The following is a 121,896-nucleotide window of genomic DNA, read 5'->3' as shown; positions in this document are numbered from 1 at the left end:
CGTAGCCCGGCTCGAGGAGTTACCGGCACAAAGGAAAATGAGATCTTTCTTTTGCATGCTGTGATAAAATGAAATAATAATAATAATAATAATAATAATAATAATAATAATAATAATAATAATAATAATAATAATAATAATAATAATAATAATAATAATAATAATAATAATAATAATAATAATAATAATAATAATAATAATAATAATAATAATAATAATAATAATAATAATAATTCAAACTCTGGTGTTTCTGTTTAGCAGAGTGTGGGTTCGAGTACCAGTCGTGACACCTGTGTCTTTAAGTAAGACACTCAACCGTGTTGCTTTGCCCGTTGGTCCCGTGTGTTGTTTAACGCGCGTAAAAGAACCAATTGCACTTATCAAAAAGAGAAGAGGTACGCCCCGGTGTTCCTGGTTTGATTGACAGCATATTGCGCCACAACACATTGCAAACCATTGCATGATAGATAGGCCTAAAGGAGTTGGTATCATAAATCAAACGTATAGTCCTGCATACCTTTGGCATATAATTTTAACTGTGCCCCGATTATTAAGCAGTCAATAATTATTTCATATAATACCGAACAAAGATTCTTTTATTCATCTGTCTACCGTGACACAAAACGCTAGTCGTACATACAGTACTTCTGGGGTATGACTAATTCTGAAGAAATGGGGAGGTGTATGTTACGGTGCCATTTGCCACAGAGGGTGTACAAAACCCATGGACCCAGTCACAGTGTGCAACAATTGTTTTGTTACACCTTTGAATAATTGTTATTCCTCTTCTCGAAGTTCTGTTGATTGGGAAATGCCATTCCCCATGGGCGCGAGAATAGGTGTTTAGTGAATTTCACATGAAGTAATTTCCACCAATCAAATGACAAGAATCTGTATGTCAGTTATATAATTTACACTAACGCACTCGAAGCAGTCAATATTTTGTATAATACCGACCAGCAACGCGCAGTGACTCTTCACTCACTCGAACGACTCGTTTGGAAGCCTATAGTCAACCACCGGTACCACGATATTCACGCTCCATTGCCTTCCACATTTTGTTTGCTATAGTGTCACTGGTTCCTCTCTGCGCTTTACGCATATTAACATGGAACAGGCTATTAGGACCAGTGAAGAAACTATGGTCCTGAGGCTGGTTCCAAAAGGTCGACCACAGTTAGTAGTCAACCAATGGTTGACCAGCCTGGGTTCGTTCTAGTCAACCTTTGGTTAACCCATGGTGCACACTCAAACATGCTCTAAGCGTCGTGTGATGACGTCATAATTGACCCTTTATACCTGTTAGTACTCCTTTCAGTACAATAGGTAGTGTAGTGATGCTACTCAGCCAATCAATGTGGCTCCACGTGACTTTAGGATTATCCAATGAAGTCAAACCAGATGACAGTTTCTCCCCGCCAAAATGAGCCAATCTAAATTCAGGACCAGGAGGACATTATTAACGAAAACAATAATAAATTTATAAATGGGTGCGTTCGGGTAGCTTCCCCGTGTCGACCCCGTGTGTTTTTCGGGTGGGCCCCTGTCAGGAGCTAATCGAACGAGCACATTCGCCGTCCACTAGTGGCTTCATGCACCTCGGGCCAGCCCAGCCCCAAGTGACCCGTTCCACAGCAGGGTACTTGGGGCTGACCCGGGTGAGCCCCTGGAATGACGTAAAAGCTATTCGAACGTACCGGGGCAGATCGGGTCGACCCGGGGAAGCTAATCGAACGCATAGCGAAGAGCTTTATGGTTTATACATATGTCTCGCTATGAACGTTCAAAGTTCCAAGTTTCTTTGAGCATATAAAACCTTTCCCTTTCGCCAGAAAAATACATATAAAATGCGAGCACATTTGGATTGCATAAGTTAGAAGGGCTTAAAAATTAAAGTATTATAAACGCATTGGTTCAAACTATTTGGCAGTGTTTTGTGTTGATGTCACTGAACAGCCTTGCCTTATATGCAGCGGTAGCTCCTTTAAACTCTCTCCTGCTGACCGGCGCCCAATAGGGCTATCCACCGTCACAATAAGAGCTTTGTACCCATTAGTCTCGGCCTTCCTTACTATGCTCCTGACCAGTGTCTCGTCTTTGAAGATGTGCAGCTGTGCCCATCGCAAACCACGTGGGGACGAGGCTTCTGCCACCTCTTCCATGGTCGAAGTTGTAACACAGCTCAGGACCATTCCGGTTCCGAGTGATGTAACAGCTGTACAACCAAGAAATAATCTCGAGTTTTGTTTGAGTGTTTGTTTTTTATTTCCAAATATCACAATAAATAATCATAAAACATACAAGAAAAAGGAACAAAGGGTGATAAGTGGAGGGCATCAGGAAAAAGCCTAGGCTTAGACAGAGCATTGACCCTTTAAAATAGATAATTTTAGTTGATTACATTAACAATGTTGATTGATGAAATGAAAGGTATTATGCATACAGCAAAAATTACACAAAACAATGTTTGGTTGTAATTAAACTGTTTTTAAAAATTTGTTTCTGTGTATTTAATCATGTCTCTATTGAGACGGGAAGCAGTAGTTTTGGCAAATAATTTTGAGTCCTAATTTTACTTATTGGTAAATGTTATGAGTCTCTTGAAGCTTGGCGCGGCCCAACTTCTATCTAATGCTGGACAAAGCGGAGGGGTGCGACCAAGTCCCGAGTTGGATAGACTACGCCCTTTTATCATATCAATTTTTTGAAACCCCTTTTGTAAATATCTACACCGGAATGTGAAATAAAACTACTAAAAGCTGGTTTATACGCGGCGCGCGCGTGGGTTTGGCAAACTCATCAGAAGGGGGTGTCGGTATCATAAGTCGTTGAATTGCACTTCCCAAAAATCAAATTTTGAAAGCAAACCCAACCACAATGTATGTTACAACGTATTAAGTACTTAAATTCATATGAACATTTAGTGCTTTCTTTTTTAAAGTTAATTGGATATTCAATAATGTATTCAATCATTAACTAAGTATGACAAATGAACTCAAGTCTTCTTTTTGGTGCGTTTGGTTGGTCAAAACGTATCACGCAGCAATGTTACATATTCATAAAGTGAATACATTTACATACCAGGCGACTGCGACATCGTCAAGTCCCTGTCCTGCGTGCGGAACAGGTTTTGGAATGCAGAGCATCACAAAACTATGGTGGCCCTGAAGGGACACAGCCAGTCGTGAATATTTTTGCGACGTCGTGAATTTATTCACGACAAGTCGCGAATATTTTTGCAACGTCGTGAATATTTTTGCGACGTCGTGAATTTATTCACGACAAGTCGCGAATATTTTGGCGACGTCGCGAATTTTTTCACGACTAGTCGCGATTTTTTTCACGACTAGTCGCGAACATTTCCATGACGTCGTGAATATTTCTGCGACTAGTCGCGAATAAATTCGCGAATATTTTGTCAGTAGCTTGAGTGTGTAATTACTGTATTCACGTTGACGGCTTAGTAAGAATAAGTAAAAGCTGTCCCGTACGATGATGGATCCGGAGGAGAATTCCGACTGATGCAAATCGATGGTGGGTTGTTTAAGCAAAACTAACGTTAAAGGAACACGTTGCCTTGGACCGGACGAGTTGGTCTATAAAAAGCGTTTGTAACCGTTTGTTATAAAATGCATATGATTGGAAAAATGTGTTAAAAGTAGAATACAATGATCCACACAAATTTGCCTCGAAATTGCGTGGTTTTCCTTTTACTTTGCGAACTAACACGGTCGGCCATTTATTGGAGTCAAAAATTTGACTCCCATAAATGGCCGACCGTGTTAGTCGACGAGGTAAAAGGAAAACCGTGACATTTCGAGGCATTTTTGTGTGGATCATTGTATTCTACTTTTATAACATCTTTCTAACCATATGCATTTTATAACAAACGGTTACAAACGCTTTTCAAAGACCAACTAAACCGATCCAAGGCAATGTGTTCCTTTAACGTATGGCCCTAACGGTAGGCCTAGGCCTAACGTTATAGTTTTACTGAGTACTTTAGTAGGAGTAGGCTATCCTATGCTAGGCAATAAACGTTGGCCTTTTCACTCTTCAGAAAAAACATAACGTTATATGTCACCCGCTCCTTCGTAATGATGAATATCGAGTAAATTTCATTTTTGAGTTTATATCATAATAATCCCAACAAGCAAATCTCAACATTTTAAATAAAATAAAAATTATGATCATACGACCTTCCTGTCCAAAATTATATGTAATGTTCGATGACCTTGACACTATAAATTTAACGACCCGTTTTGAAAAACATAAACGCTAGAAAATTTTACTTTTAAAAGTGCGACGTCTCACACACTCATTAAAAAAACTATTTTTTACGAAATGAAAACGTCAATTTTTAAGCCCGGCGTAGTCGGACCAATAATAGGTAAATTGTAACTACTAAAAGATAAGGTTAACTATAATGTGTAGACAATTTCAGCAATAAATTTGACAATTTTTACCTGAACTGTTAGAGCAATTTGCGTTGTTATTTCCAACTTGAAATGCGAGTTCGTTCCGTCACGGCGGGGTGCAACGCATCACGTTATCCCCTACCAAGTTTTACTGAAAGATTAATCCTTTAGCATTCAGAATTATTTGGGTTTGGAGTAATTCAATCTTGAAAACCCCCGAAATATGGATGAAAATCAGACACTGTTTTTTCGAACTTGGATTACAAAAATAACTACGGAAACGGAAACTTATGGAAACGGGATGAGTTGTGCACCGATTTTCGGGGTATATTCGATGCCTAGTATTGGAATAAATGTCTAAACAAGTGAAAATTACCATAATGGTGTTGGGCAATACTAAAAAACAATGTGTTCAAATGTTTTTTGCTTTCAACCAGAGTAGTTTTCTGTATGGCTCTCAACAATTAACATTAATTTACTAATATATTTGAATCTTCTTTGATTTCTTGAAGTGTAACAGATGTTTATTTTATCAACAAAATTTCTCAAAAACACATACAACAAATAATATAAAAACAGTACGATTTCTGAGAATAAAACATGAGGAAAATAATGTTTGGTTTTTAATAATGAACAAAACTTTCCAGCTAACTTACACGTATAAAAACATAAAAAACAGTACCAATAAAATAGTAAAACAAAACATTAAGGTTAGTTGAAAATAAAAAGTAAGTAAAAATTAACTTACACGTGATAATAAATAATATCAAAATCTATTCATGTAAACCCATTCACACCACATTCAATTAAGTACATAATTAAAAAATAAAGGAAATAAAGGACGAGAGTTGACTTGGGACCGAGTTGACTTGGGACCGAGTTGACTTGGGACCGAGTTGACTGGGACCGAGTTGGCTTGGGACCGAGTTGACCGGTACCCATACACATAGCCGAGTGGCAACAATCGTCATAGCTTGGCTCTCTACGCGTGCCGTGTAAGAATTACACACTCAAGCAACTGAAAAAAATATTCACGACTAGTCGCGAATGTATTCACGACTAGTCGCAGAATTATTCACGACTAGTCGCAGAATTATTCACGACGTCGTGAAAATATTCGCGACTAGTCGTGAAAATATTCGCGACGTCGCCAAAATATTCGCAACTTGTCGTGAATAAATATACGACTTCGCAAAAATATTCACGACTGGCTGTGTCCCTTCAGGGCCATCATACAAAACAGTAGTTTCCTATGGCATGGCATTGGGACATGAGTCAAGTCTAGCATTGAAGAGGCTCACGTGTTTTTGCACACACGTGCGTTATGGGCAGAACCTATATGGATCGGTCTACACCAAAGGTGTCCCGTGCCTTTAAGCTCCTCTTAACAACTAGACACTAACTAAGTTGCGCTGAAATGTATCTTGACATAATATTACTCAAAAGGTCTTCAATAATGTTTTGTTATTCAAGGTTTTTTGCACTTTCACACCATACCTTTTGCTGTTGCCACTTCTCCATCACTGTGTGCCATGCGCTGCATCGCTGTGGGAGCTACAGCTATAGGAAAAGCAATCTCTTGACCCAAGATGGTGGTACGAAGGTCTCGTCTGGAAACATCCCTTAATAGTTTGGGCCTCAGTCGGTATCTGCATGAAATAAAAATGTTATCCGTGTTGTGCTGGTTGAGGCTTTTCAAAGTATCCATGATCACTATTGATCTATGGATAATGAAGGATGAACACGCTGATGTGCAAAATGGGTGTGTGCTTTCAGATGCCTTTAAACAAATATCAAACGACTTCAGGGGTCGATTACACAAAGCAATAAAATCCCTCTTAAGTTGTCAGTATCACCATAGTGATTTACATTTTGATATCATACTTCTCTCTTAATGTAAAAGATTGAAAAACCACTCGTTTTGTCCGTCATGCCATACCACTTTGCAAAGAGCCATACAAACATTATCACGAGTGAATTATTTAGAGTGACACACGGGTACATTCAGTGCAATTTAGAGTGAAGTTCATACCACTTTCACTCAAACGGAGTGACACAGATTGACTTCACTCTCTAAAGAGCGAAATTGACACCACCCAGACAAGAGAATGAATTTTCACTTTTTTACATTTAGAGCGTACGATTGATTTGCAGTTACGACCAATCTTAGCTCTTTGTGAAATATGGGGCCCAGGCCTGAAACCTTTCAAAATTTGAGTCAGAATAGTGACCTATTTCTTACATTACTTCAGAGGGAGCCGTTCTCAGAATGTTTTTGTGTTACTATCAATAGTTCTACATTACTCGTTACCAAGAAGTTACAAGTACGTTTTGATGCTGATGAGTATGGAAATAGTGCCCCGTGCATTTCATGTAGTACCTAATAGTCAACACAATGAACAGGTTAATGACGAACATGTCAGTGTCAGATGTAATTGTGTCCGCCATGCAATACTGTCCACTCCGGACACTTTTGCATTATGCAATCGTGTCCGGGGCTATGCAAAAACCGTCCGGTGGACATGTACATGACTGTACATGTATAATGTGCGCGCATAAGCGACCCAGATAGCATGTACACGTTGGCTCAACGTTGGCCAACGTTGGCAACTAATAATCGCCGGGTCGGGGCAACGTTGGTAGGCGACTCACTTGCCAACGTGTGTTTTTCCATCGGGCCAACGTTGATAAAACGTGTTGGCTAGACGTTAGAACAACCACTAAACATAACGTTGTACCAACGTTGGCACAACTTTACGGACGGACGTTCCAAGCGGGCAAAAGTTGGATCTACAAATCGTTTTAACGTTGGAATGCCGACGTAGTGGCAATCACAATGTAGTAATTAACTAGTCAATTAATTATTTCAAGTAATTATCATTATAGTATTAGTATATACTGCTACTTAATTTACATTTACTCTAAGATCATCTAACTCAATAAGTTTTTTGATACAGCTAATTCTATTTTCTCATCATACTAACTCAATACATTACTACAACCTATCCAGGTCTATACATCTGTATACACTGTATGTCTTGTATATACAGACCAGGATCCCTAGATTTTCTAGTCATGGTTTTTACTCCGTTTTCAACTAAAAACTACTTAATTGTTAATTAAAATGTTAGTATTACAAATTTTTGCTTGAACCTTTGTTGTTCGTATTTTTGTACATTCAAATTAAGTACAAAAGTACTGAAACTTCCCTCGGATAACTTAATTAAGCCAAATTGTTTTATTATCAAAGAAACTGACTTCTAGGCCCAACCCCCAAATTTGCATATTATGTCAACGTTAAACCAACGTTGGATCAACTGAAGCGTGATATATTAATGGTATAACTAAGGTTTCGCATCTAGATTATGCAAACAAAACGTCAACCAATCATCAAACCTGTTTTACAATAAACAAACGAACTATTCTGGGGTCGATTTCACAAAGAGTTAGGACTAGTCCTATCTTAGGACTAGTCCTAGGAGATATACAAATCGCATGGATAGTCCTAAGTTAGGACGAGTAACTAGTCCTAACTCTTTGTGAAATCCATCCCTGTAACTATTCTGTTAGGACAGTTATATTTTATGAATTGCCACTTATTGTCGTAGTAAGACCATAGTTCAATATACGTTGCCCTCGGCAGATCGCCATTTAATGTAACCCAATCAAAAATACTAAGTCACAATTCCGACTTCTTCGTTAAAAACCACGAATAGCTACAGCTTAAATGCTGCCATTATTGTGTCGGCACTTATTGGCTATAGCCTATGCACCGAGTGCGACAAAGTCCAGTGTTGTAAATGCCTCGAGATAGAGCCATCATAGTGGTCCCACCTGGTGCACTCTTGTCAGGGGCTCACCCGAGTGAGCAGCACGGGGTTGACCCAGGGAAGCTTTATATCGAACGCACCCATAGTAATAGCATAGCACTCAAAAAATTAAAACACCTCAGAGAAATGCTCAACATAGGATTATTTCAGTAGATATACATTAACCATTTATTTTTCTGAAAAAAAAAAAATACAATCGGTGAAAGCGTTCTTGAGATATAGTCTTTTTCATCTGTCCGAAAACCTGCCAATTTAGCGAGAAAATAGCAAAAATTGTCATTTCCTTGATTTTGGGCTTGTTTATCAGGAAAACTGGTCCGTTTGAAAAGAAATTATGTGGAAAATAGTGCAAAAACAACAACTTTAAGTTATAACCAAAACTCATAGATGTTTGATTTTGGCGTACAAAAATACCGAAAACCACCTTTAAGCGATTTTTCCAAACTGCAGATCTAAAAACAAAGCAAAAATTACTAAGTATGGCTAATTAATATGCGTAAACTTAATAACTCCAATTGTGATTGCTCTTTTGATACAAATCTTTGGGTATAGTGTACAGTGGAAAGCTACATACTGCAGAAAATTTAAGCCTGAGATGTAACTAATTATGCAGTTATGCTTTCGACGAGAAGCTTGATTTCACGTTCATTCCAGCCAGAAAGTTTAAGAATTTTGGCAGTGTGTTCTTCATCCATGGCTTCCACGCAGGACCCGAGTGTGTCACTCAGGTCCTCTGTTGTGCTCATTCACAGTTATTTCTTCGTATGTTTCACTTCTTGGAAAATAAGTTGACTCAAATAACTAAAGCGTTTGGAGGAAAAGTTTCCGTATGGCGCCACCAATTTTTCATTCGAAATGAAATAATATAGTATCTAATTTATACCTCAATGAGATATCCCTTTTTGTAAAAAATAGTAAAAAAGTGGTGGCGCCATACGGAAAGTTATCCTGTTTGGACTTTGAACTATCCCAAGCACTGTTCAAATCCACAAATAGACAAAAAATTTCGGATTTTATGAAGAGTCCATTTGTTAATGGCGGTGTTTTCATTTGTACTGGAGCTGTGCAGCAACAGGATTTTACGTGTGGAAGCTTTGTGCGTAGTGAAAAACAACCGTTTTTCATAAACCATAATAGACATTTTCCCACACACCAAAGACAAAGTAAATTCATACATAAATGGCCTAAGGTTAGTTGCCAAGATGTGCGAAAGAACAAACTCATTATCTATTTTTTTCGACTTGTTACAACTGTTTGAAAACAGCACTAAAATCGAAAAAGCATGCATTCTCGCCTGCGGCAGGGCAGACTGTGTGCATGCAGAGTGCTATTTATTACCAATATAATGCTGACATAATTTGGGATTTTTGCTTACCTTTTAAATGCCTGCACATTATCCCCCAGTGTTTGCTCAGGATAACATCCAGCTCTGTAATACTCGTAAACCAGACCCGACAACGACTTGCGGGCAAATGCTTCGAAATCTTCCAGGCAAAGTGGCTGTGCCATCTCTTGCCTGAAGCTCTGACGCCACACTGCAAGGCTCGTGAATCAATTGCGGAGTGAAGACTTGGGAAGCCCTTCTGTTTGGAGTCGGTACGCCTATATGGGCCATATTTTTGACCGCGTGAGGGCGCTCTCAATCACTTCCGGGGGTATATTCATTCATACCCAAAACAGTTTTTAAAGATTGGAACACATTATAACCACAGACATCTAATCCATCACAGACAATAAGACTTTTAAAGGAGCCGTTATAATCCACCTCTAAAGCAAATTGAAACTACGGCGCAATAAAAGTGACAGAACGCCTATTAATTTGTGCAGGGCGAATCGCGTGTACCCCCGGAAGTGATCAAAATACTATTTATAGCGCCCTCGCGCGGTCAAAAATAAGGGGCATTGAGGCTAAGCTCGGGGGGGGGGGGGGTGGTCAGAGTTTGGGGTTGAGCAAACGTTAAACTTGCGCCATCATTGCCATCCGTATACGTGAAGGTGTCCCAGAGACTGTCTGCTAGAGATTCGATTCCCAATAATGGGAAATTAGGAGGATGTTTCAAAAGAGGGCTCTATCGGAAGAAGTTTGTACACATATTTTCGCCATAATGGGGGACCACCATACTGCCCTCTATCTAAGCTATGAAATGTAACTGGTCTCATGTGACTGGTCTCCCCATATCAATATCTTTGTTCAGGGATTTTGAGAATCAAGCATCTGATCAAAGCACACAACTTCGGCGACAAGGGTGTTTTTTTTTCGCTCGCAACTTCGACGACCAATATTAAGCTCAAATTTTCACAGGTTTGTTATTTTATGCATATTATGTTGAGATACACCAAGTGATCATTGTCCGTGTTGCAACATTGTATCGCCTATACTTGCCCTTTGGGGGCACTGGACACGCTTAGCAATATCATTGCCAAATACAAGTTTTATCACTTGGTGTATCCCCCATCCCAACACGTGCATCAAACAATAAATCTTTGAACATTTTTACTCAATCGGTCACCAAAGTTGCAAGAAAAAAATGAAAGAAAAATATCCTTGTTACACAAATTGTGGGTGCTTTCAGATGCTTAACAATTAAAAGGCTTTTAATAATTATTTGAGTGAGAAATTACCTATGATAAATTACCTAAAAAAATCGTACAGTTTGAGGAGACATAAATAAAACGAATTTCCTGTTTTGAGTTAATCGACAATGAGTATTTTATTCATTTTTTTATTTTTTTTTTAAAATATAATATGTATGTCATGCAAATTTTCCATGTTTTTTTAAATTATTATCTCGTGACCCGGGTCGCACTACACTGACAACTCACGACCCCCAAGACAACAATTTTAAATGCACTTTAACATAACATTTGGTGTCAGGACACTTCGTACCTTTGCCACTTCGTAATACCCTGGACACTTCGTACCTTTTCAAGGTACGAAGTTACTTTGGGCACTTCGTACCTTCTTACAAGACACTTTGTACCTTCTCATGAGTCACTTCGTATACCCTTCTCACAAAACACTTCCTACCCTGGTACTAATTCGGGATGTCTGCATAGTTTATGATTATTTTGTGCTTTGTGATCGGATGATTATGGAATAATAAGCAAATCAAACCAACTGTTACTATTTTGTTGGGACCAAGGAGCCATTTTGACGATTGCATGATTGTTTGACTTTAAAGACCTGCTTGAACGAAAATGTCAAGCCGTGAACTTTGCTGAATTCCACTTAAAATGTTTTCGATGAATAAGGAAATCGAGTCATATGATTATAAATAGGTTTCAATTGTGTAAAAAAACAATCATTTTGTATGCCCTTGTCCAGAGCTTTTCTGCGAGATTTGCGAAAAGCCCCGTTACGTAATCACTCTCAAAACGTCATAAGTAGATAAAGCCGCTTTGTTGCAGCGTGGATGTATAACAAAGCAAACTCCCACAAATGACGTCAGCGGCATTGTCCTTTGACGCCCGCTCTCAACGGCAGAAGTGTTTTTAGTTTTTCAAAAAACCTTTAGGTAGGGGCCTGATTTTTTACTCGATAATTACGAAAAGTTCAGAAGTGTACACATATCAAAATTACGTTAAAATGGTGAACAAGTGCATTATAAACAAGTAAAAAATACCATTTCTGTTGAAAACATTCCGCTCAGGTAGCTGTTTAAAATATTTGTAAAGGGTATTGGCGGAAGATGTTGTCCTTGGCGGTAATTAGTTTCACATTAAAAATGACATTCACATATTCAAACAAAAATTATAATTCATTATGTTTTATTATATTTTATCTCAACAAACATTAAATTTTTGTGGAATACACATTTTAATGAAGGTACGAAGTGACTCAGCGGATGGTCACTTCGTACCCCGCCCACGGTACGAAGTGACCAATTTGGTTACGGTACGAAGTGTCCCGAAGGTACGAAGTGTCCAGGGTACGAAGTGGCAAATGTACGAAGTGTCTGACATCAGAACATTGGAATCATTTCAAACTGTTGAAAAATGCTATTTGTTTTTAGTTGTACAAAAAGTGTTGCTTTTTCATCCCAAATTTAGTAACGAAGGGAAATATCAGCCATGTTGTCTTTCGACGTACCTGGTCGATTCCATTACACCGCAGGGGTGATACAGTATGCAAGATGATTATTTACCATTTTATCGGATGATTATGAAGCAAAAGCAAATCAAACCAACTGTTACTGTTGTTTGGACAAAGGAGCCATTTTGACGATTGCGTGATCGTTTTGTTTTCAAAATATTGGCGGAAGGTGTTGTCCTTGACGCGGTAATTAACTTTGACATTCACAAAAGTCATATGCAAACAAAAATTATAATTCATAATGTATTATGATTATGATTTTCTTATCTCAACGAACATAAAATTATTGAGGAATACACTTTTTAATGAAGGTACGAAGTGGCGCGGCTGAGGGTACGAAGTGATCCCGCCCACGGTACGAAGTGATCAATTTGGTTACGGTACGAAGTGTCCCGAAGGTACGAAGTGTCCAGGGTACGAAGTGGCAAAGGTACGAAGTGTCCGACATCCGTGAACCCAGAAGGTATATCGATCTCAAAATTCTACAGGTTTAGTCGGGGTCCTCTAAAAGCCGACAACGCCGACAACAAGTCCAGAGCACTGACAACAAGTTTAAAATACCTTACGCCATAAACATTGCGCAAGTGACTTACGCGGATGTGTTAAGTTTCGTGAAATCGGCTGCAGCTCTGAAAAACTGATTTACTCTATGTTAATCTTAAAATCTTAGTAACTCCACCAACATCCCTCGTTGCCAAACCGAAAGGTACAGAAAACAGCCCAGCCAGTGTTTTAACTAGTACTGAATTCTAGTTGTGTCTTGTGTATATCTAATAGGGCCCTTGAACCGTGAGTTTTAGAATGCTTTTAAAACCAGAATAATATTATTATGGTCTTATTATACGCTTGTAAATGACCTCTTACCGGTTTTCTTGATGGTGTTCGAAGAAGCTACATCGGTTACAACCAACGATATCGTAAGATGCTCAATTGTTGATATTGACATAATAAAGTTGTTATAATTGGCCAGCAAGTAAATCCATCCGGAAAAACAAAAGACAACGACAAGCAGAAAGGCACGTTTCAAAGAGAGTGAATCCGCCATAATAGTCAGCTGTAGATTCGAGTTGGATGCGAAGATGTAATGCACTCACTGGGCTGCGTCACTTTAGTGTTTTATGGTCGTCTGGTCCCCTGACCAAAGATTCCTTGACGTCTCTTGTTAAAAATCTTAGGTCAGCAGGTATCACCCAAGGTTAAAAATAGAGCATGACCATACAAATATTGACTGCTTCGATTACCATGGTTAAAACTATGACTCCCGAGGTGATCCCCAGAGCGTTCTATTTTCCCGAGGCGAACATTGCACGAGTAAAGGCAGTCAATATTTTTTTTATAACAACCCAAACATTTATAAATATTGTACTACTATTATAGACCTGAATGCTACAATCCACGGACGACGCGAATACAGATTGCAAAAACTTTTACTATGTGCTGCATGTAGTGTCGTGCAATCCAAAATGGTTACAGACTATTAATTTATCATCATCGTACACTCAACGGACGTCTGGGTACTGCACGCCGTGTGCTAGTCTTCGGACTAGCGCACGGCAAACCGACGCACCAGCACACGGCCGTCGTCTAGCAAAACTAAGACATGTCATGTGTCGCGCTCTAAACCAATGAGCAGGCAGAATACTTGTAAGGGGTGTTATAAATATATATATACATGTAGTCCTATATAGGGCTACGTATCCACCATGCATGTGCTGTATACATACTACTACCACACACGTGGACACACGTGTGGACGACCGAAGCGAAAGTAAGCTTTCCATATCTGTGTTTTGATTGGCCAATCGAGGAGAGTCAGACCAATCAAAACAAACCCAGCTGCGGTAGCTTTCAGTCACTGCATTTATCCAATGTTATCATTATACCCAATGGAATCACTGGATCTGAATAGGTGGTACCTGTCTTTATCCTTGCGGATAAAGACAGGGGCCCAGTCTACCATAGTCTTGGCAATCTTGCAGCGCTGTGTTAACTTTTTCATTGTTTTCTGCTTCAGCTTTCCAACAGACCAAGCGTGCGATCGTTGTAATCAATTAACCTAATGTATTAGTTGAGCCCCGGGGTCATTTATGTTATGTTTACACGGCATTGGCGGCTCCGTGTTTGTCATGGAGGAAAAATCGTAAGAAAATAGGAAAAAAGTGTTCACGAAAATCTAAAGCCCAGTTTATAGTCGGTCGCGCGATAGTCGCGCGACGGAAATCTTGCGCGCAATCCTAAGACTGAGGCCTAAAAACCGTGTCTTTTTATGATCGCGCGTCAATATTTCCGACGCCAGTTAACTAAATCATACCGTAGCGGGCGCGCTTTGGGGATTTACAACTGCGCGTAGTACACTATCCAGAATCAAGCCCACCATAGTCTTGGCTAGTCTTGGGCCAAGACTAGTAAAGCAAAGGAATCTGACCTTGGTGCTTTGACCCAAAGCGGCAACTACAAAAGGTTTAATATTCATTTCACTGAGCACTCAAAAATAACACACCCTTATTATTTCTTCCAGCGTTTGTATTTACCTCGAGGGCACGTATCATTCACGTCAAGTCACCGATTTCTTTCAAAGGTGAGTAGTTCAAAAAGTTCCAAATGTTTCGTGGGCGGCCTAATAATAGTCACCTCCATGATGTGTGTATTTGTAATTCATGTTGTGTGTTGAGGGTTGTGAGAAACAACCGTAACACTTTGGCTGTTGGTTGTATGCATTTTCCGAGAGTTCGGTTGTTTGCTGCGGTGGCGTACTACGTGTAGTTTTGTTAACATCCAAACTGCAACCAAAGTTGGTGGCTCACACAGTTGGCTTAGTATCAATAATAACGAATTTAACAAGAAAAATAAATACAGCTGAAGTATTGAACAACTACTATTTTCTATAGCAAATACCGCGAATTAGTGAAATCGTCAAGACTAACTCCCAGTATAATAGGCCTATGTAATTTAGATAAAATAAAAAAAATGTTTTTAGGAAAGTTGTACTCTTGTCACGTACTGAATCTGGTAAACCACTCGTTGTCCTCGACTTTGGTTTGCTTCGGTCCGGGGTGAGTTTTTGAGATCAGACGTTTTTTTTTGTGTCTGGTCATGGTTACACAAACACGCTCACAATATCTTGTATAAACCGTGAAATAGTTTCTTTTCAAAAGCAACCTTGGTTCATAGCTCATGCAAATGCAAATGCGAAGCCAAATTTGATGTCACAAGGCTATTTTTCGTAGCGAATTATTCACAGAAGTTAGACATGGTTCAAATTTTACGAATTTTAACGTTGCGAATTTGTGATAGTGTCGAAATTTGGATTGCTATTTCAATCGCTATGAACCGAGCTAACTTTAGATTCTGAGATAAATAATTATCAAACGTTCTTTTACTAGTTGAATTATTGAGTAAAACACGTCGATTTCCAAGAGGGGTTAAACGAGGGATGGGAAGGGGGTCCTGCACCTTCCGCTTCCTAACGCCCCCCCCCCCCCCCTGATGAGATCGAAATGATCTCGGAACAAAGCATTTCATTTATATTACAGATGGCAGACTCCAATGTCAATTCGTCGGAACAGGTTCGGCTCATGACGTGGGCGGTGCCTCGTTCCGTCTCCACGGCCTTCACTAAGCTAATGAGTTATGTCAGTGAGGATTCAACTGTACTCTTCGAGCCTTATATCAACGCTCACTGGTTCGGGCCCGAGAGACTACAAGATGCTACTCATCGAGCAACAGTAGCAGCTCTAAAAGAAGAAGCTGACAGGAGGATAACATACACGGGAGGAAGTGACGTCTCAGACTTTACATTTGGTTTTGTCAAGGAGCAACTTGAAGCTCCTCACACTGGCAAAAAGTTGGTCTTCTGCAAAGACATGGCATTTACTGTCGTAGACAAACTGGAGTTTCTCCCGAAAGATTACCGTCACTTGTTTCTTATCCGTCATCCTCTCAAAGTCTTCGCATCTTGGAAGAAATTGTACCAGAGTTTGACTCCGCACGAGTTTGAACTTGATAAAGTTGTCCCCGTGCTGTTTCCTCCAGGTTTCTTCTTCCGTGAAGTGGTCGAATTGCTGGAGCATGTGAGAGAGGTTCACGATCCTAAGGCAATCATCATAGATGCAGATGACCTCCTCTCTGACCCCAAAGGCATCCTATCAGCCCTCTTTAAGGAGGTTGGTCTTCCCTTTGATGAGAAGTGTCTTCAGTGGGAGGCCGGGGATGCGACTGCCGAGCAGTGGATGGCTTCTAATTTTCTACTGAAAGGGAATCGAGTATGGGGGTATTACAGCAGAGCGTTCAACAGCTCCTCATTCGGAAAACCTGCAGATCTGCCCGACCGGTCTTCGTTGCCTGACGATGTCCTCCGTTGCACTGATGCATCAATGCCTTTTTATGAAAAGGTTTTCGCTCAGCGTTTACTGCCAAACTGAACAACTCACATCTTAGCACACATGTTTTTTAAAGGCAAACTTTGTTTAGGGAACCGTTTGATTGTTTTAATACATAAACGTATAGAAGCATATAAAGCTAGCATCCTTTTCTATCAAAAACTTATGCATATAGGCTTCTAACCGCAGGTTTTTATTGCCATTATTTTAGAGCGATTACCAATTAATGTATACCTTCCCTTTAAAATGGTTTTTAATGCTTTTCATAGATCACGTTTTTGGCCATAACATAAATCCCTTTACTCACTATGGATGACGATTAATTTTATGTAATATTATAGAAGTTTCAGCTTCATTTGTGATTGTCATTTTCTTTTTTTAAATCAAAGAGCAATGTTTTCAGGAGAGTCACGTCAATACGTTGAGTACATGCTAAAGTGGTGTCATCTCCTGAGGAGAAAATTATTTGTGTGACATTGTTTTACTAATTTCAAAAGAAAAAGAAAAAAGTACAGCACCTCAGCTATAGTAATACTTTAAGGGAAGCTTTATCTTATCATTATCTTTAAACCGTGTTTATCTTTGTGGAGAGATCATTTCGTAAACCATAACAGTGAATGAATGACACTAAACAAAGGGTAACCACAATTAATCTCCGTAAAATCTTAAGAACCTCATAATCTTTCTTTGTCACCGTCTTTAATAAACTTGGTAGTTATCAAGCTATAATATTTATAGCAATGTCTGTCAATTCACAATGCTCAGCCAACATGCAGCTTTAGCCGAACATCATTAGTATATACGTCAGTTTCCTGAACACACCAAGAAAATATATAAAAAAAGAAAAGAAAAAAGAACAGACAGACAGACAGACAGACAGACAGACAGACAGACAGACAGACAGACAGACAGACAGACAAACATTGCTCCTTGGATCCCCAATCAAAATCGTTCTAATCGTTTATAACAACACACCTTGCAAATAGCTGTTTGACCAAACATGTACAAACAAATGTAGGCCTACACAATGAAGACGAGTAGAGTATACAGTTCGAAACGTCGAGACCAAAACCGGCTCTTTTCGGAGCCAACATTCCTCCCTTATATTTTATACACGGTTGTACCCGCAAGTTTACTATTTATAACTACTGCTTAATATAAGTGTACAAACTGATTTATCAATATTACATTTTTGTGAGTTTCTGTCTAAACCATCATAAAACAATTTTTGTAGAGAAGCGTGGGTTTAATATACAATGCATGCCTCGGTTAATGTGACTGGTACATTTCTAAGCGTTAGGGCCCTATAATGTGTTTCCTTTCAAAATATTTTTTTTTCCTTTCAAAATCATTTTTTTTTCTGCAGGCGGGACCAGTATTGCCCTATGACTTTTTGATTATGATGCATAGATGCATGAGTGAACCCAACATAATATGCGGGCTGTACTCATTATTCACACTGTCCAAGATAGATTTAGCTCACAACATTTTTATTGAAACAGCCTCGCAGATTTTTACAAGATCGAGTCTTTCCATGATTCATCTAGAAAAGAAGGTAACGAATAGTTATGAGTCTTAAAAAGCAAAGCACGCATGTTTTATAATATGGTTTTCCTGATTCAATGGCGCACCCTCTATAGAAACTACATGTAGGTTTATTGTGGTGGTGGTATGTCTTTTTAGGGACCAGCCACAGTTGTCAAAATGTCTAAGGTCACGCACAGAGTATATAAACCAGACCGGACACTTCGGCATCTCGCAAATTCGAAACCCACAATCTCAGCATCCTGCAAACTTGGCAACTTGAAAATTCGGCACTCACTCGGCACCAATACAGTCGGCACTATACCAACTCGGCACCAGCCTAGTTTTGACGTACAAACTATAAGCACCAAGCAATCACCTGTTCGCTGGATTGAAGGATCAAGTGAAGTTAAATAAAGTGACGAATGTACTCACACAAGGCAAACTAGTTCAAACTTATAATAACTATTAGTTAATATACATGTTAATGCTGTTAATGGCACTACCCACTGGTTATGTTAGCTGACAAGTCTTCGCAAGTCTTCCGAGCTTTTGAGAAAATTCGTCGGAAACTTTTCCCCGGAAACTTGCTGTTCTCGCGTCAGTTTTTGAAACGTTGATACGGGTATGTGAATTTAGGTCCTTGTCGGTGAAATGTAGTGCCATTTTTTGATGTATTGGGTGAGCATCTAGATTTTTGCGGCCGCGGGGACGCGTGGCGACGGTGCACACTGGTGATTGAGCACACAATATGTCTCTATTAAACTTACAAGTTTGCAAGATGCCGAGTTAGCAAGGTGCCGAGTTTGTAAGGTGCCGAGTTTTTAAGGTGCCGAGTTTGTGGTGCTGAGTTTTCGAGGTGTCCAGATTTGGTGACGAGTTTGTTGGTGCTGATTTTGCAAGGTGCCAGGTGACTGGTATTATTATAAGGATCCCAACTTTCCCAAAGTAGCACTATCACCAAAGTGTTGCTCAATATTTAAACAGCAACATTTTAAACACCTTATATAGTTCGCAGACTTACGTTGTCTGCTCACCCACTGCATAACGGGGCATTCAAATTAACATCATCAAATTCAAAAGGTACAACTACAGATGTTTATATAACACCCAAGCAGATCCTTGCCATTTGATTGGAGGATTGTCCGTCACGTGATAGCAAATAAAAGTACCAATACACGCTGAGTCACTCACCGTGCTTTTTCGTTCCATCCGAAAAGTACCATTGCACGCTGCCAGCGTGCAATGGTACTTTTCGGATGGAACGAAAAAGCTGAGTAAAAACATCACTGCGTGCGCGTGTCTTTGGTAACGCAGCAGTTACTGCAAGGCATATTAGTAACATTACTAGCATTCGGCTTCTACAATTAAAAATTGTAGGCCTACGCTTTGTTTGTTTTGAAAGTTGTATCTTTCAATCAAAATGACAAAGATCTACTTGGATGTTATATAAAACAAATAATGAATGTTTTTCATTCGTGCAATGGTGCGAAAATGTTCATTCGTTGAAAGCTGGAATGTTCCAATTAACTCGGCTCCGCCTCGTTGAATAGAACATTCCATCTTTCAACTCATGAACATATTCGCACCATTGCACTCATAAACATTCATTATGTGTATAATAATTTGGTTTGCGGTAAAACACCATGTGTGTATCTACTTGCCAGGTAGAGTTGTTCTTAGGGAACCGTCTTGCTTTATTCTACTGCCGTGGAGTAGATAATCGGAGGTTCGGGAGACTTCTCAGTTCTGAAAAGAACTGTCCTGCTTTTAAACCGTTACCAGGGCGGATAGTATAGAAAATAGACTGGACTACTACTTTAAATTTAGCTATAGGATCGTAATTAACTGTACTGCCGCTGAGTCAGTTCTGAATTGGTCTCAACGTTTCGACTAGCTTGCTCTAGTCATCGTCTCTAAGAACAACTCTACCTGGCAAGTAGATACACACATGGTGTAATACCGCAAACCAAATATTATACACATAATGAATGTTTATGAGTGCAATGGTGCGAATATGTTCATGAGTTGAAAGAGGGAATGTTCTATTCAACGAGGCGGAGCCGAGTTGAATGGAACATTCCAGCTTTCAACGAATGAACATATTTGCACCATTGCACGAATGAAAAACATTCATTATTTGTTTTATATAACATCCAAGTAGATCTTTGTCATTTTGATTGAAAGATACAACTTTCAAAACAAACAATTTCAACTGTAGAAGCCGAATGCTAGTAATTTTACTATGCCTTCTTGCAGTAACACCTGCTGCGTTACCAAAGACACGCGCACGCAGTGATGTTTTTACTCAGCTTTTTCGTTCCATCCGAAAAGTACCATTGCACGCTGGCAGCGTGCCAGCGTGCAATGGTACTTTTCGGATGGAACGAAAAAGCACGGCGAGTGACTCAGCGTGCAATGGTACTTTTATTTGCTATCACGTGACGGACAATCCTCCAATCAAATGGCAAGGATCTGCTTGGGTGTTATATAAACATTGATACCTCACCATGCAATGCCTCAAATCCTATATACAACTAGAGAGTTATTAGTCCATGGGCCAAAGGCCAAACATTGACTTTTTGGTACCACCTGAGGTGGCAAAATCTAAATACACTTTTTTGAAAGGTATATGTCTAGGGATAATAAATTGATGTGATAGCAATCCCAGGGTGGTAGCTTAGTGGTAGTAAATGGCCACTCTTTAAGCCTAGTCACAATGAGCTAATTGCACAAATCCTTAGCACTAGGGTAGGGATATGGTTGCACAGTTCGCAATTACACCACTATGCTTTGGTGTATAATGATAAAACTTTGTCAAATTATTGGTTAGATATAGGTTTTTAAAATTACGTCATATTTAATTACATATAACCTCCAGGGGTCGCTGTTTGGATATGTATAAAATGTGCTAATATACCACACAAGTTTGTTAAATGGCTACATATTCTTTCAAACATTAAACTTTTGTGTGTGTTCCCTGTGAACAAACCAATCTGTTGGCTAAGATCTGTTTTAGCTATTTACAGTTGAGTCTTCCATATTCTCTCTGGGTATTACCTTTGATCGTAAACCACAAACAGCTTATAAACTGACTATACAGTAATTAGGTATCAGGAAAACACACTTTGAGCACCTCCTCATGGTTACCGACGTGAACATCACTGGTGAAAACAGTAATTTTAAGCAATAACTACATTGTAAAAAGCAATATGGGAGTCATGCTTTCAAATGGGCTTCATATTATTTGGTACGCAAGATTAAATTCAGTGTATTCGGGGAGAATACAATGGGAGTTTGCGAGCGGTAGTTGTGGAATCGGTGTGGCATTATCTACCTGTGTATTTACGACCTGTGTCTTCCCCGTCCTGCTCTATGGCTCAGGAGCATGGACACTCCGAGCTGATGACACACGAAAGCTCCAAGCCTTCAGCCTCAGGTGTCAACGACGCATTCTTGGCGTCCGGTGGTCTGATTCCATCACCAACGCAACAATCTCGGAGGCCATGTCAGACGGCCCCCAGAAGATACACATGCCCATGTGGCCCTCAGGCTGAGCGTTGAAGTTCGTGAAGGATCCCGCCCCTGCCCAGCCTGGAAGAGGCCAAGAGGCCGACCTCGCAGCACCTTGGTGGGCCAACTGGAAGCAGACTTCGAGTCCCGGGCTGGGCAGCTGTGGCATTCGGCAGCAGATCGCATTGGTTGGGCGGCTCTACGTCCCCCTTCATGGATCAACAGAATGATGATGATGAATGATGATGGTGGGGCTATTTGTATCCACAGTTTGAATATTGAAGCAAATGTTCACAGCCAGACGCCCTTCTCCTGCTGACGTCAACCACATGACAACATGTCGTGGGGTGTCGTGGCCGAGCGGATAAGAGCACCGAATTCAAGCTCTGATGCTTCTGTTCAGCAGAGTGTGGGTTCGAATCCCGGTCATGACACTTGTGTCCCTGAGCAAGACACTTAACTATAATTGCTTCTCTCCACCCAGGGGTAAATGGGTACCTGTGAGGGCAGAGATGGTTCTTGTGATTGATTTAGCCGAGTAGCGCATATTAATGTTGCACAGGCTGCATACTCCCTACCAGGGAGTTGAGATGGTTTAAGGAGTGAATTAAGGCCCAGTGACCAGGGGTAATAATGTGAAGCGCTTTGGGACGCCCTCCGGGTGTGAAAAGCGCTGTATAAAAACGGGTTATTATTATAGTATTATTAACACTTACTGCACGCTGTGGGGAGAAATGGTCATAATATTTTGATCCGTGACCGTACAGACATCAGCAGGCCAGTACTGCCCGGGTTCGAAGTAAGAGTTTTGCTTCACCAAGGTGGGTTGCATTCCATGGTAAACAAGCCCCACCAATCAAGGTTTGAAATCAGAGTTCTCCTTCTCCTACGCTTCCATCCAAGGCTGAGAGCTTCACCAACCCGAGTTTGAAATCAGTGGCTGTCTCCTAGGTTGACTACCATCCAAGGTTAATGAGTGCCAACTGCACAGAGCAATCTGGTTTTTAGGCGCCAGAAAGCCGCCTTCACACTTTGGCACACCGTTTGCAACAGGGCTCGGCAGTCAATAGGAGCTCAGTCCACCTCTCATTATTTTGATCCCTATAATAACACTTATTCATAGTTTAAGAATGTACATTTTAATTAAAGAGTCACCTTGAATCAACCAAATTGAGCATCAGTTTAAATGAAATACATCAAGAGCAATAGCAATAGTTTGCAAGACATATCACTGTTTAACACCCCCCCCCCCCACCACCACCACATCCCAGGAAACTAAATTTTATAGAAACAATCACTTACTGGCATTGGCTTGATTGTATACCAGCTGCCTGTCGGTATTTTATTGCCATAAATGAGTTTATGCCAACCCATGTGCTAAGGAAAGTACAATATTTTAGGGGACCTACTGCAATTAACATGTAACCCTATGGGAAAACACAAAACTAAGAAAAACAGAGACTAAGCTACTCATTTGGAGTTGCTATCACATGTTTTTGTACTTAGGGTGGTCCTACGAAGCATTTGGCACCATTTATTTTTTGCCACCTCAGGTGGTACCAATATCTGGTCTGGCCCATGGACTATATAACAACATTTTTTTTCTATGACAAAACCATGTGGTGTAAATGTCATCGGCCCGGTTGATGCAGTGCCCTTGGTCATACTATTTGTATGGCAGTGAACAATCTAAACCGCCCCTATGACTTGAAAGTCATAAACAACTTCCGAGTTAGACACCACGACATGCTCTGATGGGATTCTAACGTGCAATCAAATCCAACTAGACATTCAAACAGGAAAAATATAAGTAATAAGCAAACTTGCGGGTACGACATGCTCTGATGGGATTCTAATGTGCAATTAAATCCAACTAGACATTCAAACAGGAAAAATATAAATAATAAGCAATATTGCGGGTACAACCTTGTTTAAATATCGTTTGTGGGAAGGATTGGTCTCAAATAGAGCCGGGGTGTGATTTCAACAGTTGGAACAGTATACTCTGCTCGGCTAGTGGTGGTTGTGGTGAAAAGAGATTTATACATGGTTAGTGCCCGTATAAGTTTGCTGTTGTTTTTTAGTTAATTTGTTGTTTATCCACATGCAAAGCTTCTAATAATATTTATCAAACTGTTAATTTGTGGTTATTCGTTTGGAAAAAAACTTGATAAGCCTAGACGTGTATAAAGTAAACTGCTCACAAAAAGTAAGGAAACTTTTTTCAATCCAGTATATTTGTTATTATTTACTACTCTCTTTGTATATGGTATATATCAATGCAAAGCTGAACTGTTCCTCTTTAAAATGATACCACAATTGCAATGATTACATGTTGCTGGACTTGACCACGTTAATGAGAATGAGACAATTACCTATTGGCCATTTAACACAGAAAACGGTAATTTTGGCACATTTTGATTTGTGAGTTTGCTTCATTGTTATTCGTGTAGCCAAGTATAGCAACAGTTCAGCTTTGCATTGATATATACCATATACAAACAGAGTATTAAATAATAACAAATATACCGGATTGAAAAAAGTTTCATTACTTTTTGTGAGCAGTTTACACTGGACACTAGTGGTAATTGTCAAAGACCAGTCTTCTGGTGTATCTCAACATACGCATAAAAAGACAAACCTGTGAGTTTTGTTAAACTCAATTGGTCGTTGCGAGATATTAATGGACGAAAAACACCATTGTCATACGAAATTGTGTGCTTTCAGGATGCTTGATTTCGGGACCTCAAAGTCTAAATCTTGGTCTCGATATTAGGTTCGTGGAAAATTACTTCTTTCTCGAAAACTACGTGACTTCAGAGAGAGCCGTTTCTCACTATGTTTTACACTATCAACAGCTCTCCATTGCTTGTTACCAAGAAAGTTTCTATGTAAACATTACTTTGAGTAATTACCAATTGTGTCCAGTGCCTTTGAAAATATACACAAGCTTAGATTGTCACTGTACACGGATTACCAGTCTTTGTGTTGATGAAGTTTGTGTGTTTGAGATTTGAAAAAGAATTTGAAGGAGTAGGGATAGGGCCTTACCAGTAGATAATAACATAAAATTTACTTTAACCTACCTTTTATATATAATTAGTTTAGTTAAGCTAAAATTTCAATAATAGGAACGTGTCAGTAATGTTTAACAAAAACCAAGCTCTTTCTTACCTGTTAAAGGTTAGCCATTTTTCGGCATCCTCCAACGTTTCGGCATTAAAACAGTTTTCAGAGGCTAGGGCAATCAATCAAAACATGTATTTGTTTCATTCATTCGAATCTTTCATTTGTGACAGGTATCAAGTAACAACCCCACAAAAACTGTTTCCTTATGCATCCGATTGCCATTTTAATGAATATTCACATCTTCGGGCGCCACTAACGACGGGGTTGTTCTAAAAAAAACCTCGACCCACGACCTACACCACATGACGTCCCCGCCCCGTGTTCAAAGAATGTCCCAATTCCGAATTCATAAAATGTCGCTTTACGGCCGAATAACATAATTAAAGACAGTGGACACTAATAGTTATTGCAAGCCTGGGTAATTGTCAAAGACTAGCCTTCAAAGTTGGTGGATCTCAACACATGCATAAAATAACAAACCTGTGAAAAACTGAGCTCGATTGGTCGTCGGAGTTGCGAGATAACTATGAAAGAAAAAACACCCTTGTCACACGAAGTTGTGTGCTTTCAGATGCTTGATTTCGAGACCTCAAACTAAACTTGAGGTCTCGAAATCAAAGTCGTGGAAAATTACTTCTTTCTCGAGAACTACGTCACTTCAGAGGGAGCCGTTTCTCACAATGTTTTATATTATCAACCTCTCCCCATTTCTCGTCACCAAGTGAGGTTTTATGCGAATAATTATTAGCCTGAACGTCTGACGTCGTTCCTCGAGGCTCGTACATACCCAGCTACGGTAGCTTTCAGTCACTGCATTAATCCAATGCTATCATTGTATCCAATGGAATCACTGGATCTGAATACCTGGTACCTGTCTTTAGCCTTTATCCTTGCGGATAAAGACAGGGGCCCAGTCTAGGGTTGAGTTTTTTTTAGAGCAACCCCCAACGGCGACCCTCCGTCATTATTCTCTGCATCTAAGACGAACCAACACCATTGTAAATTCTCTTCGTCTCTACTTTACAGGTAAAACAACAATCCATTATTTTATCACATTTAAGAATAATATTTCCTAGTACTCAATTAGTTTGTCTCTTTTCATACCATAATTTAACTTGGCAGAGTTTGGTCAAAATGTGTTATTTCTGATGTTTTAGTAGAAGTACCGTAATACATCGGTGTGCTACTTGATTTTTGTAGAAGTGGAACGAAGGTTTATGCTTTGTAAATACTTATTGCCTTTGAGTTACTTCATATTGTCAATCAGATGTGTTTATTACTGAGCCTTTCCTTGATTCAGCTCCTCTTGCTTGCATACACACTTTCCATTCAGGGATCTTCACCAATGTGAAAACCTATACCCACTTCCTACGAACAACCGACTATGCATACTTAGCCTACCGTTTTGTATCATTGTTGTATTACACTGTCTGCGTGTTATGTGCTGTCAAAACCGGAATCTTTTTATGTGAACCAGACAGCTTAACATACCTACTGGGCTGAGGCTAGTCTTGGTTCCAAACCGCTCGTCACACATCAATCGTGACTTGAAGTTTGTCTTGAAGTTTGAGATAACTTATGGTTTTTGTCTACCATTGCGTATACGTTTGCGTACTTCGCCATTTGTGTTGGTTTGCGTACTTCGTCATTTGTGTTGGTTTCCTTATTTTATTCATGGGTTTTCGTTGTACTTGTATATTGTGATCGCCATTATATAATGAAAACAAAATGGCGATAGAACGCAATAAAATACGGGGATAGGACGCAATAAATACAGCGGTATGACGCAATAAATACTCGAGATAACGCAATAGCGCACTGTTATCCCACTGTTATAATGCACAAGTATATGGCGACAACACAAGGCGATATTTCGCTTTAGAGAGAGTAGGCCTCATACTCTCTCTAAAGCGAAATATCGCCTATAGTTCTCTAGAAATTGGCAAAAATAGTATGAGAAACCGTACTAGTTGTTGTGTGTCGTCACGAAAACAAGATTTTACCCGAAACTCGCGGGGTACCGAGTGTGGAGAGGTCAGTCCAGTCTCACAGACAGGACGGACATTCAAAGACGACTACTTAACTGACAAAGTAGGCTTGGTGCGAGACGTTGTTTACCTTTCACGCACAGCGCGGCCGACCCGCTCATTTCATCTCACACCAGTGGACTCGTATTTGCTGCATATTTTGGATCGATGACATATACAAAGAACAAATGCACTATCATGCAAATAGCTGTACAATTGCCTTACAAAATTTCCAGCTTTTGTATTGGTTTGTACATGTACATAAACATGGATGCGCCCACACGGCTTCAAAACGTTAGTGCGTGTGTTAGCGCTCTGGTAAATACAGGGTGCATTCGTTTAGCTTCCCTGGGTCGACCCCGATGTGGCGTATTTCATTTTTTCCAGGACGAACGTGGGCACACAATTACCCCACGTTCGTCCTCGAACCAGGAAAAAAACCCAGACACGTCACCACGTGAGCCTCCCTTTCCTGAAACAAAATATTGTCAGCATGAAAACTTACTTGATAACGAGCAATGGAGAGCTGTTTATACTGTAAAACATCGTGATAAACGGCTCATTCGAAGTACGTGATTTTGAGAAAGAAGTAGCCTTCTTTTTCACTTAGATATAATTATTGATTGAAATCGATACCTCAGCTAAGATCTCGAATTTTTGTGACAAGGGATTTGTTTTTTTATTGACCATACTCATGCAACTTTGTCGATCAATTTAGTTCAAATTTTCACAGGGTTGGCATTTATGCATAATGTTGAGATACACCAAGTGAGAAGACTCTGGTCTTCGGCAATTGTCAAAGGTGTCCATTGCCTTAAAGAATGTCCGATCGTAGATTGAAAAAATATTTGAGTTAAATTATCATTTTTAATAAAATTAGGTATCGGATAGGCTTCAAGGCCAATAGAGAAGGCTCTTCGACAATTTGCAAAGGGGTATGGTTTCTTTACCCAATTTCCACTGGATAAAATTAAATGACATTGACGCCTCATCTGCAATATTTCAGAAAGAAAAAAAAACTCGTTCTGATCGTGTTGTTTTCCCTTGTTTAATTTTATTTCATATCGACTATTTTTATACTTTGGTAATACCAACAAGGCACATGCCACATAAACAAGCGCACATAATCTGTGACCCTACCATCAAGGTTTGGTTGAACTTGATTAAAGATGCAGATTTTTTGGCCCAAAACATTAAAATATAGATTTTTTTGAGTGAATGATATTTCAAAGAGTATCACCGCTCTAACGAAAAAAAGTTTACAAACGACAAAAGTTTAAAACATTTTTTATAAAACACATAAGAATTGGTCACGTGATATATTGTCGGGATCCCGACAAAAACTAATTTTGAGCACTTTATTTCACTGCTACTAATAACTGGCGGACTTTTCGAGCATTTGCTTAAATGAAAGCTTGTAACTTTCTCGACCCCCATCAAAATGTTTGGGTCAAATCGGCCAAAATTCTGACATAGCATCTTTAACATTATTATTCAAAACTGTCTTTAAATTTGTGTTTACAGATGGCAGACTTCAATGGCAATTCGTCGGAACAGGTTCGGCTCCTGATGTGGGCGGTGCCTCGTTCCGTCTCCACTGCCTTCACAAAGCTCATGAGTTTTGTCAGTGGGGATTCCATAGTACTCTTCGAGCCTTATATCAACGCTCACTGGTTCGGGCCCGAGGGTGTACAGGATGCTACTCATCAAGCCATAGTAACAGCTCTAACCGAAGAAACTGCAAACAGAACAACAATCACTGGTGGGCGCGACCCATCCGAATATACATTTGGTTTTGTCAAGGAGCAACTTGACGATCCTTACACTGGCAAAAAGTTGGTCTTCTGCAAAGACATGGCATTTACTGTCGTAGACAAACTGGAGTTTCTCCCGAAAAATTACCGGCATGTGTTTCTAATTCGTCATCCTCTGAAGGTCTTCGCATCTTGGAAGAAATTGTACCAAAGTTTGACTCCGCAAGAGTTTGAACTTGACGAGGTTGCCCCTGTAATGTTTCCTCCAGGTTTCTTCTTCCGTGAAATGGTCGAATTGCTGGAGCATGTGAGAGAGGTACACGATCCTAAGGCAATCATCATAGATGCAGATGACCTCCTCTCTGACCCCAAAGGCATCCTATCAGCCCTCTTTAAGGAGGTTGGTCTTCCCTTTGATGAGAAGTGTCTTCAGTGGGAGGCCGGGGAAAGTGCTGCCGGGCAGTGGTTAGCTTCTAATTTATTACCTAAAGGAAACGAAGTGTGGGGCTTTTATCGCAGGGCAATGGGTAGTTCCTCCTTTGGAAAGCCTAGAGCTTTGCCCGACCGATCTTCGTTGCCTGGCGATGTCCTACGTTGCACTGATGCCTCGATGTCTTATTATAACAAAATGTACGCTCAGCGCTTAACTGGCAAACTGTACGCGCATCTCTAAATAAAAGATATTGTGCATTTCTGTGTAAAATGGGAATTTGGTTTGTGTACAAAAGCATTTTACTTGGATGTGCATGTACCAATCAATGTAATTAAAAGGAAAAAGCAAGAAGAAAAAAAATAGGATTCGAAGATAAGCTGTTACAAAGCTGTTTAAATAGGTTTAGTTTAAAATGAAACAGAATTGGATCAAATAGCTTCTTCAAACTTTATAAGAAGGCCGATTCACACTGCAGCGATAACGATCACGGCGCAAAGAGAACGCATTCTATTGGTTGAATTGCTCCACGCAGAATACGCACATGCTCATTCAACCAATGCGTTCTTGTTGCGTCGTGATCGTTTTCGTTTTCGTTATTGCTGCCAGTGTGACTCGGCCTTAATTTACTGTGTAAGCAAAACACGCGTTTTATGTATTAGTTGTACCTACACGCCTCTCTTGCTGAAAACTCATTGATTTAAAATACACTTAGCTCGTTACATGTCTTGACAGTAGATTATTCATTGTATCATTTTTTTTTATTATGTTCTACATTTCTTTTTGTTGTATATGTATTGTTTTTTGTTCTGCGCCTCGGAATAGGGTCTTGTACATTAGATAGATGGCGCATTACAAAAATGCATTATTATTATTATTATTTTTATTATTATTATTATTATTATTATTATTATTATTATTATTATTATTATTATTATTATTATTATTATTATTATTATTATTATTATTATTATTATTATATTATTATTATTATTATTATTATTATTATTATATTATTATTATTATTATTATTATTATTATTATTATTATTATTATTATATTATTATTATTATTATTATTATTATTATTATTATTATTATTATTATTATTATTATTATTATTATTATTATTATTATTATTATTATTATTATTTATTATTAGTTATTATTATTATTATTATTATTATTATTATATTATTATTATATTATTATTATTATTATTATTATTATTATTATTATTTATTATATTATTATTATTATTATTATTATTATTATTATTATTATTATTATTATTATTATTATTATTATTGTTATTATTATTATTATTATTATTATTATTATTATTATTATTATTATTATTATTATTTGTATTATTATTATGATTACTATTATTATTATTATTATTAAAACTTATGCATGACGTCATAATTCCTACCCAAAATGAGGCTATGGGCGCACGTTTCCCATCACTTGCAGTGGCTGCGTCCATCGCCTCGTTTTGAGTTAGCATTGTGACGTACCTCATGCAAAAATATTAAGAGAGGCGTATTGTATTAGTTTTATGCATTGACGTCATAAAATCATCTGCCTTCTTTGATCTTTGACGTCATACAATCATCATACAATCATCTACCTTCTTTAGGTTAACCGGTGATGGAAAAACGGAAAACGCGTTGATCTCTATAAATGGAATGCACATGACGTCATTGACCCACACGTATCATCAACGATGGCGGCCAATGGCGTCTATTTCAATCCATCTATTATACAATAGAGATCAAAGAGAAACCCACGGGTTTTTACTGGCCAACAGTCAACGTCATTTTGACCTCTAGGCGAGGGCGCCCATAAGATCTGTAAACAAAGATAAACAATTCCGAACTTAAACGGAATTTTAACAACGGAAGTAAACATTCTCAAAAACCTTCAACCAGTTAGTAAACAAACTCGATGAATAGAATTTCTGAAATACAGGGTGTTTCAAATTATTGTGAGAAACAAAGCACATACCTCACCTTCCCCACTACGGACTTTGATTCGGTTTTAACCCTTTCACTTTTGTGCGCAAGCCAATTAAAATTTGGAATTCGGTTGACCAGACTATCCAAACCTCATCCTCTGTGGCTAGGTTCAAAATTTCTTATAAAAAGTTCCTTATTTCCCAGTATGTGACATAGTTTCTATACCTATATTCTCATTGTAGTTTTTGCTTACTTTGTCATTGTCATTTACTCCAGTAGTTCGTTCGTATGCATGTATGTCTGTCCGTCTGTCTGTCTGTTTGTCTGTCTGTCTGTCTGTCTGTCTGTTTCGTCTGTGTTTTGTCCTAAGCATTTACATTTAGTTTATCTATTTTGTTATGTAAAGGCAAGCCGCTACAAGCTACCTGGCTTATTTTGGGCCTTGCCTCCACGCGTTTTCCGCCAGTTTATTTTCTTTCTATCATTTATATATACCTGTATGTATTACTATAATATTGTGGAAATGTTTTGTGTAAATAAATGTATATTGAATTGATTTGAATTGACTTGATATTAGTAATTAGCTAGTGCTCACTCATGCGGAACAGCTGAGGATTGATTTCGCACAAATTAAAAAGCTAGGACCTTGGTCCACAAATACTTAGTGCCAGATTTTTGTAAACGTATAAAACATCCAATTAGGATACGTTTTTCTAAATGTATACTATACACCCCGTGTAGCACTATCAGCGCGAGAACGATGATTTATTAGGAGTGATATCTAAGTGCCTTTTGGGTTTGACTTGAACTGTGTCATGTAGGCTATGTTGACTTGAACTGTGGCATGTAGGCGATGTTGACTTGAACTGTGGCATGTAGGCGATGTTGTTTTGCCCTTATTCAATTAGTATTGTAAACAATAAAACTGTTCTCTGACGTTTTTGTATTTTCCTGAGGTCCTTCTTACACGACAAGCAATGCTTTTTGAGGGCCTCCGTCCACATGCATGTAAATAATGTTTGCCATTATTTTTACTATCTACTTTGTTTCCACCTTGGTATTGCTATAACCTTTATATTGCTACTGTTTGCGTGCTATTATTGTACAATTTTATTGTAAAATTGTGGAAACAATATTAAAGAAATGAACTGAAATCGCTAGGAAATAAACATTAATTCAATAAACGCAACACCATTCTCTCACATTGTGTGGCAATGATTTTGTACATAAAACGAATATCAATTAACAAGAAAATTTGTAATTTCCAAATAATTTCAGTGCATGTCTTTAGTGCAAGCACTTTACCTAATTCTAGCCCATAGTTCCTCAATAACAGGTGAAAGTAATAAAAGTACATCTTTGTGAAGCCTCCTTATTTTTGTCATTTCCGTTTTCCCGACGTCTGGAGGAAACAATGGTTAAGACAGACAGCTTAGTTCTCCAACACATACATTGAGGTGTGCAAGCGGGTAGGCTCCGTACTCCGACATTTATATGCTTGTGTCCCTTAGGAAAATCGAATCCCCTGAGATTCTGTCCCCGTATGGGAAATAAAAATGGCCTGAAGGAGGATGATTCAATAGAGGGCGCTATCAGAAAAAGTGTGTACACAGTTAATTCACCAGAATCTCCTACCAAACTGGCTAAAAAAACGTTGTCGTGGGGTTGTGTGCGTTATGATCATCACATACGCCGTCACATTGCGTCGATCCTCCCGCAATCATTTCGACTCCGCACACCGTTTCACAGTACGTGTCTGGGAACAGGTTCAAACTCTTGCACCTTTAAAGAGGGGAAGAAAACACAATGAGAAACTATACGCCACTTCAGAGGGAGCCGTGTATCACACTGTTATCAACCTCTCCCTATTACACGTAATCAAGAAAGGTTTTACGATAGTAATTAATTTGAGTAATTACCAATATTGTCCACTGCCTTTAATAAGCATAGTTCTGAGAATGTGGAAATGTCAGGGAACACTATAAGTCTGCTGCCACCTAGCGTCCCAAAGTCCCCTATATAGATTCGAACAAGATTCGTGAATTGGCGGCTACAGCTACGGCTACGAATGTTTCTATGTGTGTCGCTATAAGGACGTTCTATACTTCAACGCATGAAGACGCGGAAATCTAGCACTAGCATGCAACTGGCATGTTGAATTGGTTTCGAACAGTTATTTTGTATATAATAGATGCTAATAAATTTGCATAAAGAATACTTTTTATTTTATTTACCCAAACACCGATGTGTGTTAGCATATTTTGTAGAAAAAATGTACAGCTTAAAAAAACGCATACTGTTGATCCTGATTCTAAATTAATTGCTTATTGTATGCAATCAAATTGAGAAAAAGAAAACGATTTGTTACCTCGTAAATCATCTTGTATGGCTTCTTGGTGGATACCAACCGCATTACGTAACACTACAAAACGGAAGAAAGGTAGTTTTTAATTCAACTAACATAAAAGATCAACACGCCATGTTGTTTTTTCCATTGTGGGAAATCAGGGTTAGTGTCTACGTATTATTCAAAATGGTTTCTAAAGTAATGTAATGGGCGTATGTGCGGCACCATAATGTAGCCCAAACCCTAAATGTAGCCCGGACCTAAATGTAGCCCAAACATGCCCTAAATGTAGCCCGGACCTAAATGTAGCCCCAAACATGTACCTAAATGTAGCCCGTACCTAAATGTAGCCCCAAACATGTACCTTGATGTAGCTCGGACCTACATGTAGCCCCAAACATCTAGGTACATGTTTGGGGCTACATTTAGGTCCGGGCTACATTTAGGGCTCGGGCTACATTATGGTGCCGCACAGGCGTAAAAGATGACAAAAAATAACTGCTGCAATCTATAGTTGCTCCTCAACATCTCACGTTCCATCTACACTCCTGGGATGATCATTGATTTCTACATGATTGGCCATTTATATTGATCAGCCTCCCAAGCAGATACTTTGTTCTCAAGTTAAAAGAAATCTCAAAACCTATCAGTTTCGGAAATCAATGCTCTTTTGCCTATGGTTGTCTTTGTGTGTTTGAAATAAGTTTTCTTGTTTTTGCACAGTGGGAAGAAATCTTTCACAGACATGGCACACTTAATGTTAAATGTTATTATAAAATCGCTGCCAAGTCGTCCTATCTGAAACCAGTCTTTACAAAATGTCCTACGTTTTGCACAAATTGTTCTTACCTTTACGAGCACAGCCACGAGTAAGAGGCTAATTATGATTCCAGCTACACCACACACTACCGGTGCCTTCATTGACACTGAAAATGTCCCTGAAAGTAAAAACAAACAGGTTTTGGAAACAGTAAGGTAACAAATCTATCGCTAATGATTATTTTGATGACTGCTCTGGATCCCCCTATGTGTTATAAGTACAGTATACACACAAGCTTAAACTTCCGATTCAGAATTAACCCCGACCAGGATCCCGTGCGGCTTGACTCATTTGTGGGTCAATCTGACTCGAATTCCTTTGTCGAGATGACCCAGAAATGGGGCAAAGAAGCAGAGTCTGTGTTAAAATACCATGTTTAACCATTTTAGGGGACAGCCTGACCCAGATAATCATCAGGCCCCCGGGACCAAGAATTCGGGTCAACTATGATCCGGGTGTTGTTAGAGTACAGTGTATTCCTGAGACCTGGGGGACACGAAACACTTGTAGTTTGACTCGGGTGGGATTTGAACCCACGACCTACGTTATTACATTCGAGAACCATGCTCGTAAATCTGTAACTCAATATGCAAAGTGAGACAACGTTGCCCAATGCTGGTGTCCCAGGGAAGTCGGTCCGCTAGAGATTCTGCCCCCACAAGGAACTAGAAAGGGGGCTGAAGGAGGATGTTTCGAAAATTGGCGCTGTCATAAGTTTGCATTATTTGAGACAGAGTCTCCTGGCACACTTGGGGTCGATTTCGCAAAGTCCCAACTTAGGACTAGTCCTATAGGAGATATAAAAAACGCATGGCTAGTCCTAAGTTAGGACAAAGAATTAGTCCTTATTCTTTGTGGAAAACCACCCGGAACCTTTATTATGCCCGAACGCCCCACTCCGGTTCCCGGATGGAGTACTTATATATTCTAACAAATACACAATGAATAGTTTACATTTAATAATGGATGATTGTTTGAGCATCTAGGTTGGATAGTGACGACTTGTAACATACCTATTCCTTTGCAGTTTCCACTTATCCTGCAGACAACCTCTCCCGAAGAACAAATGCTGAAAATACATTAAACAGTTCAAGGAGTTTTTTTATCAAATTTAAAACTCTGAACTGAGGGAGTTCCCCCAGGAGTACATAATTTTGTGTAAAACGTTTTGTACAAAGATATATAGGGAGAGGGAACACCGAGTATTGGAACAAGGAGTGTAGTTCGTGTTTGAGTGTAGTTCGTGTTTTCATTATAAGATTTGATAATTATTATTCAGTATACAGACAATGGCGCATTAAGAAACAACCATTAAGCGCCTAGTAAAATAATGTTTAGACAGTTATTATTATTATGATTGGAAACCTCAGAACCCTGCAAGAAATAAAATAAAAGTCTGCTACAAACAAAAGATGCCTCCTCATTAACGGAGGGTCGGACCTGGGATGGTCTGCTGTATTTCGTATAATGTGTGCACTAAGCATATAAGTGAAACTATTTTTCAGCTTCTCTAAAATAAAGAGGGGAAAAACCAACAGAAACAAAACCTAAAATTAGCTCAAACTTAAACAAGCAAAATTTAATTTATTCAGGAGGTATTTCAAACTAAAATACTAATTTTTCATTGATTAGTTCGGATCAAGAGAATCTAAATAAGACAATCAACTGAATTCACAAAACGTAGCCGTACCACGTGTTGCAGTCGTCTGATGTGGAAACAGCCTCTCCATCGATGTAGAAGTTCTCACCAAGTCTGCATCCTAAATTAAAATGACAGGAAAAGTAACAACATGGAACTAAACAAAATAATGTACAGAATGTGGAAGGACAAGTTCTGAGAAAAGTGCTACCCATCGGTGTAAGGGTAAAAACAAATGATATTCTTTACCCGATGCAAAAACAAACATCTGTTAAAATCGTTGTGGTAACTGCTGTCAGAGATTCGAACTGCCTCTAGTAATCTGCCCTAGCGATGCAAAGGTCGTGGGTTCAAATACCAACAAGCAAATTGCCCGTGGATTTGTTTTTTTCACAGAACTCGGGAAAGTACTATAGGTATAGACGGTGTGATCTCTTACGTCACTCGAGAATCATAACATGATTCGCGCGCATACCGCCGGGCAAAACCTTTGTGTTTTGGCAGACAGCTAGAAAGTGTATGCAATCTTACCATGACATACGCGTCTTTTTTCCCGGCGAAACATGACGTATACAGTGTTTTGTCAACAGAGGGCGGTTTGAATGTAAACATAGGTCCCACCGTCTATACACAGTGCTTAAAACACATCAGTGCAAGGTTAGTGTTAAAATCCGAGTTATATGAACATTTCTTTGATTGATATTGAAAGTCGAGTTCGATTTACACCAAAAGTCAGGAAAGCCTTCTATTTCACAACAGTACTCACCGGAGTTGTGTGTTGTCTCAATCACGGTATCCATACAAACATGACCGCATCCCGTACTGCAGCACCTCTGTGACACATCAGAGCAGTCCCTGTCAGAGTGACACTGATCTACGCAGATACCAACAGTGTCTTCACCTACTATTGGACACTGGCCACTTCGATCTGGTTTGGTTTTCAGCACAGGGGTTATGCAGTCATGGCCACAGCCATTACTGCAACACATCTGGTTCCCAACACATTCGATGTCTGAATCACACTTGTCGATACATATACCCATTAAGTCCGTCGGGATATCTGGGCAACCGTACCATAAGGGTTCCTTACAGGCGTGGCCACAACCGTTACTGCAGCATTTCAGCTCCCTGGTGCAATTTGCATCAGAGCTGCACTCCTCGGTGCAAACACCCATCATCGTGTCATCTGGTATCTCGGGGCAGTTTCCTGGTTTCGGCTGCTCACCAGGACGCATGCAAACATGGCCACAACCGTTACTACAGCATTTCAGCTCCCCGGAGCAATTCGCATCGGAGCTACACTCCTCGGAGCAAATACCCATCGTGTCATGTAATATCTCGGGGCAGTTTCCTGGTTTCGGCTGCTCTTCAGGACGCATGCAAACGTGCCCACAACCGTTGCTGCAGCATTTCAGCTCATGGGTGCAATTTGCATCAGAGCTGCACTCCTCGGTGCAAATACCCATCGTGTCATCTGGTATCTCGGGGCAGTTTCCTGGTTTCGGCTGCTCTTCAGGACGCATGCAAACATGGCCACAACCATTACTACAGCACTTAAGATCCCGGGTGCAATTCGCATCGGAGCTACACTCCTCAGAACAAATACCCATCGTATCATGTAATATCTCAGGGCAGTTTCCTGGTTTCGGCTGCTCGTCGGGACGAGTGCAAACGTTGCCACAATTGTTACTGCAGCATTTCAGCTCCCCTGTGCAATCAACATCCGAGCTACAGTCTTCAGTACATATCCCAAACGATGTATTCTTCAATATCTGTGGACATTGCCCAGGTTTAGGTCGAGCAGGATCCACGCAGACATGGCCGCATCCAGTATCACAGCATATCTCCACACCCGTACAGTCCCCATCGGTTGAGCAGTTCTCATCACAAGGGTTACCCTCTACTGTTTCAGGGCACTCTCTTGGGTTCGGCTTGATGGGAGCCATGCAGATAGCACTGCATCCAATACTACAACACCGTTGCTCACCTGGACATTCCTCATCAGAAGTACAGTTTGCCAAGCAATCTCCAGTCTTACTATCTCCCAACACGTCTAAATTTGGGCATGAACCCGTCTTAGATTTGACAGGATTCACACAAACACTACCGCATCCGATACTGCAACATTTCTGTGTACTCTTACAGTCACTGTCAGCTGTACACTCTACAGAGCAGGTATCAATACCCTCTCGGACGACGTCCAATACGGGGCACTTGCCCTGTTTCTCGGGTGTTGGTTCATCAGCTACGGGCGTGGTACAGACATGACCACACCCATTCCCGCAACACATCTTTCCATCTTCGCACTGATCGTCGGAGGGAGAGCATTCGTCCAGACAGACTCCGATGGTGTCGTGCTTTAAAAGCGGGCAAGCTCCTTGAGCCTCTCTGCCTGTTCTCAGCCTTACATCAAGGCACTCCTTGCCGCAACCATTATAGCAGCACTTCTGATATCCCTCATCACAGCTTGAATCGGACTCACATGCATTAAGGCAACTTCCTTTATTAGTTTGAAAGACGTCATCATCAATGGCCGGACATTGACCTGTGTGTACTGAAGATGCTCCTAGAATATGAAACAAAATATATGAAAAAGGACAACAGTTTGTGCCGTCGCAGTGCAAAAGTTTGGCATGTTAAGCAAACAAACAAACAAACAAACAAACAAACAAACAAACAAACAAACACACAAACCAACAAACAAACAAACAAACAAACAAACAAACAAACAAACAAACAAACAAACAAACAAACAAACAAACAAACAAACAAACAAACAAACAAACAAACAAACAAACAAACAAACAAACTAACTTTCTCTGATGTTCCGTGTACATATTCTTATATAATTTACTGGTTGAGTAAAAAGGAACGTAATATTTTCATTTGGTTTATGAAAGTCTGAGAAATTAAATTCTTAAAATGAATTGGGCATTAACCGATTTTACTCTTCCCGAACCCTTTGATTAATTCGATTTTTTTTAAATGTAGAACTCGCCTAATGTTGCTGCAAGTCACAAAAACATTGGCGTTTTGTCCCAGATTTACTTTAAAGCATAAGTTTCCCCAAGCCAAATCTTATAATACATGCCAACTATAAACCTGTTAGCCCCCACTATTTTTCCCCACCGATACCTGGTGAAAGATCCGTTTCACAAGTATATCACCCAGGTAGTTGGAAAGTAAAATCGTTACCATTTAAAATAACCTTGATTTGGGACGACAGATACCGTCAGGGTAGAAGATCCCCGATCGGGGTATAAATTAGGATCCACTTAGTGCGTTAGAATATTTATCCACATCATGATCCAGAAATCAACGCACACTACTAGCAAAATGACATTATCAACATTTTTATATTTTTGTATCCATTAATTATGATACCCTTCTGAACGAAACGTTGATATGTCAACCACCATGGTTCTTTTCAGAACACTACTAGATTTTGTGCTACCGCAAATCTCACCTATATATAAAAGCAGTGTCTATAAAGAGTTCAAACACACATGTCGTACCCACTTTTAAAACATGTTTAACTGATAAACATGCTTGTCATTTTTACACCTGCTCAAGTGGTTTTCAGGATTCAGACACACACACACACACACACGAATCTAAACATGTTTTAGATATGTGAAACAAATTCTGAGAAATGTGTTGACAAATCTAGACACTGTTTTGAGAGTGTACTTACCACTGCACACTGCAAGAATAAGCAATGCTTGCACTACTGCCATGCGGTCCATATTGTAGCATCAAAAGTACGCTAATTACGTCAACAGAGAATATGGTGTATCAAAACAACTGGAAGTATTAAGCTAATTGTGATTGTGGCGCATCAGTTTCTTTACATGTTCTGCAGTGCTTCCCAATGTTTTCAGGTGATATCTATTTAAAAGTGAAATTATTTTACCAAGATCTTTTACGCTCTAAAAAACCTTACTTGATTGCATTCGTTAAAAAGTATGCAACACTGACACTCTCACATCGTTGCCGTCAAAATTGTATCACACAATAAACGGTATAGGTAGCTCTTTGATGGCGACATAAATTATATTTATGGAGGCTGCTTCTGTGACATATGCTGGTACATATTTTGTTACTGTTGAAATGAAAATGGACAGAGAGTTCTGGCTCTAGTTAAACATTACAGGGCGAGGTAGACTTTGAACTGGTGGGCTCGTGTTAAATTTACAATGATTAGTAAATATCAACAGATGGAGCATTGTGGAACTATTCCCTCCATCTGAAAACTGTCAGTCAAGAGATCATCAAAACAACAATGTAAATGCCAAGTGTGAATAAATAAGGGAATCAATGTGTGGTGAAGAGGTTTTCAACTAGTGGTTTAATCCCAACGAGGCCTGGTTCTTGATAATTTTACCGAGACGAAGTCCAGGTAAATTATCAAGAACCAGACCACGGCGGGTTTAAACCACGTATACCATAACACCAACCCTTGGCAGTTTCATTTAAAGCCATTATATGGGGTGCGTTCGTTAAGCTTCCCCGGGTCGGTGTGTGGCGTGTTTTTTTTCCCAGGACGAACGTGTGCAGAGAATTACCCACGTTCGCCCTGGGAAACAAAAAAGACTGGAGAAAAAGTTTACGGATTTACAAATAATTTACAGGGTTTAAAGAAGGTAATGGTGAAAGACTTCTCTTGAAATATTGTTCCATGAAATGCTTTACTTTTTGAGAAAACATTAAAACAATATCAATTCTCGATAGCGAGAATTACGGATTTATTATAAACACATGTAATGACACGGCGAAACGCGCGAAAACAGGAGTGGGTTTTCCCGTTATTTTCTCCCGACTCCGATGACCGATTGAGCCTAAATTTTCACAGGTTTGTTATTTTATATATAAGTTGTGATACACGAAGTGTGGGACTTGCACAATACTGTTTACCGAAAGTGTATAATGGCTTTAAAGGCAGTGGCAGTATTGGTAATTACTCAAAATATTTATTTGCATAAAACCTTTCTTGGTAACGAGTAATGGGGAGAGGTTGATGGTATAAAACATTGTGAGAAACAGTTCCCTCTGAAGTGACGTAGTTTTCGAGAAAGAAGTAATTTTCCTCGAATTTGATTTCGAAACCTCAGATTTGAATTCGAGGTCTCGAAATAAAAGCATCTGAAAGCACACAACTTCGTGTGACACTATAAGGTGTTTTTTCTTTCATTGTTATCTTGCAACTTCGACGACCAATTGAGCCCAAATTGTCACATGTTTGTTATTTTATGCGTTTGTGAGATACACCAAGTGAAAGACTTGTCTTTGACAATTACCAATAGTGTCCAGTGTCTTTAAAAAGATGGTAGCGTTTTTGAGAAACAGTCGAACATCTAGAGCGGATGTTCCTTCAGTGAAAGTGAAGGTTTCTCAAAATGCATTACCTACTTACACCAAGGCTGCTGTACCAAGTATTAACTTTTTATTGCAATTAAAATTTAAAGTCTTCACCAAACGTTCAGAAAATTTTGAGGTTGCATTAACATATTTGTTCAGATCCAACTGGGCCCGAACCTGATCCATACCATCAAGTGTTGACCTTGATGCTACAGTTTTGCTGGACTTGTTTGCCTGATCCATTTTACACAAACAAGCATTTATATGCCGCATTGAAGTGTGCACTCTGGTATAGGAGTGGCTGGTCTATCGTGCACTTGACTTGAGTGTTGTTTCGGTCCCGGTCGAAGCACTTCTGTTTTTGAGAAAGACACTCCTTCATCATTCGGATGGGAAGTAAAGCCGCAAGTCCACGGTGCTGTGTTTTGCACAGACCAGTTTGAACGAAAAACGGCAAAGAAAGTGGTCTTTGCTGAATCTCATTTGAACTGAAGGAACTTTGGTTCACATGAGAGTGTGAACTACACGAATGGTAAACAATAATTAGTTTTGAATACATTTCCCTGGTGCTTTTCAGAAATACTCTCGAAAAGCCCCTAGACGTCACCATTTGTGTTACGTCACTTGTTGGAGCTCAATTTTGTTCAGGCACTTTGTTGCAATGACAAAGAAACATTCCAAAGATGACGTCAAAGTATAGTCAATTTGACGCACGCCGTCAACGGCAGAAATGCAGCTAGTTTTTGTTCTTTGGCACTAACCGTCTCACCATGTAGGCCTGATACCGGCGTTTCTGGCATTGTCAACTTTTTATTTTTTATGATAAGATCTTAAGAACTAGACATTCTTAAAATACCAGTTGCCTCATAGGGTTTTCCCCCTTTATGCTTGTGGGGCGGCAAAGTGGGATGAACCTTGACAGTACATTGCTGACCACAGTACAGTGTGGCATTGACCGTACTTGATTATATTATACTATTATTAACATGATAACAATATATTGACCTTTCGCTTGGATGTAGAGACATCAACCTTCAAATCTGAAAAGTTCAAACCTTTAAGAAACTGTCAGGGATATTTCCAAGGTGACATAACCCCATATTCACCCTGAACCCATTGCCCGCTGTCTGCTGCAGTGAGTGTTACTAGGTGTCACTCGATGTGAGCACTGCGTTAGTCACTACCACAAATAGAATAGAAAGTATCTGACAATAGAAAGTTGCCCATGCATGCACAACGTAGGGCGTATTGATCCAAACGTCATACAAAGCAAATTGCGAGCCGCAGGAGTTGTACGTATACACAAAATACGTTCCAGACTGTACATGGATCCAGATGTACTGACGGAAATAAAACAGCGCAATATGTACATGACATGTACACACACTGTGTGTAGAAGCCGTATGCACTTCTAACTCCCGTCTAAAAAAGAAATCAACGTGAACTATTAAACCAAACAAAATCATCTCGATCATCTTAAAATACCGTGATGCTCTTCTTGGAAATTATGCAACGCTGGTTCCTGAGATAAGATGGGAAGGTGGCTGAACCTAGGTGTACACTTTGGGACGTTAATAACTTTATTATTTGCCACTACTATACTGCAAACAACAGGTGAGTTTAATAGTGTCCGTGTCATTAACTCTGGGTACTTATTAAATGGTACTTAAAATCGCTTGCTGTGTAGTTAATAATTTGATTGAGATATCATTCCTGACATATGAATATTATGTCATACTAGCCCAAACTGTGGTCAACTGCAAACAAACAAACAGCTGCACTGAAAAAATATTGTTGTTAACTTTTTGTCGATGTCCTTACCAAAAAACCAAGCAGAACTATTTTTTATATTTAAATCTAAATAAGGTTTAAGAGGCATTTCGGATTTTCATGAACCTCAACAGTGTCAACCTCTGCAAAAAACAACACTTGTGTTATTTTAATACCATATAGATGTTATTTTGTTTTACTCTCTCTCCGGTAGATAGTAACAACACCCATGTGTCAATTTTAAAACCCGGTTCTTGGGAAAAGTTTCCGTATCACGCCACCAATTTTTCATTCGATATGAAATAATATAGTATCGAATTTACCTCAATGAGATATCCCTTTTTGTAAAAATGAGTAAACAATTGGTGGCAGGATACGGAAGTTTATCAAAAAAGCAAAGTTTGTCAGATTTTTGATTTCGATGATTACCAACCTTACTGACCTTTTTTTGGCAAGTTTATCATTTTACTGTCCATATCAAACGACCACTCGGTTGTGGCGATAAATGTTGCTGAATCACTTTGCGAAATATTGTGTACATTTGTTGCTGTAGTTGCTGTTTGTTTGTTTATTGGGGTGTTTGTTTGTTGTTTTTTTTTGCTTGCTTGGTTATTATCCTATTCTTGAAAGGAATTAAGAACTCAGACTGAATAGAAAGTGTCGAATATGGATGATGAGTAATTGACGTTAAAGTATTGCCACTGTAACACCCTCGATACAGTTAATACAATGTGTTAAGATGGGCGTGGTACTGTTATCTAAGAGGGAACCTCCACCCCTCCATAGAAAACAAAGGTTGTGTGTTTCCAGGTCACCATTAGGCGTGGGCGTAAGTTGCTTGTGCTAAAAGGGCGTAGGCCAAAAGGTCAGTATATAGGGCGTAGGCTTAGGCTTGATAGGTCAAGAAAATGTTCATTCAAACCTATAACCAAAGCTAGCTGTTGTTTTCACACTGACCGAACAAGTCGTCTAGTTACTGAATCACAATATGTATTGATTTGTGCTATTCATAATCATAGACGTTTAAGCCATGTTTGTATGAGAGAATGGCTGTTGTTGAAATACCTTGGAAGGAAGATTGTCTAAACAAACGAACAAACAACAAACAACTACATGTATTAGCATATAAAACAACCGACATGAATGACTGTTTGAAGTGACCTCTCATGATATCTCCTTCAAACTGTTGGAACACATTATAAAGTTTTAAAATAAAAGTTTTTTATCAATCAAAACATTCAGTGTCCTTGGAGGGAGACGAAGGGATTTCAGAACAAAATCTACTTACTTTGAATTAAAATGTCCCTTCTCTGTGGTAAATGTCGGTCCACATTGTAACAGAGGTTCATGTTTGTGCTCTCTTTACTATTCTTACTCATGTCCAGCCTTGATTTGCTTACGTACATTATTCATGACAGACACACAAAATGGCCGACCCGTGAACAGAGTTAAAGGCAGTGGACACTATTAGTATTTTGGTAATAACTCAAAATATTTATTAGCATAAAACTCTAGTAATGGGGAGAGTTATAGTATAAAACATGGTGAGAAACGGCTCCCTCTGAGGCGACTTATTTTCGAGAAAGTAGTAATTGTCCACGTATTTGATTTCGAGACCTCAGATTTAGATCTTGAGGTCTCGAAATCTAGCATCTGAAAGCACACAACTTCGTGTGACAAGGGTGTTTTTTCTTTCACAGTTATCTCGCAACTTCTACGACCGATTGATCTCAAATTTTCACATTATTTTATGCATATGTTGAGATACACCAAGTGAGACGACTGGTCTTTGACAATTACCAATAGTGTCCAGTGTCTTTAAGAAGTAGATCTATACTTTGGACATCACATGTTCACAAAAGAGCCGCTGAGCCAGAGAGCCCGGGACTTCATGCAGGCATGATTTGAACACAAACGTAGAAATAGTTTTACATCTTGTGGATTGTAAATTTGTTATCGTTTTTGATTTTGAAGAGTGTGGGTGTATCTAAAGCTTGCTCTTCATTTCTTATGTGCTTTTTGACTAATGAAAGTGTAATAATGATTCACACAGACCAAGGTAAATAGATGTAGGTCTAATACGTTACCTGAAATGAAACACAGCAGAATGCACTTTTACAATAATTGTGAAACCAAGTGATATGGTCTGTTAATAGTACGATACCCCTACGCACTATGCCAACATGGACCCCAATGCTCACTACCCTCGTTCTACGCCACTCCATATCAAATTGATTGGATAGATAATAAAATTGAAATGCCCGCATTCCGACCCAGTTAGCTGTCTTAATTATTTAGCCCTACAACACTCACTCCTTCTGAATTCGTCATGTTGGCAAATTTGGGTAAGGTGGATTTGGGATGGTAAGGGATTTATTCAGTACATTCGTTCTTTTGTATTCAATTGCGATTACATATACGTACATTTAGGAAATGTGTTGTCTTCACGGTTGTGTTTAACCATTTAATTGACCCAATTTATTGTAATAGCATATTAGAACAGCGAAAATCGATTTATCCACAATTAAATCAAAGTGACCTTGCATGAACCTAATGATGATGCTTAATGGTGTAGCAGGTGACCAGGAGGCAGTATACCTTAGTTTTCGCTTGGCAAACTTTCAATTCATGTATGTACAACCAGCCACCATTATAGGTTTAAAGGAACTGGACACTAATGGTAATTACTCAAAATATTTATTAGCATAAAAACTTACTTGGTAAAAGTACCATTGCACGCTGGGCCAGCGTGCAATGGTACTTTTTGGATGGAACGAAAAAGCACGATGAGTGACTCAGCGTGCAATGGTACTTTTATTTGCAATCACGTGACGGACAATCCTCCAATCAAATGGCAAGGATCTGCTTGGGTGTTATATAAATTTTACCAAAAAAAGAATTGCCCCATGTGTCCACGACCACCAAATGGCTTATTTTATGGGTCAACGTCAGTTGAAACATGGAGGTAGAATTCTGATTATATCCATCCGTGCACAATTCTTTTTTTATCCCTGACATAATATAAAATATAGTTTCATGTTATATTTCACTAAAATTGGTCCCATTTAAGTTGACGTGTGCACGGGTTGGTTCCAATGTGTATCTGATGCGTATACTCAAAACCAAAACATGTTTTGTTCTTCAAAAAACAATTTATCCAATATAAAGGGCCTTTATAACAACTACTTGTGTTATTATTATGATTTATTCTGACATTTTTTTTTCTCAAACAACGAACATACATTTCTTTATCCTATGATATTCCATCTTTTAAAGTCATTATACACTTTCGGTACAGAATTTTGTTTTCACAGATTTACAAATAATTTACAGGGTTTACAGAAGGTACCGGTGAAAGACTTCTCTTGAAATATTATTCCACGTAATGCTTTACTTTTTGACATTAAAACAATATCAATTCTCGATAGCGAGAATTACGGATTTCTTTTAAACACATGTCATGACACGGCGAAACGTGTGGAAACAAGAGTGGGTTTTCCCGTTATTTTCTCCAGACTCCGATGACCGATTGATCCTAAATTTTCACAGGTTTGTGTTTTATATATAAGTTGTGATACACGAAGTGTGGGACTTGGACAATACTGTTTACCGATAGTGTATAATGGCTTTAAGAGGAATATCAATTCCTACCTTCACTCAGTCAGTTGACTCGAAAGTCTGGTATAATCTAAACCAAAGATTGATTGAATTTTTGAATCGTCCTGCTCTATGTCTAAACTATCTTGAAAGTTGAAATATTATTAGATTCCTTTGAGAGGTGCCTGGTATGTAAAGCAGTAAAGCAAGTGGGTTTATGGTCGGCACATGAAATCAAATCGTGTATTGCAGCTAGACTTTTATTTCTTTTTTTCCCCTATTTATTTTTCCAAACAATTAAATCCTGAATGTTTTTCTTTCTCCCTCTCTCGCATTCCGCTTCATGTGACATCGCTTTGCAGAAGCGCAGTAAGTATTAACACTTATATCATTCTAGATTGCGTTTATCGTCAGAGTGTTTGTAAAAGCAATGACACTACACTGTCCACAACGGCAGTTTAATTAACAGATGTAATTAATCCATCGAGATAAAGACAATAACCTAAACCTGGGTGGAAATAAATTAATTAAATTCAGAAAGTACTGAGGTTATTATCAAACAATATTCTGGGTGAAAAAACCCGATAGGAAATAATGATGATACAATAATAATTATTAAAATACTGTTGTGAACTCTCACTCGGTCTATCCAATGAAACACATGAATCTACGACAACCAAATGTACCTATACCTGTGGCAAGGTTGGAGATATAAGGTTAATTTACATTTAAATTAGCTGTAACAATGTTAATTTTTTGTTTATCTTTTGTTCGCAGAACACAAGTTAGTTTCGAGTTTCGACAAAATTATTCTCTAATTGCGCAAAATGTCGATAATTTCGAAAGGTAAGATTCAAATTGTTTATTTTCTTTCACTAAAAAAGACGATATTTTACTGTTTTTGTGTCGTGTTTTTTGATCGGGAAAACAAAGTATTGTTAAAACGCTCTCAAAATAACCGTTGGGTGCATTCAGCATTTTATATGCAACATCCATCCTAACCACAAGGATAAAGCACCGAAACATTGGATTTGTATAGTATAGACCATATTTACATAGCATCATCAATCGAAATAAATATTGTTTGCGCAATTTTTGAAGTCTACTTCCCATGTGTCACTGTTGTGGGTATTTTTGGCGCACACCATTATCTATAGTTCAAATTGCCGCCCAAAATGGCAGACCATAAATACCATCGATTGTGGAGTTGTCAGAGATCATGCCTGATTTATAGGTATACAAATCATCAATGTTTAGTTTAGTGTAGTCTGAAAGCTATACTTATTGTTAAATTCATACTAAAAAAAAGAAAACATTCTGTGAAATATTTCCCTTTGAAATGAAGTCGTTAGGCCTATCTCGAGAAGACAGCATCTGAAAACTTACAAAAACGCAAGAGCTGACTTCGGTTGTTACAACCAAAATTGAGGATTGTGTTTACATGCTGAAAATTGTGCAACGGTTTTCACAATTCTGCAATGGTTTTCACAATTTTCTCACACAACGGATTAAGCCCAGATTTCACAGTTTGGTCATTTTACGTATGTGGTTCATCACACAAAACATGAACTTCTGCTACCGTTTTTTTTTTGTCAGCTCTTTATAGCAATCCTTTATAAATAAATCCAAGCTGCCAAAATTCCAAACTTTGATTTAGTTTTAGGGACTATAGAATGTGGCAGTGGGTGCGAAGCTTACAATGATACGTTTATACAGTAATGGACACTGTGAAAACTAATTAGATAGTTAAGTTTATTACCGTCATTGCACAAAAATCAAAATAATGCGCAAAAGGGAGAACAGGCACGCAGCCCCATACATGATACATGGGGACCCTTAATCACACATCAGAGAGAAAACAAAACAAACAAGACCACAGCAACAATGACAAACAACTATAGAAAACATAAAAAAAAGCATCTAAACAACTATGCATCTACTCCGGGTAGTAGAATACAGCAAGACAGTTCTCCTCGAACAACTGTCAAGTAGATACACACATGGTGTTACCGCGAACCAAATAATATATATTGATAGCCCACCTTGCAGTGCCTCACCTCCTTTATGCATCTACAATAAGCAAGATTATAAAAAATCACACACAAAAAGTATGATCACAACCAGTGTTTCTACTGGTAGGTTTGTGTTCACGTTTAAAAGTACAATCCCTATCCTATATGAAGCAACTCACTATGGGTCTAACCACCATTTTGTAAAAATGTTCGACTTTTGCACAACGTGGGCGGTTATAGGTGTTTTCCATAACTCTCAAACGGTGTGTTTTATGACAATGAATCCTTTATGTCGGAATTTGTGAGCGTTCCCTTGAACTCTGTAAACGTGAAGGTACACTGTTCATAACACACAAAACAAACTCGGTCATGTGTAGAACTAGTTTGATGTGCAAATGGTGAACTCCTGGTGCGTAAACCAATGTGAACTATGTGGGTTTTTATTTTATCATTTAAAGCTTATTTCTTAGAGCACAACGGTGGGGGGGGGGGTTGCTGTTAGAAAACACCCACAATTTTAAGCCGCAGAAATGATGACGTACGATTAACAAATTCGACCAAAAAAGAACAACAACAATAATTCAAGGGAGGATTAAAAGAATACTATTTTGTCTTGAAGTATAGGCCAACAGTTGCCCACAGTTGCATGAGGTTTTTAAATATTTTCTTCCTTTAGCACTTCAAACACTAGCTTTGTTTGCGGCGAACTTGCATGTGTTTTATGTTAAGTTGTGAACAAAAGTTATTAGTTCCTTCAACAATCTGTTTAAAACCGGTGACGGATGAAACATAAAAAACATCAATTGTGTATTACTTACAATCTGTATTTGTAATTTTTTACTGGCGGTAACGAAAACTTATAGTTTGAATATTTTTTCCCATTTTATGAACAAAATACTTCAAAAAATTGTTGATTATGCTTAAAGATGGTGGAGACTATTGGTAATTACTCAAAATAGTTATTACTATAAAACCTTTCTTTATTACGAGTAATGGGGAGAGGTTGATAGTATAAAACATTGTGAGAAACAGCTCCCTCTGAAGTTAGAGTTTATTTTTCGAGACAGAAGTAATTTCCACGAGTTTGATTCCGAGACCTCAGATTAAGAACTTGAGGTCTCGGAATCGAGCATCTAAAAGCACACAACGTTATGTGACCATAGTGCGACAAGGGTGTTTTTTTTCTGTCATTAATATCTCGCAATGCGACGACCGCAAATTTTCACAGGTTTGTATTTTAAGCATATATTGAGATTACCAACTGTAAATACTATAGTCTTTGACGATTACCAATAGTGTCCAGTGTCTTTAATAACAATTTTGTCACTTCTTATTTCAGTTTCTTGTTGGCCGACATCATCGACCTGTTTAATTTCTCACAGACAGAAGTATTCTTACTTCAGGCAAGTATAGCTTTGATAAATTACGTTTTATCTTGTTTCCAAGCAATGATATTAGATTCAGGATTTATACCATAATTTAGAGAGTATGTATTCGTATAACCTGAAGCTCGCTGGTAGCAAAATACATGTACACCAGTCTTCAAGATAAACATTCCTTCCGAATTATTGCCAAAGTTAGAGGAACACGTTGCCTTGGATCGGTCGAGTTGGTCTTTGAAAAGCGTAATGTAACGGTTTGTTAGAAAATGCATATAGGTAAAGAGATGTTGTAAAAGTAGACCGCAATGATCCACACACGTGGGGTACAAGTCCTTTCGTATGAAGCTGAGGGGGGAATTTTGAGTATGTTAATAGGGCTCGTGGTTTTAATTGTTGTTTTCTTTAATATTTGTCTAAGGGGTCTTTGTGCTTTTTTGGGTGGTGTTTGGGGAGGCTTTTTTTTATTTTATTTTTTTAAGGGTTTTTAGTCCATTGTATGGTTTTTTTTATTTTTAATTGTTGTCCCTTCCTCTTATCGCTGCGGTGTTTTGTTGTGGGTGTAGTTTTTTTGTCTTCAATAGTCTGGTTTTGCTTGTGTTTTAATGACTTCTTTTGTGTGATTTTAAAATGTTTCGGTGCAATCACCTTTTTATATTGTATAATTATATTTTTATCGTTGGCAGGGGTCTGGTTTTACACATCTTCTGATGACAGCTTTATACTTTTGTTTTAACCTTGACAGCCCCTATACAACTTGTAACTATTGTGTATGTCTAAAGATTTAAAATAAACAAATAAAAATAAACCCGCTGGATTTCTCCGTTGCATACCACGTAGTGAAAGGCAGTGGAGACTGACGTCATACCAGGGCTGGCTCATCCCAGTGGTTTCTTTCCCTGCCTTTTACCTCTTGGACCCTGGTTCAAATCCCACCTCAGACTGAAGTTTTGCATGTGTATTCCATCCGTGTGTGTGTGTGGGGGGGGGGGGGCACGGTGCACGGCACCGTCTGCTCATCAGGGACCAATTTCATAAAACTACTAAGCACACAAATTTGCTTAGCATGACATTTCTTCCTTGAAAAAAACAGGATTGCCAACCAATTTCCATTTGTTGCATTTTGCTTGTTACTTGGTATTCAGCTGTTGGTTGCTTATCCAGAAAATCACATGGAAATTTGTTGGGTAATTCTATTTTTATCAAGACAAAAATGTCATGCTATTAAGCAAATGTGTGTGCTTAGCAGCTCTATGAAATTTGGCCCTGGTCAAAGAGCTAAATCACTGGCTCCGTAAGTGTTAACAGTAAAGGCTGTTATTCGTGACTGTTTACAACTTTTCGTGACTTTATTTTCTTTCCAATAGGTGACCGAGACCACTTCGGGACGTATTAAAGTGAATTTTACACTCAGAATCAATACTGCAAGTAATGCTAAGATTAAGTCCAGGAATGAAATGGAGCAAAGTGTGAGTTTAAAGGTTCTTTTCGTTTTTAGATCATGTGTGTATACGCTGACTTTCGGTCTTTTTGCCAGCAGGGCCCAATTTCTTAAGAAATGATTATAGGGCACCAGTTGCAACAATGCAAACATTTTGAATTTTTGGCTGGTACCCGGTATCTACTTACTCAAATATTTCTGTACATGGCTTTTTGTGCTTAATAGACTTTATAGAGTAGAGCCTTGTGGCAAACTTCCGTAAAGCTGCTAAGCATAACATATTGGTTAAGCAATTTCGGACAAGCATGACACCAGCCAAAAGGGTAAATAAAACAAGGTACTTTCGCTGGTAACCTTATTGGGGTAAATACGATATTTTGTTGTTCTCAATATAACAAACATGTACAAATTTGAACTCAATTGGTCGTCGAAGTTGCAAGATAATAATGGAAGAAAAAACACCCTTGTCACACGTAGTTGTGTGCTTTCAGCTCAGATGCTTAATGTCGGGACCTCAAAGTCTAATTGCGAGGTCTCCAAACCAAAAACTACGTTACTTTATAGGGAGACGTTTCTCACAATGTTTTATACTATCAACAGCTCTCCATTGCTTGTTACCATGAAATGAAGTAAGTTGTTATGCTAACAGTTATTTTGAGTTATTACCAATAGTGTCCAGTGGTTTTAAAGCAACTTAAAAAAATTGTTAACGATTTAAAAATCGTCACATTTTAATTTTTATTTGCCTAATTAATTGCCTGTTTTACAAGCTCCCCTGTTTTTAAGTTTATGTTTATGTTTGTGTTTGAAACAGCTCCGGACAGATAACTACGCCTTTGTATTCATGGAGAACGTGTACAAAGTGCAGTCCACTACAGTGTCTATTGTGCGAAGCATATCCGACATATGGCATGAGTATATGCCTGAAATCATCATAGCAGTACTATGCGGAATGATGGCTCTTGCAATATTCACAGTCTCAATACAACTACTGGTAAGATGCTACATGGTTATTACAATAAAGATAAGACAGAAGAAAGTATCAGTCACAATAAGAAGTATGTTTCATGTCTCTGTCCGTACGTTCTTGTCCCTGTTTCTGTTATATTTGTCTGTCCCCAGGCATCTCAACATAAGCCTCGGCTTCCAGATGATATATTTTTTTTCTCTGCGTTGTTAAATAGCTTTTTTAATGATAATTTACTCCTTTAAGAAAATGTATTTTACTGTATATTGGTTTGCGGTAACACCATGTGTGTATCTACTTGCCAGGTAGAGTTGTTCGTAGGGAACTGTCTTGCTTTAATCTACTGCCGTGGAGTAGATAAACGGAGGTTTGGGAGACTTCTCAGTTCTGAAAAGAACTGTCCTGCTTTTAACTATTACCAGGGCGGATGGTATAGAAATTAGACTGGACTACTACTACTTTAGCTTATAGGATCGTAATGCCGTACTGCCGCGGAGTCAGTTCTGAATTGGTCTCAACGTTTCGACTAGCTTGCTCTAGTCATCGTCAGTATTTTTTACTGTTTTCATGAAGTATAAGAAATAAATGAAGGTTTGAATGAATGAATGAAGGGATGTGTATAGGAGTCTAAGAAGCTGTTTCTTGAGGGCTAGTATTGTTTGTAATGTTTTTTTTTTACTCCTTAAAAGGCAGTGGACACTATTGGTTAGAACTCAAAATTATTATTAGCATGAAACCTTATACTTGGTAACGAGTATTGGGGAGCCGTTGATAAAAAAATTGCGAGAAAAGGCGGCTCCCTCTAACGAAATAAATTTAGAGAAAGAGGAACTCTTCCACAAATTTTATTTCGAGAGCTCATAATTAGATTTTGAGGTCTCGAAATCAAGCATCTGAAAGCACACAACTTCGTGTGACAAGGGTATTTTTCCCCCAGCATTTTAGTCACAATATATTGCTTCTTATTTTGTTTAGTGCATGAACAGAGGGGAGAAGAAAGTACGAGACGTGGAAGTACCTCTGACCAATCTACCGCGGGGTAGCGCTACGTCACTCTGCAGGGACAATGCAGGTTTCTTTAGTGAAGAAACAAACAACGGACTAAGGGTAAGAACGAAGAGAAAAAAACATCCCTCCCATAAACATCCCTCCCTCACAGTCCTTCCTGTGTTATGAGAATTTGAGGAGTTCACCAGAGAATTTTAGAGGGGATAGTTAAGTATACAAGAAAAGAAAGAAAGTGTCTTTATGATAATGTTATTTTTTGCATTCGGGGTACAAGTGATTCGAACCTACGACCTGTACAATGTTTGAGCAGGGCCCAATTTCATAGCGGTGCTTAGCGGCTGATTTTGTGCTTATATACTGCGCGATTTCCATTTCATAGCGCCGCTTACCGCACGAACAATTTTCTGCTAACCTGTGAAATACGCTTGCACCTTAGCAATGTTTGTTCTGCAATAGTAAGCACGAATGCTTACCGTTAAGCAGCGCTTACTATGAAATTGGGCCGTGGTGTCTAACCACCAGACCACCGAGCTAGCCAAGGTGACTAGAGGCATTGGAATCCTCAATGTATGCGTTAGCAGTGGGTACCAACACGATGTTTTAAGAGTAGAATAATAATGATTCACACAAGTATCAATAGAAATTGCACGGTTTCCTTGTACGTCGCGAACTAACAAAGTCGGCCATTTAACGGAGTCTAGACTGCACAAAATGGCCGACCGTGTTTCATCGCGACCTCAAATGAAAACCGTGCAATTTCGAGGCATATTTGTGTGGATTATTATATCCTACTTTTAAATTATCTGTCTAACTAACCATTTGCATTTCATAACAAACGGCTTCAAACGCTTTTCAAAGACCAACGTGTTCCTATAAAGGCAACGTGTTCCTATAAAATTATAAAAAGTTAATACATGCTATAATTGTTGTGTTTTTTTCCTTTAGCCGCACACACCAAAGTCCAGCATAGCCTCATCACGATACGCCCATACACAAGATCGGGATACACTCTACAACAAGCTCATTCATGACAACTACGCAGTACCCGCTAAACACATGTTTAATTTCTTGTAAAAAGTTGAACAACTCTCTCCTCGTAAATATCATTTTTGTACTGCTTTTACTACACGCTATTTAGATGAGAATTGTTTTTTTTAAAGAATATTTATATATATTTTTAAAAATAGTCTGGTTTAATTTCTGCATATACCTGGCTGTTACTCGGCATTTGACGATTATGGGTCAATTATCAAGAAGTAGTCTTAGTTAAAACATTTATTTTTGTAATCGGTTTATTTCGTCATTATTTCAATTGGGGCGGGGAGGGGTTGGTTTGCAGAACGTAGTTTAAAGATGCTATGTCAGATTTTTGGCCGATTTTGATTAAAAGTTCAATGGGTATTTTGATGGGGGTCGAGAAAGTTACAAACTTTTATTTCAGCCATTGCTTGAAAAGGTCCGCCAGTTATTAGTAGCAGTGAAATAAAGTGCTCAAAATAAGTTTTTGTCGGGATCCCGACAATATATCAAGTGACCAATTCTTATGTGTTTTATAAGAAACGTTTTAAATTGTTGTCATGGTTCCTGACCATTAAAGTAAAAGTTGAACTTTATCGTTTGAGCGGGTGATACTCTTTGAAATACCATTCACTCAAAAAAAATCTATTTTTTAATAATTGGGGACAAACATCTGACAAAGCATCTTTAATTTCACTTTGAGGCATGCGATTTCTTGTAGCACTAGTCAAGTCAAATTTCCATGCGCTCTTTCGGCGATGTGAAATCGCCATGCAGTTATTCTATATCATAAATATTGTATGTACAGTATTTTTATAAGGGTTATTTTCAGAATAACTAATGTGCCAAACACTATCGTAGTCTCTTTAAATAATTATCTCGGTTTAATATTGATAGTACTTAACCTATACTTCAAACCTCATAAACGTGATTTGTTTTTGATAATTTGCCATACATAATGAGTTGGGTATGACTAAGTAATGTATAATATTTGGACTTAAAATGTCATAAATTTTCATAACGGACTTTTACACAGGGTATGCATTGATTATATTCACCATAAGCCTAACGTTAAGATTCTGTGTAAACTTTAGTGCTATCATGACCAACATAGTTCCTAACAGATTTAATACCTCTTCAATTAAGCTGTAAATTATGAGTTGTGATTTGATAACAATTTCTATGTTATCCCTTTTTTTCGCAGTGAGTCTTATAATTAATCCAAATCGGTACTTTTTAAAGACACTGGGGTTGATTTCACAAAGAGTTAGAACTCGTCTTATCTCGAGCTAGGACGAGTAACTCATCCTACCTTAGGATTAATCTTAAGGTCTGCGTGCTACAGTGCAGGGTTTGGACTCGTCCTAAGTCCTAGGATACGTCTTAAGTTAAGAAGAGTTTTGTGAAATCGACGGCAGGACACTATTGGTATTAAAATTGTCAATCTTCACAGTTGGTGCATCTCAACATGCATAGAATAACAAACCTGTGAAAATTTGAGCTCAATCGGTCGACGAAGTTGCGAGATATTATTGAAAGAAAAAACACCCTTGTCGCACCATGTTCACGCGAAGTTGTGTGCTTTCAAAATATGCTTGATTTCGAGACCTTAAATTAATTCTAAATCTGCGGTCTCGAATCAAATTCGTGGAAAATGACTTCTTTCTCGAAAACTACGTCACTTCAGAGGGAGCTGTTTCTCACAACGTTTTATACCATACCTCTCTCCATTACTCGTAACCAAGAAAGGGTTTATGGTAATAATTATTTTGAGTAATTACCAATAGTGCCCACTGCCTTTACATACGACACCAAAAGCGAACCCAAAATTGCGACAAATGAGTCAACTGAATGCATTCTTTTGGGAAATATTTGTTTCAAAACACTTAAATGATGACAGAACTCAATGCTGTATTGTAAATAGACCCACTGACACAAACATGTAACTAGTTAAATAGTAAAAGTGGTCGATTTTGGAAGACGGTCTGCAGGAGGCAGTTCAGTTTGTCTTCGTCGCTTTAAGCTTCCACATATTATTACCATATATTATGATTTCAAAAGACTGTAAATGTGAAACTTTTGAGCAGCTACATTTTATATCCAGATCATGAGTATGACTAACTTAACTAGTCAAACACCTTTGACAAACACAGTATGAAACATCAGTAATTGTAAGTTGGTAAAACCAAATGGATAAACAACTGGACACGAATGGTACGTTGTAAAAACGAGAGGATCTTTATTAAAATTATATCAATAATTTGATAGTAACCTTTTGACGAATGAACTTGACTTTCTGTCTTTATTTATCGTTGATAATGTGAAAAAGGTAAGACGCTATTAAACACGAAGGCAGTGGACACTATTGATAATTAGTCAAAATAATTATTAGCATAAAACCTTACTTGGTTACGAGTAATAGGGAGAAGTTGATAACATGGTGTGAGAATCGGCTCCCTCTGAAATGACGTAGTTTTCGAGAAAGAAGTAATTTTCCACGAATTTGATTTCGAGACTTCTAATTTAGAATTTGAGGTCACAAAATCAAACATCTGAACTGTCGTTATTATCTTGCAACTTCGACGACCAATTGAGCTCAAATTTTCACAGGTTTGTTATTTTATGCATGTTGAGATACACCAAGTGAGGAATTGTTTTTTTGACAATTATCACCAACAGTGTCCATTGTCTTTAAGATGAGGAAAATAAGTTGTATCACCTGTTTTATAATGAACTGAGACTTGTGGAGGTCGAGTCGTTAAATGTCTGTCGCGGTGATCTCGCAACTATCTCGCGAGACTTCTGCTCTCTGTGCGCGACTGCTGCTTCATGAGAGAACATACAGGGTGCGTTCCCTTGGTCATCCCCGGTCTGCCCCGGTGCGTTCGAATAGCTTTTGACGTCATTCTAGGGGCTCACCCAGGTCAGCCCCCAGTGCCCTGCTTGTGGAGTGGGTCACTTGGTGGCTGGCCCCAGGTAAACGACGTCACTATGAGAGCGGTGAGTGGTCGTTCGTTTAGCTCTTGTCACGGGCTCACCCGAGTGAGCACCGCGGGGTAGACCCAGGGAAGCTAAACGAACGCACACAAAGTAGTCGTTAGGTGAGAGCAGCAGTCTCGCACAGAACAGTAGTCTCGCGAGATTTGCGAGAGAGCTGTCTCGCTATCACCACGACAGACACTATTTTTAACGACTTGAATTGTCCACAGGTTTATAATGATCTCAAAAAGGAGACTTTTCCTTGAAACCATCATGATGAAAGAGTCGAGCGTTATTTTAACATAAAAGATCATCAGTTTTACCGGCTGGATTATTGTTCACAGCCGTATAAAGTTAAACGCAGTAACAGTTTCGTAGGTAGGTACGATCGAGGCGCCAAGTTACGATGCCATGCATGAAAACGATGTAATGGTGCTGATAACCCAATTTGCCAGTTCACTCAAATAAAATGTTTGTTTGAAACCGAACAGAACGTATCACAGACCGATCAATTTTTCGATTGTATGGTATAAAAATGTACAGCATTATTTCGTACAAAGACATTAATTCTTGATCCGATTCTACGTTGGTGGAGCCCTGTAATTAACCAATAGCAAATTCTGCCTCACTAGAGAAGCTAATGGAGTCACGTCAAACTGAATCCACGAAAAACCCCAAAGCGGAGAGATTAACACACTATCGGAGTCGCATTCTGTGACAAAGCCTAGGGCCAAGAAGAACGCAAGAGCCTGGACAACCAAGACTAATATAAGAACGATTACACCCAGTCTGAACAGGAAAGAGAGACAGTTGTGACATTTATGTCTCCTGTAGACTGGGCTGATCGGGGCTTGTCCCCTTCTTGGTCTACGGGAAGTAACCGGCTCGGATCTACTTATCTGTAAAACACGATTTGGAACAGCAGGAACTGCGGCTCTCACACCTGAAGTGGTCACACGTCTCGTCTTGAATGGGGTATTAACTTTTTCAAAAGAAGATGTCACCGTAATTCCTGCCTTTCCGTTTTTCCTTTTTGCCGAAGAGACGCTATCAGTCTTGGGAAACCTGGCGTTCTCTGCTGACTGTGAAATTATAGGGACTGCGGGTTTGCTGAGAGACGAATGTTTTGTTGCAACTGCGGGACTCACATATGTCGTTGATCTGTTGCTGATGGACAGCGACCCCAAAGCATTTGCTGAGGAGCGAGGAGTGGGTAACCTCGGTATTGTATTTTCTTGCTGATCAGGTGCTTTCACTTCGACTCCGTCCATCCCGAAAGCATTATTTCCCAACTCAGGGTCTGGTGTAGAATCCACACGCACAGCATCGTTGCCTACATCTTGAGGGTTTCCGGGGTGAATGATTGCATTTTCCTGAGCATTGTTGTGAACCGTCTCAACCCTCGCCTCTTGTCGATAACGTATATTGCTCTGTTGATCAGATTGCTGTCTTCTTTTAGTTTTACTAAGTGTACCTACATATTGTGGTATTATGTCTTTCCTGTGTGCGTGGGGATGATCAACTCCAGAAGGCATTGCTCTGTTGGGCAGAGACCCCAAAGCATTTGCCGCGGAGCACGGATCAAGAGTGGGTATCATCGGCATTTTATTTTGTTGTTGTGTTTTCCCTTTTATCCCGAATGCTTTAGTTCCCAACTCAGGGTCTGTTTTAGAATCCACGCGCACAGCACCATTGCCTACATCTTGAGCAGCTGTACTTTCCTGAGCTATACTTAGGTGAGCCGACTCAATCCTAGACTCTTTTCGATAGCCCTTTTGGTCAAGTTGTTCCCGTCCTTTGGATTTTACGTCTGTGTGAGGTGTACCCACACGCAGTGGTGTAATATCTATCCTGTATTGATGTTCAACCCCGGAAGGCAATGCTGTTTCTCGGCACGACGCGGTCGCGCATAGCTTCAAATTGTCGACTTCGTCGGCGAATCGAACGTGCTTTTCCCGGGAGATCTTCCTTTTGCCTAGAATCTGTCTTAAATTGCGACCTTCTTTCATTAATGTACTAGTTGACCGCGGGGCGATTCTTGTCTCTGTAGATACAGAGGAATAAACAAACCTATTCTCAGTCACCTTCTCACTGAATGCCGTGATAGAAGCTTCGGTGATGGTTCGGTTACGCACTGCAACTTCGACTTGCTGCGTCATGGAAATGATGGAAACATTCCTTGATTTGTCCACGGAGCTAGCATCTCGCATGAGCTCAATGCTTGTCCTGATAGCTTCGCCAGTGTGAAAGAGTTGACCCTGCTCTGCCAAGAGCAAGTCCACCGTCAATGGGTCATCTATCACGACTGAAATATTGCTGCCGTCATTTTTTAATCCTGGTCCCTGTGTTGTCCGAAGATTCAGGGGTAATCCTGTGGCGATAGCTCCCGAATTGCTTCCGCCATCTTGCCCTTCGCGTATCGTCGGTAAAGAATGGTGAGAAGATTTGGAAGCATCGCTGAATGGTTCGCATCTACCCCCACCGATATCACCAGTGGATTGCGATGTCTTCTCTGTGATGTTCCGCCTTGTCCCCTGGTCTGCATCATCAAGAAGCAACGCATCACGGATGTATCTTTCCTGTTTCTCTTCGATTGAATTCTCCTCGAGGGAATCTGTCTGAGTCAACTGTGCTTGGCAGTTGACCATTGATTTGTCATCTCTGTTGCTATCTTGAGTTGCGGTCTCCCTAGTCGCCTCAGCCTGACAACTCGTCCCTTTACACCTCACATCTATTGAGGGACGAGTTGGTACAGAGTCTACCTCTTGCCATTGCTGATGGCACGAGACCTTGAGAACTGTTTCATGAAGAGGCACACTGTCGTCTGAACTCTCGACGGACGTCTTGCTTTGAGGTGATGAAGATCCAGTTGGTTGCTGAGACTTATCCCTGAGACGGCAAACCTGACCTAGGATCAGGTTCTTGTACCCATGAAGAGGCTGCTCGAATAAAGAAGTGGGGAGAAACACAAGAACTCGTATCAATACATTACAAGGAAAAGGCATCCTCAACTTTGTCGTCTTCAGTTAGCCTGATACAATGTTTCTTAGCATTTTGTAACGTCATTGTTCATCTTGTCTGTCTTATCCTTGTTTCGTGATTCGCTGTGTGTTTGTTTGCTTGTTTGCTTGCTTGCTTGCTTGCTTGCTTGCTTGCTTGCTTGCTTGCTATCTTGCTTGCTTGCTTGCTATCTTGCTTGCTTGCTTGCTTGCTTGCTTGCTCGCTCGCTCCTTCGTTCGTTCGTTCGTTCGTTCGTTCGTTCGTTCGTTTGTTTGTTTGTATGTATGTATGTATGTATGTATGTATGTATGTATGTATGTATGTATGTATAAAGGCCGTTTTCTAGCTCGACTTACTATAAACAGCCTCATGCTCTCGCTCCTTTCTCGTACATAGTTCATTCCTAGTTATGCATATTTTGCTTTAATAATATGTTAATTTTGTATACTTTTATTCGCTTTTGATTATGTTATCTTTTTGTGTGCTGCAACTTATTCTCATATTGAACTATTTTCCAAAAAGAAAGTGAACTAAACGTCATATTGATTTGAACCACTGGCTTGTTCAATATCATACGGTGGACCTATACCGACTACTCGACCGGCCGTTTTAACACTTCACTTCATAAAAAGTTACTTCCTTAATTCATTAAAATTGAAATAATATGAAGCAAGGCAGGACATTTATTAGGGAGAAAGACATACAATTAAAGTCGTAATTATAACATCTTAAAATTATGTCTCAGTTAGGGCCTCGATATATAATAGCGTTCACGCTTCCGCAATATAAATTTAGACGCACATGATAACAAATGGTGTCGTTTTCTTCTACCCAGAAAACATTGATCTCTATTATAATGGAGATCAGTGCAAGACACCCATAGTTAGATGTAACTTTAGACATCCACATGCATTTGTCTACTTACTAACCATTTAATTTTCTTCTACCTTGGTATTACTATATCTAACCTTTATAAGGTACTTTATAATGGTTGGTATATTTTGCATGGTGTCTGTGGAAAAAGTATTAAACTTAAAAACTACCTGGGCCCAATTTCATAGAGCTGCAAAAGTTTGCTTAGCATGAAATTTCTTCCTTGATAAAAAGTAGGATTACCAACCAAATTGCCACGTACTTGATTTCAGAATAAGCAAACAACAGCTGAATACCAGTAACAAGCAATATGCAACAAATGGAAAATTGGTTGGTAATCCTGTTTATATCAAGGAATAAATTTCACGCTAAGCAAATGTTTGCGCCTAGCAGCTCTATGAAATTTGACCCTGAGCTGAACAGAAGCCCTAGTTACCGGTCATCTTTGCCTACCTTTGGGCTTATACTTGGTGGCTGGTTATCCATGAGTTCAACAAAGCATAGTCATTCTCCACCTTCCGTTCCTCATACTTTTTTGCATGAAGTAAGGCCCATGTTGTTCCATCTGCGAAAACACATGAGCATCATACGCGCAAGTTTTTCCTGCATGGCTGTAACATCGCGCGTGCGCGTACCAAATCTATGACGTCAGTAAAAGTGATCATTATGAACGAAGTTGCATTGCGGAACATTCTGTGAAAATGAGTCGGATGTTGACAAATTAAAAAATTGAGTAATATGCATGGCTTGTAAGAACACACCAGCAGCAGGTATTTGGTATGTCTAAGCTTTGGGGTGTATCACTTTGCCGAGTTACTCCCATTTGAAATTAGCCAGTATATAATTGTTGGTTAAAAACGAATTACAAGTAAAGTGATGTTTTAAAATACCATTACGCAAAAGGTTACAATTTTGACGTATTGAAGTATGATCACAAAATTTTTGAATTCATCATAAATTGTATTGCCTAAAGGTGTTCTAAAGGTTCACCATGCAAATATAAATCTTAAAAAGTAAAATAATTTGTGTTTTTTCCTTTTTTTCTTCACATTAAACCCCCAATTACGCATTGGGCGACATATGACCCATTTTCACAGAGTGGGTCACCATTGAACATGATTGTGCGATGGATGCTCTTACAAGTTTTTTGTAGTTGTATTTCTGCCCCGTGAAAACAAAGCTGCTTCTTAGCAAAGAAAATACCATTATCGTTAATCTTTACGGGGTGAGTCTAGAATGTGGGGAGGCCGGTGTCGCATGCAATTATGTCCTCTGTGCAATACTATCACCGGACGGTTCTGCATATGCAGTCGTGTCCGCCCGGACGCTGCTGCATAATGCAATTGTGTCCGCCCGGACACATTTGCATATGCATTTGTGTCCGCCCCCGTGCAAAACCTTACTTGCAGTCGACGGAACGCATTTTTGTTTGTTCGTACCACACGCTGGCCATCGCATACTAGCATGGGCACTTTCCCGGATCCCTTCACTGTTGACCCCGTTGGATTGGTCCACTGGACCCACTACTCCTATACCTACGTATAGACGGCAGATTTTCGGGCCAGATTTTCACTTAAATTTCCATCTCACCAGAGTTTACTAAAAAATAACTCAGTGGCCAATAGGGGATTTTAACAGAACACTTAAATTTGAACTTTCGAATATGTTATGTTCTTTAATTAGTGAAGAATAAAGGAAAGTCGTATAAATGCCAGTGTAAAATGCTTTTACTTTTATTATCCACTACAGCTGCATCTAAGCAAGTTGAAAATGTGCAAACAAAAACACAATTAAAATTAGCAAGGCATATATAAAATATCTGTTTCTATTTTTTACGTCACCATTACCAAAGCGGCCATATATTAATCTAATCTTATCTGATATTTATTTTATTTTTTCTTCAAATATGTCTAATCAGATAAAATATTTTTTTTGCTTCATTATCTGATAACACCCTATATTGATTTGCTTTGTATCTTTCAGGCAAATGAAAACCTCTTGATTTCAATTTATGTTCTGTGTGTGTTCATCACATTGATTTATTGTTTGATAGTCGAGATAGGATCACTGTTGCTCAAATGCGTACGATGTTATATAGAACGACGAAAAGTGACTCGGTACTGGTCAAATGCGACTACACAGTAAGTCGCTCTGAAACCTGACCGTAGAAAGAGAACGAACTTTCAAACTGTTTCTTTGAGATGACCAATATAGCTCCATGTTAACTTTCAACTTTTCAAAATTAACTTTAACAATCTTTTTTTACAGTAATTTTACACCCAATTTGCCCATTCTCTTGAGACGCCATTTTGTAAAGTGTTGTTCTTGAAACCCCAAAGGATGAGAGTCATTGCCGACAACAAAGTCTGAAACTGTGATTCAACTCTTAAGGGGATACATTAAAATGATGGCATTTCAACCTTTTGATTACCCTTTGGAGTTCTAGATTCCAAGGAGCTTCTGAGAGAACAGTATTCTCGGTGCTAGAGAAGTAGATCAAAGAGCACGTCTTATTTATTTAATTTGGAAAAAAAAGTACAGCTTTTTTTTATTACCACGTAGACTTTCAACACATCTGAAATCAGACAAAAGACTGACCAATCTCATCCCTGAGAACCCATGATGAAAGGTGGTGTGTGGTCTTGTTCAGTGAACTTGAGTGAACTTGATGTCATTTTGACATAGACTCCTGGTAAGGGCCGACTGAAACAGGACCAGGGTCAACTCTGGTGTGTGCTGACCAAACCCAGACCAGGGTTAACCTGACGTGGAAGTACTCAGAGTGTAGCATTGGGAAGGCCATTCGTAATGTTTGCGTCTTCTTTTTGAATGGGAGACTAAGGAACGCTAGATAAGGTAGCAGCAGAGTTACCAGGTGATAAGACCTTATCGCAAATACTCGGTCGTGTCCGTACGTGCCCGTTAGGCAGGGAATGGGGTGCATGCTAGTCTAGCTAGCAATCAATTATCTTAATCCCTAACCCTTACCTGGTATTAAGTCTGCTGTGGAGGTGTTCTTTCTTTTTTTTTTTTGGGGGGGGGGTTGATGACAGACACAGATTCATTAGGCATTGATCATCCTTTAGTTGAAATTTTTTAAAGACACAAAAATCCATTAATGCCCCTCACTACATTTAAGTATATCACTAGAATTCATAATTTTTTTCAATTCTCAATTTAAGTATTTCTTCATACAAAAAGCATGGAGTACAAACCTTAAAATGCCACTGTAGTTGTAAGTAAATGTGCAAATTTAGTTCTTAACAAATATATATATATACTGTCAAATTATGGGTAAAGTTGCTGCTATAAAAATTAAAATTTTCATTGAAAAGAGATTGATGTCTGCTAGAAAAATATATAGTTCTAAAAAATATATAAATTTGTTTTATACCAAATATTTCAGTTAAAAAATTATTCTAAGTTTGAGTTGAGGACATTCCAACAAGAATGGGATCAATTTAAACATAATTATCTTCCATTTTGAACTCATTTGTGGAATGTCACAAATTTGTATATATTCTACGAGGAAGACTCTTTTGGGAGGAAAAAAGCTGCTTTAAATCTGAAAGACATTTTTACAATACTTACCAATATGAAGTAACCTAACTTCATCTAAAAAAAGTTAAAATGTAAAAGATGTAATATTCAGAGAGACCCACAATGAAGGTAGTTGTGACTTCCAGATTCTCACTGTTGCCAGTCCTTAGCAACCACACTTCCAGAATAATCGTTGAATTCCAGATTCTCAGATTTCTGCTTCTGTTAGAAAGAGAGAGAAAAATGAAGGACAAATACAGGTTAATTCCAACAGAGTAACTACATTGACATGCTAAAAAACACCATAGAGCTATACTATAGACTAGAACCCTAAAATTGAACCTGTGTAGGCGCATCTATTTATATTTACCCCTTGCACGCACGTTACACGCGGCGACTATGCTACGCTCACCATATTGGTGGGCAATTAGGTTTACGTGTAAATGCCAAGTCGCCTAAAATGCGCACTTCACTGAATAACGCGCAGAGACATTGCCCACCAATATGGTGCATCTAAGATTATTCTGATGATGACGTCAGGTGAATTGGGTCAATTTTCATCTATTTATTTCCTCAAAACCTCCCAAAATTGAGAAGATAAAAAGATTTATAAAATGTTGAAAAAGCATGAAACAAAAGGATTGTCAGAACAGTCTGAGTAGCGGACCGATAGTACCAATATCATCACATTCAAGAAAATATCACAAATGCCATGGTTGATGCAGTTTACGTACTTAAAGTCAGAGTTAAATTTCCGCAGCGAAAAATCTTTGTGCAAGCTAAAACTGTTTTTAACTCTATCAATTAAAGTATTTTTATAAAAAGCAAAATCATCGCTGACCTCGCAATTTAGAACGTGAGCATAAAAAGACCTAGCCCTAAAAAGTGCTGTTAAAAATCTGACATCCAAGATTAAGTTGGAATATGGACAAAATATCATTGATCTTACATAATTTCAAACCATGTAAAAGAGATATAGTTTAAAGTACTTTATGAATACCCGTGGCGGATTTAACAAGCCTACCATATGTTTGTGTACAAACCTAAAGAAACCTACGTCTCAAAACTTTTGTTCAATGGTCTTACCTCTTTGGTTTCCTTCTTTCCTTTCATAACACACTGAAAATAGAGAAGGCAACAAAAATGTTAAAATTTGTCGCCAGATTGTGTAGGGCTTGACACTTCCTTGGAATCTCAAACAATAGATTGAAAACAGGAAAGAAAAATAGTGACACCAATAATATAAAAGGGCTTTCTGGATGAGCTACACGCATAGAAGACCACAAGAAACACAATAATAGGGTTCCACTTTGCTACCATCCAGTTTACAGTTTTTTCTAATGGCTGTCATGTTTTATAAGTACCTGAAATCACCCACAAGTGATTCAATTAAGTTTGTTTGTTTGGTTTATTTCCATTTGCACAACTTGAAACACACATTAAATAACAGCAGTTATATAATAGTAAAGGAAAATGTTATAACAAAGGTACAAATGGAGGTAACATCCAGCGGGAGGTTTAACCCTTCGTAGTGGAGTACCCAGACTGCTATAGGTTCAAAAATATATGTGACTGTGAAGTGCTTCCCGTTATTCTGTGCTAGTATAAGAGGTACATATAGCAGACCAATACACACAGTCACTGCTGAAAAATATATCCGCAACTAGGAGGGATGTTGACGGCTTTTACAAACTCTTGGAAACCAATTGGGGGCCTAGATTTCATGAGCTTTTAACTGGAGAACAAGGTCCAAAGAGCAAGGTTTTTTTATAAGTGGATAAAATAACGGCAATTTTTTAACAAGTCTGAATTCATAACGGTATGAGATTTCTTATCCATGTAAACTGGGTATACCAATGTTTTGGGGCCCCAGTGGATTTACCCGTTGAGTGTACTGGGTACTATTGCCTGCTTTGGCTAGTTTCCCTGAAAGTTTTCGATTGGTTTGGACTTGTACGGGTCCTCTTCCAAGAGTCCATCAACTGGCAACCGTTTCATTGCAGTTTAGCGACCACATGTTCCACGAATGCTGGGAGGTCCTGACAATCTCAAAGATAAAATGATTACATAAAGCCTTTCTCAGGAACGAATCCTTTCTCGGGCATCTGAAAGCATACAATCCTATACAGTAAGGTGGCTTTTTTTGCATTTTCGATGACCCAGTACGCCCAAATTTTAACATGCTTGTTATTGTATGCAAATGTTTGGTTTCACCAAGTGGGGATACTGGTCTGTTTTTTTTTTTTTTTTTTTTTTTTTTTTTTTCCTATAGAATACCCATCCCTGCCTTTCTTGTGTTATTTGAAACATGATCTTGGACCGATTTCATCGAGCTGCTGATCAAGCACAAAATATTGCTCGACAAGGTTCTGCTTTAATAGCAAATATAGGTAGGACACTAGTCACAAATTTTACGCTAATAACCTTATTCTTGTAAGCATAATTTTGTTGAGCCGAGTTTCTTTGTGCTTATAAGAAGCTCTATGAAATTGGGTCCTGATGACTAACCGAAATGATGGCGATGACCACAACCAAAGCGACCACACCCAGGAAGATTCCAATGGCTATCAGCATGACCTTATCGTTCATCTCCTTGGGAGGTACAGGAGTTGCTTCCACAACCTGAGCTTTCATAAAGGAGTCCGTCTTTGCATGAAGTGTCTCCCCTTCAAATTCAAACTGTAACTCTCCCGATTGTACCTGGTTTGAATCATAATAATAATAATAATAATAGTGGCTTCTTATATAGCGCTCAGGTCTGTCACGCAGTGGCACTTCAACATGATTACCTCTGGTCACTGGGCCTTAAAATTATTCCTTGAACCATCTCAGCTCCCTGGTGAATACACAGCCTGTGCCGCCAAATATGTAGTGCAATAAGCTAATCAATGACAAGAACCATCTCTGCCCTCACAGGTACTCATTTACCCCTGGGTGGGGAGAAGCAATTATAGTGAAGTGTCCTTGCTCAGGGACACAAGTGTCACGACCGGGATTCAAACCCACACTCCGCTGAACAGAATCAACAGAGCTTGAATTAGGTGCTCTTATCCGCTCGGCCACGGCACCCCACAATCAAATAAACACAACATTCTGATAAAGAAAAACATCATGTAGCTTGGTTTCAACCCAAGCGACGCTCTAAAATAAATTTGAAGAAAATCGACTGCAATCAAGGTCTGCAGAAGATCCAAATTTACTCCGAGTAAATGATGTGAAAATCTCAACTTGACTCACCTGCTTTTTCATTTCATCGACAGTCTGATCTACCTGCTCAGAGTTCATAGAATCTACGTCTGACACCTTGAATTCAACGACAATGCTGCCTCTGCTGATCTGTACAAAGTTTATAAGATATAACGCAAAACAATCAACATCTGGCAAAGAAAGTTCCGATCAAACTCAGCAAACTCTAGTCGTGTCTGTAAACCTTGGCTTTACTTCGGACTGAAAATTTCTATGTAGAAACCTCTCTAAAACTTTAACCATGTTTGCAACACAATGTGTCAATACCATGGTTGTTGTTTTTTTTGCGAAAGGAGGGTCACTAAATTGAAAGGTTTATTTCTAAGCTCAAAATTTAAGTAATTCTGCTGTTGTTTAAGGATAAGTCGATCAGGGTGTGGGAATATTTGTAAACACTAGATGCTGGTTCAATCTGGAACATTTCAAAAGCACTTTACAAGTTATATTTCACCCATTGTAAAACTACAAAGTTAGACAAATTTTCACAATTCACAGAGGGGAGGGGGAGGGCACTGCCCCTTTCCCTAAATCTATCACTGCATAAAACTTTCACAAATAGACAGCCATGCACAGCTACAAAATACAACATAGTGAAAGCTATGCATATTATTCGTCATAAAATTGTCCGCCACTTAAGTTTGGTTCAGAAGCAGACCCAGGGAGGTTTTCTAAAACTTTACAGTTTATCTTCAAATAATTAATATTTTTGCCAAACATTCAAACTGTAAACTCTAAAACTTGCACGTAATCTTATCTCTGTTTCTTAAAGCAAGTTAAGATTACTCACAATCTTAGCTTCACTCTGCAATCTATCTTAGCCTCAAACTTCATCCAAATCAACCGTACAGGCCGGGTTATAGTCGGGCATGTGATGGTCGCACAATGTTCGCGCGATTGAAATCTTGACGCGGCGATCATAAACTGGGTCAAGATTTCCATCACATCACGCGACCATCGCGTGACCGACTATAAACCTGCCTTCAAGAAGCAAAACGATTTAAGGAAAACTCGTCACAAGACATTTTTGTCGGGAAACAATCAAAACAAAGGGGCAAACCTTGAAGTCTCTGAATACCCAAGTAGGAAGACCAAATGTTGATGACAGGAACATCTTCAGTTTGCTGGAGAGACAGAAACAATGTTTTCATTAAGCAGGAGTGCTGTTAAAGGAACATTACAGAAATGGTAAGAACAAAAATTGTGAAGATCACAGATTTACACGGTCTAATGATGATGATAGTAGAAAACATCCCGTGGAATATTTCTGTCTGAAAGGTCGTATTTGATGAGAAATGAATAATATAATTTTTGCATTAAGAGTTATCGCTCGGTGAGTTTTTTTGTTTTTTTTTTGCTTCGATGTCAGTCAAAATGTGAAATAGATTTTTCACTATTTTCTTGTGAACCAGATGGCTGATCAATCTCAAACTTCTACAGGTTTGTCAGTTTATGTATGTATCTGGTGGATTACATAATGTGCTTACACTGCCGGCAACTTTTTTGTTAGCAAAACCAATTCTGTAATGTTCCTTTAAAGGCAGTGGACACTATCGGTAATTACTCTAAATAATTATTATCACAAAACCTTACTTGGTAACGAGTAATGGGGAGTGGTTGATGGAATAAACCATTGTGAGAAACGGCTCCCCCTGAAGTGGAGTATTTTTCGAGAAAGAACTAATTTTCCACGAATTTGATTTTGAGACCTCAAGTTTAGAATTTGAGGTCTCAAAATCAAGCATTGGAAAGCACACAACTTCGTGTGACAAGGGTGTTTTCTTCTTTCATTATCATCTCGCAACTTCGACGACCAATTGAGCTCAAATTTTCACAGGTTTGTTATTGTGTGCATATGTTGAGATACACCAAGAGAGAAGACTGGTCTTTAACAATTACCAATAGTGTCCACTGCCTTTAAGAACTGAGTACATGTATACAGTTAACGCATATCGGTTACGGGTAGCACACTTATAATATAATTTAGACTGTACATATCTTCTTTTGTTTCCACTTACTTGATGAACATTTCCTTGCGACCTGATACGTTGTCATAAGTCCCATTCAGTACCATACTCACTTGGATCACAGTCCTGAAAACCCCCCAGAAAAAAAACAATTTGTATTACATGTATATAAACTAAGTCATACGAGGATGTATCACAATTTTTGTCTTGAAGCAATTTAAAAAGACCCTTAAAAAAGGGGCTTGGGTTATTATTTTTTATGAGGGTTCCCCTAACATCATTAGGCCAGATGGCTACAACAAGGTAGGGCTACACTTAACGATTTGGGCTGTCAACCAACATCAACTGTCAACAACCACACTGCCTCCAACACTATCATGGGCCTGCAACAGGATTACCCCTTTCACAGTCTGTAAGGATGTAGGCATGGGTACCATCCACTAGGAGCCTGGCTGGTAAAACAGAATGCACTCCCTTCTCAACTTTTTACAAAGCAATTGGTTTAATTGCTCAAGGGCACAAGTGTCGTGACAGAAGTTGATTAAAGTTGTTAGAAATATGGGAAACAATACATTGACTTACCCTAGTTTCATTCACCAACAAGAAAGTAAAACATGAAAGAAAAATACAGAATGTTAAATGTTAAAATTAATGACAACAAAAGGGTTTTGATAACTTTTGTAGATGATGTTTTTGTAACATTAATTACCTGTAGAAGTTTCAGCCTCATTTTTAGCTTCGAGTGTTTGAGAGAAAAAGTCAAAATTTACTGTTTCAGGAGTCACGATAAGCCGTTGTATACTTCTTATTATCTCACCAGGACAAAAATTGTTTTATTGAAAAAGAAACAAAATACATCACCACAGCAAGTACAACTTTAAGGGAAGATTCCCATCAATATCTTTAAAACGTTTAATAAGTCTGTGGAAGTTTGTATATTACCCATACCCTTTAAAGCTGTTGACTTGTTCATTTTTGGAGTGTTCCTCTCTCCAAATCTCACACGCAACTTGGTCACTTTGCCCAAGGGGGGGAGTAAGCTTGTGTTTAAAAAAAAACGTTTTTCTGCATTCCAGAGTACGAGAACATTGCTTTATTGTACATTTGAATGGACAACAAATTATGGAGAAAATAGAATTAGCTGTTGCAAACTGTTTACCAACCAAAAAGACCTACAGCATAGCCTTCAAAAAAGCCTCTGCTAGGGTTGAAACATCATTAACTATTCTACGGAATTTTAACACAATATGTAACAGGCAGTTTAACTCCATGATTGCATGATATCATGCATTTTTCAGGGACTGCATGTTAAACCAATCAAACATGTTAATGAAAAAAATAAAAATAATCTAAAATGAGTTTAAGCAAACATCATGTGCCTAAGGGGACTAATTAGTTAGAGGTGGGCAAAAGGTTTTATGCACTGCATTTTCTCATCGTTTTGCTTGCAAATGACTAACAATTTTCTATCTATGTATATCAAGCACGATACCAGTGAAAGCAATTCGGTGGTAAATATTTTTGATCTGTGTCAAAAAGACAACTAAAAGTCTGCAAAACAGTATCCGTTTTCTACGACGTGTATGAGCTCCTGTATCCATTGCCAACATGTGTGCAAAAAACAACAGTCGCGGCACGCGTCACATGAACACACAAAGTGTCGCCGTATCAGTATCTGTTTCTGTATGTGTATCCATAGACCTGCGAAACCTCTCTAATGTTTCATAACTTACCACAATCAATCTTAGTACATGTCCATGTTCCTCTACCAGTGCAGACGCTACAAAACAGAATCAAAAAGTTCTTCGATCATAAATCCCAAAAGCAACTTTGTTAAATATGTCAATAAAAAATGCTCCACTGTCCTGCCCTATATTTTCCCTCCGCCGTCCTGAACTGCACTTTGTCGCCCTGAGCTGTTTCTAAAGCAGAAATTAACTTCACAACCATAACAAATATTTCTACTCAAAATTTTCATTAATGTTGTTGTTTCAATTCGAATCCTAAAGAAAGAAAATATGTAAAAAATCACAAAATTATGTTGGCATTTATGATTTTTTTTTTTAACAACCATTTTTTAAGCAGTTTAGAGATCACAGTAAGCTTTCTGAGATAATTACTGGGTGGCTCTACAGTAGATTACCTAAGTCCAGTAATGACGCTAGGGTTTCTACTCACCACTGATTGCAGCCATCGGAAGAGTCACGTACCGTGCCTGCCATGTAAAACTCACTGTCACTCAGTCCCTTGCAGTATGTATGACCTAGAACAAAATCAAGCACACAAGCCTCACGTCATTACACGAAACAGTTGAATAGAAAGACAAAATAATGTAGAAGATGAATGTATCCGAAAGTGACGTAACTGGTCCTGTGTAGGCAACATTCTGTAGTCACAATATTATGCAGGCTTCATACAATTTCAAACAAAAATGAAAATGTTAGACACAAACAGATTTCTGGTGGTAAAAAAAAAAAAAAAAAAATGAAACATCACGATGAACTTTTGAGTGCTTTCCTTTTAAATAAAATCATTAAAGGACAGCTAGAAGTTTAAGAATCATACAGAAATGTTATCAACCGGGAAACACTGCCCTTTTGGATTGTATTCAAATTTACCCAGCCACTACAGAATGCTCAGAAATATATAGTTTTTACATTTTTGTAATAGATGCAGTCCACGGGAAACAGAAAATAATAATAATAAACAGTTCTTATATAGCGCATAATACAAAATAAAGTCTCTAAGCGCTTCTGTGAATATCTCTGATACTCTCCTTTTACAATTCTCCAAAAGTATGCATCGCACCCGACCAGATACAAGTTTGGTAGGTTTGGTTTTTAGAGTGCTGGACACGTCATGGTCAAGCACAAAAATAGGTTCAATAATGGTTACTAAGTAATTTCCCAGCATGGAAACACAAGGATTGGGAAAACAAAATAAGGTTTGAAGAGTACCTGAACAGTAGACCCTATTGCCTTGATCATCAAAGAATTCTGGGCTACACTGTCCACACATGTTTGGGGCACACTGGGCGTCAGGATGGGAGACGCATGTAGCGTGATCGCAGGGGTTAGGATCACATCTCTCTTCGGGCTCATCCTCACTGCATCGCGCTAGACAAAGGCAAGAAATGGGACCAAGATAATTTACTTCATAACTTAATCAGATGTGGCATCCAGTTTTAAGATGATCCCCTGGCTGCCTCTTCCCAGGTTCATTAACTTGGGTGTGATCCCTGGCTACACGGTAGTTAATAGTTGTATGTGGCTTCCGACTGGCACCCCAAATCAAAGATATTGACAAAATAAGGAGACCACAACATACGCCTCTCTGAATATTCATGAATGAGGTACGTCACAATGCTAGCCCAAAACGAGGCAGTGGGCGCAGCCACTGCAAGTGATGGGGGACTTGGCCCATAGCCTCATTTTGGCTAAGAATTATGACGTCATGCATTTATTAAGAGAGGCGTATAGGGCTAGATAGCTCAGTTGGAAGAGAGCGCTGGCACGTTAATCCGGAGGTCATTGTTTCAAATCCCGCTCTAGTAAATTTGTCTTTGTTCAACCCCAAATCATAACTTGCTCTTAATCAATATGTTTTCATCAATATATTTTTATATGAATACAATTTCAAAATTTTAATGTGTATGTAGTTGCTGGGCACCTCTGAAAAACAGTGTTTCACTGAGAGGTTCCCCCAGGATAAATCAGAAATAAATAAATAAATAAATAAACTTAATCTTGACAAGTTGAGATGGTCATAGGAATGTTTATACAGGCTCGATGTACATGGGATAATAATAGTACTCTAATTCGCGCCATTAACACCTTGTTGGTGGATTGGTCACCTTTTATAAAACTCTGTATTTATTTCTTAATTTTATTAGACAAACAAAATCCAACCACAAAAAGGTAAAGCGACAGCATTTCAGAGAAAAATGGTTACCACCAACTTCATACAGGTCTTTTTTTCAGCTACGCCAGGCATCTGAAACTCTCCACCACTTAATCTTAGATCATGTCTTCTTGCCAAAAATTTCAAATCTCTTTTCAAAACCTATCTTATGTCACAAGTTTTCAAGGTCTTATTTTGCTGCGTCTGTTTTTCTGTGTTTTTTGTGTGTTTTTTTAGCTGCGCCATGAACACCCAACAGGGTGGATATGTGTGCATTACAAGTCTTTATTATTATTAGCATTATTATTACACTAAACAACAACATCTTAATCTTTCTCAAGCTTTCTCCAGAAGACGATCAGAGCACACTGATCCAAACGTCGAGTTGAAACCAACGGTTCTTTTCAGAACCACCTCAACTCATTAGAGAATAGTCATTACATGGTGTTACCACAAACCTTTCTATAACAACAACATGAGTTAGAAAAAAAGGAAAACATATTTTTTGTTGAGTGATCAACAATCTCCTTATGTAGGATTAGAAGCATTGCAAGGTGAGTTATAATTTTGCGGTAACACCATGTGTGCATCAACTTGCCAGATAGAGTTTGTTCTTCGAGAACTGTCTTTGCAGTCTCCTGACGATGACTAGAGCAAGCTAGTCGAAATGTTGAGACCAATTCCAGAACTGACTCCGCGGTAGTGCAGTTAATTACTAACCTATAAGCAAAAGTAGTAGTCCCAGCCAATTTTCTATACCTTCCGCCGAGGTAGTAGTTACAAAGCAAAGAAAGACAGTTCTCTAAGAACGAACTCTACCTGGCAAGTAGGTACACACATGGTGTTACCCAGGGATGAGAATCATTGCCGAAAAAAAAGTCTGAAACTGTGATTCAAATCTCAGGGGATACATTGAAATGATGATCTTAGGGAATACATTGAAATGATGGCATTTCAACATTTTGATCACCCTTTGGAGTTCCAGATTCCAAGGAAGCTTTTGGGAACAGTATCCTCAGTGCTAGAGAAGTAGATCAAAGAGCATGTCTCATTTGGAGAAACGTACAGCATTTTTTATTACCAGGTGAACTTTTAAAGAGTCCGAAATGAGACAAAAGACTGCAAAATCTCATCCCTTGTTACCTCAAACCCCCCAAAGTAACAATCTCTTGCTTTCCAATCTGCTTACCTGGAGAAGGTCTTGGCTGAAGACAAACCTTGGCACATCCTACCCTACAGCATCGTGATCTACCAGGGCATTCATTATCACTGACACAATTAGACTCACAATCGCCTTGCATCGATTCATCTCTCGGGTCCACCACGGGGCATTCTCCATCTTCCTTTATCACTGTAACGACGTTCAAATTGAAATTCAGATTCAAACCATCAGTTGTTTCATATTTCTCTTTTCAAAATACATCATATTTGTGTTAGCACTGCGTATACTAAGTACTTTCTCGAGCTCTGTGAAAAAGAACTCACAGGCATACATACGCGAATTCGACTCAGTGCATATGGGTAAAACCAAAATTAACACTCTTTATCCTTGATGCAAATTTCAATCAGTTGAATAATAATAATAATTAAAATGACGATGATGTCGAATGCTATGCTGATCGCATTTTAAAGGGACTGGGTACTTTTTGTAGGACAAAAAAACACATTGTCCACAGATTTACATTTAAACTAACACAGTCTGAAGATAATGACGGTAGAAATCTTCCTTGAAAATATTACTTTCTGGGGTGCTGTAGTTTTTTGAGAAATGAGTAAAACAACGTCATGAAAATAATTTTCGTCTCAGTGCATCATGAAAACATTATTTTAGTATGTAAAAACATACTTTCATGACATTGTTTTACTCATTTTTCAAAAAACTACAGCACCCCAGCAAGTAAGTTTTTTAAGTAATGCTTTCTACCATCATTATCTTCAAACTTTGTAAGTTTAGTGTTAATCTGTGGACATTGTGTTTGGTGTTACAAAAAAGTACCAAAATCCTGTAAGTGCGTAAGGTACATGTAGCTAGGTCCTCAGCCTGGTGAAGAGCTTCATTGCCACCACTAAGGTGAGAGAGTGGACAGTCAGCTATCATGTGGCGCATCGTATGGGGTCCACCACAATCACAAAACGGAGATGAAATATAAAATACTACTAATAATAATTACCAGGTACAGTTGGCATGCACTGGTGACCACACCCATTGAAGCAGCACTTGTCCCCTCTCTCACAATGTGAGTCACCACTGCAGGTTTCCACACATATCCCAAGAAGATAATCTCTAACGTAAGGACACGTACCGGGCCTGTCTGTCGGGTTGAAAATAAAATATAGACAGGGTCAGTTGGAATATTGAATCGTGAAGATTGGGGCAAGCTAAATTTCCATCAATTTCCATAAATTCTCTTTACATTTTCCGTAACATTCTTAAATATTTACGTACATTCTATATCTTAGTTTTATCACGTGATTTTATGTTTATTTTTAATATGTTAGTTTGTTTGCAGGGCCCAAATGGAAACCAGTTATTTTTTACTAATTTGGCTTACCCTGGGTAAATAAAGGAAATCAATAACTAAATAAAGATATTCAACAAAGTCTGTTTTCTAGATTTACAATGAATAAGACACAAAGTGATTTTTATATCATTTCATTGTAAGAATTTCTTCAATGTTGTTTTCTACTATCATTATCTTCAATTTGGGCAAGTTTTATTTTAAATCTGTAGACAGTGTGGTTTATGTGTCCGACAAAAAGTACCCTTCAAGCAGCTTTTGTAAAAGTCTTCCAGTTAGAGTAATTTTTTTTTTTCATTTACCTTGTGGCTCGACGCAGAGAAATCCACAGCCATTACTGCAACACTTCTTATTGCCATCACAGTCTTGGTCTCCATTGCACATCTGTGCACAGATTCCAGCAGAGTCTGGTGCTACCATGGGACACATACCGGCCTTCTCAACTACATGAAGCAAAAAATCAGACGGGTCGGTCATCAGGGAGCTGCCTCTGGTCCGTTCAACGGCGGCCCAAAGTAGGCCGAGGGGTCTAGGGTTAGGTTTGGTCTCTCCCTCCCGGTCAGAGGGAGCCACCAGAGCCGAGGGGAGATGCCGTCTGCGCGGTCGGGGTCGGTCTCCGTCCTCCTACCAGACCACTCATCATCAATGACCAAAAAAGCTTACATTCGAACTGCCTCTAGCCACCCAGCAATCTTGGCAGTCTAGTTGGTAAGACACTGATCTAGAATTGCAAAGGGTCGTGGGTTCGAATCCAACCCGAGTAATATGCCTGTGATATTTTTCACAGAAATCAGATAAGTACTGAGCATACAGTGCTTACACATATCATTGTATGGGTAAAAACCAAAATTAATATTCTTTTGTCCTCGATGCTAATTTTTCGTCTATTAAACCATAAATATTGGGCTTTTTTTACCCATAAATTGATGTGTAATATTGTACTGTACGTTCAGTACCACCTAGTTATTGTGAAACAAAACCAGAGGCATATATTACATGTACCCAGGCGGGAATCGAACTAGACCTTGTGCCATCGTTCATCTGAAAGGTATCAAACACAGTGCAGACATGCCAACCTCTGGGATCACAAAACTGTATTTTGAAACCCTAAAACCTGTATTTTGCATCAAAAACCTGTATTTTTTTTCAAACACGCGTAATCGTAGTTTTAAGCCCCGAGACAGGCAAAATAGAGAAGGTGTGAAGGCCATTAAGTTATCAAACAGCCTAATTAAACCAGTTAATTAAAACTTGAAGAGAAAAAATAAAGGAAAACAAATTAAAAATTTGGCAGAGGTTTCCCTACGGGTGGTTAACCCAATGGAACAGGTTTTGTATGAAAAAAGATATTGATAAATCATATCTTAAAGACATTGATTAATCGTATCCTATTTCATATAGAAACCTTGTCAATTAATTAAATATCATTTTCTTTGTCAAAAGAAGACAAGTACAAAACAAAACCAATTTAATTTCAATGAAGAAGACAAAAACAAAAAAAATCATCCCAAAAAGTTTCGTTTGTTGTATTTGGGGGCATAGTTCTTAAATTTATCTTATAAAAATCTCGCTTCAGGCGCTCTATATCTTTTGTGTCTTTATTTTGGCAAAAAATTCTTTTGCAAACTCGATTCGTCCGGTCACAAAACGACCGTTACCATATAAGGGCATTTGACAACAGCGCCCTCTGTTGTTCAATGAATTGTTTTAGACGGGTTCCCTGTGAAATCGGGACGTCAGATAAACTGGCGCGTAGTAAGCAATGCAGGTTTGTGCTACTAGCGTGCGTGCAATGATGGATGCGAGGGAATCTCCGTTGTGCTCGCTCGATGTGTGGTGAAAGTTGAATAAGGAATACCCCCGTGGAATAATAGAGTTCACTGGATAATCATTATCGGCCGTAAGTAGTCGGCCGAAAACTTATTTGTGTCAATAAAAAAATATTGAACTTGAGTTAAAAAAGGGCACGACGGCCAACTGGGATAAAATTGTATTTTTGCGGTGGCGATGCTCAAACCGTATTTTTTTTGCAAAACCAGTACACCCGTATTTTTTACAAAAACCCGTACGAAATACGGGAAAAACGTACTAGTTGGCATGTCTGACAGTGGCTTTACACCATTTTAATGGGAGGCTACAGACTTGCAAATTTGTTCCCGTTTTCCTAAGGTCTCTATCCTATTGCAAAAGGAATGGATCACAAAACTTAACTTGACCTTGGGGCCCATCTTTAAAGGCACTGGACACTATTGGTAATAACTCAAAATAATTTTTAGCATAAAAACTTACTTGGTAACATTGTTACCAAACAAGCAATGGAGAGCTGTTGACAGTATAAAACATTGTGAGAATCGGCTCCCTCTGAAGTACCGTAGTTTTCGAGAAAGAAGTTATTTTTCACTAAAATTTTTGAATTTTTAAAACCTCAAGACGTGAGCTCTAAAAAATCAAGCATCTGAAAGCACACAACTTCCTATGACAAGGGTGCATTTTCTTCCATTATTATCTCGCAACAACCACTTGAGTTAAATTTTTCACAAGTTTGTTATTTTGTGCATACATTGAAATACACCAAGTGAGAAGACTGGTCTTTGACGATTACCAAAGGTGTTAAGTGTCTTTAAAACACTTATGCACTAATAATTGCCTGAGTACCGGTAGTCTATAATTAAGCTAGGTTCTGCTGATCCTGTTTACCTCTGACAGGCTCCACACAAACGCTTCTACAGCCATAGGAGCAACACTTGCTTTGGTGTTTCTTGCCAGCGCAGTCTTCATCTTCAAGACACAGTGACTGGCGTATTTGAAGCATTGTCATTCCCCATGGCATTGAATGAGGACAGTCTCCTGGTTGCTCTGTAAATAAACATTAAAAGTTCTATGATCAGTGGAAGGCACTGGATGCAAGACAATTGGTAACAAGCAATGGAGAGCTGCCGGTAGTATAAAACATTGTGGGAAACAGCTCCCTCTGAAGTAATACAAGGTAAATATAATCAGACATTAGCTGAAGCCTTTTATTAGGCATCTGATAGCGCAAATATTTATGCAACAAGGGTGTTTTGTCATTCATAATATTCTCTTCCAAGTTCAAACACCAATTTGGTGTCGCATTGCCATTGCTCTTGTTGTCGTCTGTAATTGTCAATCCCGCCTTCAAGCCCCCCCCCTTTTTGTTTGAATTTATTTTTGAATTTGTACAGTGGGTTGGGTGGTTTTGTAACAGTGGGGTGGGTTTCAGGGGACATCCTTTGTGGCAGGACGGCTTTGTAGAGGTGCTGGTCACCTGTTCCTCCTCGCCACTCACTTGGTATTTTTAAGCTATTTTGGTTCATGGTTTCTTTATGCATCGACTTGATTCATATTTATATGCCAGAGTAAAGTCTAATAAAACTATAGTAATTGAGTAAAAATGTGCACAGATTTGTTATTTTATGCATACTGTATGCTGGGACACACAAAGTGAGAATACTGGTCTCTGATATCTACCAAAGGTGTCCAGTGCCTTTAAAAGTATTATTGAATTGTATTGAATTGAATGGTTTATTCGTCAAGTATATAAAAATACATGAAATTTACAATCCTATTGTACAGCAACATATAGAATATTAAAATGTAAAATTGCACAAGAATTACCACAATACTACATAAACAATAACCTTAATGTAAGTAAAAAAATTAAAGTTTATATAAAAACCAATAAACAAACAAACAAACAAACAAACAAACAAACAAACAAACAAACAAACAAACAAACAAACAAACAAACAAACAGTCAAACGCTAAAGCATGATTTGGTAGTGGACCCCCTCCCCAAATTAAAAGAGGCCAAATTGCACAGGAGATGCCAGAAAAACAAATAAAACAATAATAAACAATTAAGACAGTGCATAGGGCTGGATGCATTGCAGTTATCTAATAAAACCACATTTAAAATTATGGATAGCAATAGGTAAAAATGAGTTCTTGAACCTGTTAGTCTTAAGGCTTAGTTGACGGATCCTATCAGATTTGTTGTGAACAATCAGTGGGTAAAGGGGATGTGTGTTGTCAGACAAAATACAGTGAAACTTACTCATAAGTCTATTCTTAACTAGTTCCTGAAGACCGTCATTATCTGAACCAATAATCCTACTGGCTTGTTTGGTAATGCGAACTAATTTTTGCCTATTAAAAACTAAAAGTGAATTAAACCAAGTGATTATACAGAATTGGTAAGGATAAAAACATCACTGTTTAATCTGAATAAAAACAAATCTTCAAAGAAAGGTCCATAATCACCATACCAACCTGCTGCTTTATAAAAGGAATTGGGTTTAGGGCGAAAAAACACAAAAGTATTAGTCCACATTATTTACATTAAGCTTTACACTTGCTATAAATAACGATGATAGAAAACCTCAGAGTATTAGAGAAATGAGTACAACAATTTCACAAAAATAATTTTCTTATTTTAGCATACTGGATTTACGCCGCTCTCCTTAAAACACTGCTCTGTGTTTTTCACCTTTTTTTTTCTTCAAAAACTTGGCAACTAATGAAGCTGAAACTTCATAAAATATGAGGGTAATAATAGGTAAAATATACTACATCTTCAATCACCATGAGTAAGGCTCCATGCATGGCCAAAAACTTATTCCTGTTTCAGTGTTTTACCTTGTGGGTCCATGCATAAGTGACCGCACCCATTACTGCAACATTTCTGTCTGTCTGAACACTCCTCATCCCCACTGCATTCCTCCACACAGATACCAAAAGTATCTTTTGGCACTACTGGACAGGTTCCTGGCTTCCTCTCTGTAGTGTTAGTGAGGAGAAATTTAAAACATTGTTAACTGTGCCTGCCGTCGATTTCGCAAACCTCTTCCTAACTTAAGACTAATCTTGGGACTTAGGACGAGTCCCAACTCTGCACTGTAGCATGCAGACCTTAGTTAGGACGAGTTAATGTACTTGTCGTAACTCGAGTCAAGATAAGATGAGTTGTATCTCTTTGTGAAATCGACCCCTAGACATTGTGGATTGGCCTATCTTTAGGCTCTTTGAAAGTGTACACTCCTGTTCTGCTGATGGGCCCAATTTCACGGAGCTGCTTGGAGAGAGTTATGCTCAGCAACTTTTTACTTAAAAATAAGCAAGTTACAAGTCACATATTGTACATGTGTTGTGGTGTTTGGTTGGTTACATTATTAAGGTAAGCATAATTATGTTGTGCTTACGTTTTGTGCTTATAAGTAGCTCAATAAAACTATAGGCCCTACCAGTGATTTCACTACCATGAAATCATTCCTAAAAATACAGCATCAGGCACTTTAATTGGCGAACATACTTGGCGTCACAATTACAGTCTTATCTTATTTTGACTGCCTGATGTTATTTCCTACGTATTAATGGAAAAATAAAATGATAATAATACACCGTCGCTCCCCCCCCCCCAAAAAAAGAAGAAGTTGGTTTTCATTGTTTCGCATCGCCTTATTTCAGTTTACACATGCCCAGAAGCAGTCAAAAGCAACGCAAACTGTCATCCGATCTTGATAACTAGCCCAGGAGTGTCACTACTTTTATCACAGACTTGGGGGCATAAAAATGCAAACTAAGTATTATTATTTTAATTTGTATTATTATTATTATTATCTTGCCCTCATATTGATCAAGATGAAATTATAAAGATCTCTGGAACATAACCTCACCTCTGATCGGCTCAATGCACTTGGTTCCACATCCATTGCTGCAGCATTTCTTGCCCATCCCTTCCTCTTCGCAGTCACTGTCTGAGGAGCATTGCTCTTCACATCTCTCAGGGGATCGACTTAGTACAGGCATCATTGGGACATAGGGACATTGTCCAGGCGTTTCTGTTGGGTAAATCAAATCTCTTTTTATTTAATCCGGCCCGAGTCATTCCATAATTATTCACAAATCATCCGATTGTCATCTAATTGGGCAGTCATGTTGGCTCAGTGCATTTCACCTCTGTGGACCTCGGCACTGGGCAGTCATGTTGGCTCAGTGCCTTTCACCTCTGTGGACCCCGGCACTGGGCAGTCATGTTGGCTCAGTGCCTTTCACCTCTGTGGACACCGGCACTGGGCAGTCATGATGGCTCAGTGCATTTCACCTCTGTGGACCTCGGCACTGGGCAGTCATGTTGGCTCAGTGCCTTTCACCTCTGTGGACCCCGGCACTGGGCAGTCATGTTGGCTCAGTGCCTTTCACCTCTGTGGACACCGGCACTGGGCAGTCATGTTGGCTCAGTGCATTTCACCTCTGTGGACCTCGGCACTGGGCAGTCATGTTGGCTCAGTACCTTTCACCTCTGTGGACCCCAGCACTGGGCAGTCATGTTGGCTCAGTACCTTTCACCTCTGTGGACCCCGGCACTGGGCAGTCATGTTGGCTCAGTGCATTTCACCTCTGTGGACCCAGGCACTGGGCAGTCATGTTGGCTCAGTGCCTTTCACCACTGTGGACCTCGGCACTGGGCAGTCATGTTGGCTCAGTACCTTTCACCTCTGTGGACCTCGGCAATGGGCAGTCATGTTGGCTCAGTGCCTTTCACCTCTGTGGACCCCGGCACTGGGCAGTCATGTTGGCTCAGTGCCTTTCACCTCTGTGGACACCGGCACTGGGCAGTCATGTTGGCTCAGTGCATTTCACCTCTGTGGACCTCGGCACTGGGCAGTCATGTTGGCTCAGTGCCTTTCACCTCTGTGGACCCCGGCACTGGGCAGTCATGTTGGCTCAGTGCCTTTCACCTCTGTGGACACCGGCACTGGGCAGTCATGTTGGCTCAGTGCATTTCACCTCTGTGGACCTCGGCACTGGGCAGTCATGTTGGCTCAGTACCTTTCACCTCTGTGGACCCCAGCACTGGGCAGTCATGTTGGCTCAGTACCTTTCACCTCTGTGGACCCCGGCACTGGGCAGTCATGTTGGCTCAGTGCATTTCACCTCTGTGGACCCAGGCACTGGGCAGTCATGTTGGCTCAGTGCCTTTCACCACTGTGGACCTCGGCACTGGGCAGTCATGTTGGCTCAGTACCTTTCACCTCTGTGGACCTCGGCACTGGGCAGTCATGTTGGCTCAGTGCCTTTTACCTCTGTGGACCCCGGCACTGGGCAGTCATGTTGGCTCAGTGCCTTTCACCTCTGTGGACCCCGGTACTGGGCAGTCATGTTGGCTCAGTGCCTTTCACCTCTGTGGACCCCGACACTGGGCAGTCATGTTGGCTCAGTGCCTTTCACCTCTGTGGACCCCGACACTGGGCAGTCGTGTTGGCTCAGTGCCTTTCACCTCTGTGGACCTCGGCACTGGGCAGTCATGTTGGCTCAGTGCCTTTCACCTCTGTGGACCCCGGCACTGGGCAGTCATGTTGGCTCAGTGCCTTTCACCTCTGTGGACCCCGACACTGGGCAGTCATGTTGGCTCAGTGCCTTTCACCTCTGTGGACCCCGACACTGGGCAGTCATGTTGGCTCAGTGCCTTTCACCTCTGTGGACCTCGGCACTGGGCAGTCATGTTGGCTCAGTGCATTTCACCTCTGTGGACCCCGGCACTGGGCAGTCATGTTGGCTCAGTGCATTTCACCTCTGTGGACCTCGGCACTGGGCAGTCATGTTGGCTCAGTGCCTTTCACCTCTGTGGACCTCGGCACTGGGCAGTCATGTTGGCTCAGTGCCTTTCACCTCTGTGGACCCCGGCACTGGGCAGTCATGTTGGCTCAGTGCCTTTCACCTCTGTGGACCCCGACACTAGGCAGTCATGTTGGCTCAGTGCCTTTCACCTCTGTGGACCCCGACAATGGGCAGTCATGTTGGCTCAGCGCCTTTCACCTCTGTGGACCCCGACACTGGGCAGTCATGTTGGCTCAGTGCCTTTCACCTCTGTGGACCCCGGCACTGGGCAGTCATGTTGGCTCAGTGCCTTTCACCTCTGTGGACCCCGACACTGGGCAGTCATGTTGGCTCAGTGCCTTTCACCTCTGTGGACCCCGACAATGGGCAGTCATGTTGGCTCAGCGCCTTTCACCTCTGTGGACCCCGACACTGGGCAGTCATGTTGGCTCAGTGCCTTTCACCTCTGTGGACCCCGACACTGGGCAGTCATGTTGGCTCAGTGCCTTTCACCTCTGTGGACCCCGGCTCAATAACCGGACCCCGGTTTGATACATGGACCAGAGCCTTGCATGTAGGTTTTTCAGTCTCTACCCGATAGTCATCTAAAAGCACACAAATTTGTGCAACAGGGTTGTTTTTTCTTTCATTATCCTCTTGCAACTTCAATGACCGATTGAGTCAAACTTTTCACAGATTTGTTATTTTCTGCACAAACATGTTGGGAATACTTCTCTCTGACCGAAAGTGACCAGCCGTAGATTTCCCCAAACTCGTCCTAATTTAGGATTAATCTAAGGACTTAGGACGAGTTAAATTCTGTATCCGAAGATGTTAAGACGAGTAACTCGTCTTAACTCGAGATAGGATTAATCCTAGCGTGTCGTGAATAAGCTTTAGTGCTTTCGTTTTTAAGCCAACAGGGTGATTAATTTGAGTCAGAGGATTCTGGTTTTACCTATAGGTTCCAAGCAGCATCCTTGGTTGCAGCACTTCATACGTCCCCTGCACTGAGAATCACTTGTGCATTCCCCACAGGAGTGAACATAAGGCACCATGTCTTGTGTTGGGCAGGTTCCTGGTTTCATCATCATAGCTGAAAGTATAGCACAAAATCAATCATCATTAAGCATCGTAATCACCATAATCATGATCTTCCTTTACTGTGGAGAAACCTCCTCAGAGAACAGTAAACAAATATTGAGTGGCTCAGAGTGGAATGGGAGGAATATTATCGCGAGGTAAAATTTGGACTGTTCCATTTCACGAGGCGAAGCCGAGTGAAATGGAACAGTCCAAATTTTACAAAGGGATAAAATATTCCTTCCATTCCAAGAATTAAAGCCACTCAATATTTGTTTTATATAACTGACATATAGATCCTTGTCATTTGATGTATTTTAAAAGTATAAAATTATGAAAAATCACACAAATTACCAACAACCAAAAATCATATAGCGCCGCGTAGTGGCAACAATGCACAAATCGGATCACAACCTTTTGCACAGGTGTTCGTTTGTTTTAGCAGTGGCGTGGCGGCGCTGTACTGCTCAAAAACATTGGGAACAAGGATGATCCTAACTGTTGAATGGGAAATTCTATTCCCCATGGGCGAATAGGTCTTTTTGATCGCAGGTGCGGATGGGAGTAATAGTGAATGTCACGTGAAGTGTAAGTTCCACCAGTCAAATGATAAGGATCTGTATGTCAGTTATATAAATGAGACTACCGGTATATGCACTGACGTTGTCCAGCCGCCATCTTAGAGGTAAAACGATGATGAAACAATAGAAATGCAAAGATTTGTACGCACAGGGCAAAGGATTGGCCAAAGAAAAAACCTTTAGACGTTGAGGCAAGGGCACCCTACTGAAATTACATCCTGTGCATAATAAGGTCTTTACTCGCACAGTGGTTGAAGTGCAAGTAAGTTTTAAGTGCAGCCGTACCATACCGGACAAAACCACTAACTCATACAAAGCTTCAAGCTTCCAGGAGATTTTTGCAATATTTTACAGGGAAAACCAAATTGTCACTGTTTCAATGTACAAATGCATGCTTTAGTAAATGAGTAAAGCTGTATGGATATTTCTCCAGAAAAAAAGATAAACCTTCTGTCCTAGATTCTGGCTCCCGGCAGGTATGTCCACATCCGTTGCTGCAGCATTTCTTGTTTCCCATACACTGGGTGTCATTCATGCATTCTTCAACACATACCCCTCCTGTGCCAGGTTGGACCATGGGGCACATTCCTGGTTTCACTGTAAAAGAAAACAAAAAACCTGTTCAGCATGTTCAGTATGACAACTTCCAAACCATGATAAGATGAAAGATGGCACATCATCACTTTAGTTATCACAATACAGAAAAAGTATATAAATCTAATAGAAAGTCGAAAAATTCCTTTTTTTTGTTGCACATTGCGAATATTTCTTTTGCTATAACCCCGATGACAATACCAAAATTAAAGACATTTTGTGAAGAAGCTTTTGTGAGATTTGTCTTACTTGGCAAACTTGGTTCCCGACAGGTATGTCCACATCCGTTGCTACAGCATTTCTTGTTTCCCATACACTGGGTATCATTCCTGCATTCTTCAACACATATCCCTCCTGTGCCAGGTTGGACCATGGGGCACACTCCAGGCTTCACTGTAAATAAATGAAACATCCATCGATCAAAATTACACGCACTTCCTTTGCACGATAAGGCAGTAGTCAAAGTCCCTGAAATTACACAAATTTTCAGGTTTATCTCTTTAAAAGAAATCACTTCCAGAGAGCCATTGGTCATGTTGGTTGAAGCTCATACACCTTGTTTTCAAAAATAGTTCATGGCCTGAAGTTACGGTCCTGGCAGAGTCTTCCTTTTGGGCTTTAAAAAAAGAACTGCTAGGGTAAAAACATCATGCCATTAACTTTTCTGTTTTGCATTTATACCATAGGACCTTTTGGATGATAAGCAGTTTGCAACAGATAATTATATAATTTCATTCATAAATACCTCAGACAGTTTCGCTATTCCTATTGGTGGAGAGCGCGTCACGTGGGTGTGTATAAACCTTTGTTTATGACCAGTAAAAAGTGTTGAAACATGGGCGTGACACGCGATCTTGCACCTGTGCTTATAAGACAGTTTCTTCATTCCTATTGATCGAGAGCAACGGCCGGGAGAGTTGTGCCACATCACGCAACACGCGCGACGCGCACAGCATTCCCTTATAAGGAGTTGTTTACCCGAGGGCGGCGGAGGGCCTTACCATTTCATAGCTGGAGGGGTGTTGTGTTGAAAGAAATCATTGAACAATTATAATTTTTGCATTTATTTTACTTTTTGACCAAAAAGTGTTGATGTTTTTTGACCGAAAAGGTATTTATGAATGGGTATCAAAGTGTGTTGAATCGGTTTTCAACTAGTGGTTTAAACCCGCCGAGGCCTGGTTCTTGAAAATTTACCTCGACTTCGTCTCGGTAAAATTATCAAGAACCAGGCCTCGTTGGGATTAGATCACTAGTTGAAAACCTCTTCACCACACATTGATTCCCTTATTTAAAACCTGGTTTCATTTATTTATTTGTTGCTATTACAATCACTGTTTTCTCTGAAAGAAACAAGATCGTACTAAATGGTATTATCCCTTGGGCTGTTTGATACCCAGACATGTATCAATCTTAAAGCCATTGGACATTTTCGGTAAACAGTATTGTCAAAGTCCCACACTTCGTGTATCACAACTTATATATAAAATAACAAACCTATGAAAATTTAGGCTCAATCGGTCATTGGAGTCGGGAGAAGCTAACGGGAAAACCCACCCTTGTTTCCGCACGTTTCGCCGTGTCTTAACAATTAATGTTTAAAATAAATCCGTAATTCTCGATATCGAGTATTGATATTATTTTAATGTTTTCTCAAAAAGTAAAGCATTTCATGGAATAATATTTCATGAGAAGTCTTTCACCATTACCTTCTGTAAACCCTGTAAGTTATTTGTAAATCTGTGAACTTTCAAATATTTTTCTGTTCCGAAAGTGTTCTTAATTGCTGAGAAGAGTTTGATGTCACAATACAAATCAGTTTCATAATCCCTTTCCACTTGTCTTTCAGTCACACCAGACAATAATGTGCAACAGCCTACTGACTTTGACTTCGTCTCTGTACAACATGATACACATTTCGGAATATACTTATCAAGAATAATGTATATTAACTTTTGGTTTTACCCATATTACACAGATGTGTGTTAGCACTGTATACTCAGTACTTACCCCGAGCTCTGTGAAAAACATCACAGGCATATACATGTACATGTAGTGCTAACACAAATCGGTGTATATGGGTAAAACCAAATACTAGTATTCTTTATCCCAAGGCAAATATCCAGCTATTAAAGAATAACGTAAAATACAATTTGTTATTTTAACCAATAGCAACAACACTTTTGCCAACTTTCATCTGAAAACTGAGCTTTGAAAAATATGATAAAATAATTGGAAACATTCACAAACTTAATTCTATAAATGCCGCCAAGGTCAAAAATATGTACAAATTATTTTATGCATTCCGAGAGTGCCATTATTGTACATATACAATCTATTTTATGTTTCTCAAAAGTCTCATCAATCGTACATGTACGACCCATAAACATACATGTTATCACCAGAGTGTATTATAACTCAAGAAATTCTTTTTACTTTTGGATGTACCATTGCAACACAAATCAGCCAGATACATTTTGTTTGGCGAGAAAGACTTTTTTTTTCTTTTTCGGAAACATTTTGAACAACCTCGAAAAGCTGGACACTTTAGGTTCAAAACGCAAAAACAGATGGCGCTGAGAGCGTTAAGTGGGCTCAAGTAGGAGTATTGTCTTACATGGCATTGGATCCCGGCAGGTATGTCCACATCCATTGCTGCAGCATTTCTTGTTTCCCATACACTGGGTGTCATTCCTGCATTCTTCAACACATATTCCTATTGAGCCTGGAGGGACCATGGGGCACATTCCTGGTTTCTCTGTAACCGAAAAAAAACAAAAACGTTTTCAGTTGCAAAACCATGGTAATGTATTCAAATGATAATAGACCTTATGCATTGACGTCATCAAGCCGCCATCTTACAGGAAAAACGGTGACGAAACAATCGAGACGCACAGATTTGTACGCGCGGCGCACACTATTGGCCAATGAACAACCTCCTTTTGACCTCTAGGTGAGGGCGCCCTACTGAAATGACGCCATGTGCATAAGGTCTTTTCTTGTCTTAAAAATCCTTTAAAAAAAAAACTGTTATAAAAAGTGTTTAGTTCATGTCTAAATTTAAATTAATCCCCAAAAAACTTTTGCTGGTGCAAAACTTTACAAAACATCAAATTAAAACGCTTTTGCGAAGAAGCTTTTGTGAGATTTTTCTTACTTGGCAAACTTGGTTCCCGGCAGGTATGTCCACATCCGTTGCTGCAGCATTTCTTGATTCCCATACACTGGGTGTCATCCATGCATTCTTCAACACATATCCCTCCTGTGCCAGGTTGGATCATGGGACACACTCCAGGCTTCACTGTAATTAAATCAAGGGTCCATTGATCATTACTGTTCATAATTTGTTTTTAAATGCACACACTTTTTTTCCAAAATCAAACAGCAGTTAAAAGCCCCTCGGTCAGTATTAAAAACAAAAGACATTTCAAAAACTTTTTGGAGCTTCCAGTGCTTTTTGTTTAAATGCTTAATGAAGCCATCAAATCAAAAAAATACTAATCTGCTTATTGAAGTCGATATGATACTGCCAGCAGGCAGAGTTGGTGTAAGCCACATTTGTATCCCAAAAAGACAGAGGTCTGGAATTGGGAATTACACAATAAGCACCAGAAACAGGGCCTGCGTATAAGAAACCCCTCTCCCTCTTTGTGAGGGAGAAACAACGACACATCCACATGAACAAACAAGTCAGCTGTCCAACTGATGAATGCAAACAGTTTTTCCAGGCACAAGAATGTTAGTCTTGAGCAAGTTGGGAAACTGTTTTGGTGCGTACAATATACTTTATTTTACATGAAGCAGCTATAAAGTCATTGAATAAATTTTCAGGTTAATATTCTTTTAAACTCTGATGACGACATAAAAATAAAGACATTTTGCAAAGAAGCTTTTGTGAGATTTGTCTTACTTGGCAAACTTGGTTCCCGGCAGGTATGTCCACATCCGTTGCTGCAGCATTTCTTGATTCCTTCACATTGAGTGTCATCCATGCATTCTTCAACACATATCCCTGCTGTGCCAGGTGGGATCATGGGGCACATTCCTTGTTTCACTGCGGAAATAAAAAGTTTGAATTAAACTGTAATGAAAAGTAGTTAACATTGGGGCTGTAGTGTATCTTAGCTGCGAGGGTCTACAGCATTGAGCTCAATTTCTGATGCACAGTCAACAGGAGGTTCAATTCCCGGTCATGTGGAAGTGCAGTGAATGAGCTGTGAAGAGCACTGATTGTAAACTCTGGTGTTTCTGATCAGCAGAGTGTGGGCTTGAGTCTCGGTCGTGACATTTGTGTCCTTAAGCAAGACACTTAAAACCATTGCGTCTTCCTTCGGATGAGCCGTAAAGCCGTTGCATACTCCTAAGGCGTTGAGGTGGTTTCATGAAATTGTTAAGGCCCAATGAACAGGACAAGTAATGGTGTAAAGCGTTGCATACACTGTATTAAAAATGGCCTAATTTACTGTTAGTAGCTAAGTTAACCTTGCTATCAACAACAAAAATGTATAGTTTTAATTTTCATTTGTTGAGTCTTTTTAAGATTCCTTTTTTACTTATGCCAGATAAATGTTTATATAATGAGCTCATGGGAGTGTTTTCTCTTACATGGCATTGGATCCCGGCAGGTATGTCCACATCCGTTGCTGCAGCATTTCTTGATTCCTTCACATTGAGTATCATTCATGCATTCTTCAACACAAATCGCTGCTGTGCCAGGTGGAATTATGGGGCACATTCCTGGTTTCACTTTGGAAATAAAAAGTTTGAATTAAACTGTGATGAAAAAGAAATAACATGGGGCTGTAGTGTATCGTGGCTGCGAGGGTCTACAGCATTGAACTCGATTTCTGATGCTCAGTCAACATTATTGGGGTTCAAATCTGGGTCATGTGGAAGTGTCGTGACCGAGCGTTTAAGAGCACTGATTTTAAACTCTGATGTTTCTGATCATCAGAGTGTGGGTTCGAGTTCCGGTCATGACATTTGTGTCTTTAAGCAAGACACTTAACCACTGCGTCATCCTGCAGATGGGACACATGGGTGGCCTAGTTGGCTTTTGCATATAGGGCTCGTCTCTCATTTTAGGATTCCTTTTTTACTAGTGCCAAATAAATGTTTACAAAATAACCTTGTGGGAGAGTTTTCTCTTACATGGCATTGGATCCCGGCAGGTATGTCCACATCCGTTGCTGCAGCATTTCTTGTTTCCAATACACTGGGTGTCATTCCTGCATTCTTCAACACATATTCCTGCTGTGCCAGGTGGGACCATGGGACACATTCCTGGTTTCACTGTAAAAGAAAAAATTAATTAAATTTTTATTCCAGGAAGACTTTTGTTTGCACATTGCATATGTTGCTTTCGCTAACCCTGATGACTACTTCAAATTAAAACACTTTTGCAAAGAAGCTTCTGTGAGATTTTGTCTTACTTGGCAAACTTGGTTCCCGGCAGGTATGTCCACATCCGTTGCTGCAGCATTTCTTGATTCCTTCACATTGAGTATCATTCATGCATTCTTCAACACATATCCCTGCTGTGCCAGGTGGGATCATGGGGCACATTCCTGGTTTCACTGTGGAAATAAAAAGTTAAAATTAAACTGTAATGAAGAGTTGTAACATTGTGGCTGTAGTGTATTTTGGCTGCGAGCGTCTACCACATTGAACCTAATTTCTGATGCTCAGTCAACATAAATGGGGTTCAAATCCCGGTTATGTGGAAGTGCAGTGAATGAGCTGTAAAGAGCACTGATTGTAAACTCTGGTGTTTCTGATCAGCAGAGTGTGGGTTCAAGTCGTGGTTGTGATATTTGTGTCCTTAAGCAAGACACTTAACCATTGCGTCATCCTTCGAATGGGAAGTAAAGCTGTTGCATACTACTAAGGAGTTGAGGTGGTTTCATGAAATTGTAAAGGCCCAATGAACAGGACAGGTAATGGTGTAAAGCGTTGGATACAATGTTTAAAATGCATAATTTGCTGTTATTACAGTTGTTTACAAGTAGTTAAGTTAACCTGGCTATCAACAACAAAACTGCATACTCCCAAGGAGTTGAAGTGGTTTCATGAAATTGTTAAGGCCCAATGCACAGGACAAGTAATGGTGTAAGGCGTTGGATACGATGTTTAAAATGCATAATTTGCTGTTATTTTTGTTATTTACAAGTAGTTAAAGCCTTTGGACCCTTTCGGTACAGAAAAAAAAAAAAAAAAGTTCACAGATTTACAAATAACTTACAGGGTTTACAGAAGGTAGTGGTGAAAGACTTCTCTTGAAATCTTATTCCATGAAATGCTTTACTTTTTGAGAAAACAGTAAAACAATATCAATTCTGGATAGCGAGAATTACGGATTTATTTTAAACACATGTCATAACACGGCGAAACGTGCGGATACAAGGGTGGGTTTTCTCGTTATTTTCTCCCGACTCCGATGACCGATTGAGCCTAAATTTTCACAGGTTTGTTATTTTATATAAAAGTTGTGATACACGAAGTGTGGGCCTTGGACAATACTGTTTACCGAAAGGGTCCAATGGCTTTAAGTTAACCTGGCTATCAACAACAAAACTGTTTACTTTAATTTTTCATTTGCTGAGTCATTTTAGGATATTTTTTACTTGTGCCAGATAAATGTTTATAAAATGAGCTCATGGGAGAGTTTTCTCTTACATGGCATTGGATCCCAGCAGGTATGTCCACATCCGTTGCTGCAGCATTTCTTGTTTCCCATACACTGGGTGTCATTCCTGCATTCTTCAACACATATTCCTGCTGTGCCAGGTTGGACCATGGGACACATTCCTGGTTTCACTGTAAAAGAAAAAAAGGTTAAAATTCTCATTCCAGGAAGACTTTTGTTTGCACATTGCATATGTTGCTTTTGCTAACCCTGATGACTACTTCAAGTTAAAACACTTTTGCGAAGAAGCTTCTCTGAGATATTGTCTTACTTGGCAAACTTGGTTCCCGGCAGGTATGTCCACATCCGTTGCTGCAGCATTTCTTCATTCCTTCACATTGAGTATCATTCATACATTCTTCAACACATATTCCTGCTGTGCCAGGTGGGATCATGGGGCACATTCCTGGTTTCACTGTAAACAAACAATAGTTGTTGGTAAAACAATTTCAAAACCATGGTGAGATGTCTACAAACAATGTTTGGCATATCATTAATCACTTCACAGTCACAAAATTGAAGATTTCACAATTAGGAGTAGCTCTTCTTAAACTTCTGGTTACTCACTTCTATATTATTTATAAGCCCTGTTGGAGTAAAGTTTAAATGTCTCCATTAACAAAACAATACCAATCTACAAATAAATTGCAATAAACTGAAGAAGGACTTCTCTGTTTCATATTGCAAGTATTGCTGTTGCTAACGCTGATGACAACTTTAAAATATAAGCCTTCTTGTGAAGAAGCTTTTGTGAGATTTGTCTTACTTGGCAAACTTGATTCTTTCTTTTTTTTTTTTACTTCTGCCAGATAAATGTTTATAAAATGAGCTCATGGGAGAGTTTTCTCTTACATGGCATTGGATCCCGGCAGGTATGTCCACATCCGTTGCTGCAGCATTTCTTGTTTCCCATACACTGGGTGTCATTCCTGCATTCTTCAACACATATTCCTGCTGTGCCAGGTGGGACCATGGGACACATTCCTGGTTTCACTGTAAAAGAAAAAATTAATTAAATTTTTATTCCAGGAAGACTTTTGTTTGCACATTGCATATGTTGCTTTTGCTAACCCTGATGACTACTTCAAATTAAAACACTTTTGCAAAGAAGCTTCTGTGAGATTTTGTCTTACTTGGCAAACTTGGTTCCCGGCAGGTATGTCCACATCCGTTGCTGCAGCATTTCTTGATTCCTTCACATTGAGTATCATTCATGCATTCTTCAACACATATTCCTGCTGTGCCAGGTGGGATCATGGGGCACATTCCTGGTTTCACTGTAAACAAACAATAGTTGTTGGTAAAACAATTTCAAAACCATGGTGAGATGTCTACAAACAATGTTTGGCATATCATTAATCACTTCACAGTCACAAAATTGAAGATTTCACAATTAGGAGTAGCTCTTCTTAAACTTCTGGTTACTCACTTCTATATTATTTATAAGCCCTGTTGGAGTAAAGTTTAAATGTCTCCATTAACAAAACAATACCAATCTACAAATAAATTGCAATAAACTGAAGAAGGACTTCTCTGTTTCATATTGCAAGTATTGCTGTTGCTAACCCTGATGACAACTTAAAAATATAAGCCTTCTTGTGAAGAAGCTTTTGTGAGATTTGTCTTACTTGGCAAACTTGATTCTTTCTTTTTTTTTTTTACTTGTGCCAGATAAATGTTTATAAAATGAGCTCATGGGAGAGTTTTCTCTTACATGGCATTGGATCCCGGCAGGTATGTCCACATCCGTTGCTGCAGCATTTCTTGTTTCCCATACACTGGGTGTCATTCCTGCATTCTTCAACACATATTCCTGCTGTGCCAGGTGGGACCATGGGACACATTCCTGGTTTCACTGTAAAAGAAAAAATTAATTAAATTTTTATTCCAGGAAGACTTTTGTTTGCACATTGCATATGTTGCTTTTGCTAACCCTGATGACTACTTCAAATTAAAACACTTTTGCAAAGAAGCTTCTGTGAGATTTTGTCTTACTTGGCAAACTTGGTTCCCGGCAGGTATGTCCACATCCGTTGCTGCAGCATTTCTTGATTCCTTCACATTGAGTATCATTCATGCATTCTTCAACACATATCCCTGCTGTGCCAGGTGGGATCATGGGGCACATTCCTGGTTTCACTGTGGAAATAAAAAGTTAAAATTAAACTGTAATGAAGAATTGTAACATTGTGGCTGTAGTGTATCTTGGCTGCGAGCGTCTTCAGCATTGAGCTCAATTTCTGATGCTCAGTCAACATAATGGAGGTTCAATTCCCGGTTATGTGGAAGTGCAGTGAATGAGCTGTTAAGAGCACTGATTGTAAACTCTGGTGTTTCTGATCAGCAGAGTGTGGGCTTGAGTCTCGGTCGTGACATTTGTGTCCTTAAGCAAGACACTTAACCATTGCATAATCCTTCGAATGGGAAGTAAAGCTGTTGCATACTACTAAGGAGTTGAGGTGGTTTCATGAAATTGTAAAGGCCCAATGAACAGGACAGGTAATGGTGTAAAGCGTTGGATACAATGTTTAAAATGCATAATTTGCTGTTATTACAGTTGTTTACAGGTAGTTAAGTTAACCTGGCTATCAACAACAAAACTGCATACTCCCAAGGAGTTGAAGTGGTTTCATGAAATTGTTAAGGCCCAATGCACAGGACAAGTAATGGTGTAAGGCGTTGTATACGATGTTTAAAATGCATAATTTGCTGTTATTTTTGTTATTTTCAAGTAGTTAAAGCCTTTGGACCCTTTCGGTACAGAAAAAAAAAAAAAAAGTTCACAGATTTACAAATAACTTACAGGGTTTACAGAAGGTAGTGGTGAAAGACTTCTCTTGAAATCTTATTCCATGAAATGCTTTACTTTTTGAGAAAACAGTAAAACAATATCAATTCTGGATAGCGAGAATTACGGATTTATTTTAAACACATGTCATAACACGGCGAAACGTGCGGATACAAGGGTGGGTTTTCTCGTTATTTTCTCCCGACTCCGATGACCGATTGAGCCTAAATTTTCACAGGTTTGTTATTTTATATAAAAGTTGTGATACACGAAGTGTGGGCCTTGGACAATACTGTTTACCGAAAGGGTCCAATGGCTTTAAGTTAACCTGGCTATCAACAACAAAACTGTTTACTTTAATCTTTCATTTGCTGAGTCATTTTAGGATATTTTTTACTTGTGCCAGATAAATGTTTATAAAATGAGCTCATGGGAGAGTTTTCTCTTACATGGCATTGGATCCCGGCAGGTATGTCCACATCCGTTGCTGCAGCATTTCTTGTTTCCCATACACTGGGTGTCATTCCTGCATTCTTCAACACATATTCCTGCTGTGCCAGGTGGGACCATGGGGCACATTCCTGGTTTCACTGTAAAAGAAAAAAAGGTTAAAATTCTCATTCCAGGAAGACTTTTGTTTGCACATTGCATATGTTGCTTTTGCTAACCCTGATGACTACTTCAAGTTAAAACACTTTTGCGAAGAAGCTTCTCTGAGATATTGTCTTACTTGGCAAACTTGGTTCCCGGCAGGTATGTCCACATCCGTTGCTGCAGCATTTCTTCATTCCTTCACATTGAGTATCATTCATGCATTCTTCAACACATATCCCTGCTGTGCCAGGTGGGATCATGGGGCACATTCCTGGTTTCACTGTAAACAAACAATAGTTGTTGGTAAAACAATTTCAAAACCATGGTGAGATGTCTACAAACAATGTTTGGCATATCATTAATCACTTCACAGTAACAAAATTGAAGATTTCACAATTAGGAGTAGCTCTTCTTAAACTTCTGGTTACTCACTTCTATATTATTTATAAGCCCTGTTGGAGTAAAGTTTAAATGTCTCCATTAACAAAACAATACCAATCTACAAATAAATTGCAATAAACTGAAGAAGAACTTCTCTGTTTCATATTGCAAGTATTGCTGTTGCTAACCCTGATGACAACTTTAAAATATAAGCCTTCTTGTGAAGAAGCTTTTGTGAGATTTGTCTTACTTGGCAAACTTGATTCTTTTTTTTCTTTTTTTTTCTTCTGCCAGATAAATGTTTATAAAATGAGCTCATGGGAGAGTTTTCTCTTACATGGCATTGGATCCCGGCAGGTATGTCCACATCCGTTGCTGCAGCATTTCTTGTTTCCCATACACTGGGTGTCATTCATGCATTCTTCAACACATATTCCTGCTGTGCCAGGTGGGACCATGGGACACATTCCTGGTTTCACTGTAAAAGAAAAAAAAGGTTAACATTTTCATTCCAGGAAGACTTTTGTTTACACATTGCATATGTTGCTGTTGCTAACCCTAATGACAACATCAAATATAAAAGCCTACTTGTTAAGAAAATTTTGTGAGATTTGTCTTACTTGGCAAACTTGATTCTTTTTTTTTTTTTTTTACTTGTGCCAGATAAATGTTTATAAAATGAGCTCATGGGAGAGTTTTCTCTTACATGGCATTGCATCCCGGCAGGTATGTCCACATCCGTTGCTGCAGCATTTCTTGTTTCCCATACACTGGGTGTCATTCATGCATTCTTCAACACATATTCCTGCTGTGCCAGGTTGGACCATGGGACACATTCCTTGTTTCACTGTAAAAAAAGAAAAACAACATTTTTTCAGATTTAGACTCTTTTGGCACATTCCAAATATTGCTGTTGGTAACCCTGATAAAGCACCAAGTTAAAATACATCTTGTGAAGAAGGTTTTGTTATATGCATTCTTCAACGCATATCCCTCCTGTGCCAGGTGGAATCATGGGGCACACTCCAGGCTTCACTAAAGTTAAATAACGCATCAATTTTGCATTACTGTACATAATTCTTTCAAAATTACAAAATAAAAAGTCTTGCTGTATGTACACTCACTTTAGCCAACTGACTTCAGAAACTAGAGGGAGCTCCCAAGTTTATTCAAGGCAATAAGAAGCATCTATCTCTAACCGTATTAAAAAACACCAACAGGTAAACAAACCATCCTACACTGTATGTCAGGTGTTAAAGGCAGTGGACACTATTGGTAATTGTCAAAGACTAGCCTTCACAGTTGGTGTATCTCAACATGTGCATAAAATAACAAACCTGTGAAAATTTGAGCTCAATCGGTCATCGAACTTGCGAGATAATAATGAAAGAAAACAACACCCCTGTCACACAAAGTTGTATGCGTTTAGATGGTTGATTTCGAGACCTCAAGTTCTAAATTGAGGTCTCAAAATCAAATTCGTGGAAAATTACTTCGTACTCGAAAACTTTGGCACTTTGGAGGAAGCTGTTTCTCACAATGTTTCATACCATCAACCTCTCCCATTACTTGTCACCAAGAAAGGTTTTATGCTAATAATTATTTTGAGTAATTACCAATAGTGGCCACTGCCTTATAAGTTAAACTATCAGGTCAATAATTTTTTCAAAGCCTGATAACACATACAAATAAAAGACATTTTGTGAAGAAGCTTTTGAAGGGATATGTCTTACTTAATGGCAAACTTGGTTCCCGGCAGGTATGTCCACATCCGTTGCTGCAGCATTTCTTGTTTCCCATACACTGGGTGTCATTCCTGCATTCTTCAACACATATTCCTATTGAGCCTGGAGGGACCATTGGACACATTCCTGGTTTCACTATGGGAGAAAGCAATCCTTTTTTTTCAAACAGTAACAGACAAAAAAATATTTGAAATAACAAGTCATGGGGGAACTACGCAAATCTATACAAACTACACATGGAGGTGGACATACAAGAAATTATCTTCACCTGTAAACAATCACTAAACCCAGTCAAAGAAGCACATCTTGAACACCCCCCCCCCTCTTTTAACTGAGCTTAAAGGCACTGTACACGTTTGGTAATATTACTCAAAATATGTATTAGCACAAAACCTTAATTGGTAACGAGCAACGGAGAGCTGTTGATAGTTTAAAACATTGTGAGAAACGGCTCCTTCTGAAGTAACAAGAGTTTTTAAGAAAGGTGTAATTTCTCACTAAATAATAAAAGACTTCTAGCCAGAAGCCTTTTCTTCCTATCTAAAAGGACACTATTTTGTACAACAAGGGTGTTTTTTCTTTCATCATTTCCTTGCAACTTCAATGACCATTTGAGTCCAAATTTTCCCGGGCTTTTTACTTCATGCATATGTTGGGATACACCAAGGTAGAATACTGGTCTTTAACAATTACCAAACGTGTTCAGTGCCTTTAAACTAATGAACTGACTTTGACATTAAGTCCTGCAGTTTACGTACCATTCATCACCATGTACGGGTCACGACAAACGTGTCCACATCCGTTGCTACAGCATTTCTTGTATCCATCACATTCTGTGTCATCTTTGCATTCTTCAGAGCATATTCCCAGCTCTCCAGGTGTGACCATTGGACACCTACCTGGCTTCTCTGAGGGTGAGAAAGGCAGAAGGAAAAAGGTTCTTTCAATTCGAAAAGAAAAATTTTGATTATTGATCTCAAGGCCTTTAGTATTAAGTATTTCAATGGTCATTCGATCTCATTTACAATGCTCAAAATTAATATAATTATTATTACTATACATGGTTTTTAAAATTCTAACTTGCTACCACAGGCAATCGAATTAAGAAAAACATACTTAATCAAATGATTTTGAAATGGTAAAAAATGGCAAATCCAACTCAGAACAAGAGACTAATATTAAAGATGAACACATGACTCTAGCATCAAATACTGCAGTTTACGTACCACCCATCACCTCGAATGGGTCTCGACAAACATGTCCACATCCGTTGCTACAGCATTTCTTGTATCCACCACATTCCATGTCATCGTTACACTCTTCAAAACATATTCCCAGCTCTCCAGGTGTGACCATAGGACACCTACCTGGCTTCTCTGAGGGTGAGAAAGGCAGAAGGAAAAAGGTTCTTTCAATTCGAAAAGAGGAACCCTTGTCCAACAACAATACAACTATGGAAAATGTGCAATTAAAACTTCCTCTATTAAAGTATGAAACCATACTCAATCAGAAGTTAAACAAACAGTAGACACAATAACAAAAGTAAATACCTATTCCAACCTACCAAGCTACAAAGACACTGATTTATTGCGTCTCAAGACAAGAAAGATAATTATTGATGGAAATCTATGTGGCTCATAACTTGTACACAAAATTCAAATAAAATTACTTTTTGAGTGCACTGTTTAGAACATTAAAATCTTGGCAGTAGTTATTTCCTATTCCAATAAAATATAACAGACACTGGACACTTTGGTAATTGTGAAAGACCAGTCTTCCCACTTGGTGTATCTCAACATATGCATAAAATAACAAACCTGTGAAAATTTGAGCTCAATTGATCGTCAAAGTTGCGAGATAATAATGAAAGAAAAACACTCTTATCACACAAAGTTGTGTGCTTTTAAATGCATGATTTTGAGACCTCAAAATCTAATTCTGATGTTTTGAAATCAAATTTGTGGATTTCTCCAAAACTACGTCACTTCAGAGGGAGCCGTTTCTCAGAATGTTTTATACTATCAACAGCTCCGCATTACTTGTTACCAAGTAAGGTTTTATGCTAAAAAAATTTTTTTTGAGAAATACCAACAGTGTCCACTACTGCCTTGAATACTACTGGATTGAAAATTTAGTCATGTCCTATTGACTTTGACAGTATTTCAGACTCCATAACTTCTCTTGTGGATGGCTCTGGTAAAAGGTTAGTAAACTTTTCAGATTGAAACTAATCACTTCTGTTTTTTCTTTACTTTTGTTAATCTTGAATTTTTAGGTTGCTCCCACTGTACCTTTTTTACACTTGACAAGACGAGCTCTGATGTCAAAGAATTCCACCGGGCAGTCCAGGGGTTTGTTGGGGTCCATACAGGGTGAAGGGAGACACTTGGCCCCTGGGTTGGCTGGACACACAGCTCCCTCGCAAGGATCCATTCCCATTCCCATAAAAGTATCCTTAATTAAACCACGCGGACATGAGACGGCTATAAAAGAATGACAAACTCAAACTGTTACCAAATCTTAAAGTTCTATTGTCAGTCACCAGAAGATTGTGAACAAGATTGTACAGAGCCACATTTTATGGCTCTGCTTACCTCCAAATTCTGCTCTTGTGATCACCATTTTTCACATACATGTCAGGGCAAGTGCTGAATTTCTGCGCTAGCTGGGTATGCCAGGAATACATAGTAAAACACTTTATGTTCAGATGATATACCTTCAAACTTTTCAATTTTGTTTTGTTTTCTCTGCAAAATGTGAAACTTTACTTTAAACAAAACTAAATTTGACAAATTTGTTTCAGAAAGTGGATTTGTTTAAAGTTGCTGAAGATTGCTGAAGTTGCTGAAGATACCTTCACCACTCTGGCAGTCAACATGGTCCCCCTCAGCATTCACAAACAGGGCATGGCAATTCCCGCAGTAAACTGGAACGCAGCGAGCTGTAGGGTCGGCTGGACACTCCGCCATATCACACGGGTTTACAAAACATGCAACATTTGGCATATCAGCAGGGCATTGCAGCACTGGTGAAAAAACAAACAAATTAACTTAAACTGAAGGCAAACTGAAGGAACACCTTTGGTATCTGTCAAAGACCAGTGTTCTCACCAGTATATCTCAACAAATAAATAAAATAACAAATCTGTGAAAGTTTGGACTCCATGGGTCATCAAAGTTACTAGCGAATAATGAAAAAAACGTAACAATGTTTTTTTAATGAGAAAACACATCACAAGGCAGGACAGCCGCTTGATTTGGGCTGTCGACCAACATCAACTGCCACTAGCGGCACTCTGCCGCCTTTTCACTGGGGCTGAAACAGGTTTTTACCCCTTCCACAGTCCTTAAAGATGAAGGCACGGTTATGAGCCTAGCTGTTAGAGCAATAATGAGCTTTTCCTTCTTACCTTCGCCTGTTGTGCAATCGAGATGAGCGCCCCCAACGCCTACAAACACGGCATGACATCCTCCGCAGTGATCTACTAAACATCTTGCATTTGGATAGAAATCGCAGGTTGCTTGTGGTGAGCAGACATCCTCATAGGAGCAGTTTGCAAATGGCAGACCGACAGGACAGCCTGAACCTACAAGAAGAACATTCCTCATCAAAGTCAGCATTTTATAACCTTCTATATACTTGTTTTTTTCTATTTTGTTTTAAAGGCACTGGACACTTTCAGTTATTGGCAAAAAACAATCTCCTCACTTTGTGTATCTCAATATATGCATAAAATGACAAACCTGTGAAAATTTGAAATAAATTGGTTGTTGGAAGTTCCAAGAGAATAATGTAAGAAAAAAACCCCTTGTCGCACAAGTTGTGTGCTTTCAGATGCTTGAATTCGAGACCTCAGCTTAGGTCTCAAATTCAACTCAAATATCTTAGTGAGGAATTATTGTAACATTGTAACTAAACTGAGGCTGGACGAAATAATAGTCTGGTGCCTTGTTTGCGCAATGAATGTTAGTATTCATTACTGTTATGGAAACAGGGAACATGACCAAGATGGTGACAGCGTGATAAAGGACTAACCATTAAAACTTGGTATCAATGCTCTAAACCACTCGGCCATGAAAACCTTACCTGGATCACAGTTTACACGATCACCCGAAACGCTGTAGAACTCAAAGGGAGGCATCATGGGTACGTCTAATTTGACACAAGTAGCAGCAACACACTTTGCCCTGGGATCTGATGGGCAGGTAGCATCAGCGCAGGGGTCCATGCCTGCCGGTATGTACTCCTGAAAACCATTAGGGCATTTCTTGGCTATCAAAAAAGAAAAAATGTACAGTTGAGTGAGTTACCTTTTAACTTATTCACATCTTAGATACTATATAAATATACATGTATATGAGTGCATCGCGTTTTCATCTTAAATTATCAGTGGGTGAAATCTGGAATGATCCATTAAACAAGGTGAAGTCGAGTGTAGGCGAGCATTTCAATCAACCTAGCTTTTTGAGGATCAAATTAAAGACACTGGACACTATTGATAATTTTCAAAGACCAGTCTTCTCACTTGGTGTATCTAAAAAATATGCATAAAATAACAAACCTGTGAAAATTTGAGCTTGATTTGTCATTGGAGTTGCGAGATAATAATAAATGAGAAAAAAAAACCTTGTCACACAAAGTTGTGTGCTTTCAGATGCTTAATTTCAAGACCTCACATTCTAAACTTGAGGTCTCGAAATCAAATTCGAGGAAAACTACTTCTTTCTCGAAAACTACGTCACTTCAGAGGGAGCTGTTTTTCACAAAGTTTTATACTATCAACCTCTCCCCATTACTCGTTACCAAGTAAGGTTGTATGCTGATAATTTTTTTGAGTAATTACCAATAGTGTCCACTGCCTTTAAAAGAGTACTTAAATTGAATCAAAAAATCAATGTACAGTGTAGCAGAATATATATAGCAAGACTAGAGTTTCCAAAAGAACAAAATCACATGGTGTTACCGCAAACCAAATGTCTATATAGTTAAGAACATTATTAAGTATCTGTACCTTCACCACTCTGGCAGTCAACATGGAGCCCCTGAGCGTTCACAAACAGTGCATGGCAACCCCCACAACGAATTGGAATACAGCGAGCCATAGGGTCGGCTGAACACTCAACATCACACGGGTTAACAAGACAAGTTGCCTCCATAATGCCAGGGGGGCATTCCACCACTAAAAACAATCATGAGTAAATGTATACAATTTTATGTTCTTCTTTATAAACAAATGTGACATAAATTGTTAATAAATACCCACATTTTTCTCGCAGAGTGATAGAGGTGAATCTGTTGATCACTATCATAACTTTTTTCAAGTCATGGGGCTGTGAAATGTTCCATATAATCAACTAGTAGTAGTGGCGTGCCGTGGCCGAGCGGATAAGAGCACCCAAATCAAGCCCTTATGTTTCTGATCAGCAGAGTGTGGGTTCAAGTCCAGGTTGTGAAATTTTTGGCAAGACACTTCTGTCGAAACACTTCCGTTATTGGATTGGACATAAAGCCTTAGGTCCTGTGTGTTGTGAATGCAAGCATGAAGAACCTAGTTTTTATTTTATTTATTTTGTGCAAGTCGCCAGACACACAAGCATGACAAGGCCTGAAGGCCACTTCAAGGTGTGGGCTACAATTATTTTTTCCAGGGGCTGTTTTGCCACCTACTCCTAGGACCGAAACAGAGTTACCCCTTTTACAGTCCATATACAGATGTAGGCTTGGGTATCATCAGTCCGAAGCCTGGCCAGTAGAGCAGAAAGCACTACCTTTCCAATTTTACGTAGCAAGTGTCACGACCGGGATTCGAACCCACACTCTGCTGATCAAACACCAGAGCTGGAATATTATGGTATCTACCTTGTTTAAGGCCCCTTGAGCATACCTTTGGATGGATATAAAAATCACAGCTATATTACACGGATGGGATTCGGACCCATGACCTTAACAATTCATGAGCTGTCTTACCAACCAGACCATTGAGCTTCCTAGGTAGCTAGAGGCAGTTCCAATCCTTTATTTTAGCAGCAGTAGTGCAACGATTTATAGCTTTTAAAAACACATTCTATTCATGATGACATTTACCTTCTCCTGAGGTACAATTCAAACGCATTCCTTGAACTCCCACATACACCGGGTTGCATCCTCCGCAGTGGTCCACTACACATCTCGCAACTGAGAAGAATGGGCAGAACGCTGGGGAGCAGACTTCCTCATAGGAGCAGTTCATAAAAGGACGAGCTAGAGGGCAGGAGTTTGGCAGCATGGAGTCTGCAATGGTGATAAGACATGAACCGAATAACAGTTTATTTCGTTTAGATAATCTTCCCACCAAGGGAATTTGGTAAACTCCCACGAGGGATATATAAACACCAAGCTGCCAACCTCTCTCATACAAACATTGGTTTAACGTCTATCATTATGAATTACGCTAATTAAGAAATTGTTATTCAGTAACTAGAAGACAATATTTATTCTAGTCATTGTGAAATCAGCGGTTAGCTGGGGATTCGAACTATCAACCTTGCGATTGCAAGTCCTGCAGTCTAACCACTTGACCACAGTGACAGGGGGGGGGGGGGCCTTTATTGTGAAATTGTGCTTTTCTTGGCGTTATACCTCAATATCAACAAAGGACATGATACAAAATTTACATAATTGAAAGAACAAACTTAGGTCAGAAGGTAAATTAAAAAGGAATGATAGGAGTACATGAATAATGCCAGAATATCAAATCCCCAAAATCTCTTCTTATGTCGTCACATTTTCTTTCAGTATCATTATCATTGGTCATGCTTCGTCTTTGCTTGTTTTGTAATACTATAAATTTGTCTTACTGATTTCAAGCTTTTCTTGATGTGAGTATTGATGTTTCTTTAAACTGATTTAAACTAATTAGTGGTCCTTAAGACTTCTTTGTTGCAGGGGTGAGAGTCATTACTAACGTAAAAAGTCTGAAACTTGGATACAAAGTCAAAGGTATGTTGAAATGATGCCATTTCTACCTTTTGGTATCCCTGGGGTTATAGATTCCATTGAGCTTTTGGAAACAGTATCCAAAGCACTAGAGAAGTAGACCAATGAGCAGGATTTCTTTATTTGTGGAAAAAAAATATTGTCTGATTTTCTTCACCGACTGAATGACATAAAAATCTAATTCAGCCAAAAGTCTGAACAATCTCATCCCTGTTGTTGTGATGTTCTCTTGTCATTTTATATTCTGGTTTATTTATTCACTGCACTGGCGGCCAAGCAGGCCGAAAGAGTACATTTACAAGAAAAAATAGTTCATATATGAAATAAAAAATATATTTAAAAAATGTTGTTGTTTTATAATTGATTGCAAGAAAAGAAAAGAAAAAAAAAAGAATTTTTTTAAAAAGTTTGATTGAACCGACAATGGCGGTCAGGCAGCCCAAAAAGAACTAACAGGAAAACAACCATTTTTACCTCTTGGTTCAGCACAGCATCCTCCAGCGCAGCATTTCATGGCTCCTGGACACTCATTATCCTCAATGCAATCATCACACATCTCATGATCAGAGGAACCTCCGTCAGACATTGGGCAGTACCCAAGTCTCGGAGTTGCTATGGATTTGGCAAAAATTAGATTTTCAAAAATACCGACTTATTGCGAGCTCATAAAGCCTCTGGCAGCAATGTGTAGACTGAAGTCAAACACAACTGACGATTCACTACTTCAGCGAAATGTCTCTACATAGCCAAGCAAGTGTTCTTTTTTTATAAAGTCATTCTTAAAACCAAGTTTTCAAAGGAAAACATAGCACCCTACGCATGTAATGAAAGTAAAGATTTTGAATTAAAATTACGCTCTACATGTACGTGAATACTCACAATTTAGCACACACGACACTGTGCAGAAAATTTAAAATAGGCTATGTAATTCCAAACTAGACTAGCTTATGAAATTCAAATCTGACATTCAAAGTAACAGTCAAAGGCAAGGTAGTGAATAGCCTTAATATTAAATCCACCAATAAAATTTCTGTTAACAAATCAACAGATGCCAATGTTTACAACGTCTTTTTGGGGGGTTTCTTATTTAATTATATTAGTTTGGCTTTGAGTTTCGTATATCATGTTGGCTTCCTGGTATCTTGCCCGGCCCTTGAACTCTGTGTACCTGATTCGAATCCAGCCTCGGACTGCTGGGAGCCTAACAAGTGATTTGGTTTTCAGTCTGGTTCTGACTTAACCTGGGTTTCCCTATCCACGGTTTTTTTCGCCCACATCTAAAACAAAACTTTTTCATTATCTTTTCTCAACGTGAGAAGTAATGTTCGCCCACATCTAAAACAAAACTTTTTCATTATCTATTCTCAACGTGAGAAGTAATGTAGTTTTCAAGAAAGAAGAAATTTTCCACAAATTTGATTTTGAGTCCTCAGATTTTAGAATTTGAGGTCTCGAAATCAAGCATCGGAAAGCACACTTGTGTGACAGGGGTATTTTTTCTCATTTATTATTATCTCGCAACTTCGACGACCGATTGAGCTAAAATTTTCACAGGTTTGTTATTTTATGCATATGTTGAGGACACCAACTGTGTGAAGGATAGTCTTCGACAATTACCAATAGTGTCCAGTGTCTTTAAAAAAAATTAATATTAAAGGAACACGTTGCGTTGGATCGGTCGACTTGTTCTTTGAAAAGCGTTTGTAACTGTTTTTTATAAAATACATATGGGTAGACAGATAATGTAAAAGTAGAATACAATGACCCACACAAACATGCCTCGAAATTGCACGGCTTTCCTTTTACATCGTAGACTAACACAGTCGACCATGACTCCCATAAATGGCCGACCGTGTTAGTTCGCACAGTAAAAGAAAAAATCATTGTATTCTACTTTTAAAACATCTTTCCAACCATATGCATTTTATAAAAAACGGTTACAAACGCTTTTTATAGACCAACTCGTCCAATCCAAGGCAACGTGTTCCTTTAATATTTAAAAAATATTAATAGATTGAAATAAACAAACAAACAGCTTACTTGTTTCACAGTTATCGCCCTCGTATCCAACCATGCAGAGGCAAAAATAACCATCTTGCTCGTTCTGTCCCTCAAAGCAGATTCCGTCATGTAAGCAGGGGTTGTGTTTTGCACAGTCAACTAGTGGGGAAAGTTATACAAAGAGAAAGACACACTCAACACCAGGTGGAAATGAAAGCCTTAGGTGGAACGATTCTTAGACAAGGGCCCAATTTCGTGGCTCTGCTTACCAGAGAATTCTGCGCTTATGGTCCATAGAATCATGAACAGGGCTCTGTAAGCGTAGAAGTCGCGGTAAGCACAACCGTGTAGAGCTAGTTATACAGATAATAAGCAGACATTTTGTGCTTAGTAAAGATAAGCAGGATACCAGTCACAAATTGTACTGTTGACAACACCATGTTGGTGAAGAGAAGCAATTATAGTAAAGTATCCACCACAGAAAACAAACCAAGTGTAATTGATCAGGCATGGAGTTACACAGAACCATGGAGGCCACGGCTTCTGTTGCCATGGTCTTGGCTTTTTTGGTGCCCCTTCAAATGTTTATCATAGATGTTCAGGTTTTTTTTCGACACATGCCCTTTGCGAAATAAAGATGGACTTGCCACTTCAAAGAAGAAATTCCATCCCTGAATGATGGACAATAAGATTGTCAAAAGGATGAAAAAATATATTGTAAGAATTGGCAGGGAAAAAGTTTTATCAAGTATATAAATATAAGCATTTCAGAGACAGGAATTCCAACTGTAATATTATGACTGGAAGTCAAAGTGCCAGTGTATAGAAGGAGGGTAGGGGTCAATGCCCCTTATTTTTGACCGCGCGAGGGCGCTATAAATAGTATTTTGATCACTTCCGGGGGTACACGCGATTCGCCCTGCACAAATTAATAGGCGTTCTGTCACTTTTGTTGCGCCGTAGTTTCAATTTGCTTTAGAGGTGGATTATAACGGCTCCTTTAAAAGTCTTATTGTCTGTGATGGATTAGATGTCTGTGGTTATAATGTGTTCCAATCTTTAAAAACTGTTTTGCGTATGAATGAATATACCCCCGGAAGTGATTGAGAGCGCCCTCACGCGGTCAAAAATATGGCCCATTGTGTTACTTTTAAACAGACAAAAATGTTTGACAAATTAATTGGATTTTAATTTTTTAATCGTACATTCTTCAGAGCAGTTGACCCGATTGTCTTGGTCATCGTAAAACTCCGCAAAGCAACCTCCGCAGTAATTGGAACGACATTCTGCCATCGGATAGGGTAGGCATTCTTCAAAATGGCATGGGTTAGCAAAACACATCACTTCCTCAATCCCCTCAGGACAATCTGAAACCAAAAAGGAGTAGTAGGAATTAAAATACAGATATGTTTAAAGGCACTGGACACCTTTGGTAATTGTCAAAGACCAGCCTTCTCACTTGGTGTATCTAAACAACATATGCATACAAATACAAACCTGTGAAAATGTTGACTCAATTTGGTCGTCAAAGTTGTGAGAGAATAATGGAGGGAAAAAAACACCCTTGTCGCACAATTTGTATGCTTTCAGATGCTTGTAATCGAAACCTCAGCTGAGGTCTCAAATACATGTAAAATAATTATTTTAGTGAGAAATTAGCTTTTTTTCAAAAACTGCGTTACTTCAGAGGGAGCCGTTTGACATGACTCCTAGCTTGAGACTACAAAATTGCTGACTTGCAAACAATTGCTGATTAGTTCCACTGTGTTAACAGCAACCAGATAGTTGACGCTATAATCAGTAAAGCTGCTTTATTTACCAGAGAAACACTGGACTTCCTCTCCATCTAAGAAGTACTTGGGTTGACAGGTCCCACAGTCAGGGATTTTGCACTCAGCTTCAGGAAATCTTGTACACGCCCGCTGCAGAATACATAGGTCAAAGGTGCATATCTGGCTGACGATGTAGATGGGGCACTCTGGAGAGGAAAAACATAAAAGTATTAGATTTTCTGTAATATTTTTGTAAAATCAATCTTTTAAAATTCAGCTTTTCATGTAATACATAATGTATATTTTTATAGACTTTGTGGCTTGTAGTTTTTTTTGTCTGTTTTATGGTAGATAATAATTTTAAGTAAGTTTTGTAAATTTGTTGTATAAAAGGCCGAAATGAATTTCCCATCGTGGATAATAAAGTGAATTGAAATTGAAATTGTATGCAATGAAAAAGCTGGGTCTTCATGAGCAACAGAGAACATACCCCATGTTGCGTTGTATCTTGTGCTATTTTTGTATCTGCCTGTTGTTACATGTTCATATTTGGTGTGTTTTTTTTAAACTTGTGTGAGCAAAGCAATTTCTTCTTTTGGAGAACAATAAAGTTTTCTTATGTCTTATGTCGTATGTCTTAAATCTAAGTCAGAAGCAGTTTTATTTTAACAAACTTAAAAACGGTTTGATAAAATACACTTGAATACAAAGTAAAAAACTTGTTTAAAAACTAAGATGCAAAAGATTTCGCTGTACACATTAAAGAGCTTAGTAGCTTAGAAAACAGAACTCAACGAATGATGTACTCGTAGATCCCCAGTTGGAAAGTGTCTGCATAACTTAATGTGAGACCTGTTGACAAAAAGGTACAAGAAGAGGTCCCTGATGGCAGATGTTCACACACTTGCGCGAGCGTGAATGTGTTTGGAGGCGATTCTTGCGTACTGCTACTATTTTTCACCTCTGTGGCTTATTTCAGAATTTTATTGGTTGATCTGAATAAATTGCCAAATAGGCATTTCACGTGACCCAATGGGAGACTTTCTGGGACGATAGAGGGCAGCAGACTTACCGGGTAAATCCATTGTTCTCAGAATTATGCGCATGTTCAGAACTACGTAAACAATGGAAATTTACCCGGTATGTCTGCTGCCGCCTAGCGTTGGAAAGTCTCCTATTGGCAGCTGATGTGGCTGTGGCTTTGGCAAGCCTATATGCATGTTGGCAGGGTAATCACGCTGTAGCCATAGCCATGTTTGCAAGTCTACGCAGCCATGTCCCCAGGTAGGGTTATAGTTTTGTAATGACCCAGCAAAAAATATTGTGTTTTTTAATCATGGTCAAGAATACATTTACCTGGACAAGTTGTCACACATTGCCATCTCCAATCCTGATTCCCTTCTGCCACCGAAACACACTCACTGTACCAAAGTAATAATTCAGGCTATGTTATGTTACAAAAAAACAAACATTTTCTTGACTGCACCTACCATGCATCCCGATTGGATTTACTTTTGTCACAGTAAAGTACAGAACTTACCATGAGTCCAGATTGGATTTAATTTTGACACAGAAAAGTACAGTATTTTTTTCCCTCTTTTTTTCCCACAAAGGAAATTTTTATTCAAACTTAATTTAACATCTCCTCATTTGTAGTACTTAAACCCAAAAGAGTCCAACGAGAACACTGCTTTATTAGTTACTTTTGTCCCCAAGATGGCCACCCATAGTCTTCCAGAATTGTTCTGCTTTAAAAGCTACATGTATCTTGGTCGTAAAATCACACCAAATACAATAACAAAATTGGTTATTGGAACAACTTACCAATTGGCACAGGGCTCATCGATTATGAATCCAAGATTGGTACATACAGGGCGAGTGTCCCTAGGAGAGTCCCCTAGTCCCGTTAATTCCTGGGCAAAGCCTAGACCTACAAATGGGAGAAAACAAATCAATCAACAACTCATCATTTAAAGCCATTGGACACTTTCTGAACAGAACAACAATTAAAAGATCACAGATTTACAAATAACTTACATGGTTTTTACAGAGGCTAATGGTGAAAGACTTCCCTTGAAATTATTATTTGATTAAATGCTTTACTTTTTAAGAATACATTAAAACAATTATCGATTCTCGATATCGAGAATACATGTAGGGATTTATTTTAAACACACGTCATGACCAACGAAGCGTGCGGAAACAAGGGTGGGTTTTCCCGTAATTTTGTCAACGCCTCCAATGACCGATTGAGCCTAAATTTTTACAGGTTTGTTGTTTTATATATAAATTGTGATACATGAAGTGTGGGCCTTTGGACAATACTGTTAACCAATGTTGAGCGATTGTTTTAAGTTCACGTTTTACACTCTGCATGACTTGATAATTGAGAAAACTGAAAGTCCATTACAAAGTTTACTTATGGAGTCTTTTTCATTTCAATTATAAAAGTCCTGGCAAATTATTTTGAAAATCATTATGCTGTGATTTAAATTCTTGAAAAATATGAAAACAAATGCCCCAAAACTAAGTGACACTATTTTGTATCATGGTGTCTTTTTAAGGCATTTTCTTGTTCAGCGTTCAGTGATTTCACATTGCAATTACTCGCTATCTGCTTGACTGGTTCCAGTATTAGTAAGCATTGTATTCCTGATAATACAAAATAGCATGCACACATGACCAGGATGAGCAGTGGTGATTCTGAATCAGGAAGTCTATTCAGAGGCAGACTCCAATAACAACAAGTATATTGTGAGTTAAAGGCGGTTGCACTATTGGTAATTATTACTCATAATAATTTTTAGCATAAACCTTACTTGGTAACAAGTAATGGGGAGCTGTTGATAGTAAAAAGATATTGTGTCGGCCTTCTCTACTTCTAGAAACTACAGGGAGCCATAGTTTCTAGAAGTCAGCCAATACCATGCTAGCTTTCAAAGGCTTTACCTCATGCTTAGACCTATTTTACTTGAAACCTGTGAATAAAAAGTGTAATAAAGCTGTGTTTCTACCTCATTGACCTCCATAAAAAAACTAATTACACTTCCAGCATCGAAATATTCAGTTATCAATCATGGCCTCACAAAACTTGCTGTGACAACCATACGGAATAACAACAACTTAAAAATCGTGACGTTATATAAAATAATGACAGGTAAATCACAATCACCAAAAAGGTAGAGTTGATGACATTTGAACCAATGTGTATTGCCACACTGACATGACAGTGACACGTTTACGTTACGCAACTATAGTCTCTAGACACAAACACAAAATCACATGGTGATTAGTGAGCCCAGCAGAAATGAAAATAGCCCCACTTGTGTGGCCAAGGATAGCTGAATCCGCTATCCTTGGCCACACAAGTGGGGCTAAAATGAAGACAGAAACTGAAAAAGGGTGAATGAAAAGCGCTGCACTCACTTTACTGTTGGTAAATTGTCAAAGACTTGTCTTCACGGTTGGTGTATCTCAATATGCATAAAATAACAAACCTGTGAAAATGTTGAGCTCAATCGGTCGTTGAAGTTGTGAGATATAATGACAGAAAAAAACACCCTAGTCGCACATTGTGTGTTTGCTGTTATTGTTTTGCTTACTTTTGCCGATTGAGAACATGCGCCCAAGTTAAACACAAGCGTCGGCGGCAGTAGTACTATACTTGATGACAAGTCGTTAGTGCTGCCTTTATGGTTACAAACACACATTCTGCCGTCATGCAACAGTCACAGTGCGACTATACATTCATGCAACGGTCGTAGGTAGTGTACGGGTGGCAGCTCTAACTGACTCACACACATACTGTACTGGCATCGAGGATGGTTACATGTATACCGTGCCCGTACCGTGTATACACCGCGCTCAACAATTACCGACTTGATTTTAAGACTACAGCAGTACTTTCTGACCAATGGTAGAGCCTGGATGATATGGTACGCCCAATTAAAGAAAATCTCGCCAAGAGTCGTGGCTGGCGCTCTGGCGCTCCTACCTATGGCATCCTGCCCTTGTTGTTTGGTGATTCTGCGTACACAATTACACCATGGAGGAATCAATCTAATTTATTCCCCCATGACTAATTACACAAAATATAAGCTAATGTGGTGGTGTCATCGCAAACTTCTTGACAGTCTACCCACAACCCATGTGTTCCCATGAGTTATTTTGCCCGGTTTTATCTGCAGGGGTTGGTGAGGTTTTTCATGCGTGACCTCGGTTTGACTGGTCCGAAAAGGGCTTCTGAAATTCAGTCTTTTTCGACCTTATCTAAAATTGACAGAAATAATGTAGCAGTACATTGAAATAAAAACCATATCTGTCGTCTCGTATGAAAACAAAATCGGCGTAACTCAAATTTTAAAAAAGAGGAATTTGTACGTAAAAAAATGGCTTCAAAAAGAGAGAAAACAAGTCACAAAAACACGGCAGATTCGAAAAGGGCCATAGCCACTCCATGACACAATGAGGCACATTTGTCGAAGAACTTACCTGTGAATGTGCACAAGACGCATATTATAAACAGCTTCATCGTCATAGTCTCCTGTAAACGAAAACAAAAAACAACATCGAAAGAATGGTATGTAGAATGGCTCATAAAATGCTTAGGCGTAAACACATTTATTCACTCTTATCAGATACTGCAGTAATAGAAATAACAGTTCACAGCATTTTGCGGCGAGGATGCCTCCCCTAATTGGCCATAATTATCTTAGCCATTGTTTGACAACCCGGACGCAAACTTCTCAAAGAAAACAAAATCATTGCTATGGTCCAGTATATACCGATATACCAATACCAGAATATTTTCATATTATAATATTATAATAGTAAAATCTATTCAGGTAAAGACATTTACAAGCACATGTACACACATTACAAATTAATATTTAAGAAAAGAAAGTAAAACAACAGTTGGGTGCCCAGGAGAGTATACAAATAAAAGATAAAACGTTCGCCAAAAGGCGTATGTCTCCTAAATATTAATATTTCCGCTATAATATAAATTGTACATCAATAGCTTTATATATCTGGGAAATTTCAAGCTTTTAAGTTGCACGAAGAAAAAAAAACCGACCAGAACCGGCCTTGAAATGTCGGGATCCGCCTGCATTAAATCACACCCATTAGCTAAACATCTTTTACATGTCAAGTGTAAACATAATATTTGTTAGTGGTAGCATTGTTCGTGGTAGTGGTAATTATAAAATTAAAATGAATATTAAAACAATATTATTGTCGGGATCACAAAACCACGTCCACCAATCGGCCATCTAAAAAAAAAGTCGCTTGTTATACTTGTCCGATCTATTATGCGAAAGCTTAAGCGTATTGTAAGCCCTGGTCTGGGATTTTCGTGTTTTAAATTTGCAAAATCTGTCTTAAAGGCATTGTACATGTTTGGTAATTGTCCAGTGTTCTCACTTAGTGTTATTATTATTATTATTATTTATTTGACCTCAACAAATACAAGTACATCAAAAAGCACAGCAAAAGTTAAACGAAAAGCAACGAACCAATCAATAATAACGAATACAATAATTATTCAAGCAAAAAGCACACAATACATAAACAAAAAAAATTAAAAACCCAGAACAGAACATGACAGGAGGGCAACTGGATGAGCAAAAAAAGGAATGAATTGAAGAGGAGCATGCAGGCATGGGGAGTAAATCAACTGAGGGAAACAACTGGACAGACCACCAACAAGGAACAACTTATGTGGGTCAGGAACAACAAAAGTAAACTTGATTTGCTCGGAAGCATGTTGTCATAAGCATAAATAATTTTTTTTAACAAGCCTGTGAAAATTTGGGCTCAATTGGTCATCGAACTTGCAAGAAAATTATGAAAGAAAAAACATCCCTGTTGGACGAATTTGTGTGCTTTTAGATAAGAATAAAATACTCCTAGCTAGAAGGCTTTTATTATTTCAGTGAGAAATTACCTCTTTCTCAAAAAATACGCTACTTCAGAGGGAGTCGTTTTATACACTGCCAGCAACGGTGTGTCTAGCATACTCGCAGCTTGCAGCATGCAAGCCGCATGCTTGAAGTCTAAATCTATGCCTAAAATAATGTATATCGTTCTAGCTCACCATAACATGGAGTCTTCAAATCGCAAACCACAACTATGAACTGGTATCGTGGTGTGGACCAACCCTGATCAAAGTGTGACGTTTGAGAAGACGAATGAGACTCCAGAAAATTAAGTTCGTACACGCCGGTACCTTCCACCAGCCTCGAATGGGCCCCTGCAGTTGCGCACTTCAATAACAACACCATTTGTATAATCACAAGGAACAACAAATGGAATTTACTGAACCATGATGATTTTTCTCCGCTGAATCAACTCAGCGCTATTCAATCACGCACGGACCGAAAAACAGACAACCAACAAAGGTGCTTTCAAAATATCGTACCGTCACTGCCAAGTACCACGATCTCTGGCAACAGGTCGAAACAGACCTTTGGGAAATAAAAGAAAAGAAAATAATAATGGTATTCCATACTTAAATATTGTTCCACGGTTTGATTGACAATGTGCACACCGGGGTTTGTAACTTTTTGTACGACACAAGACACTGTGTGTTTAAAAGGCCTTCCAAGGCGTTTTCATGCAGTATAATTTCTGAAGGTTCTGAAGGGACACAATGTACATATTATATTTACATCAAACTAGAACAGTTTGAAGATAATGGTGGTAGAAAGCTTCCCTAAAAATCTTGCTGTTGCTGCGGGTTTTGAAAGAAATTACTAAAAAGACAATGTCACGAAAATAATTTGCGTCTCGGGAGACGAACATTATTTCAGCGTACAATGTTTAACGTGACTCTCATAATCTTTGATTTAAAGGATTTGGGTATTTTATCAAAATGTCCATAGATTTACATTAAACTTACAGGGTTTGAAGATAATGAAAGTGGAAAGCTTCCCTTGAAATATTATTTACTGAGGTGCTGTAGTTTTTGAGAAATGAGTAAAACAGTGTAATGAAAATACGTTTGCAAAATGCTTAAAATAATTTTGGTCTCAAGATTTTCATGACATTGTTTTACTCATTACCCCAAAACTACAGCACCTTAGCACGTAATATTTTCAGGGAAGCTTTCTACTATAATTATCATTATCTTCAAACTGTGTAAGTTTAGTGTACATCTGTGGACATTGGTTTTTTGTCCTACAAAAAGTACATACACCCTTTTTAAGGTGATTGTCACAATTAGATTTATAATGAAGCTGAAAATTCTACAGGGCCTATAATTATTTACTTCATTCACAGTGAGTATGGACTCATCTCCTGGTCAAAAACTTGATCTATGGTATCAAACGTTTCGGTTTAAAGGCACTGGACACTATTGGTGATTACTCAAAATAATTATTAGCATAAAACCCTCCTTGACGAGTAATGGAAAGCTGTTGATAAAGCATTGTGAGAAACGGCCCCCTCTGAAGTAACGTAGTTGTTGAGAAAGAAGTAATTTCTCACTAAAATATTTGAATTTGATTTCGAGACCTCAGAATGCGATTGGAGATCTCGAAATCAAGCATCTGAAAGCAAACACAACTTCGTGTGACAAGTTTTTTTTTCCTTCATTAATATTATCTCGCAATTTCGACGACAAATTAAAGGCAGTGGACACTATTGGTAATTGTCAAAGACTAGCCTTCACAGTTGGTGTATCACAACATATGCATAAAATAACAAACCTGTGAAAATTTGAGCTCAATCGGTCATCAAAGTTGCGAGATAATAATGAAAGAAGAAAACACCCTTGTCACACGAAGTTGTGTGCGTTTAGATGGTTGATTTCGAGACCTCAAGTTCTAAACTTGAGGTCTCGAAATCAAATTCGTGGAAAATTACTTCTTTCTCCAAAACTATGGCACTTCAGAGGGAGCTGTTTCTCACAATGTTTTATACCACCAACCTCTCCCCATTACTTGTCACCAAGAAAGGTTTTATGCGAATAATTATTTTGAGTAATTACAAATATAGTGTCCACTGCCTTTAAGCTCAAACTTTCACAGGTTTGTTATTTTATGCATATGATGAGATACACCAAGTGAGAAGACTTGTCTTTGACAATATTACCAATAGTGTCCAGTGTCTTTAATTAGGTCCGTAAATCGATTCCAATGGATTCGAAGTCTCTCTGTCCTGGAGTGAAACCCCTCTAAAAGAGTGAAATAACCGCCCACTCTTTTTGAAGAGGAGGACAGCTCAAAATGTAAAGAGTGGTGTTTTTCACTCTTTTACATTTAGTACCCGAACAAAGATGGCAACATAAATGTAGGAGACCGCCAAACATAGCTCAGTTGCATGATAATGGAGCACCGGCATATTAAACCGGAGGTAGCTGGTTCAAATCCCATTATAAGTAAATAATAATTGTTCTTTGTTGAAAACCCAAACGAATATCTACATTATACAAGACGAAACCCCGGCTATGCCTGTATACCCAAAAGGTTTACTGCGTTGTCAAAATAATATTACGTTTCTGTTTAGTCGTTTGTTTGACTTAGTTATTTATTTATTTGACTTACAATAATGGGTGGTTCATTTTGACAGCAACAATTGGAGCCTTTTGGTTCCATCACGAGATATCAAGGGTTGTTTTTTTTAGATAAGAAAACAAACTTTTCTATGAACACATATTTTGCCTGACCTAAATGTTCATGGGCGTGAAATAAGCACGTACAGTTTCAGACCTAGTTTTCGGTGCATTGTTAAAGTAAACCTTGATACGAAATATTTTGCTATTATAGCTAGCACACAACAACATCGATCGGGATTTCATGGATGGACACCGCACACAAAACGCTTTTCAGAAAATCATTTTGGGCAATAATTATTATAGCAGAGTTATGATTATATCAGGGTAAATCTTTGGTGTAAAACGTCATAGTTTTGTCCAAAGGTAACATTTTGAAGTCTGCATATTTTTTTAACTCGATAAATTTTAGACTATAGCAGAATTCACGCGTTTCAACAATCGAGGCGTGCCTATGACAAAAGTTTGTTTGGCTTTTCTACAGTTTTTTCGATGACACACGTATGGGCCTATTCAAGTTCTGCGGTTGAATAACTTGAAAATGTTCCCTTATTAAATAACCTTGACCATCCCATAGCGATCATATACAAGCCGCTGAGTTGCACACTTAGTATGCTGTGTCAAAATCATTGTCTTTTTTTCTACACCTTAAATAATTGGTCATAAGAAGAAAATAACAGTTTGCTGTGGGTTGGGGGGGGGGGTACAATGCACTTGCCCTCCCTTCCCACACTTGCACACTCTTTCAATATAAAAGAGTGAAATACACCACTATTTACTGTTCGAGCTGTCCGTTATATGGTTTTTCAAAAAGAGTGGTGGTTATTTCAGGGGTTTCACTCCAGGACAGAGTGAAAAATCACTCAGAAAGATGCAAACTTCAATCTAAAAGAGTGGAAGACCACTCGAAAAACAGTTGTCCTTCATACGGACGGCTCTTCATAGAGTGCTTTTTCACTCTTTTATATTAAAAGAGCAAGTAACATCCCAATAATTATTTATTATGCAGACTCCTCCCCTCTCACGGACATTCTACTCTTTCAGGCAGTATATGTCGCCCTTTACTTGCTTTAGGAGAAGTGACACTTCGAGTCCATCCAGGGGAACCGACCCAAGCCGTCTTCGCCCCTCCCCCATGCGAATGGATGTAGCCTAGTCCTAGTTTGTGCTGTGGGTTCATCAGGGAAGGCTATTGATTGCTGTGATAAGCTGCAGTGTGACATTGGCGGGACTTTTATAATAATTAATGCATACTGAAATTAATTGCCTGTAACAACGAACTGAACCAATGACCAATAACAATAATAAACACGAAGAAATAAAGGGGAAAAACATAACCTGCATCATAACATGCGGAAAAACTATAATATACGGCCCTATAGTTATTGTTGTTTGGTTTACACCTGTTTTTGTCCTGTATTTTAATGTATGTCGTCTGTCTGTCTGTCTGCAGTCTGTCTTTTGTTGTCTGTCCGTCCATAGGCTGTGAAACAAAAGCTGTTTTCTCCCCGGCTAGATGTTGCATTTTGTTTAAAGTTTATTTTAAATTCTTAAAATCCCTTTTATAGTTTTGTCTATTATTGACTTACAGTATTTGCAACTGCAACATTGAAGAAACGAATCTATCTATAAGCTAAGGCTTCTACCCTACTTATTATATATATCTATCTATCTATATCTCTCTGTAGAAAAAAAAATGAAACTATATATTATTTTGTTTAAAATATGCTTATCAAAAATGTCTTGAAAGTATGTGACTTTATTGAGTATCATCATGAGTCTCATCATGCAACAACCACAAAAAAATAGTACAGAAACAGACTTAGCGATACTATGGTGAGATGAGAGAGCCGTGTGGCGAGTGTGCATTTTTTTTTACGATCTTCAGAAAGTGAAAGCGCCCTCTTTCTGCTGATGTATGATAACAGCAGGGGAAAAATGGCCGTCGATGTATCGAGTACCGGCGGAAAAAACTGCGATGGATAATCTGCTTAAAATGCTGTACTGAGGGCCGCTTTGGACGATAAAACAGTCGGTAATGTTTCAATTTCTTGCACTCTATCACGATTTGGTTTTATCGAAAGGCTAACAAGGATGGCTCACACATTTCTAATGCTACATCTGGTAGCAGTTTTCGTCGGTGTGCAAGTGGTTGGTACGTACACATCGTACGGAGGTGGAGGAGCGGACAACGGGCACTCAGCGAAGAAAGCCCCGATGGACTACAGCAGGTACGCGGACGACGTACGCAACATCGCCAACCATCATGAGTCGGACTTTAATTCGCACAGATCAAACACATGCGACGATAGATTCGAGCTTAAAAACTCAACAATCATTCGCACCAAAGATTCTATGTATTCTGGGGCCCAGTTTGTTGACGACATGAAAGTGGCTGGTGCAACAGAATGTCGCAGGCAGTGCTGTAAAAAGGAGGAAAGTTGCGACACCGCCATCTTTGTTGACGACGATACAAAAGATAAAAACTGTTTCTTGTTTAAGTGCCGCATTGATGATTCGATAAAGTGTAAATTTGCCAATCACGTGGGATATGTAAGTGCCATGGTTGGAGGGTTTGAAGTAGTTCCAAGGAGTCGAATAGAAACTGAATCTGATCGTGGAGATGATGATAATGATAAACAGCGCAATGAAGAAGAAGGTGATGTGAAGACAGGATTTGATGTCAAGCAAGAAACCGCAGCTACACCAGAGGATGATGATGTTTCTAACCAAGATGAAGGTAGGAAACCTCTGACGATCTTATCTATCAATAAATAGTTGCGATAATGTAGATCACGGTTACGATTGTACTTCTAAAAACTGAGGCTCCCCTTATTATTGTAGTTTCTAGAAGTATTGTTATTGCAACTAATATATCCTATGCCTATGCCTATGCCTATGCCTATGGAAAAACCAGACTGCTTAGTTTGTTGATTTTCCTGGTTTTGTTATTATTAGGCCAAGCAAAATAAGAAACATGTTTCTTGTACGGAAAAAAAAGGAGGCAGGGACTAAAACAAAAAAAAAGGAGGAGGCAGGGCGCTACTTTTAAATAGTTAATAATAATAAAAACATAAGGCCTAAATAGTATTTTTTTTAAAGGAGGCGGCGGCCAAAAAGGAGGCGGGCAGGGATGAAAAACAAGCCCATCAGCAGCCGTTTTCATGAAACGCTTGGATTAATCCTATCTCGAGTTAGGACGAGTAACCCGTCTTAACTTGGGATGGATTCAACGCGTCCGCGTATTTTTTTTAAAGGAGGCGGCGGCCAAAAAGGAGGCAGGCAGGGATGAAAAACAAGCCCATCAGCAGGATGTTTTCATGAAACGCTTGGATTAATCCTATCTCGAGTTAGGACGAGTAACCCGTCTTAACTTAGGATTGATTCAACGCGTCCGTGACAAAAGCACAACAGTTTTTCTACATCATTCTATTATTATACTGTTTGTATATAATACACTGAAGAGGAGCCATCAGAGTGGATGTTTAAAAACACCATCTTTTTCAATCAAGTGTTTGTTTTACCAATCCAAATACCCAAAATTTTGATTTTGACTTACCGGTACTACTCCTGTAGACCAAAGTAATGCCTCACATCATGGAAGTAGCTGGATAAAAGAAGAATGTTTTGCTACAACATTTGATTGAGCGTATTTATGATATATTTGTTTTAAAGACGGGATAAGTTATGACAAACCGTTTGTGCAACCTCATCCCCAGTGTGCTGCATCTTGAGTACGGTCCCTGGGAACTCATTGGAAGTATGTACACAGTAATGTGATGAGATGTCTAATATACTGTGATTAAGGAATGCTGGTTTGAAAAAAAAAGGTTTTCAATACAAAATTGTTTGTTTGAATTTGTCTGAGCAATACATAATTTGCACCTGTGCAGTCATTGACGTCAACAAACTTACTTTCATCAAAAAGTAAAATTACACATGGTACATTATCTGGTGTAAAATTTGCGGGAAAGAAGTAATTTGCTTAATGTTGGTCGGTTCAAAATATGAAGCCTTGAAAAGCTTTCTAGAAAAAAACATAGTGCCTGAAGATCTGAAGCCTTAAAAAGCTTTCTAGAAAAAAACATAGTGC

The 121,896-nt window shown here is 39.0% G+C and overlaps 6 protein-coding genes across 26 annotated transcripts in view; 3 read left to right on the top strand and 3 right to left on the bottom strand.

Moving 5' to 3' along the window:
- Positions 1-252: 252 nt before the first annotated feature.
- LOC117288424 (hydroxyacid oxidase 1-like) lies at positions 253-9,831 on the bottom strand. The gene is made up of 4 exons (XM_033769596.1): positions 9,624-9,831; positions 5,916-6,067; positions 1,963-2,215; positions 253-1,433 (listed from the first exon to the last, which is right to left on the bottom strand). The coding sequence occupies exons 1-4, from the start codon at positions 9,755-9,757 to the stop codon at positions 1,280-1,282; spliced, it is 693 nt and encodes a 230-aa protein (XP_033625487.1). The 5' UTR covers positions 9,758-9,831; the 3' UTR covers positions 253-1,279.
- A 5,198-nt stretch (positions 9,832-15,029) lies between these two features.
- On the top strand, positions 15,030-29,641 carry LOC117295313 (branched-chain-amino-acid aminotransferase-like protein 2). Of its 5 annotated transcripts, none has more exons than XM_033777913.1 (3): positions 15,030-15,132; positions 15,875-16,543; positions 29,107-29,641. In XM_033777913.1, exons 2-3 carry the CDS (start codon positions 15,875-15,877, stop codon positions 29,338-29,340), a joined length of 903 nt encoding a protein of 300 aa, XP_033633804.1. In that variant the 5' UTR covers positions 15,030-15,132; the 3' UTR covers positions 29,341-29,641. The 5 variants fall into 5 exon arrangements, with proteins under 5 accessions (XP_033633804.1, XP_033633812.1, XP_033633779.1 ...); XM_033777921.1 differs by lacking the exon at positions 29,107-29,641 and adding an exon at positions 28,438-28,524 and having other exon boundaries at positions 15,875-18,275; XM_033777888.1 differs by lacking the exons at positions 15,030-15,132; positions 15,875-16,543 and adding an exon at positions 16,759-18,275 and having other exon boundaries at positions 28,438-29,641.
- A 1,807-nt stretch (positions 29,642-31,448) lies between these two features.
- Positions 31,449-39,734, bottom strand: LOC117295405 (papilin-like). The gene is made up of 7 exons (XM_033778049.1): positions 39,558-39,734; positions 36,630-38,429; positions 35,915-35,984; positions 35,238-35,293; positions 34,254-34,342; positions 33,426-33,479; positions 31,449-32,839 (listed from the first exon to the last, which is right to left on the bottom strand). The coding sequence occupies exons 1-7, from the start codon at positions 39,607-39,609 to the stop codon at positions 32,801-32,803; spliced, it is 2,160 nt and encodes a 719-aa protein (XP_033633940.1). The 5' UTR covers positions 39,610-39,734; the 3' UTR covers positions 31,449-32,800.
- Positions 39,735-42,511: 2,777 nt separating this feature from the next.
- On the top strand, positions 42,512-54,816 carry LOC117294958. The gene is made up of 8 exons (XM_033777518.1): positions 42,512-42,835; positions 46,951-46,957; positions 47,366-47,434; positions 49,940-50,003; positions 51,347-51,448; positions 52,235-52,414; positions 53,363-53,494; positions 54,341-54,816. The coding sequence occupies exons 1-8, from the start codon at positions 42,754-42,756 to the stop codon at positions 54,467-54,469; spliced, it is 765 nt and encodes a 254-aa protein (XP_033633409.1). The 5' UTR covers positions 42,512-42,753; the 3' UTR covers positions 54,470-54,816.
- Positions 54,817-62,981: 8,165 nt separating this feature from the next.
- LOC117303042 (neurogenic locus notch homolog protein 3-like) lies at positions 62,982-115,490 on the bottom strand. 17 transcript variants are annotated; one of them, XM_033787215.1, is made up of 51 exons: positions 115,347-115,490; positions 113,741-113,792; positions 111,074-111,179; positions 110,606-110,670; positions 109,297-109,455; positions 108,683-108,844; positions 107,517-107,636; positions 105,951-106,088; positions 104,586-104,771; positions 103,513-103,680; positions 102,588-102,773; positions 101,911-102,087; positions 101,356-101,526; positions 100,793-100,984; positions 99,728-99,877; positions 99,260-99,409; positions 98,490-98,636; positions 97,463-97,603; positions 97,094-97,234; positions 96,512-96,655; positions 96,231-96,371; positions 94,989-95,132; positions 94,708-94,848; positions 94,127-94,270; positions 93,846-93,986; positions 93,265-93,408; positions 92,984-93,124; positions 91,741-91,884; positions 91,460-91,600; positions 90,914-91,054; positions 90,219-90,362; positions 89,466-89,609; positions 88,926-89,066; positions 86,558-86,701; positions 86,162-86,311; positions 85,009-85,146; positions 82,127-82,291; positions 81,090-81,230; positions 79,131-79,289; positions 76,736-76,876; positions 76,086-76,226; positions 75,104-75,265; positions 72,972-73,130; positions 72,193-72,277; positions 71,748-71,794; positions 70,066-70,141; positions 69,108-69,171; positions 68,042-68,140; positions 67,313-67,504; positions 65,891-65,923; positions 62,982-65,026 (listed from the first exon to the last, which is right to left on the bottom strand). In XM_033787215.1, exons 1-51 carry the CDS (start codon positions 115,347-115,349, stop codon positions 64,955-64,957), a joined length of 6,777 nt encoding a protein of 2,258 aa, XP_033643106.1. In that variant the 5' UTR covers positions 115,350-115,490; the 3' UTR covers positions 62,982-64,954. The 17 variants fall into 17 exon arrangements, with proteins under 17 accessions (XP_033643106.1, XP_033643024.1, XP_033643420.1 ...); XM_033787133.1 differs by having other exon boundaries at positions 113,741-113,800; positions 115,348-115,490; XM_033787529.1 differs by having other exon boundaries at positions 93,265-93,291; positions 93,870-93,986; positions 113,741-113,800; positions 115,348-115,490.
- Positions 115,491-119,748: 4,258 nt separating this feature from the next.
- Positions 119,749-121,896, top strand: part of LOC117291424 (uncharacterized protein DDB_G0283697-like) — a 13,185-nt gene continuing 11,037 nt past the window's right edge. Inside the window, exon 1 of the mRNA XM_033773087.1 lies at positions 119,749-120,543. Within this exon, the coding sequence (XP_033628978.1) occupies positions 119,898-120,543 (646 nt within the window). The 5' untranslated portion in view covers positions 119,749-119,897. The remainder of the gene's footprint in view (positions 120,544-121,896) is intronic.

The sequence above is a fragment of the Asterias rubens genome, chromosome 1 (genome assembly GCF_902459465.1).
Source record: "Asterias rubens chromosome 1, eAstRub1.3, whole genome shotgun sequence".
Classification (NCBI taxonomy): domain Eukaryota; kingdom Metazoa; phylum Echinodermata; class Asteroidea; order Forcipulatida; family Asteriidae; genus Asterias; species Asterias rubens.
The sequence above is the reverse complement of the archived record's forward strand: the minus strand, read 5'-3'. Positions and strand labels throughout refer to the sequence as shown.

Coding starts and splice junctions, on each gene's coding strand:
- LOC117303042 (XM_033787133.1), bottom strand. Junction 97,235..97,462: donor CTGCCGGGATGCAATGCCAT/GTAAGAGAAAAC, acceptor TTTCTTTTACAG/TGAAACCAGGAATGTGTCCC. Junction 79,290..81,089: donor CTTATGCATGGACCCACAAG/GTAAAACACTGA, acceptor GTTTATTTACAG/AGCAACCAGGAGACTGTCCT.
- LOC117288424 (XM_033769596.1), bottom strand. CDS start 9,757: ATGGCACAGCCACTTTGCCTGGAAGATTTCGAAGCATTTGCCCGCAAG. Junction 2,216..5,915: donor AGAAGTGGCAACAGCAAAAG/GTATGGTGTGAA, acceptor TTGGTTGTACAG/CTGTTACATCACTCGGAACC. Junction 1,434..1,962: donor GAGCTACCGCTGCATATAAG/GCAAGGCTGTTC, acceptor TCCTGAATTTAG/ATTGGCTCATTTTGGCGGGG.
- LOC117295405 (XM_033778049.1), bottom strand. CDS start 39,609: ATGGACCGCATGGCAGTAGTGCAAGCATTGCTTATTCTTGCAGTGTGC. Junction 38,430..39,557: donor TATTCTTGCAGTGTGCAGTG/GTAAGTACACTC, acceptor TTCATATTCTAG/GAGCATCTTCAGTACACACA. Junction 35,985..36,629: donor TGAGACAACACACAACTCCG/GTGAGTACTGTT, acceptor ATTTTAATTTAG/GATGCAGACTTGGTGAGAAC.
- LOC117295313 (XM_033777888.1), top strand. CDS start 18,030: ATGTGTTTCCTTTCAAAATATTTTTTTTTCCTTTCAAAATCATTTTTT. Junction 18,276..28,437: donor TGATTCATCTAGAAAAGAAG/GTAACGAATAGT, acceptor TTGTGTTTACAG/ATGGCAGACTTCAATGGCAA.
- LOC117294958 (XM_033777518.1), top strand. CDS start 42,754: ATGGGAAGGTGGCTGAACCTAGGTGTACACTTTGGGACGTTAATAACT. Junction 52,415..53,362: donor CAGTCTCAATACAACTACTG/GTAAGATGCTAC, acceptor TATTTTGTTTAG/TGCATGAACAGAGGGGAGAA. Junction 53,495..54,340: donor AAACAAACAACGGACTAAGG/GTAAGAACGAAG, acceptor TTTTTCCTTTAG/CCGCACACACCAAAGTCCAG.